Below are 115995 nucleotides of genomic sequence, written 5' to 3'. Positions count from 1 at the left end.
ATAATTCAAATAGAAAAATTCAAAGATTTGAATCTGGCATTGTTTTGCATATCAGTTCGTAAACCATGTGCCATGGAATCGGTACATCGAAAATCTCTTCCCAACTATTTTGCAATCTATATGGCACAGCTGTCATTTTTTTTGGTCCTGAAATGAAACTGGTATACTTTTTTATTTATCACAATTTTCTTTAACCAACTTTTGGTCTTTAATGCATGGCAAGCAGATAAATTCCGTACTTTTTGTGGTAATGCTGCAATTAGTTGGTTGTAATTTTGGGTAGAGCAGACATTTCCATATATTTTTGTTAGCTGCATGTGTGACATAACTCCACCGGTCCTATTTATGATACATTTTACAAAGATTATAATTTTTTAATGTTTTTTATCAATATATTTGAGTTTAACCACAATATTTGTTGTATTATTTGTTCCATTTTGTTCTGGTGGATTAAACTGAAATTGCAACCAACTTTCTATGACTTGTTTTGAAAATCTGAAGTTTACATACACCTTAGCCAAATACATTTAAACTCAGTTTTTCACAGTTCCTGACATTTAATCCAAGTAAAAATTCCCTGTATCAGGTCAGTTAGGATCATCACTTTATTTTAGGAATGTGAAATGTCAGAATAATATTAGAGAGAATTATTTATTTCAGCTTTTATTTCTTTCATCACGTTCCCAGTGGGTCAGAAGTTTACATACACTCCATTAGTATTTGGTAACATTGCCTTTAAATTGTTTAACTTGGGTCAAACGTTTCAGGTAGCCTTCCATAAGCTTCCCACAATAAGTTGGGTCAATTTTGGCCCATTCCTCCTGACAGAGCTGGTGTAACTGAATCAGGTTTGTAGGCCTCCTTGCTCGCACACGCTTTTTCAGTTCTGCCCACAAATGTTCCATAGGATTGAGGTCAGTGCTTTGTAATGGCCGCTCCAATACCTTGACTTTGTTGTCCTTAAGCCATTTTGCCACAACTTTGGAAGTATGCTTGGGGTCATTGTCCATTTGAAAGACCCATTTGCGACCAAGCTTTAACTTCCTGACTGATGTCTTGAGATGTTGCTTCAATATATCAACATAATTTCCCTACCTCATGATGCCATCTATTTTGTGAAGTGCACCAGTCCCTCCTGCAGCAAAGCACCCCCACAACATGATGCTGCCACCCCCGTGCTTCACAGTTGGGTTGGTGTTCTTCGGCTTGCAAGCCTCCCCCTTTTTCCCCCAAACATAATGATGGTCATTATGGTCAAACAGTTCTATTTTTTTCATCAGACCAGAGACATTTCTTCAAAAAGTACAATCTTTGTCCCCATGTGCAGTTGCTACCTGTAGTGTGGCTTTTTTTTATGGCGGTTTTGGAGCAGTGGCTTCTTCCTAGTTGAGCGGCCTTTCAGGTTATGTCGATATAGGACACATTTTACTGTGGATATAGATACTTTTGTACCCGTTTCCTCTTGCATGTTCACAAGGTCCTTTGCTGTTGTTCTGGGATTGATTTGCACTTTTCGCACCAAAGTATGTTCATTTCTAGGAGACAGAACGTGTCTCCTGAGCGGTATGATGGCTGCGTGGTCCCATGGTGTTTATATTTGCGTACTATTGTTTGTACAGATGAACGTGGTACCTTCAGGCGTTTGGAAATTGCTCCCAAGGATGAACCAGACTTGTGGAGGTCTACAATTCTTTTTCTGAGGTCTTGGCTGATTTCTTTTGATTTTCCCATGATGTCAAGCAAAGAGACATTGAGTTTGAAGGTAGGCCTTGAAATGCATCCACAGGTACACCTCCAATTGACTAAAATGATGTCAATTAGCCTATCAGAAGCTTATAAAGCCATGACATAATTTCTGGAATTTTCCAAGCTGTTTAAAGGCACAGTTAACTTAGTGTATGTAAACTTCTGACCCACTGGAATTGTGATACAGTGAATTATAAGTTAATTAATCTGTCTGTAAACAATTGTTGGAAACATTACTTGTGTCATGCACAAAGTAGATGTCCTGACTGGCTTGCCAAAACTATAGTTTGTTAACAAGAAATTTGTGGAGTGGTTGAAAACGAGTTTTAATGACTTTAACTTCCAACTTCAACTGTAAGTATTTAGACCCTTTGCTATGAGACTCGAAATTGAGCTCAGGTGCATCCTCTTTCCATCGATCATCTTTGAGGTGTTTCTGCAACTTGATTGGAGTCCACCTGTGGTAAATTCAATTGATTGGACATGATTTGGAAAGGCACACACCTGTCTATATAAGGTCCGACAGTTGACAGTACATGTCAGAGCAAAAACTAAGCCATGAGGTCGAGGGAATTGTCCGTAGTGCTCCAAGACAGGATTGTGTCGAGGCACAGATCTGGGGAAGGGTACCAAAACAGTTCCGCAGCATTGAAGGTCCCAAAGGACAGTGGCCTCCATCATTCTTAAATGGAAGAAGTTTGGAACCACCAAAACTCTTCCTAGAGCTGGCCTCACAGCCAAACTGAGCAATCGGGGGAAAAGGGCCTTGGTCAGAGGGGTGACCAAGAACCCACCGGTCCCTTTGACAGATCTCCAGAGTTCCTCTGTGGAGATGGGAGAACCTTCCAGAAGGACGACCCTCTCTGCAGCACTCCACCAATAAGACCTTTATGGTAGAGTGGCCAGACGGAAGCCACTCCCCAGTAAAAAGCACATGACAGCCCGCTTGGAGTTTGTCAAAAGGCACCAAATGGACTCTCAGACCATGAGAAACAAGATTCTCTGGTCTGATAAAGCCAAGATTGAACTCTTTGGTCTAAATGCCAAGCGTCACGTCTGGAGGAAACCTGGCACCATCCCTACGGTGAAGAATGGTAGTGGTAGCATCATGCTGTGGGGATGTTTTTCAGTGGCAGGGACTGGGAGACTAGTCAGGATCGAGGGAAAGATTAACGGAGCAAAGTACAGAGAGATCCTTGATGAAAACCTGCTCCAGAGTGCTCAGGACCTCAGACTGGGGCAGTGATTCACCTTCCAACAGGTCAACAACCTTAAGCACACAACCAAGACATCGCAGGATTGGCTTCGGGACAAGTCTCTGAATGTCCTTGAGTGGCCCAGGTGTAACCGATGTGAAATGGCTAGTTAGTTAGCGGTGGTGTGCGCTATTAGCGTTTCAATCGGGTGACGTCACTCGCTCTGAGACCTGAAAAAGAGCTTGAGAGGATCTGCAGAGAAGAATGGGAGAAACTCACCAAATACAGGTGTGGCAAGTGTGTAGCTTCATACCCAAGAAGACTCAAGGCTGTAATCGCTGCCAAAGGTGCTTCAACAAAGTACTGAGTAGAGGCTCGGAATACTTATGTAAATGTGATATTTCAGCTTTTTTAAATTTCAAAAAACCTGTTTTTGCTTTGTCATTATGGGGTATTGTGTGTAGATTGATGAGGGGGAAAACAATTTAATCAATTTTAGAATAAGGCTGTAACGTAACAAAATGTGGAAAAAGTCAAGGGGTCTGAATACTTTCGGGAATTGACTGTTTTTGCCAATAATTTGATGGTCTGACCGAATTCTGTCCCCATCAACACTCTTTTAACTTTTGGTGCCAGTGAGAATGACATAAGAAAGTAGTCAAGACTACTAGCTTGACTGAGCCTCCGCCATGTATTCCTCACTAGGTCAGGATATTTAAGCCTCCATATATCCACTAATTCCAATATATCCATGACATTCGTGATTTCCTTAAGTGCATGAGGGTGATAGTTTGTAGTGTGATTTCCTTTACGGTCCGTAGAGGTATTTAAAACCGTATTATAAATGACCATCATAATAATAGTCTTGTATTGCTTGTAGGGTTGATAAATTATTATATATATTTTCAAAGAAACGTGGATCATCATTATTTGGACCGTATAGGTTAATGTGCCATATCTGTTTATTGTCCAATAACATATTTAAAATCAACCATCTACCTTGAGGATCTGTTTGGACAATTTGCACATTCGGATCAAAATTACTGTTAATTAATATCATCACACCTTTTGAATTTCTTTGCCCATGGGATAAATATATTTCACCCCCCAGTCCTTTTTTCTCACAACTTCATCTAAAATTGTTGAATGAGATTCCTGTAAACAATAGATATTATATTCCTTCTCTTTTAGCCAGGTAAATACTGATCGTCTTTTCTTATTATCTGCTAGGCCATTACAATTATAACTGGCTATACTTACTTCACCATTTACCATAATGAGATACAAATTTCAAATCTATTTATCATAATATACGTTTGTAAACTCACCATTAAAAAGTACCATGGTGATTGAGTGTCCATATAGCTGCACCATAATATTTGCAGTGCTACTAAGTAAACCTCCAATTGTTCCCCACTATTCCGCCCGCTAGAACCCCTCCCCATCCCAAGTTGGGTTGGAGAGGGGTTCACAACTGTCTTGGTGTGTTTGGACCGGCAGACCACCCCGTTCCCCCAGATTCCAGAGCCCCCGAGAGACCGGGACCCATCCTTCGAATAGAGCACACAGTGCCACCCACAGATTCGAAGCAAATCAACCGTCAAAAGCATTTCCATCGCCCTCACCTCGATTTGCATTATATATATAACTATTAAAAAAATATAAACAATACCGCGTATCTTAATTTCCATAATTAACTAGTAATATGCGTAATAACGTAGGCAGTTCATGCAAAGGATTGTTACCTATAACCAGGATTGCCATTACAAAAATTACATTTTTGGCAAGCTATTATTATTTTATCAAACCATTATTGTGATTCATCCTATATTGTCCCTAACTTCATTACCGCCTAGCAACAGATGTGGGATACACACACACACACACACACACACACACACACACACACACACACACACACACACACACACACACACACACACACACACACACACACTCAACCCCTTTCCCCGACAAACAACCATAAGCTGAAATGCTCAACAGTTGTTCCATCCCTGAGCCCAACTCAAGAAATGACTTGATTTATAAATGCATATACAGTTGCAGCTGTTTGAGAAGGCATGCAAAATTGAGCAAAAACGGGGAGATTTGATTAACTGTTGTCAAGTCCTAGATGAATGAGATCAGATACACCCCCTTCCCCTGAAAGATACGCTGGTCCCCCGTTGTGACCATTTTCTCAAGCATCTCTGTGCAGTCAGACCTTTGATTATATTAACATTAACATCGACAGAGCTGAAGTGGAGCAGGTCGAGAGTTTCAAGTTCCTTGGTGTCCACATCACCAACAAACTATCATGGTCCAAACACACCAAGACAGTTGTGAAGAGGGAACGACAACACCTTTTCCCCCTCAGGAGACTGAAAAGATTTGGCATGGGTCCCCAGATCCTCAAAAAGTTCTACAGCTGCACCATCGAGAGCATCCTGACCGGTTGCATCACCGCCTGGTATGGCAACTGCTCGGCATCTGACCGTAAGGCGTTACAGAGGGTAGTGCGTACGGCCCAGTACATCACTGGGGCCAAGCTTCCTGACATCCTGGACCTATATACTAGGCGGTGTCAGAGGAAGGCCCATTGAATTGTCAAAGACTCCAGTCACCCAAGTCATAGACTGTTCTCTCTGCTACCGCACAACAAGCGGTATCAGAGCGCCAAGTCTAGGACCAAAAGGCTCCTTAAGAGCTTCTACCTTCAAGCCATAAGACTTCTGAACAATTAATCAAATGGCCACCCGGCGTCTACTCACTGTTTATTATCTATGCATAGTCACTTTACAAATTACCTCGATTAACCTGTACCCCCACATTGACTCGGCACAAGTACCCCCTGTATATAGCCTCATTATTGTTATGTCATTTTCTTGTTTTACTTTTTGATTTAATACTTTTTTTAACTTAAGTTTATTTTGTAAATATTTTCTTAACTCTATTTCTTGAACTGCATTGTTGGTTAAGGGCTCGTAAGTCAGCATTTCACGGCATATTCGGCGCATGTGACAAATAAAATTGTATTCGATTTATTTTGTGCCACCAGGGCCACAATAATATCCCCCCACTCTGATTATCTGAGTGTGACCCCCCCCCCCCCATGGGTTACTGCAGCTAGTGTTGCTAGTGTCACTCACTTAACTCCACACTTTTCCAAACACAAAAACACACACCCCACCTACCATCACAATACATCCGTACATACCCACATACTGCTTCTTAGACTTTCAATGAGAATGACAGATCTATAACTCACATTTCATGTAAATTTGGTCGCCTAAAAATATGACATATTGCAGCTTTAAATCCACTTCAATCAGTGTAGATGAATGGGAGGAAAAAGGTTAAATAAGGATTTTTAAGAGTTGAGATAATTGAGACATGGATTGTGTATGTGTGCCATTCAGTGGGTAAATGGGCAAGACACAATATTTACGTGCCTTTGAACGGGGTATGTATGGTAGTATGTGCCAGCCGCACTGGTTTGTGTTATGAACTGCAACTCTGCTGGGTTTTTCACGCTCAACAGCTTCCCGTGTGTATAAAGAATGGTCCACCACCCAAAGGACAAATCCAGCCAACTTGACACAACCGTGGGAAGTATTGGAGTCAACCTGGGCCAGAATTGTAGAGTCCATGCCCCGATGAATTGAGGCTGTTCTGAAGACAGGGGTTGCAACTCAATATTAGGAATGTGCTCTTATTGTTTTGTACACTCAGTGTACAGTACATCATTGCTGTGAACCCGTAATTAGAACTTTTATTTTGAAGACAATTTTGGACGCTGGAGTAATAGGCCTACTGGTGGCAAAGGTTTCACATCCTCTTTGTTCGTCGGCAGTAACGTTGGCTAGCTAGGTTTACTTTCTACCGTCTCATGCGGCGCTCACTAGCAAAGGTAGCTAAGATACTGATTGGCACATGGGCCATAATGGGTATGTATTCGTGGTAACTTATATTAGATAAAACAATATTTTGTTTTTGCTTGCTATAAATCTGTCTAGGTTGGGTTTTCTAGCTAGGTGGCCAACTAGCCATGATCAGGCAGGGTCGTCCTCATTAGTGTACACTTTACTGAACGTTTTGCAACGCAACATGAAAACGAGCGTTTCTTATTGGATAAGTTCAGGCTGTCCCTGTCGTTTTTTTCTCCTCCGGTGTATAATGAACACAACCCTGATCTCAAGGAAGTAGCTGGGTAGCTAGCTAGGCCTACTTTGCCGTTTTTAGCAAAACCCCTTGATCTATCTAGCAGTGCCGCTACGGCGATCTGTTATGTTATTGACTAACTAACGTTCAGTTTTGAATTATGTTATTGTGTCCACTTGGGCACATTCTGTGCAAGCTAGCCTTATAGCTAATACGTAAGTGGAAGCTAAACTGTAACGTTAAGTTGGCTAACGTTAGCTATCTGCTGGCAATGTTATATCAACCGTAACATTTCTTATCACTCAATGAATAACTATCTGTAGTTAAGATATGCAAATTTAGTTAGTTCTGCTATGTTAATGTTCTTACAAAATGTAATTGATCTAGCTAGACATCTAACACACTTCACTGTACTTTTCACATTATAGATTCCCCCATTCCGCTCTCCTCTCTGCGCCTTTTGGTTCCACCTCTACGGCTGATGTCTGCATTTATGTGGCAGGTAGCGCAACAGAGGGCCATTAAGCACTATGGAAAATTAGAGGAGTTTGTGACCGTGGTAACACAAACTGTCCCAGAACTTATGACTGACAGACAGAGAACCCTCCTTATTTTGGGTCTGAGAGCAAGGGTAAGAAATGCCACATATTATGCCATACAGAATCACTTCAATATGCTGGGATAGTCCCACTTACTTCCTGCATCCTGTCACATACTGTTTTTGAATGGGCTTAAAAAAAATCATGAGAACATGGGCATTTAAGATATTACATTCTATTTGTATTTATGGATGAATTTACTTCTACCCAAGGCCTTTTATGAAGGTTTTCAATTGTGTTTTTGTCATCGAAAACCGTAAGGCATCAGGAAGAATTTCACATATGTCAAATTACTGTGTTTTCATGAATTTGATGATATCTTGAAGCTCATTAAAAACAGTATGAGACTTTATCCAGGAAGTAGGGGGACTTTCTTGGTGTATAGGTAAAATGCAGAAAATAGTTTTATGCAAAGTATCAGACTTGACCACTTTTCTTGCAGGTAAACCCTGTCAGCCTCCAGACCCTCCTTTATAGAATAAAGTCTTCTCAACATGCACAGGTTGGTGAATCAAAGTATAAATATTGTGCCAAGATTGGATCTTTTGTTCTGCTGGACACTTATGAGATAATTAACACCCTCATAATTCAGCAACATTTAAAAACAAGAGATTTAAGATTGTTGGTATGGATAGTTGTCTTAAAATGATTGTCTATTTTTTTATATATTTTTTTTACTTTGTTTTACAGTCCAATGATGCAGGCATGGAATCACCTGAAGCTAACTTTGCCAAGCTCACCCAAAGCTTGATTATAGACCCGGTTGAGCGTGAACACTTCGTCCAAGTAAGTAGCTGTTAATGCCACGCTTGTCTTGAATCTACAAGGCCTTCCCACACTACGTCAGATTCAGTCTTTTACGATTATTACATGTCACACTGTGCAACGTGACCAAATGTAAAATCTTGACATCAACCTGGCTGGGTTGTAAGGTTTACCTCAGTTCTGTCATCATATTCTGCGATTGGCTTGCGAGGCTACGTCAGTCGACTTAGGCTACGTCAGCTGGGCGTATCAAGCATTGGCGTCAAAAGAACAACAACAGGCTGTTGCTATGTTGATTGACAGACACTGCTCCTCCTACCTCTGTGACTGAGCGGTCCTTGTAATAAAAAGCTTAACTCTCGAATTGAAGAGGCACATCACAACATGGAAAAGCTAATGCCGAATATAAGCCCCGTAGCATGATTATTGGCATTGCTCAATAAAAGCATTGCAATTTTGACATTCAAGGTGGGATGGTTATTTATAACTACAGAGACAATTATTTGCACAAAGCTTTCATTATACAATGTGTGATTATTTTGTATTTTTTTAATGAATGGCGTCATTGCTGGTTGTGTTCTTATTGATACTGACATAACTTTTTCGGAGATTAGGGAAAGTAGATGTACATAAAGAAAAATTCTACCCAAAAACTCTCTTTTGGTATTTGTTTTATTAGTCCATTGTAGGGCTGGGCGACTATATCAAATTTAATTTGAATTGATCTTTTGTGCGATATTCCAAGTAACTATCGCAAGAATCATGTTTTTTTTTTTTTATGAGCGTTTATGTTCACTTGTTGTCTTTTTGGTCTTGTCTCCTTTGCTCCTTCTGTGCTCTGTGCGCCTTCCCATTTTACACCAGAGATCTGTATATAATGATGAGATGCGCATCTTCACCCTAACAATGAGGGTCGTTGTCCCAAAGGCGGGAAGGCAAGCGACAAGCTTATGTCCAAAATAAGCCCACTGAAACACATTGGGCTTATTTTGGACAGATTTTAGCGCGCATGAAACCGCTCGCTTCGCCTCTGGTTTACACACACACCAACCCCCTCTACCTGTCACTCACAACAACAAAGATGAGCGATCACTTCTTCCTCCTTGACAAGTGGTTTCAACTCGCTATTTGCATTTGAGAGAGGAAACTAATACATTTTAAAGAGAAATTGCAGAAACGAGTAGTGGAGAAAGTCCATTATGATATTCTGAGAGAGCATCTTGGCATGTATAACAAAGCAATTAGAAATGCCAGACGGGCTCATTTTTGTAACGTGATCACTATTAATCAGGATAATTCGACAGTGCTCTTCTCGACCATTGATGGCCTGATAAATCCTACCCTGACAAACCTATGTGAACTTTCCTCTACATCTAAATGTGATGAGTTTGCGGCATATTTCAGAGATACCCAGCCTGTTTCAGTCTAGCAAGACCCGATGATACGTTTTGATGTGCCCTAGACTACCATGCAAAGACACTATGGATTTATTTTCCCTGGTTGACACAGACATGCTCAGGAAAGTGATATCACAACTTCAGCCTTCTACCTGCCTTCTCGATCCTATCCCCACCACCTTCTTCAAAACAGGTTTTAATTGCATATCTGAAGAAGTGAAAGCTGTTGTTAATCACTCCCTGTTCACAGGCACTTTCCCCACTGCAATAAACTGCTATGGTGAAGCTCCTTCAGAAGAAAAGTAATCTAGATTCTTCAGCTTTTAGCAATTTTCGGCTATGTTCCAACCTTCCATTCTTAAGCAAAAATCTGGAGAAATTGTTTTTCAAACAGCTTCTTTTTTTTTCTATCTGGTTTTCAGGACTAGCACAGAGACAGCCTTTGTTAAAATTGTAAATTATTTTAGAGGCAACACAGATGCCAAACAGCTCTCTGTCCTTTAATCTTGGATTTAAGTGCTACATTCAACACTGTTGGCCATGATGTCCTTCTGGACAGACTGGAGAGGTGGGTTGGCCTCTTTTGGGTCCGGTTCTGTTCAGTTTATATATGTTACCCCTTTGCAACATTATCAGAAAGCACAGCATTGATTTTTTTACATTAGTGTCACCAGAGGATTTTAGATTAACGGATAAATTATTAGACTGACTTAGTGATTTAAATACTTGGATGGCTCACAACTACCTCCAACTAAATCAAGTCAAGACCGAGGTGGTACTTGTTGGAGCCAAAGCACAGAGAGAATCTGTACGCACCTATTAATTCACGGACAAGACCGATAAAACACCAGGTAAAAAACCTAGGTGTTATTTTAGATTCTGAACTCCATTTCGACTCACACATGAGGAATGTGACATCTTTTTACCACCAGAGGACCATTACCAAGGTGTGGCCAATTCTCTCTTGGGCTGATGCAGAGAGACTCATCCATGCTTGTATTACAAGCAGGCTTGTCTACTGTAATGCTCTTCTGTCTGGTCTACCCAAGAAAGTCATTGATTAACTGCAAAAACATACTGAATGCTGCCGCACTTGTACTGACCAGGACCAGATGGACAGCACACATTACACCGGTTTTAAGGTCTCGGTACTGGCTGCCTGTGCGTTTTTAGAATGAATTTCTATTGGTTTTTAAATCAATCCATGATTGTTCACCCCAATAAGTTTTGGGACACTGTAAAGTCCATGGAGAATAAGAGCACCTCCTCCCAGCCTCCCACTGCACTGAGGCTAGGAAACACTGTCACCACCGATAAATCTACGATAATCGATAATTCCAATAAGCTTTTTCTATGGCTGGCCGGGCTTTCCACCTGGCTACCCCTACCCCGGCCAACAGCTCTGCACCCTCTGCAGCAACTTGCCCAAGCCCCCCCCCCCCCCCGCTTCTCCTTCACCCAAATCTAGACAGCTGATGTTCTGAAAGAGCTGCAAAATCTGGATCCCTACAAATCAGCCGGGCTAGACAATCTGGACCCTCTCTTTCTCTAAAATTATCCGTCGCAATTGTTGCAAACCCTATTACTAGCCTGTTCAACCTCTCTTTTGTATCGTCTGAGATCCCCAAAGATTGGAAAGCGGTCATCCCCCTCTTCAAAGGGGGAGACACTCTAAACCCAAACTGTTACAGACCTATATCCATCCTGCCCTGCCTTTCTAAAGTCTTCAAAAGCCAAGTTAACAAATAGATCACTGACCATATTGAATCCCATCGTACCTTCTCCGCTGTGCAATCTGGTTTCCGAGCTGGTCGCAGGTGCACCTCAGCCACGCTCAAGGTACTAAATGATATCATATCCGCCATCGATAATACTGTGCAACCGTCTTCATCGACCTGGCCAAGGCTTTCGACTCAATCACAGTATTCTTATCGGCAGACTCAACAGCCTTGTTTTCTCAAATGACTGCCTCGCCTGGTTCACCAACTACTTCTCTGAGTTCAGTGTGTCAAATCGGAGGGCCTGTGGTCCGGGCCGACTCTTTTCTTAGTATATATCAATGATGTTGCTCTTGCTGCTGGTGATTATCTGATCCACCTCTATGCAGACGACACCATTCTGTATACAGTTGAAGTCGGAAGTTTACATACACCTTAGCCAAATACATTTAAACTCAGTTTCTCAATTCCTGACATTTAATCCAAGTAAAAATTCCTTGTCTTGGGTTAGTTAAGATAACCACTTTATTTTAAGAATGTGAAATGTCAGAATAATAGTAGAGAATTATTTCTTTCATCACATTCCCAGTGGGTCAGAAGTTTACATACTCAATTAGTAATTGGTAGCATTGCCTTTAAATTGTTTAACTTGGGTCAAATGTTTCAGGTAGCCTTCACAAGCTTCCCACAATAAGTTCAGTGAATTTTGGCCCACTCCTCCTGACAGAGCTGGTGTAACTGAGTCAGGTTTGTAGGCCTCCTTGCTCGCACATGCTTTTTCAGTTCTGCCCACAAATGTTCTATGGGGTTGAGGTCAGGGCTTTGTGATGGCCGCTCCAATAACTTGACTTTGTTGTCCTTAAGCCACAACTTTGGAAGTATGCTTGGGGTCATTGTCCATTTAGAAGACTCATTTGCGACCAAGCTTTAACTTTCTGACTGATGTCTTGAGATGTTGCTTCAATATATCCACATCATTATCCTGCCTCATGATGCCATCTATTTTGTGAAGTGCACCAGTCCCTCCTGCAGCAAAGCACCTCCACAACATGATTGCTGACACCCCCGTGCTTCACGCTCGGGTTGGTGGTCTTCGGCTTGCAAACCTCCCCCTTTTTCCTCCAAACATAACGATGATCATTATGGCCAAACAGTTCGATTTCTGTTTCATCAGACCAGAGGACATTCCTCCAAAAAGTATTATCTTTGTCCCCATGTGGAGTTGCAAACCGTAGTCTGGCTTTTTTATGGCGGTTTTGGAGCAGTGGCTTCTTCCTTGCTGAGCGGCCTTTCAGCTTATGTCGATATAGGACTCATTTTACTGTGGATATAGATACTTTTGTGCCTGTTTCCTCCAGCATCTTCACAATGTCCTTTGCTGTTGTTCTGGGATTGATATGCACTTTTCGCACAAATACATTCATCTCTAGGAGACAGAACACGTCTCCTTCCTGAGCGGTATGCCGGCTGCGTGGTCCCATGGTGTTTATACTTGCGTACTATTGTTTGTACAGATGAACGGGGTACCTTCAGGCGTTTGGAAATTGCTCCCAAGGATGAACCAGACTTGCGGAGGTCTACAATTGTTTATTTTTTTGTTTTTTTGAGGTCTTGGATGATTTCTTTTGATTTTCCCATGTCAAGCAAAGAGGCACTGAGTTTGAAGGTAGGCCTTGAAATACATCCACAGGTACACCTCCAATTGACTCAAATGATGTCAATTAGCCTATCAGAAGCTTCTAAAGCCATGTCATTTTCTGGAATTTTCCAAGCTGTTTAAAGGCACAGTCAACTTAATGTATGTAAACTTCTGACCCACTGGAATTGTGATACAGTGAAATAATCTGTCTGTAAACAATTGTTGGAATAGTTACTTGTGTCATGCATTAAGTAAATGTCCTAACCAACTTGCCATAACTATAGTTTGTTAACAAGAAATTTGTGGAGTGGTTGGAAAAACAAGTTTTAATGACTCCAACCTAAGTGTATGTAAACTTCCAACTTCAACTGTACATCTGGCCCTTCTTTGGACACTGTGTTAACAAACCTCCAAACGAGCTTCAATGCCATACAACACTCCTTCCGTGGCCTCCAACTGCTCTTAAATGCTAGTAAAACTAAATGCTTTCTCTTCAACCGATTGCTGCCCGACTAGCATCACTACTCTGGACGGTTCTGACCTAGAATATGTGTACAACTACAAATACCTAGGTGTCTGGTTAGACTGTAAACTCTCCTTCCAGACTCACATTAAGCATCTCCAATCCAAAATTAAATCTAGAATCGGCAACCTATTTCGCATCAAAGCCTCCTTCACTCATGCTGCCAAACATACCCTCGTAAAACCGACTATCCTACAGATCCTTGACTTCGGCGATGTCGTTTACAAAATAGCCTCCAACACTCTACTCAGTAAACTGGATGTAGTCTATCACAGTGCCATCCGTTTTGTCACCAAAGCCCCATATACTACCCACCACTGCGACCTGGATGCTCTCGTTGGCTGGCCCTCGCTATATATTTGTTGCCAAACCCACTGGCTCCAGGTCATCTTTAAGACTTTGCTAGGTAAAGCCCCGCCTTATCTCAGCTCACTGGTCACCATAGCAATACCCACCTGTAAAACGTGCTCCAGCAGGTATATTTCACCGGTCATCCCTAAAGCCAACACTTCCTTTGGCTGCCTTTCCTTCCAGCTCTCTGCTGCCAATGACTGGAACAAATTGCAAAAATCACTGAAGCTGGAGACTCATATCTCCCTCACTAACTTTAAGCACCAGCTGTCAGAGCAGCTTACCAATCACTGTACCTGTACACAGCCAATCTGTAAATAGCACACCCAACTACCTCATCCCCATATTGTTATTTATCTTCTTGCTCTTTTGCACCCCAGTATCTCTACTTACACATCATCATCTGCACATCTATCACTCCAGTGTTAATGCTAAATTGTAATTAATTTGCCCCTATTGGCCTATTTATTGCCTTACCTCCCTAATCTTACTACATTTGCACACACTGTACATATATTTTTCTATTGTGTTATTGACTGTACATTTGTTTATCCCATTTGTAACTCTGTTTTTGTCGCTTTGCTTTATCTTGGCCAGGTCGCAGTTGTAAATGAGAACTTGTTCTCAACTGGCTTACCTGGTTAAATAAAGGTGAAATAACCTGCCGGAGAACCTGAGGGGGCCGAAACTGTAAAAAAACTATCTTAACACACTTTTTTAGCTTTGCTTTTCCATCGGGTGCTTTTTAGTCGTTCAGATTTTGTTATTCATCCTCTTATCTTTGTAGTAAATAATATATTTTTCTTTTTCCTGTAAAGAACATTGTTGCAATCATTTCTGAAATGTCCTGTATAAATAAAGCTTGTTTTAACCTGTGTTCATTTTCTGTAGCCTAATGCCTACTACATTAAGTTAGTGAATGTGCATTATGCAGGGTTCTGATAATGTGTCCCTTTCCAATAATGCAGAGAAATTATATAAATTGATAAGGTGTAAATGCAATGAGTAACGATATCTTGGCTGTATACATAGTGTACTGTCGGGAAGAGTGGGTTGTGCCCTACTACACAAGTGGCAGTAAGTGTAAACGCCACAAGAGTTCAAGTTTGATATGCTTTTACATTCGTTTTTTGTGTCTCTGGCGTTGTAGTCCACAAGCTGTTCAGGCAAGAGGGTGGTTAAAGAAGGCGGCCACCTGTAGTTTCTTGCGGGGGTGTGGCTTCACTGGCAGAATCCGTAACTCTCCTTCTGAGAAGTCTGTGGAAGGAGAGTGGGCACGCTGTGTCTTCCTAACTGCTCACTTGAGCTAGGTCCAGCCTGCACACTTGTGCCAGTCAGTTGATTAGGGAATGCCTTGCAGGTGTGCTGACTAGTAATCCTGCACAGGTGTGTTTGGTGAGCAGCGCTGTGGCACTGTCTTCGGCTGGCCTGGTGCTGAAGGTAGTGCGGCCTTGCACAGTGCTAAACTGAGTGCCGTTGTCCATGGGGCTGAAGTGAGCGCACCTGTCTCCTGTGCTAAGGTGGGTGGCTCTGTCCATGTTGCTGCACTGAGAGTCCTTCAGCCACACCTATGCCCATGCCTCTCATGGTGCCACACACCCCTCCCTTTAACTCCGAGCCATGAGAGGAATTGGTGGAAGAGAAAATGGAGCCGGGAGAGGGCATCAGCGTTCCCATGAGCAGACCCTGGTCTGTGTCAAACCACAAAGTTGTATGGTTGTAGCTCGAGGAACCAACGGGTCGCCCGGTCATTGGTGTCCTTGGCCATCCACTGCAAGGGTGCATGGTCTGTCTCCAGGGTGAACTGCCTTCCCATGAGATAGTAGGATAGGGAGCAGACGGCCCATTTTATAGCCAGACATTTTTATATGGTAGCATAGGAGCTTTTGACTGTTGAATAAAGCATCATGTTCTTAACCATCCCAGACCTGGGACTGGACGGCTCCCTGTCCAGTTTCAGAGGCTTCTGTTTGGACGACGAAAGGCTGGGAGTAGTCTGCTGACTTCAGGACTGGTCCTAAACAGAGGGAGGTTTGAAGATCCACGGAATAAACCGCCGGTAGTAACTGGCCAGTCCCATGAAGGCTCTCAACTGAGTCTTGGTGGCTGGATAAGGCCAGTTGCTTGGATACCAGGGCGATGGGGCTGGCCCTCTGACTGTTCGGCTCCTCTATGGCGTCCAACTCACACACATTTTTGACCTCGGTGCAGATGGCTTTGCGATGAGCTTCAAGGACCCTATACGGCTTCACATATACAGTCTTCCCAGGTAGTATAAGGATATCGTGCTCTAGCACATCTGTCCACGGAAGTTATCCGCGACAAAAAATATCCGTGAACTGATCAACAAAGTGTCTTACCTTTTGGAGTTGTTGGGGAGTAAGGTCTTGGCCCATGTTTATGACATCTCTGGGTATTTCCTGAGGAAGCTCTGTGGAGACAAAGGCCACAGTAACATCATCCTCCTCCCACTTCTTCAGAAAGTTAATGTGATATACTTGCTCCCGTTTACGGCGATCTGGCTGGTTTATCCCGTATGTCACTGGGTCTAGTTTCTCCATGACCGCGTTGGGCCCCTGCCACCGGGCGAGGAACTTGCTTTCTGTGGTGGGCAGAAGGAGCACTCGGTCACCAGGATTGAACTCTAGGAAGGCCCATTCTTGGCTATGGCCTTGGTAGTGATGGTTCATAGGGGAATTGCCTCCGGGTACCTGGTGGCATAGTCTACCACCACCACCAGGATATATCGGTATCCTTTCCCAGACTTTGGGAGGTCCAATTAGGTCAATCCCTTGTCTATCAAATGGGGTCTCAATGATGGGTAGCGGGGTACACCCTACTGGGGCAGTCAGCTGACAGGTGGGACACCTCTGACAGTACCGTGCGACAGACATGTAGATTCCGGGCCGGTAAAACTTCTGTAGGATTCGTTGCCCTGTCTTTCCCTCACCCAGATGAGCGCCCAAGACGTGACAGTTGGAGAACAACTGGAACATACACTTTGGGCACAAGGAGGATATAAGTTCTTTACCTACTTCTGTAACCGATAGAGTAGCCCTTGATGAAGGGCAATGTAAAGAGTTACCAAAGGGGATTTGCGAGGTTTTGGTCTCTGGGCATCACCAACACGGCCCTACAACATAACTGAGAAGTCATTGATATATGGGGGGGGCTCACCTTCCACATCAGCGGTATCTCCGCTGTCCTCAGGCTGGTCTGGTTGTGAGGCATCACCCAGCAGCACCTTTACTGATCTCTGCTGGCGAGAACGTTTTTTAGTATGTTGCGCCTTCAGAACAGGCAGCAAAGGCTTGGGTCTATGTGTGTGGTGAAGAGCAGAGGTAGTGCGAATTTTTTTTTTGCTTACCCCAGCAGCCTCAAAGACTCAAATCCCAGGCAGTTTCAACCTAGGAGCATTAGAGTCGTCAATTCTGGCATCACCCCTGCAATGACCGTCCATGCCCCACAATCAGTGTTGAACCGGATGTTGGATGTCTTCGGTGTCCCCATGGATGCAGGTGAGGGGTAGGGTGTTATGGTTTCAAAGACACCCTACAGGAATCTATTCTGGCTGTATCAGAGTGAGTCCAAGAGAGCCAGTATGTTATGTGAACCTGCACTAGATACTAGCAAGCAGGTACCTCACTTCTCTCCTCCCTCAGGTCCCACAGGTGGCAATCGCTGGTAGGCCTGTAGGCATTTGCTCATCTGTTAATCGAGTAGGGTACCCTTGGCCCCACATTTTCCGCACCAGACAACATTACGTTGCTCCTCTCTGGCTGGGAAGTAAGCGGCTGTTTTGGGAGGCTCATATTTTCTTGAGGAAAAAGGTTGTGTCAGGTTGATTCTTCAAAGGTGAAGGTCGTTTCTGTTTGTTTGACTTAAGTGCATCTTTTGAAGCACCCAACTTTTCCACCAGCTAAATCATGTCCTGGTAAGTCTGAGGGCATTGTTGGGTGGCTGCTTTGTGCAGATTCATAGGGAAGGCCTCTCATGAACTGGCCCAGGACAACTTTGTCGATCACATCGTCCACAGAGTTGCCTTATGGCTTCAGACAATTTTTTCCCAAGCCGCCTTCGGTGGTATAATTGGGCCCGGGGTGCTTGTCCAGCTTGTTATTCCCAGGTTCTGAATCGTTGGATGCATTGCAAATGGGTTGAGCCTTAATCTGCTCAGGATCTGCTCCTTCAAACGGTCATAGTTATTGACCCCTACTGTCTCCAGATGCTGATAGGCTTGTTAGGCCTCTCCTGTGACATACGGGGCTACAAGAGTGGCCATGTCATCCGGTCCCATAACTCTCTCTCTCTCTCTCTCTCTCTGCCACTTTCAAACATCAAGAGAAAAGCCTCTGGGTCATCAGCGTCAGTCATCTTAGTGAGTGTCTCTCTTGCCTTACTGGCGGGTGAGCGAAGAGGGACTGGAACCGAAACTGTTCCAACAGGCCTCATTTGAACTTCCAGGGTACCTCTGAGGCGGGTAATCTGTTGAATGATCCCGGCCATGCCTTCTACCATGGTATCGGAGATCTGTTGGCTGACTCCATGAAGATTTATGAGTTATCTCAGCATGTTTTCCAAGTTTCCAACTCCAGGATTAGACATGGTTCCACTCTTGCGCCAAAAAAAAGTTACATCAAAAATAAGTTGTGTGTTTACTCAGATGTCTGCATTCTCCACCATATGTCGGGAAGAGTGGGGTGTGCCCGACTACACAAGTGGCAATGAGAAAACACACATAACAAAAGCTTTTAGTGTCTGTTGCGTTCTAGTCCACAAGCAGTTCAGGCAAGAGGGTGGTTGAAGATGGCGGCCACCTGTAGTCTCTTGCGGTGGTGTGGCCTCACTGGCAGAGTCCGTAACTCCCCTTCTTAGGAGTCTGTGGAAGGAGAGAGAAACACAGTGTAAGTGGGAGAGTAGGCACAGTGTGGCTGTGCCTTCCTAACTGCTACAGGATAGATAATAAACAGTAAAAGCAGCATGCTGTGATGATTTAAGAGTTCAATGCAGATACTCTGGGTAGCTATTGATGAACTATTTAATTAACTATTTAGCAGTCTTATGGCTTGGGGGTAGAAGCGGTTCAGGGTCCTGTTGGTTACAGTCTTGGTGCATCAGTACCGCTTGCATTGCGGAAGCAGAGACAACAGTCTATGACTTGGGTGGTTGGTGTCTTTGACCATTTTTAGGGCCTTCCTCTGACACCGCCTGGTATAGAGGTCCTGGATGGCAGGGAGCTCTGCCATATGCACTGCACTCTGAAGCGCCCTGTAGGCTGTCTCATCATCGTCAGTGATCACGCCTACCACCATTATGTCATCGGCAAACTTAATGATGGTGTTGGAGTTGTGAGCGGCCACACAGTCGTGGGTGAACAGGGAATACAGGAGGGGACTAAGCACGCACCCCTGAGGGGCCCCCGTGTTGAGGGTCAGGAGTTCCAGGATCCAGTTGCAGAGGGAGGTGTTTAATCCCAGGGTCCTTAGCTTAGTGGTGAGATTGGAGGGCACATGTCAGCAATCAAGTTTTCAAGAGATATAACTTTCGAAATACACAAATACCAAAACGCAGCATCATATGATGATGCAAAACGCAGCTGTATTTTGAAAGCTATACATCTTAACTCGATTGTTGACGTACAAAACATTTTGGGACTATATCAACAATGAACTAATGAAACAAATACCAAAAGAGTGGAGTTTTCCTTTAATCGGCAGACCCTGTCACACTGAACAAGCCAAGACGCCCGACAATCGTTTACGATCTAAGAATTTGCCCACCACGTGGACATTTTGTCTGGGATGGCAAAATCGTGGTATAAAGTTGCTAAAATCATGCAGTCTGTGCGGGCCTTTACTTGAACATTTTCTCTGGCCTGACTCAAGTTAGTTATGATGTTCGTGGAAAATATAGTTGAGTTGAGATTCAGTAAGATTGTTAGTCAAGATAGCATTTGAATAGTGAATAGGCCTACGCTATTATAAATCATAACTAGTCATTCACTAACATTAATTTGTCTAAACTGCATTTACACAGACAGCCCAATTCAGATTTTCTTTCAGTCATTGGTATTTTGACCAATCAGATCTGATGTGAAAAAATCTGGTGTGATTGGTCAAAGTGTAAGCAAATATCAGAATTGGGATACCTGTCAATGCCACAACACGTAGGCTTACATGCCACAACACTGATTCCTGTTCTGTGGGTACTGGATTATGCTAGCCTGGGTGCCAAGACAGCAGAAACAGGCTTGGCACCCAGGCTAGGATCATTCAGGGTCTCTAAATATAAAACAATAATTAATTGGTCTAATTATTTTCCCTTTTGCATTACTGACTCTCCATCTTCTCAGGTGGTGTTTCCTGAAGAATTCAGACCTGATTTTGACCAAGTGCTTCAGGAACTGGTCTGTGACTTCCTCACTCGGCTGGAAGAGCTGCTTACACTACCAGACTTTAAGCAGGTGCAGAAATCACTTTCGTAAGAGTCTTGAGACAACAGCATTCAAATTAATAACTGTAGTTGGCCTGGAATCTATTTTGGCATTTTATTTGTGTCCCTATTTTCCCAAGACTGCATTGTTGCTGAGTGCTGGCTCCTCTGGCCTAGATGAATGCCTGCAGTCTTTCTCTCACTCAGAAGATCTCCAGTTTCTACTCCAGAATTACAAACAATGCAGAACATTGTACACAAACAGTAAGTTCATAGAAAAGTATCAGTTTTTGTTTGTATAATTTTAGCACCACATGGTCAGGTAAGGTTTATTGATGGAACAACAGAATCTGAGGATAATAATCTGATTTATGTGCAGGAAGTTCCTCTCACCATGTTCCTTACCTTCCTTGTTCATTTGAAAGGGATTTAAAATTGGAAGGATTAGCCAAATAGAGTGATGGATTAAAATGTAAATTATGGATTTGAGAAGTTTTGCCTCTAGTTGTTCTCAACAGTCACCTAGATATTATTCAAAGTGTGTTTTTAATGTATTTGTTTTTGTCTGTGTAGTTTCCTCCTCTGACATTCCTCAGGAATCAGATATTGAATCTGATGCCTTCCCTGACCAGTTAAACCGTACCAATCTGGACACTGGTGTGGGGATGAGGACTGGGATACAAAGCAGAGACTGCCAAAGGATGGAGTTGGCATCACATTTAGTGGAAATGGGGAGCACAAGAGATATTATAGGCTGCGATGAAACCTGTGATGAAGGGAATGAAGATGATATTGATGTAGAGGATGACCCAACGCAGAAAAGGTATGAAAATAAATGTATTTTTATTGTTTCAAACGGTACAGTTGATAAATAACCATTTGCATTTGGACAGTCTATCAAACAAACTTACCACTTGACCCAGTAGTAGTCATCAATTTGCATTTCTGTTTTGTGCCTTTCACAGGGTTGGTTCTGGTCTTTCTCCTACCAGTGTCATGCAAGGTGGTGATACAGGTGAGACCTCACTAACTTTTAGTCAAGTACATTTACCCTTTGGATAGCCTCAGTTGACCATTGTGGGGCAATGGTAGGGGAAACTTCCTCATGAGTTCAATATTTGTTTTCATTTTTCCGCAGACACCGTTGCAGGGGTGTCGTTTCAGGTGTTGACTCCCCTTTCTTCAGCTTCAAATGAGTGTGCCCCATCTACTTCCAGTTCATCACACATGGTTGTCCACCAGTGTCCTCAGTGTGGGAAGTGCTTTAATTATCAGTCTCAACTTGTCCAACATCAGCAAATTCACTGTGGGGATAATCCATACAAGTGCTCCAACTGCGGGAATAGATTCAAATTCTTTACAAGTCTGTCAAACCATAAGAGGATGCAATGTGTGGGCACTGCCTTTAGCTGCCTGAAGTGCTGGAGAGAGTTTGGTTCTCTACGTGAGAAATTGAGACACCAGTGTCCACACAACGAAGTCATGTACATCTGTCCACAGAGCGGGAAGAGTTTCAAGACGCCACAGCAACAACCATTCCAGTGCCGTCATTGCGCAATGGCCTTTTCCGAAATGGATCAACTGCATTCTCACGAAAAAATTCACGGAGTCGCCCAAACTCTTGACTGTCACACATGTGGAATTACCTTCAGCAACTTGCCCAGCCTCGTGCACCACGTGGAAGCCCACAAGAGGTCGGATTTGAGGCCATCGTCGCACCTTCCAAAGAAGAAGAAAGGATTGCAGCTTCCGAAAACTCACCATTGTCACCAATGTGGAAAGTCCTTCGTAACAAACCGACGCCTTAAGGATCACGTGCGCACTCATTTGAATTATCGTCCCTTCCCCTGCTCCTACTGTGGAAAATGTTTCACTCAGAAAGGTAATCTCAATGTGCACATAAGGATCCACACAGGGGAGAGACCCTACATGTGCTCTGTGTGTGGGAAGACCTTTCAGTCAGCAGGGAATCTGCAGGTACACCAGCGCTTTCACACTGGGGAGAAACCCTACCAATGCAAAGAGTGTGACAAACGTTTTACTAAGTCGAGCCATTTAGTTGTCCACATGCGTGGGCATACTGGAGAGCGTCCCTTCACTTGTAATGAATGTGGAAGGAGTTTTATCCGGAAAACTTGCTTAAAGAAACATTTGCTAGTTCATTCAGGGCAGAAGCCTTATTCACGTCCTCGTTGCCCGAATAATTCCAAGCGCAGTTCACAACCAAGCTATCACATGAAGGAGAATCCTACTAATGCCACTGCCATGGCTGGACATGCGACCGCCATGGCTGGACATGCGGCCGCCATGGCTGGACATGTGGCCGCCGTGGCTGGACATGTGTCCGTACCAGCAATCTATCATGACAGCCTTAACATAAAAATGTTGGCACATGTTGGCATGTCCCGAGGCTATGCCATGGAGAGACTAGGAGGCGGTCCTTCAAATTGTTGAACGCTGCCCTGCGCACGGAAAAATGTCCCAATACTTCCCCCCCGGCCCTACCTCTTAGTGGGTAGTTGGGAGTGCAATTCGCTAGCGAAGCAACAAGTTATGGGGGAAAATCAATACTAGTCCAGAGAGATTAATGGGTGTTCTAATTATTGTTAACATGGAAACAATGGCATTTTTCATTGTAGGTTTCAAACAAACGCTCTGCAATGGCTTCATGCATGGAATTTAATTGGAACAACTAAGAATTTATCATTAACACAGAAACAAAGGAATTGTCCAGTATAGGTTTTCCAAAAACGTGCGGCAATGGCGTCATTCACGGATGGGGGAGGGACTTTGGTAGGTGAGGTGGGGTGTAGACTCTCTAGTCTTTCTCTATACATCATGTCTCAGAACCTCATCAAGTAGCTGGTTTGGTTGCCAAGGTTACCGGACCAGTTAAGAAGCTACTTTATAGTTTCATGTGATGTTCTGTTTTTCTCATTACAAATATTATTCCTTTACAGATGTATTAGACATGTAGAGCTGTTTGCATGTACACATGTTTATGTAATAGGTGCGGTAGTCATGGATAGGGGTTGAACTAGTGAAATGCATGTGCAATTGTAATATAAGTATTTGCTCTAACAGTAATAATGATAATGTGTTATTTGATAAGCGTATTTCTAGACTTTCAAGGAATCTAGAAAAGTGTATTTCCTGGTGTTATATTTGGAGGGTTGTGATATTCTTTGTTATACCTATTATTAAAGGTTTTAATACTTAAGCTTCTATTTATTTATTTTAGGGGCACTTAGCACTGTGCTCTCTCTGTGTTACTTGTGACCAACCTGCACAATCGCATGCTATCGCAAGGCCATTAGGTTGTGTGTTCTGTTTTCTGGGTTATTGGCTGCTCACAACTAGGGTTGCAAAGGGTTGGAAACGTTCCGGTAAGTTTCCGGAAATTTTCCATGGGAAGTTAAGCCCGGGAATTTTGGGAATTTTGCTTAAATTCATCAAAAAAGTTAGCTCATAAAAGTGAACCTTTTCTTTTTAGTGGGATACACATGAGGCAATTCTAGGTCTTGTGGCATATTTTGGTTAAACTATCCCCAATTCAATGGAATTGCAACCCTCTGCATGCACAGTGCACTCTTCCATCACATGTACAGCTGATTCTCAAGATCTTGTAAACAAATGAGATGCTATTGAGCCCACACTACTACACTGTCTGAGCCAAGGACTACATGCTTTCTGGTAAGTTTTGATTACAATACTGGGTGGGGTGAATATATTTTATATGGCATACATTATTTTTTGTTAACTAGTAAACAGTAGCCTACAACAAAGTGTGTTTAAATCATTTATAACTTGTTAACAATTTCTGCTAGTTAGTTTTTGCTACCATGTGGGTTTTCGCCTGCTAACTGAAGTGTTAATTCACCTGTTTCCATACATGTTTCATTTTAAAACATTTATCTTACAAAGAAGTTGTATAATCTGTTTAACTTTTTATCTGTACATGGAATTGTATTTGTTTTGTTTTTTTACTCATTTTTTTCTAATATTTACAGGAAAAGGCCACGGGCACTGTCTGATGTGTGGAGACATTTCACTGCAGCTAATGTAGAAGGAAAAGCTGTGTACATTTGCAAGTACTGTGCCAAATCATATGTGAAAAATGCAACAAAGATGCAGAATCATCTGGCCAAGTGCATAAAGTTCCCTCAGCACTCACAACAAGCAACCTCTGACAAAAGTCCCTCTACTTCTATTTGAGGTGAAAATGATGAATCAGACACCTTATCGATAGCAACAGCTCATGGGCCTCCTGGAATCAGATGTTGTTTTGACTCAATGGAGGAACGTAGCCAGAGAAATGCTGATGAATATCTTGCTCGAGCTTTGAATGCAACTGGTTCACCTCTGATGCTCACAGGCAATATGTATTGGAAGAGATTTCTGAATGTTCTTCGCCCAGCATACACCCCTCCAACCAGACATGCTTTATCTACTCATTTGCTGGATGCAGAGTTCAACAGAGTTCGAGTGAAGGTCAAGCAAATCATAGAGAAAGCAGACTGTATTGCAATCATCTCTGATGAGTGGTCTAATGTTCGTGGGAAAGGAATAATTAACTACATCTCCACCCCTCAACTAGTATTCTACAAAAGCACAGACACAAGGGACAACAGACACACCGGTCTCTACATTGCAGATGAGCTGAAGGCAGTCATCAATGACCTTGGACCACAGAAGGTATTTGCACTGGTGACAGACAATGCTGCGAACATGAAGGCTGCTTGGTCTAAAGTGGAGTCCTACCCTCACATCACACCGATTGGCTGTGCTGCTCATGCATTGAATCTGCTCCTCAAGGAAATCATGGCACTGAAAACAATGGATACACTCTACAAGAGAGCAAAGGAAACGGTTAGGTATGTGAAGAGTCATCAAGTTATAACAGCAATCTACCTCACCAAGCCCAAGTGAGAAGAATAAGAGCACCACATTGAAGCTGCCCAGCAACACCCGTTTGGGTGGTGTCATCATGTTTGACAGTCTCCTGGAGGGGAAGGCGTCTCCAAGAAATGGCCATATCACAGTCTGCCGATATGGACAGCCCCATCAAGAGGATCCTCCTGGATGATGTATTTTGGGAGAGAGTGGTAAGCAGCCTGAAACTCCTGAAACCTATAGCAGTAGCCATTGCACGGATTGAGGGAGACAATGCCATCCTGCCTGATGTTCAGACTCTGCTTGCAGATGTAAGAGAAGAAATCCGTTCTACCCTGCCCACGTCACTGTTGCTCCAAGCAGAGGAAACTGCAGTTCTGAAATAAATCATAAAGCGTGAAGACTTGCCTGAAGCCCATACACGCCACAGCGTACATGTTGGACCCCAAGCATGTGTGAGCAAGGAGGCCTACAAACCTGACTGTTACACCAGCTCTGTCAGGAGGAATGAGCGAAAATTCACCCAACTTATTGTAGGAAGCTTGTGAATGGCTCCCCGAAATGTTTGACACAATTTAAAGGCAATGCTACCAAATACTAATTGAGTGTATGTAAACTTCTGACCCACTGGGAATGTGATGAAAGAAATAAAAGCTGAAAGAAATAATTCTCTCTACTATTATTCTGACATTTCACATTCTTAAAATAAAGTGGTGATCCTAACTGACCTAAGACAGGGAATCTAATAGTATTAAATGTCAGGAATTGTGAAAAACTGAGTTTTTAAATGTATTTGGCTAAGGTGTATGTAAACTTCGGACTTCAACTGTATATCCAATGCAAAAGAACATCTATGTTTAAGTGGTATTAATATTAATTCCCATATATTTCTGTTAATTACCATATATTCTGTAAATTCCCATGTAAAGTTTCCACCACTGAATATTCCCCAAAATGTGCAACCCTACCGACAACACACGGTTTATTAAAACATTCACCCTCTTCCATACAGTTTCATAAAATTGTGGATGTTATCAGCATTTACTTCCTGAATAGTGTACAGTGAATTATATAAACAGGGTCTAGTATGTGTTCTATATTGGCACGAAGTGATTAGCAATGGAGAGGCATCATGAACTACACAGGTAAACACATTTGTGGATACCTTTTCAACTATCAGAAATGACCAAATTCCCTATGGTCCCTCGGTCTGAAATATCACAGAGAATTATGACTCCTTTCCCATGAAGCTCCAGTGGGTCAAGTGGCTCGCATAATAAAAAATGTAAGTATATAACGAATGTAAGCCCTACCTTTACATCGTTTTCCTTGACAGGGACACATCTTAGGCTGGCATTGATTATGACTATTCAATTCACAATCACAGCATGAGGAAGTGATTAGTAGGCATACTATTTTAGACAGATATGGTCTATAATGGTATGATGATGTAGATGTCTCATGTTAGTCTACAATGCCCTTGTTACAGATGTCTTGGACCTCTTATTATACTAATGATTAAGTCAATGGTTACATGTAAATACAGTTAGTAATAACTAAAATGCAGATTGCATTGGCAGTAATCAAGTTCATAAATACATCTATTGAACAGATTGATAGTTAAATATTACACATTTAGCATAATTGCTGACTTTTATTTTGAAGACTTTTTGGACACTGACGTTAAAATAGTACTTGGTGGCAAAGGTTTCACATCCTCTTTTATAGTGGTAACGTTAGCTAGATAGATTTACTTTCTACTGTCTCATGCGGCGCTCACTAGCTAAGGTAGCTAAGATATTGATTGGCACATGGGCCATAATGGGTATGTATACGGTATTTGTGGTAACTTGCAAGATAGAAAACAATATTGTGTGTTTGCTAGCTAGCTTTCTAACCTAGGTGGGCGTAATAACCAGGTCGCTAGCTAGCTATGACCAGGGTTGTATAAGAGCAAACCGTAGCTAAACGTTTTGCAACGGAACATGTAAACGAGCGTTTCTAATTGGACAAATTCGGGTTCTCGCTCCACGTTTCGGTCAGTATTCTAGCGTTTGGTGTCTAGTGAAAACGACCCTGACGTCAAGGAAGTAGCCGTCTACCTAGCTAGCTATTGTGCGGTTTCTAGCAAAACCACTTGTATATCTAACGTTAGCTAGCTGTGCCATTCGATATTTTTAAGCAATAAGACCGAGGGGGTGTGGTATATGGCCAATATACCATGGCTAAGGGCTGTTTTTCCACACGACGCAACGCGGAGTGCCTGGATACAGAGCATTGCCGTTGTATATTGGCAATATACCACAAACCCCCGAGGTGTCTCATTGCTATTATAAACTCGTTTCCAACGTAATTAGAGCTGTAAAAATACATATTTTGTCATACCCGTGGTATACGGTCTGATATACCATGGCTGTCAGCCAATCAGCATTCAGGGTTCAAACCACCCAGTTTATAATATGCTATTGACTAGCTAGCTAGCTATTATTATGTTATTGAGTGTCCACATGCAAATTCGGCGCAGGCTATTGTCTGCTGGGATTGTTATGACATTTGTTATGACAATGTTATTATGACATAACGGTAGCTAAGATATGCATAGCTAAACATAATTGATTTAGCTAGCCATCTAACAGTAACACACTGTGCTTTTCACATTATAGATTCCCCCATCCCTCTCTCCTCTCTGCGCCTTTTGGTTCCACCTCTACGGCTGATGTCTGCATTTATGTGGCAGGTATCACAACAGAGGGCCATCAAGCACTATGGAAAATTAGAGGAGTTTGTGACCGTGGTAACACAAACTGTCCCAGAACTTATGACTGACAGACAGAGAACCCTCCTTATTTTGGGGCTGAGAGCAAGGGTAAGAAATTCTGTCTAATCTTTCATACAGGATCACTTCAATTGGTGAAGTGCAGAGAATAGTTTTATGCAAAGTATCAGACTCCATCACCACTTTTCTTGCAGGTAACTTTGGGGCGATTTTCTGCTGAACACCCTGTCAGCCTCCAAACCCTCCTTTATTCTATAAAGTCTTCTCAACTTGCACAGGTTCAGGTTGGTAAATCAAATGTCATAGTACAATGCCAAGATTTGAACTTTTTTTCCCCTGCTGGACACTTACATGAGAATTAATACCCTGATAATTCAGCCACATTCAAATCAAGAGCTTAAGTTTGTTGGTATGGACAGTTGTGTGCCATTTGTCACCCCCTTTAACACCAAGTCTAAAAATTACCATCCGGTTTCGGTGTGTTTTCCACATTGTTTTACAGTCCTATGATGCAGGCATGGAATCACCTGAAGCTAACTTCGCCAAGCTCACCCAAAGCTTGATTACAGACCCAGTTGAGCGTGAACACTTCGTTCAAGTAAGTAGCTGTTCATGTCAAGCTTGTCTTGAACCTGTTTTACTTTAACATTTTCTTTAGCCTGACTCAACCAAATAATAATTTATTTTGCTTATATAGCACTTCTCATTACAAAATAGAATCTCGAAACGCTTCAAAAGCAAAACAAACCAGCACAACAAATAATCAAAATGGAAAGTGAATGGTGTCTAGTCCGCTTCAGATAGTTGAGGCAGTTTGGAAAGGCAGTCTCTGCCATATGGCTTGACTGGATCGATGGTACAGCCAGGGAGAACCTAGTAATAATGTCCTTGAAAAATTGCATTTTGTTGTATGATAAGTCATAACTAGTAGACCCTGGCAAGAGAGAAGAAAAGACTTGGCTCCCAAAGTAGGATCATGCAGGGTCTCCCAACCAATCATTAAGTAGGCTAACCGTTTTCCTTTTGCATTATCTCGCTGACTCTCCATCTTTTCAGGTGGTGTTCCTTGAGGAATTCAGACCTGATTTTGACAAAGCGCTTCAGGAACTGGTCTGTGACTTCCTCACTAGGTTGGAGGAGCTGCTTACACTACCAGACTTTAAGCAGGTGCAGAAATCACTTTCGTAAGACAGTCTTGAGAGAACGGCATTCCAATTAATAACTGTAGTTGGCCTGGAATCTATTTTGGCATTTTATTTGTGTCCCTATTTTCCCAAGACTGCATTGTTGCTGAGTGCTGGCTCCTCTGGCCTAGATGAATGCCTGCAGTCTTTCTCTCACTCAGAAGATCTCCAGTTTCTGCTCCAGAATTACAAACAATGCAGAACATTGTACACAAACAGTAAGTTCATAGAAAAGTACTCTTTTTTTTTTACCCATCATTTTAGCACCACATGGTCAGATAAGGTTTATTGATGTAACAACTGCATCTGAGGATAATAATCTGATTTATGTGCAGGAACTTCCTCTCACCATGTTCCTTACCTTTCTTGTTCATTTGAAAGGGATTTAAACTGGGATGGATTAGCCAAATAATAAACAATTTGACAGATTAAAATGTAAGTTATGGATATGAGATAAGTATTCAGAACATCCTGGCAGATATTACATTTCTTTTTAACGTATTTGTTTTTATCTGTGCAGTTTCCTCCTCTGACATTCCTCAGGAATCAGATATTGAATCTGATGCCTTCCCTGACCAGTTAAACCGTACCAATCTGGACACTGGTGTGGGGATGAGGACAGCACATTTAGTGGCAATGGGGAGCACAAGAGATATTATAGGCTGCGATGAAACCTGTGATGAAGCGAATGAAGATGACATTGATGTAGAGGACGAGTCAGCACAGAAAAGGTACAGTGCCTTCAGAAAGTATTCACACCCCTTGAATTTTTCCAAATGTAGTTGTTACAGCCTGAATTTAAAATGGATTAAATTGAGATGTTTTGTCACTGGCCTACACACAATACCCCAAAATGTCGAATTGAAATTATGTTTTTAGAAATGTTTACAAATGAAAAGCTGAAATGTCTTGAGTCAATAAGTATTTAACCTCTTTTTTTATGGCATGCCTAAATAAGTTCAGGAGTAAATATTTGCTTAACAAGTCACATAAGAAGTTGAATGGAGTCACTCTGTGGGCAATAAGCGTTGAACATTATTTTTCAATGACTACCACATCTCTGTACCCCACACATACAATTATCTGTTCGGTCCCTCAGTGAATTTCAAACACAAATTCAACCACAAAGACCAGGGAGGTTTTCCAATGCTTCACAAAGAAAGGCAACTATTGGTAGATGGTTCCAAATAAATAAAAAGACAGACATTGAATAGCCCTTTGAGCATGGTGAAGTTACTAATTATACTTTGGATCGTGTATCAATACACCCAGTCACTACAAAGATGCAGGCGTCCACTCAGTTGCTAGAGAGGAAGAAAACCGCTCAGGGATTTCACCATGAGGCCAATGGTGAATATAAAACGGTTAGAGTTTAATGGCTGTGACAGGAGAAAACTGGGGATGGACAACAACATTGTAGTTACTCTACAATACTAACCTGATTGACAGTGAAAAGAAGGAAGCCTGTACAGAATAACAAATATTCCAAAACATGCATCATGCTTGGCCTCCCGAATGGCGCAGCAGTCTAAGGCAATGCATCGCAGTGCTAGAGGCGTCACTAGAGACCCGGGTTCGATCCCGGGCTGTATCACAATCGACCGTGATCGGGGGAGTCCTATAGGGCGGCGCACAATTGGCCCAGCGTCATTTGGGTTAGGGAAGGGTTTGGCTGGGGGGGCTTTACAAGTAGGCCGTCATTGTAAATGAGAATTTGTTCTTAACTGACTTGCCTAGTTAAATAAAAATACAAGGCACTAAAATAATACTTACTCAGTACCAGTCTCAATATTTTCAAGCATACTGGTAGCTGCATCGTGTTATAGGTATGCTTGTAATCGTTATGGAGTAAACGGAATGTAGCTAAGCACAGGCAAAATTCTAGAGGAAAACCTGGTTCAGTCTGCTTTCCACCAGACACTGGGAGATGCAGGACAATAACCTAAAACATAAGACGAAATCCACACTGAAGTTGCTTACCAAGAAGACCGTGAATGTTCCGGAGTGTCCGAGTTACAGTTTTGACTTACAGCTGTAATTAATCAGTGCTAAAGGTGCTTCTACAAAGTATTGACTCAGGGGTGTGAATACTTATGTAAATTAATTATTTCTGTATATAATTTAAAACATTTGCAAACATTTCTAAAAACGTGTTCACTTTATCGTTATGGGGTATTGTGTGTAGATGGGTGAGAATTGTTTTTATTTAATCCATTTTGATTTCAGGCTGTAACAACAAAATGTGGAATAAGTCAAGTGGTGTGAATACTTTGAGACACTGTATGTGAGAATTAATTTATACATTTTTGTTGTTTGAAACAGTGCCTCAAACAACTTTACCACTTGACTTAGTAATGGTCATCAATTTGCATTTCTGTTTTGTGCCTTTCACAGGGTTGGTTCTGGTCTTTCTCCTACCAGTGTCATGCAAGGTGGTGATACAGGTGAGACCTCACTAACTTTTAGTCAAGTACATTTACCCTTTGGATAGCCTCAGTTGACCATTGTGGGACAATGGTAGGGGAAACGTCAATGTTTTTATTCTTTTTTCCGCAGACCCAGTTGCAGGGGTATCGTTTCAGGTGTTGACTCCCCTTTCTTCAGCTTCAAATGAGTGTGCCCCATCTACTTCCAGTTCATCACACATGAACATTTTCCACCAGTGTCCTCAGTGTGGGAAGTGCTTTAATTATCAGTCTCAACTTGTCCAACACCAGCAAATTCACTGTGGGGATAATCCATACAAGTGCTCCAACTGCGGGAATAGATTCAAATTCTTTACAAGTCTGTCAAACCATAAGAGGATGCAATGTGTGGGCACTGCCTTTAGCTGCCTGAAGTGCTGGAGAGAGTTTGGTTCTCTACGTGAGAAATTGAGACACCAGTGTCCACACAACGAAGCCATGTACATCTGTCCACAGAGCGGGAAGAGTTTTAAGACATCACCACAATATCCATTCCAGTGTCGTCACTGTGCAAGGAGCTTTCCCGAATCGAATCAACTGGAAGCCCACGAAAAAAGTCACAGCGTCGTCCAAACGCTCGACTGTCACAAATGTGGAATGACCTTCAGCAACTTGCCCAGCCTAGTGCACCATGTGGAAGCCCACAAGAGGTCGGATCTGAGGCCATCGTCGCACCTTCCAAAGAAGAAAGGTTTGCAACTTCCGAGAACACACCATTGCCACCAATGTGGAAAGTCCTTCGTAACAAACCGTCGCCTCAAGGATCACATGCGCACTCATATGAATTATCGTCCCTTTTCCTGCTCCTACTGTGGTAAATGTTTCACTCAGAAAGGTAATCTCACTGTGCACATAAGGCTCCACACAGGGGAGAGACCGTACATGTGCTCTGTGTGTGGGAAGGCGTTTCCATCAGGAGGGGATCTGCAGGTACACCAGCGCTTTCACACTGGGGAGAGACCTTACCAATGCAAAGAGTGTGACAAACGTTTTTTTAAGTCAAGCCATTTAGTCGTCCACATGCGTGGGCATAGGGGAGAGCGTCCCTACACTTGTAATGAATGTGGAAGGGGTTTTATCCGGAGAACTTGCTTAAAAAAACATTTGCTAGTTCATTCAGGGGAGAGGCCATATTCATGTCTTCGTTGCCCGAATACTTACAAACGCAGTTCACACCTGAACTATCACATGAAGAAAAATCATTGAAAGTTGTAGTGTGTATTTACAATACGCTTTTTTTGGTAGAGCTTTTGTAATAGTGGCATTAGTGGAGATGCAGGAAGTACACCCAGTACCAAACTAATTTATCATATCCTCAACACTTTAAAGCCTTGTTTCCCAGTTCAAGGGGAAGTTCAGTAATTTACAGCTTGACGATTCCTCGCCCTTTAAGTAGTCAATGTGCCAGGAGACACTGTAATCTGTGCTTCCGTTTTCTTTAAACAGACACTACAAATTAACAAGCTAACTTGAGCCCCCACTAGCTGACAATCAATGGAAGTGATATGGGGCATCCATGAAATTGCTAAATTACCTTATGCTAATGTGAAACCAATAATATTGGATTCATTTCGGGTGATTTGGCTATTACATTTAGAACAATTGCATAATTGACCCTATCACTCCCTTTGATTTGTAGTTAGCGGTGTTTAAAATTAGCTTAAATTTGTAGTGGCTGCTTAAAGAAAACTGAACCATAGATTACAGGTTTTCCTGGCCCATAGACTACTTTCAAGGTGATGCACCATCTAACATTAAGTTGTTAAATACTGAACTTGCTCTTTTTAAAAATCACTCTGCATAATAGTCGAGGATGAAAACCAGTGGAATGGCTTATGTACATATTGAGGCTGTTCCACCTGTTTGTTTACGTAATGTTATATGGAGTTTTGGTGAAACTGTTTAAATGTTCAGCGCCTGGATTTATTTCCATGGTGATATAGTGATTTAGTGTTCTGTTGAATGCAGTATAATCGGCAGAATCTACTCTTCTGTAATTGAGTTATGCATTCATATATCAATAAACATATCCATCTAAAAATGCCAACCGTTTAGCCTTTGTGTAAACGTTGTGCCATTCCAAAACATTAAAGTAGATGAATGATTGAGTCAAGCATTTTCATAATCATTACATGCTGGTGTGCTCCCATCTGGCACTGGCTTACAGGGTTATCGTACAGGTGACTGTTCAGAACTGGAACGGGACTGCCCTAGATGTCCTGGTTGGACCAGAGGATGCCAGGGGCCCCCGACTGTGCTTCGTGCAATCAAACAAGCCAAAGCTCAGAATGATGGTAACTGCCAATATACAGGAAACACTTGAGTAAATGAGGGAGTATATATACAAAGTATATTGAAAGCAGTTGCTTCCACACAGGTGTGGTTCCTGAGTTAATTAAGCAATTTACATCCCATCATGCTTAGGGTCATGGATAAAAATACCCAGTTGCCCATTATTTTAGCTACAATGGCTGGAAGAGATCTCAGTGACTTTGAAACAGGGGTCTCAAAGAAGCTTAGGGGGTTTAAAGCGTGTCTCACCAGATCTCAACCCAATTGAACACTGAGACAGGCGTTTCCACCACCATCAACAAAACCCCAAATTGTGGAATTTCTTGAGCAAGAATGGTGTCACATCCCTCCAATAGAGTTCCAGACACTTGTATAATCTGTGCCAAATGGCATTGAAGCCGTGCTGGCAGGCCCAAAGCCCTATTAAGACACTATGTTGGTTTTAGGAAGTTACCTGTATCTTCCTTTTCTTCTATCAGTAACATGTTCTCATTTTGCAGTGGGTAAAACATGAGCTGAAACAGATGTCTCTATCACCCCATCCACAAACATGATTCAATCAGCACAGTTCACATAGGTTGTGTTTACACAGGCAGCCCAAGTCTGATCTTTTTCCCACTAATTGGTCTTTTGACCAATCTTTTTCCAGAGCTGATCTGATTGGTCAAAAGATTAGTGAAAAAATATCAGAATTTGTCTGCCTGTGTAAATGCAGACATACAGGTTTCACAGAGGTTTTTCCAAGTTGTTAACTACAGAGGAAGTAGTTATTACATTTTTTTTACAGTTTACCCATCTTTGAGGAAAAATGTATTGAAAATATAGGGTGTTACTTTTTTCACCACGACCGGTGATCAGAGTTTACCCCATCTATTTGTTTTACCGCTACATCACATGCAGACGAGCTTCAAGTTGGGACTGAGTCCTCCAGCTGGGGGGGGTAGTGTCTCATCCAGACCTGACACTATGGACCTCAGGACCAGTTTCCTAGAGGGGTGATATCTTCTGTGTGAATAAAATAAATACAATTCTTCTTCACAATGCTAAAGTAATGCTGGTGATTGTATTGAACACCCAGAAAGGAAAAGGTATTAGATACATCGCTACTCTGCTACAGAACGTTTGTCATTTGTTCTTCTCTGTGTGTCAATCTTGCAAATGGTCTCATTGAAGCGATTTCTGCAAATGAAACAATATACACAAAGTGGTGGGGGCATTTTCTAACCTTCAGAAAGCGTACCTGGTCATCAAAATAAAAACTTGCATACTTGAATACCTTTGCAGTTGCACTGTAAGAGTTGGTTGTGTATTATATCAAATCTACTGTTTTCACTAACAATTATAGTTCTGAATCAACAGAACACAGTTTTTCAAATGGTATCTATTCTCCTGGATAGGATGAAATGCATAGAAATATAATGAATAGAACGGACTAATCATTGACTTGAATGAGGTCTCTCGTTCTATTCATTATATTTCTATGAAATCCATATAGACTTTAAAAAAAAAACTGGGCCCAGGGCTGACATACTGCTAATGACCCACAAACAAAATAACTTAAATCCAATCAGATATCATCAGAGCCTACAAAAACTATATTTTCTAGATATCTCAATCAAACATGGGCTTGGGAGGACATCCCAAGAAATCAGACAACATTTTCAATCCACAGTCAATGAGGAATGTGGCCATTTGGCAGGCATTTCAATATAGGCACAGAAATGTTGTGTGTCCCCAACCGATTCTTTTTTTTGTTTGTTTATTTGCTTTTTTTTAAACTTTTTTTTTAAACTTATTTTGTACATAATGTTGCCGCTACCGTCTCTTATGACCGAAAATAACTTCTGGACTGCGATTACTCACCACGGACTGGCAGAATAATGTTTTCCCTTTAACGAGTCTGACGAGCCCGACGCGAACGATATACTACTTTCTCAGGAACAGGCCCAGATCACCCGTGATTTGCGTAAAGAATAGGCGGAGAAAAAGGGGCCAAAGGGCAGGTTGCTTTCTGAGAATTCGTAGGCGATCGAATAAACCCCCACATCCTTACATTTTGCTAGCAAACGTGCAATCTTTGGAGAATAAAATAGATGACATATGCGCAAGATTAAACTACCAACGGGACATTCAAAACTGTAATATCTTATGCTTCACGGAGTCGTGGCTGAACGACGACAATATCAACATACAGCTGCCTGGTTATATGCTGTACCGGCAGGATAGAACAGCAGCGTCTGGTAAGACAAGGGGCGGCGGACTATGTATTTTTGTAAATAACAGCTGGTGCACGATATCTAAGGAAGTCTCGAGCTATTGCTCGCCTGAGGTAGAGTATCTCATGATAAACTGTAGACCACACTATCTACATCGAGAGTTTCTGTATTTTTCGTAGCTGTTTACATACCACCACAGTCAGAGGCTGGCACTAAGGCAGCACTTAATGAGCTGTATTCCACCATAAGCAAACAAGAAAACGTTCACCCAGAGGCGGCGCTCCTAGTAGTGTGTAGCGGCGCTACTAGCTAGCTAGGGGCTCGTAAGTAAGCATTTCACCGTAAGGTGAATGTTGTATTCTGCGCATGTGACTACTGTAATTTCCGGACTATTAAGCGCACCTGAATATAAGCCGCACCCACTGAATTGTAATTTTTTTTTTTATTTTGAACATAAATAAGCCGCACATGTCTATAAGCTGCAGGTGCCTACCGGTACATTGAAACAAATGAACTTTTCACAGGCTTTAACGAAACACGGCTTGTAACAAAAATAAATAGGCTTTAAAGAAACACGGCTTGTAACAAAAATAAATAGGCTTTAACGAAACACGGCTTGTAACAAAAAATAAAAAATTAGCAGTAAGCTTTAGTTGTCTTTTTGCACTGAGTCAATTCCTCACGCTGCTGTTTCCAACATCTTATCATCGACTCATTAAGACCAAGCTCCCGTGCAGCAGCTCTATTTCCTTTTACAACAGCCAGATCAATCGCCTTCAACTTGAAAGCTGCATCATATGCATTTCTCAGTGTCTTTGCCATGATGAGGGTGACAAAATGACTACCGTAATCAGAATGATGGGAAGTTTGAGAGCGCTTGATTTAATCTAAACAGTAAACAAAAAAGTTGTTTGACCTTAACCCGTTCGGCAATTTCATTGGTCTAATGAAAGCTTCATGCCGCCAAAAAACTGAGCACGTCACAGAATGTGTTTTTTAGAGAAAAAAAAATGGAAAGCGGGAAAAATCCATATATTCGCCGCGTCATTGTTTAAGCCGCGAGGTTCAAAGCGTGGGAAAAAAGTTGCGGCTTATAGTCCGGAATTTACGGTAATAAAATTTGATTTGAAATTAATATTTGGCTGCATTTACACAGGTACCCAATTCTGAATTTTTTTCCACTAACTGGTCTTTTGACCAATCACATCAGATCTTTTTCAGAGCTGATCTGATAGGTCAAAATACCAGTTTGTGGAAAACGTATCAGAATTGGGCTGTCTGTGCCGTCTCATCCTTTGCAGCAGGAACTCCATATATGGGCATAGGGCAGTAACCATGACACAGCTACCTCACATATTAGGGGCACGTTCAGTAGGTCACAAGTTAGTTTTGGAACGTTCAGATATAAATATGTAATGTAAAACAAACATGCCTCTCTGACATGAAGAACAAGGAATCATGTCGGCTCTATTTCTATATGCAAAGTTATAAAATTCAAAAGGCACTCGCACATCTGAGCTATCTTTTTTGCAGGTGCATGGTAACAGTTGAATAAAATGAGAAAAAATAAGATTTATGTACACACCTGTCTGTGTTTTATTTTTAATTAAGCCAAATGCTTATTATATATAGAATAGGTAAGGTAGAATATATAATAAATTAAGCCTGCTGTATAGCAGCTTTCATTTTCATTGAAGAAAGAAAAGAAATACAGTTGTATTTCAAAGTTCAAATATTGTCTTTTCAGTTTTTGTATTGGTTTTTATGCAGACATTTGTTACATTCAAAATAAACTCTGAATCAAACCACAAACTGCCAGAGAGAAGCAGGCCCAAACTGCCAGAGAGAAGCAGGCCCCAGCTAGAAAGTATCATAAAATGCCTCATTGATATGACACATACTGTAACTTGAAAGAGGTTATTTTATATTTTGAAATGTTTACTTTCCATCCGTGTTGGCAGTAATGTACACAAACTACAGTTTGAGAAAAAAGGCATGAGAATGAGCATGGTTTTCAGTTATACATTGACGTTATTCAGCATAACACATAGACAGACAGTGAAACAGCAATCTGCACTAATTCCATGGCAACGCTTTTCAGAATGAAACCAAAACATGAAAACACCTCGGACTGCCTCAAGTGTGTGTTTGTAGGTGTCTCTTCAAGTGTGTGAGACGGGTGTAACTTTTTACACAGTGATAACATGGGTATGGCCTCTGTCTTGTATGGGTGAATTGATGCTTAGTTAAGACAGAGCTCTGCGCAAAACTCTTTCCATACTCAGGGCAGGTGTAGGGGCGCTCTCCTGTGTGACTGCGTATGTGAACCGTCAAATGACTTGACAATGTGAAGGCCTTTCCACAAACTGTGCACCTGTAAGGTTTCTCTTTGGTGTGAGAGCGCTCATGCTTCTGCATGTCACCGACTGAGCAAAACCCTTACTTGCACTGAAAGCAGATGTGAGGTCTCTCCCCTGTGTGAATCCTTGTGTGCACAGTAAGATTAGCCAACTGAGAGAAACACTTCCCACAGTAAGGGCAGCTGTATGAACGCTCGCCCGTGTGTGTCCGTTGGTGGAGTACAAGGGTGGCTAAGGCGCCAAAGCACTTTCCACACGCGTCACACTGATGGGGTTTGTCCACTGCATGAGTTCTTTGGTGGATCTTCAGCTCAACTGACCCAAAGAATTTGTCTACACAGTGTCGATAGTTGAAGAGCGGTTCATGAGATTGAGTTTGCTGGTGACTCTTTAGTTCGGAGCGGGAACTGCAACTCCGTCCGCACTCCGTACAGTTGAGCTGTGCCCTGTGTGTCCTCTCATGTTGGAGCCGTTCACTTAAAGATCCAAATGTTTTCCCACACTTGGAACAAGCATACCCCCCCTCCACTGAATGGGTCCTGTTGTGCCTGGTTAGGCTCGACAGGATCTTGAAATGTTTTTCACAGAGAGAGCAGTTGAACGAAGGCGTCACACTATGTGTTTGCTGGTGCTTTCGCAAATCATAAGTCGTCTGGCAACTCTTTCCACACAACAGACATATGAGGGACTTGTGAGTAGATGGGTGTTTGAACCGCTCGCGGATAGATCTGAAACTCTCTCCACACTTGGGGCAATCGAAGGTCACGTCTAGACAGTGTTGTTGGTGGTGTTTTGAAAGCCCAGTTGAATTACTGAAAGTCTTTCCGCACTGGGTGCATTTATAGGGTCGATCTCCAGTGCGAATTCGCTGATGCTGAGCCAGTTGAGATGGATAGATAAAACACCTTCCACACTGGGAGCACTTGTGGGCAATACGCCGTGCAGTGGACAATGCTTTTGAAAGAGTCTCAGAGGATGGTGATACGTCACTAGGTGGTGGTTGAGCACAGCTAGACAGCCGAGAAGACTCCCCTGAAGCAGGTTCTGTGGAGAATAAAGCAAGAAAATAAATGCCATTGTCTTTGCACAACTATGGAATTCTTGGGGCCCCATTTATAAGTACGTTTCAAAAGTCTTACCATTGTTTTCCTCTTCTGTGTCGTTATGGTCTAGAGAAAATGGTCTTGATTCTTCAGCACCAGTCCTGTTAGGGAAGGATCCACAGAGCATGTTTAGTTAAATACTAATGCACAACAGTAGTAGATAACAGTAGTTTAATATAATGGATTCAAACGTAAAGATGCATGGTGTTGGTGGTGTATGTCAAACAAACCTAATTCACAAGCACAATTCAAACACACTTTGCTCTTACGTTTCCTGTGAGGATTCAAGCAGAGGTGTATCAGAGTTCACACTGGACTCAGCCATCCTCCCTCCTGGGCTCTTTCTAGATCTCTTGGAGGAATTGACTCAGTGGTCCCCTTTACTTTTGAGTGTAATTCAGGGGGGAAATATTGAGGATTTTGAGCCACACTGGAGGTGACCATTGGAGAGTTGGCTGTGAGGTCTGGTGCTCCAGCAGCACACAGGTCCCCAACAGCCCCTTCACATCTCCTCTGGTCCTTTGGTTCGGTAATAACCCTTCCCACAGCACTTATGTTTTCATTCTCCTCTTCCACACCTCTCTCTGTGCATTCATCATCATCGCTACCCATGGTAGACACTCTTGTCTTCATTACTGTTCTGGTTGTCATCTAAACGTGCTCTTGATTCTGCCTGTTGATAATCTCTGCTGTCTGACAAAGTCTCCATCTCTCTGCTTACATGGGTAGAGCCTTCCAAGTTAGGCAAGACATCTAATTTGCTGTCAGAGCCATATGCCACTCCCACTGTGGTAGGGAGGGACAGTGAAGCGAGGATGCAGTCTTCTGCAGGGGAGGGAAATACTGACAGACACAAGGGTAGAGGACAGTAAACTAAAACACATTGTGACGGCCTGTCACAATGTGTTTCTTGTGATAAAGGAGCTTAGATTATTACGTTTGTCTAACTTTCCACAGCATGTGTGGTGCTGAAGCAGGTATTGCAGGTCCTCTGTGTGAGAAACAGACTGCAGACACTCATCCGAGGCAGAGGGTACAGCGCTGAGCCAGGATGCAGTCTATGAAGACAGTACACCAAAAATGAGACTAACAAAAGCATAGAAATCCTTTTACATCTCACACATCACTCTCAATGTGTTAAATGCAACATTTTAAAGATGATATAACAACAAACATAGAGCCAAAATGGAGCTCATAAAGACTCCATTGAATATCAGTGATATTTACATATTCCTTGGTTTTCTCTCTACCTGCTTAAGGTCTGGCACTGGTAGCAGATTTGCCATACACCACAGGGAAATCTGCCTGAGAGGGAGATAGAGAGAGCAAGTGAAAGGAGTCCCACAATTTGTATGACAGACAAGTACATCTGCAAACCAAGGATAGATAATATTGATGTTGCTGCTCTTGGCACAGTTGCTATAGCAGAATGGCAGACTGAATGTTCGTCAGACATTGACTATAAACTTTTTTTGATAATTCAACTGGTTGATAATGCCTGCTATTCAATTATGAAATGTTGTTATTCACAATTAAGATTTAAGCCAGCTGGGAATAAACAGTTCCATACCTTGAAGAATTGGATCCTCTCGACTGGGTCTTCAAGAAGGTTTTTGGTGAGCTTGAGGAAGTTTGCTTCCAACGCATCTATCTGTGCATCATTATTCTGTAACATAAATTCAACACAACGATACAAAAAGCAGGGCAACCAGATAATTTGATATATTTGACCCTATATACAGAAAGAACATACCATACCAACTCACCTGTGAAAGACCACTGGATGAGAATCTGTCAAGATGGATCTTAATTTTGTTGAGGTCCTCTGGATGCTCACCTTGAAACAGCTGAAGAGTTATCTGAAAAATATTAACAGTATCCTTGGCCGTGTCGACACTTGACACTTACATGTGACTTTGCTATCCGAACACGAAGATCGCACTGAAAATATAGGAGGTTCCAGGAAGATGGTGGCGAGTGCGGACGAGATTTTAGTTTGCTCTTAGTAACCTTCACTTTTATCCCTCTCAATAGCACTATTTTTTCTTGAAACCTTTAAGGAGGCTATAAAGAAGGGAGAACTACCTGCCTCTCTGAAGCAAGGGGTTATTACTCTTATACCTAAACCACACAAGGATCTCTTGCATATTGATAATTGGCGTCCAATCACACACACCTAACTAACGACTGCAAAATTATAGCCTTAATCTTTGCGAAAAGGTTAAAGTCTTGCTTGAATTATCTGATTGATGAATATCAATCAGGGTTAATGAAAGGGTGCCATATATCTAATAATCTGAGGCTGGTGTTAGACTTGGTTGAGTATTGTGATCTATTGGATGACTTCCCTGTTTTCTTGTTTTTGGATCTTCAGAAAGCATTTGATCGTAAATCACAATTTTATCTTTGATCGTCTTAAGCATTTGAAGTTTTGTCATTTTTTGTTAATGCTATTAGAATTCTGTATAATGGTGGCAATAGCTGTATCAAACTCTGTCATGGAACATCCTCAAGGTTTAACATTTACAAAGGAATACGACAAGGTTGTCCAATCTCACTTTTTTTATTTTTGTTAGTATCTCAAATCTTATGCTCATTAGTTCATCAAAGTTAATTTGAAGGCGTTACATTCCAGGCCAGAGAGATCAAGATATCCCAACTGGCGGATGACATCACTTTTTTTGAAAAATGTGTCACAAACTAGATAAGCATTGGATATTGTGAAGCAGTTCTCAGGTTTGGTATTAAATCTTTTCAAATGTGAGATGTTTGTTCTGAAAGGAGCTGTCAATCCAGCAGATTGTAACCTCTCTGAAAAAGATACTGTAACCTACCTCGATGTATAAGAACACCAAAAATCTTAAGGCTGTGAATGATCTTAATTTGAACCCTGTAACTGAATCTGTCAACAAAAAAAGTATCATCATGGTTAGGGAGGGATTTAAGTCTTCAAGGAAGCGTGCTTTTATCCAAAGCTGACGGGCTATCTCATGCATCCTATCTTTTTTCATCTATTGACATTCCCAAATCCACTTGCTGTACCTTAGATAGGCTTTTGTACAACTACATATGGAAAAACAAGCCACATAAGATAAAAAAAAGATGTTATCACCAACAGGGTTTGTGATGGCGGTCTAAATGTCTTAGACTTCACTCTCTTCAATCAGATATCAAAAGTCAACTGGGTTAAAAGGTACAGAAAAAAATCCTCATAGTTTCTGGAATATTATACCTCATTTTGTTTTTCAGAAGCTCGGAGGGCTTAATTTTTTTACTACAATGTCCGTAAATTGTGGGTAAACTTCCTGTGAAATGAGCAGCTTTTCACAAGCTGGCTTTAATGTGCTGGGCTTTGCTGTATAAACACAACTTTTCACCTCATAAATGTTTTATATGGAATAATGGGTCGATATTACATAGAAACAAGATGTTATTTTACCGTAACTGGTTACTCGAAAAACATTGTCCTTGTCAGCCAATTAGTTAGTATTAGTGGGAATCTATTTACGCGGAGAGAATTTATGGAAAGATACAACTGAGGTTTCAAGCAAGGAATAGGACACAGTTATAAAAGCTATACCTAGTGGGATAAAATCCTTACTTCAGAATAATGCATATTTTGGTATATCTCCTATTGTAAGCGATATCCAAGGTGAATGGCATAGGTTTACTAGATAAGAAATTCAACAATTGTTTTATATGGATATTTCTACAGGAAGTCTATTCCCTCTGTGATATTTTGTTGGGCTTCATCGTTTTGATGTAAACTGGCACCGTGCTTGGCTCACTCCACACAAATTTATGGTGACCAATACAGTAAAGGACATCTCCTTTAAGATTATCCATAGATTCTATCTGTGTAATAGCTTGATTTCTAAATATATACCTGATATTAACAGTGAATGCAGTTTTTGTGAACTAGAAATTGAATCTATTGAACAGGAAGGCTTTCGATACTGTTAACCATGAGATTCTCATCACAAAATTGTCCAATTTCAACTTTTCCCCCGATGCCTTGAGATGGATGAAATCATACCTTGAAGGCAGAACTCAGTGTGTCAGAGTGAGCAATGAGCTGTCGCCCACTCTTAGCTATGATGTGGGCGTGCCCCAAGGGTCAATACTGGGGACCCTCCTGTTCAGCTTGTACATTAATGATCTGCCTTCCGTCTGCACTGGGTCTGAAGTTCAAATGTCTGCAGATGATACAGTGATATATGTGCATGCAAAGAGCAAACAACAAGCTGCACAAGAACTCACTACTGTAATGGTCCAGGTTACAAAGTGGCTCAGTGACTCGTGTTTGCATCTCAATGTGAAAAAAACAGTTTGCATGTTCTTCACAAAGAGGGCAACAGATGCTACTGAGCCAGATGTCTATGTGTCAGGGGAGAAGCTCCAGGTGGTATCTGATTTTAAGTACCTTGGAATCATACTTGATTCCAACCTCTCTTTTAAAAAGCATGTGAAAAAGGTAATTCAAATAACCAAATTCAACCTAGCTAATTTCCGATTTATACTAAATTGTTTGACCACAGAGGTAGCAAAACTGTATTTCAAATCGATGATACTCCCCCACTTAACATACTGCTTGACTAGTTGGACCCAAGCTTGCTATACAACATTAAAACCTATTCAGTCTGTCTACAAACAGGCTCTCAAAGTGCTCGATAGGAAGCCCAATAGCCATCATCACTGTTACATCCTCAGAAAGCATGAGCTCCTGAGTTGGGAAAATCTTGTGCAATACACCGACGCATGTCTTGTATTCAAGATCCTAAATGGCCTGGCTCCCCCCTCCACTCAGTATTTTTGTAAAACAGAAAACCCAAACATATGGCAGCAGATCCACAAGGTCTGCCATGAGAGGTGACTGTATAGTTCCCTTAAGGAAAAGCACCTTTAGTAAATCTGCTTTCTCTGTGAGAGCTTCCCATGTCTGGAATACACTGCCATCAGACACACATAACTGCACCACATATCACACTTTCACAAAATACATGAAGACATGGCTAAAGGTCAATCAGACTTGTGAACATAATCCCTAGCTGTGTATTGCCGCTTTCCATGTTGTCTGTTGTCTGTAGCTTGTGAGGTGTGGAAACACTTTGTTGTTTTTATGGATTTTGTCTTGTTGCTTTTTGTTCTATGTTGCTCTGTCTGTATGCTACATCTTGCTTGTCCTATGTTGCTCTGTCTGTATGCTATGTCTTGCTTGTCCTATGTTACTCTGCGTGTGCTCACTGTTCAATGATTGTCTATATTGTAATTGTTTTTAATAACCTGCCCAGGGACTGCGGTTGAAAATTAGCCGGCTGGCTAAAACCGGCACTTTTACTGAAACGTTGATTAATGTGCACTGTCCCTGTAAAAATAAAATAAACTCAACTCAACTCAACACTTATTCTGTCATTGTTTATATAGTGAAGTGTTCTGGACTGATGTAAAACTATATCTTGGCCTCAAAATGCATACAACTATTGACATATCTAAGTTTGATTTTATTTGGAAAATGTTTCATACACAAATAAACATTTATGAAGAAAAAGCTCCTTTTCTAATTTTTTTAATCTGATTTGGAAAACTATTTAGAGTCATTAAAACGTATACAAAACAAAATGTTTAAAAAATGTATTCGCTACATGTCTGTATTTGAATTGATATCATGTGGATTTGTTTTACTATAATTTTTTTATTCTCTTATTTCTATGTGGAATCCCTCTGGCTGTTCTGTTTGTGTTTTGCATGTTACTGTTTAATGTAAAAAAAAGTATATATATATAAAAAGCATTGAAAATATAGGTAAAGGCTGTTGTTACACAGGCAGCCCAATTCTGATATTTTTCCACTAATTGGTCTTTTGACCAATCACATCAGATCTTTTCACAGATCTTTTGTAGAGCTGATCTTATGTGGGGAAGGTGTTTGCTGGTCTCATAATTGTTAGCCAGCTAGCTAATATTTAGAAAAAGAATTCACTTTTTTTGGCTAGAGTTATGCTAACCCATTTGCAATCCCTTTAACTTTGCTTGCTGGCTCGCTACAGAGGTTAGCTGGCTAGTAAGCTACAGTAGTTAACAACTGCCATCAAGTTGTTGTCATGTTATCATATTTAGCTTATTCCACCATTTGCAGAATGCATACTGGCATATGAATATAGCGCAGGAAAAGGGAATAGGGAGGGACACAATGTGGACACATTTAAATGTAGGTGTAGACACATGATGTGTTCGGAATTCCATGATCAGAATACAAAAATGGTCAAGTCTACACGGCCTAGCCCTTGATCATGACTCTCAGTTCCATTATTTTGTATTTATTTAACCATTATTTAACCTTTATTACATTACACATAAGAGTCATTGGACGAAGGCGTCTTCTGTACGGAGTTTTGTTAAGAGCCCCTATGCTCAATCTGAACATTAACACGCATCGCTTGCGGTACGGTTTTGGAAACAAGGACCTTATCTTTAATAAAGGCGATAAATAATTTTCAAAAAAACAAAAGGTTTAATTGATACGCACCTTTATAGGGATAATTATTGTTCCCACACGGCCATATCTCGTTACAGCGCATGTTTACGCATACCTGTGTGTAACCGAGGAAGGCCGGCAGAATCGTGTTGTCACTGAAAAATACTGTTGTCACTGGAAAATACTGTTAGCCGCAACTGTGATAAAGCCGTGTTGGTGCTGACATCTTCAGGACAGGAATACCGGTTTACTTAACGGAGGAATAAACACACATGTTCATCATTGGTGTTTTAACCAGAACGGGGGAAAATGCACTTTATTTATTTTCGCACATGTGCAGTCATACGTCTCTCATAGGGCATGACTGTACGAGTGTAAGAACACAACTCAACAACATATTAGTCCACATGCCAACACCCCCACTTGCTCTTATACTGTACAAGTCGTATTCAACCTAACTTTATCAACACATTTAGCTTACAGTTATTCATCTCACAAATGTCAGTTTATATTCCAAACATGTAACCCAAGAATTTTTCATTTTTGAACTTCGTTACAGGTTTAGTCAAAACATCTGCAGCCATGTCTGCCGTTGGACAATATTCAATACTTATTTTACCATCACTGAGTGCAGATCGAATGAAATGATATCTGATGTCGACATGTTTACATCTCTGACGACATACTGGGTTCTTTGACAGAGCAATTACACCTTGGTTATCTTCAAAGATTGTTACTGGTGTATATTGGCACTCACTATCCATCTCGCCCAATAACTGTACAAGGTACAAACTTTCTTGTGTAGTAGCAGCCAGTGCCATGTACTCTGCTTCACATGTAGATAAAGCTACTGTTGGCTGCTTCTTAGACCTCCATGAAATGACAGGTCCACATTTAGTTAAACTAAAACAATACCCTGTTATGCTTCGTCTGTCACTTTGATCTGCTGCCCAATCAGCATCACTATATGCTACGAGGTTGAGTTTTTTCCACCCCCCTTTTTGTAACACAACTCCTGATTCATTGTTCCCTTCAAGTACCTCAACACATGTTTAGCTGTTATCCAGTGTTGCTCTTTTGGTTCTGATAGGTATTGTGACAGCTTGCTGACAATCCAACTGATATCCGGTCTTGTACATGTCATCACATATATCAAGCTGCCTATCACTTCACGATACCTTTTTGAATCAATAAGTTCACCATCACCATCAAAGTTTAGTTTTTGTTCACATGGTGTTGACCTTGTCTTACAGTCTGACATACCAAACCTTTCCAGTATCTTTGTTATGTACCTTGTTTGGTTCATCGTTATTTTCCCTTCACTTTGTGTAAAATCAATGCCTAGGAAATGTCCAAGCCTCCCAAGATCTTTCATCTTAAATTTTTCACTTAACATTTCTTTTACACTTGTGAGTGAGTCACTATCACTAGCAGCGATAATTAGATCATCGACCCAAATTATCAAAATGATCCTTTCTGTTGCAGTTTGTTTGTTATAAACACAGTGATCAGCTGGGTTCTGTGGAAAACCATTTTCACTAAGGTGATCATGCAACATTTTGTTCCAGTTCCTTCCTGACTGTTTCAGGCCGTACAATGACTTGTTCAGTTTACAGACTAGTTGCTCACCTGTATCTGACCTGACTTCAAAACCCTCTGGTTGCTCCATGTACACTTCACAGTCAATAGGAGCATGTAGATATGCTGTTTTGACATCCATCTGATGTAACTCTAAGTCATACTGAGCTGCTAGCTGCATCAAACAGCGTACTGATGTCATATTTGCAGTTGGAGAAAAAGTCTCCTTATAGTCTATTCCTGCCACTTGACTATACCCCTTTGCAACATATCTTGCCTTGTATGTCTCAGTCTCATCTGAATTGTTTTTGACCGCATAGACCCACCTGCCTCCCACTGCATTTTTACCCTCTGGCAGTGTGGTTAATGTGAATGTATCATTTTCCCTAAGGGAATCCATCTCCTCCTTCATAGCAGTAGCCCAAATCTCTGATTTTGGTGAAATCATTGCTTCTTTGAAGGTTTGTGGTGCATTGCACATTACTCTGTAGCAGTAGTCAACACTAGGTGGTATCTGGTCATCACATTTCACTTTACACTCATAGTCTTTTAAGTACTGGGGTTTCTTCCTCGCTCTGTCTGGATAGCATGGACTCTGACCATCTGAAGTCTCAATTTGCACATCTTGTGTCTCTTCTGAGTTTTGATCTGCCATCTTGGCTTTCGGCATGGGGTTTCCAAATCTCTCCCCATGAAGATCATCACTGTTTTCCAAATCTGTCTGAGTTTGGTGTTCGACTACACCTTTTGTAACACACTTGACTAATCTGTTTTTAAGAACTTTCCCAGTGTCTGGGTAGTAGACTAGGTATGCTGGACTATTTTTATCATACCCGACAAAAATACCCTTTTCACATCTTGAGTCTAACTTTTTCTTGTTCTGTCTATATGCATAGCAAACAGATCCAAATTCTTTCATCTTTGAAAGATCAGGCTTTCTCCCAGTAAACATGTAGTGTGGAGTCTGTCCTACACGCTTATTGTAACACCTATTGCGAATTACTGCAGCAGTCATTACAGCATATGTCCACAAGTTCTTTGGTAGGTTGCTTTCAAGTAGCATGCATCTTGCCATTTCGAACAGTGTTCTCCAATTTCTCTCAGCGGTCCCATTTTGATGGGGTGAGTAAGGGGCTGAAGTTTCATGTCTTATGGCGTTCTTACTGAGCAGTGACTGGAACTCTTTGGCTGTGAATTCTGTGCCATTATCTGACCTGACACACTTTATTTTCCCATAAGGGGCCACATCAGCAATAAACTTCTCAGTAGCTTTTACAGTATCACTCTTTGCTTTTAGGAAATACACAAAAACTGCCCCTGAATAATCATCCGTAAATGCTAGAGTATATCTGAACCCATCTTTCGCCTCTGGCTCAATAGGGCCAGCCAAATCAGTGTGCACAAGCTCAAGAGCCGCTTTTACCTTTTCATCAGGCTCTCTGTTTCTGCTCTGAACAAATTTTCCCTGAGTGCAGATTTCACAGTTGAGGGTAGATTTGTCAATCTTACCTGTGATTTTCATTCCCTCTGTCACATTTTCTAACTTTGACACATCCTCAAAATTACAGTGGCCAAGAATTTTGTGCCATGTGTGAATATCATAGCACCCATGACATCCATCATCATTTTCATCACTTACAGTGTTAAGATAGTAAAGTCTATCGTACTCCTCGATGTCAAAAGTGGTACCGTTCTTGTGGATGAGCGTGTTACACCCCTGTCGAAAGTTGACTGAAGCTCCGTTGGCTGTCGCTGCTTTAACAGAGAAAATGTCCTGTGGAAACGACGGCACGTACAGCGCCTTCGTCAGCGTTGTTTTTACCCGACGACCCGTGTTGTCTCTCAGGTAAACCTCCGCTGCACCTCTCCTCTCCGCGACACCATTCGTTCTTGTTCCGTCAGCCAGCTCCACGGAATGTTTTTCCGGTTTGAAAGTCTCGTCAAACTCCTTAAACTTCCCGATGTCCGTGACTATATGTGACGTTGCTCCCGTATCAACCATCAGCCCTTTCTGTTTCAGTCCACTAACCTGACAGTCACTTATTCTGAATGCAAATGTGTGGCTTTCAGCATCTGTTGCTTGTTTCACATTGTCTCTTCTTTTTCGTCTGCAATTTGCGTCAGTATGAGTGGATCTCTTGCAAAAACTACACCACTGTCTCCGTTCTTTGCGCTCTCCAGTAACGGTACATTCCCGGGCCTTGTGCCCTTTCTGGCCACAGTTGAAGCAGGTTATCTCGGTCCCTTTATCTCTCCATCTTGGCCAGCTAACTTTAATGTTACTTGCCTTCATCACGTTGTCGTCAGTGGAAATGGCGCTAAACTTCTCGGTGCTTTCATAGCTCCTCAACTTGGTTTTGAACTTGCCAAAAGTTGTCGGCTCGTCACTCTGCGTAATGTGGATGGCAAACGGCTTAAATGATTCGGGCAAACCTTTCAGAATCATTGCAATCAACAGCCCATCACTTAAAGTCTCTTCAGCATTTCTCAGTGCTGTAATAGCCGTCTCAGCACGAATGATATAGTCCGTAACACTTTCGTCAGCGGCTTTCTGAAGAGAAGTTAGTTCAGTGTAGAGGCTAATCACACGTGGCTTCCCTTTACCTGCATAATGTTCCCTCAATATCTTCAACGCTTTTCTCCCATCATCTGCTGCTTCTCTCATTATCAGGGAAAGACTTTTATCATCCAAAACCTGTATCAATTCGGCGTAGGCTTCTTCATTTTTCTCTCCGTCTTCTTCATCTTCATCCACGCTCAATATGGCAGCCTTTAGCCCAAGCAAACGCAAGTGCCCCAAAAACTTTGTCTCCCATAACTCGTAGTTTTTTTCATCTCCGTCGAAATATAATCTATTCCATCGGCTTCCATGTTCCCTCCTGGGCCCATAACCTGTTGGTGCTGACATCTTCAGGACAGGAATACCGGTTTACTTAACGGAGGAATAAACACACATGTTCATCATTGGTGTTTTAACCAGAACGGGGGAAAATGCACTTTATTTATTTTCGCACATGTGCAGTCATACATCTCTCATAGGGCATGACTGTACGAGTGTAAGAACACAACTCAACAACATATTTGTCCACATGCCAACAAGCCGGTTAAAACAGTGTACAGCAAGTGAACATTTTTTGCATTTGTGAAATTATTTTGATGTGATATGAAAGTAGAGGGTTTTTAGTTTCTAGAACCGTATCACAATTGAAATCGATTCACGTTTAGATGGGAGTATTTGGCTGTTTTGGCTGCAGGAGCCAATCTACCTCTGAAAATAGCATAAGGTCCTTAAGGAGTAACGGTAGGATTCTTAAGAGTACATCTTGGGCTAGACACGGCCCTTCATACACCTGACACATTGTTAAACACATTTCTACACCCAGGGTAAGTTTCAGAATTTACATACCCTTGCCCTTAATGCCAGAAAAAGCAATGTCCTCTGTCTGTCAGTCATTATTTCTGGGACAGTTTGTGTTACCACGGTCACAAACTCCTCTAATTTTCCATAGTGCTTAATGGCCCTCTGTTGCGCCACCTGCCACATAAATGCAGACATCAGCCGTAGAGGTGGAACCAAAAGGCGCAGGGAGGAGGAAGGGATGGGGTAATCTATTGTGTAGACAAGGATGTACAGTAATATCAAAGACAGTACAGTATAACGATAACTGCTTCTCCAATAGAAATCCCTGATCTTGCTTGTTGGAGATGTCATGGCAACGTTGGCTAGCTGAGCTCATGCGCAGAAACAAGTCATCGGCTAACCGTGATCTCGCGCCGAACTGCGAATGTCTAGCAACCAAGGGTTGCTTTTTCGAATCTCATGAAGGACAATTTTAGCATTTTATCAACTTTTCAACTACTTACTACTTTTTAGCTACTTTGCAATTACTTAGTATGTTAGCTAACCCTTCCCCAAACCCTTTAACCTAACATATAATAAATGGCAGGTTACTGATTTAGATACAGAATAAGACATGCTCTGAGACCAGGTTGCAAAGCTAGCTAGCTGGGGCCATATAGACACATTTAACACGTTATACAAAAATAAACTGTGTTAAAATAGCTATAATGTCCAGAGCAAGTTTAAAGCCATATAGAACTAGGCTAGCTACAGGAGGCTGTTAGCTACATACCCATATCATCCACATTTTGCTGTGTTATAAGTCTGCTAAATGACTGTATCAATGCTGAAAACGGTTTACAGCATTCTGCTGTAAAACAGCAGTATTATTATTAGATGTTGTTCTAAGAAGCATGAACAAAACAGAAGAGAAAAAACGTGTCATCTAGTATTTAGCTACTTTCGGCTGGGAACGTCCACAAAATTGTCAAAATAAAAGTTTTTTAGCTGCACGTGTTCTGTGCATAAAGTAACGTACTCTACATAATTCATGAAGGTGTTTCTTTTTTATGAAGTGGAAGTAACTAACAAACACATGTTTATTGAATTGAATACCATTTTTAAACAAATTAAATTATGGATTGATTAATTGACAACTACTTTGATCAGTTCATTAATACCAAATGAATTAAACTGTAAATGAGACACAGGCAGAAGAAAGGCCTTAGATTTTCTTTGACAGTATTCAGTCCTTTCTCCTCAGTCTGATCCTTAGCAGCCACAGCTGTTAAAAATCACCTTCTGACAGACCTAATTAACACATCCCATCTATGGGGCAGTAGCCAGTAAGGAAAAGGTAGCCTGTCAAACGTGACACAAGAAGGATTGTGGCCAAGGAGAGAAGTAAGGGAAAGGCATGTACGATGTTCCCGTCCACTTTAAGAGCAAATAAGAGGTATGCGTGTGTGTGGGCACATCAAACAGGCCACAAAGGAAAAGCCATATCCCAAAGCCCAAGCACACTCCATAGTCATTGACCTGTCTAGACAGAAATAGGATCGCTAACTGGGCTAACACCGGTGTGTATATGATATTATAGACACTCAGGATCCAGAATGTGCACACAAAGAATCTCCATTGGAAATGCTACTTAGTCCAGGAGTGGGTTAATATGTGTCTGGGAGACCAACTCTTAAAGTGCCAGTTCACCGTTTTACCTTGTTTTTCCACCTGTCTAGGGTGGTGTCGATTCATGCTTGATCACTCGTTATTTAGCTTGTATTTTTATTTATTTCTAAACAAACAGTCTTTGAAGGATATTCATACAAATGTACCATAAACATGAAGATGACATACAAGTAACAAGAACAAGGAAACAGTACTTTCCACAAGCTACATTTCTTTGAAAAGGTAACATTATTGAATTAAGAGTCTTAACTGTGCTGTGGTGTTTGAGTCCTGCCTGTTCCTGGCCTTTGGCCGTTGTCTGTAACTATCTACATGATGGGACCCCAGGTCATTGTAAAGATCTTCTGTGCTCGCATGAGGAGATATGAGATATGTGCTCGCATGGGTCATTCTGCTTTGTGTTCAGTCCAGTCTTCTCAGTCAGATCCTTAGCTACTATATCCTTAATCAAAATCATCCTTTTTTGACCATGTCCATATACATCCCAGTTGTCAGGCAGTAGTCCTTTAAGGAAAAGGGAGGCTGCGAAACGTGACACAGCCAGGATGGTGGCCAGAGAGACCAACATGATGCCGGTGCGGAACGGGAAGACATGCAGCAGACGCCCGTCCTCGTGTAGGCTGTCCCAGGGAAGGGGCATGAGTCCTGGCATACCGAGCAGGGGCTCTCCCACTAGGAGATGCAGCAGTAGCCCTACCACAAGGCCTGCCAAGGCACCATACCCAGGCAGAAAGAGCACGCAGATCAACTGGGCACACACCACCGTGTACATCACATCTCCACTGAGAATCCAGAAGACATACACAGATGAGGTCGTCATTGCCAAGCCCGCCCCCATCAAACCAAACAGTAGGATGGACACCATTACAACCAGTAGAATCTCTTTCTGAAGAAGAAATAAATAGTTACATAGAATAAACTAAGATGTTTGTAAGTAGATTCTCCAACTTTCTCTCACCGTTTTGCTGAAAATGTTTTTGTAGATGTTTCGGGGAAAAAGGGACGCAGAAGACAGCAGGGCAGAGTCAATCGATGACATCACGTCAGCAGCAATAGTGCCGATTCCGACAAGAGGCGGGCACAGGTGGTGCAGGGAGATGGGCAGAATCATATCCGCCTTGCCCTGCTTGTAGGGAGTAGGTAGACCACAACTGGTCTGGTTCTAATCTAAGTGAGGGAGAAAAAAAAGCTTGCATTTGTAGGGATTGAGACATTTAGATATAGATCTATACAATAGATGGTCTGTGATGTGGAATCAACTAGATATTAGACCATGTTTGAGGTCTGAACACCTCTGACAAACTGTGAAATTGGAGTGAAATGTGACTTTAAGTTGACATTACCACCAGTAGCAGGTCATCCAGCCAGCGCCCTGCATCTGCCAACTTCAGCCTGCCGGTCCATGGCTCCTGATACAGTTTTGTCACCACTGTGACTGTAATGTCTGCTGATGCGGGGCTCATCAGTATGAAGGGCACACAGAACCACTGGAAGGGAAAAAACAAAACCACAAAATCACTGAAAGGAAAAAAAACGAAACCACAAAACCATTGAAAGGAAAGAAAAAGAAAAAAAAGTTAAAGCAATTCCCATACAGAAACTCCGACACGTAAATAAAGTGAATCTTGGTGTGTATATATACAGTAGACTAGACACGTGCCCTTACATCAGTGTAGGCCACCGAGTACAGCCCTCTCAGCAATGTGTAGAGAACTGCCACGTCAGCAGACAGGGCCACAGCCAAGGGTGATGGGATATCTATGATCGCACTCACTGTTCCCCCTAGAGCAAAGCATTGTGCAGATTGTTCACACATTCTAGCTAGCGTAGTAGCTTGCAAGCTTCTGTGTGTAGTCCATAGCCAACAACATCCCTGAGATCTGAGTGTCATTATGTCGCTAGAAGGCCTCAACAGTTCACCCAATGTATAACTTACACACATGCCATGCAGGTTCATGCACTCATTCATGCATCAGGGAGTTGGCCAACATCACCAACTAATAATGTAATAGTTTAGACTCATTCTCATGCTTCCGGATAATGTGGTGGTGGACAACAATTGCTTATTCTTCAATAAATTACATCAAAGATTCACTCAGATAAATCTAAGCAAGAGACAGTTTTTCCACGTGACATAACCAGGTAAACGTGGCTCTAGTCATGGCACGTGCTAAAAGGTGCTGTGATGGCTATTTTTCTGACAGAACAACTGACTTACCTAATGCAGCGAGCACACAGGCTATCCAGAAGATGTCAGCAAGGAGTGATGGGATAGAGAATAGCAGTTAATGTGTTCCCATACTTCTCCTGAAACGGATCCATTATGGTGACATAATTCTTCTCTCGGACAGGTTTCCTAAAGAACAATGCACCTGCAGTCACGAATCCATTTACTGTGAATTATTTACCTTAAACCACAGGAGGTTGGTGGCACCTGAATTGAGGAGGACGGGCATGTCAAATGGACAGAGCGGAATAAGTGGAAAGGTATTAACAACATCAAACACATGGTTTCCATGTGTTTGATGCCATTCCATTCGCTCCATTCCAGCCATTATTATGAGCCATCCTCCACTCAGCAGCCTCCACTGCCCAAGTATTATGATAACATAACCATACATACCTGCAACCAGGCTAAGGGAGAAACCTATCGGTCCAATGGCCCAAGTCATGCCCCTTTTAGGGTCGTAGACCACCTCAGCATTGCCTAAGATGAAACCTCCTCCCACCCATGTAGCTGTAGAGAGAGGGTGGTAAACACAGAACAACCAATAAACATTGAAAAACACTAAAGTACTTTGAAAGAGACTCAATGACTTTCAAATCTGGGTGATCTTATGTTACAAGTTAGTTAGGTTGAGTACACACCTGTGGTAGTGAAGATGCTGACCCAGATGTTGAGGTTCCACCCTCCAACCATGGCAACCTCACTAAGGTTTCCAGTGCACTTCCTCTCCTCGCGCTTTGACTTTCTGGATGCCTGTCGCGAGGACAATGAGGAAGAACACCACGAATAACAGCAGGCCAGGCCAGTTAAGCGCCATCTTCAGGGAGGAGAGAGAACTTCTATAAGATACATGAATATTGACGACAGACCATCGAGACTTAGGCCAATGTCACACAGAGAGGTACGAAAACATGAACTCAGCAAAAAAAGAACCGTCCTCTCGCTGTCAATTGCATTTATTTTCAGCAAACTTAACATGTGTAAGTATTTGTATGAACATAACAAGATTCAACAACTGAGCCATAAACTGAACAAGTTCCACAGACATGTGACTAACAGAAATGGAATAATGTGTCCCTGAACAAAGGGGGGATCAAAATCAAAAGTAACAGTCAGTATCTGGTGTGGCCACCAGCTGCATTAAGTACTGCAGTGCATCTCCTCCTCATGGACTGCACCAGATTTGCCAGTTCTTGCTGGGAGATGTTACCCCACTCTTCCACCAAGGCACCTACAAGTTCCAGGACATTTCTGGGGGGGAATGGCCCTATCCCTCACCCTCCGATCCAACAGGTCCCAGACGTGCTCAATGGGATTGAGATCCGGGCTCTTCGCTGGCCATGGCAGAACACTGACATTCCTGTCTGCAGGAAATCACGCACAGAATGAGCAGTATGGCTGGTGGCATTGTCATGCTGGAGGGTGATGTCAGGATGAGCCTGCAGGAAGGGTACCACATGATGGAGGAGGATGTCTTCCCTGTAATGCACAGCGTTGAGATTGCCTACAATGACAACAAGCTCAGTCCGATGATGCTGACACAATGCCCCAGACCATGACAGACCCTCCACCTCCAAATCGATCCCACTCCAGAGTACAGGCCTCGGTGTAACACTCATTCCTTAAACGATAAATGTGAATCCGACCATCACCCGGTGAGACAAAACTGCGACTCGTCAGTAAAGACCACTTTTTGCCAGTCCTGTCTGGTCCAGCGACGGTGGGTTTGTGCCCATAGGCGACGTTGTTGCCGGTGATGTCTGGTGAGGACCTGCCTTACAACAGGCCTACAAGCCCTCAGTCCAGCCTCTCTCAGTCTATTGCAGACAGTCTGAGCACTGATGGAGGGATTGTGCGTTCCTGGTGTAACTCGGGCAGTTGTTGTTGCCATCCTGTACCTGTCCCGCAGGTGTGATGTTTGGTGGGGACCCTGGGCATGTGAAATGCAGGGACCCTGGGAATCTTTCTTTTGGTATTTTTCCAGAGTCAGTAGAAAGGCCTCTTTACTGTCCTGAGTTTTCATAACTGTGACCTTAATTGCCTACCGTCTGTAAGCTGTTAGTGTGTTAACAACCGTTCCACAGGTGCATGTTCATTAATTGTTTATGGTTCATTGAACAAGCATGGAAACAGTGTTTAAACCCTTTACAATGAAGATCTGTGAAGTTATTTGGATTTTTACAAATGATCTTTGAAAGACAGGGTCCTGAAAAAGGGACGTTTCTTTTATTGAAGAATTTATATATACTGCTCAAAAAAATAAAGGGAACACTTAAACAACACAATGTAACTCCAAGTCAATCACACTTCTGTGAAATCAAACTGTCCAGTTAGGAAGCAACACTGATTGACAATAAATTTCACATGCTGTTGTGCAAATGGAATAGACAACAGGTGGAAATTATAGGCAATTAGCAAGACACCCCCAATAAAGGAGTGGTTCTGCAGGTGGTAACCACAGACCACTTCTCAGTTCCTATGCTTCCTGGCTGATGTTTTGGTCACTTTTGAATGCTGGCGGTGCTTTCACTCTAGTGGTAGCATGAGACGGAGTCTACAACCCACACAAGTGGCTCAGGTAGTGCAGCTCATCCAGGATGGCACATCAATGCGAGCTGTGGCAAGAAGGTTTGCTGTGTCTGTCAGTGTAGTGTCCAGAGCATGGAGGCGCTACCAGGAGACAGGCCAGTACATCAGGAGACGTGGAGGAGGCCGTAGGAGGGCAAAAACCCAGCAGCAGGACCGCTACCTCCGCCTTTGTGCAAGGAGGAGCAGGAGGAGCACTGCCAGAGCCCTGCAAAATGACCTCCAGCAGGACACAAATGTGCATGTGTCTGCTCAAACAGTCAGAAACAGACTCCGTGATGGTGGTATGAGGTCCCGACGTCCACAGGTGGGGGTTGTGCTTACAGCCCAACACCGTGCAGGACGTTTGGCATTTTCCAGAGAACACCAAGATTGGCAAATTCGCCACTGGCGCCCTGTGCTCTTCACAGATGAAAGCAGGTTCACACTGAGCACGTGACAGAGTCTGGAGATGCCGTGGAGAATGTTCTGCTGCCTGCAACATCCTCCAGTATGACCGGTTTGGCGGTGGGTCAGTCATGGTGTGGGGTGGCATTTCTTTGGGGGGCCGCACAGCCCTCCATGTGCTCGCCAGAGGTAGCCTGACTGCCATTAGGAACCGAGATGAGATCCTCAGACCCCTTGTGAGACCATATGCTGGTGCGGTTGGCCCTGGGTTCCTCCTAATGCAAGACAATGCTAGACCTCATGTGGCTGGAGTGTGTCAGCAGTTCCTGCAAGAGGAAGGCATTGATGCTATGGACTGGCCCGCCCGTTCCCCAGACCTGAATCCAATTGAGCACATCTGGGACATCATGTCTCGCTCCATCCACCAACGCCACGTTGCACCACAGACTGTCCAGGAGTTGGCGGATGCTTTAGTCCAGGTCTGGGAGGAGATCCCTCAGGATCTAATGATAATTTGCATAATGTTCAGCTTAGCAAAACTCTGGTTGCCTCTTGCTCAGAAACTGTCTACTTCAAATGGCCAATATCCACCAGCAAGCAATGCTTCACCTAACTACGCTAGCTTTGCCCTGAGTAGCTTGCCATGTGGGTGCTAGCAAGCCAACAACATGATAGGTACTGCTAGGTATCGACAGCCAATCCAGTAGGGGCTGGAAGCTATACTAAGCTTTAATTGGTTGTGCGATATTGGCAATCATTTACATATATCGAGCTTTCCCCAACTTAAGTCGCGCCCTGTTCAGGGTCTGTTCAGCGAACTTCTCTTGCCTTGCTAACTTACTTCCTTACACTGAAAATGAATGGGCTCCGTCACTTTGTCGGAGGCATCTCTTGCTAGTGGACATGCCCGGTAAGTGACGGATCACTTCAGTTTGTTATTTCCAAAGAAATGTAGCTTGTGGTATCAAATAACATTCAACCAGGTAGAGAACTTATTAATAGCCAATCCAGCCCGGTGTTTAAGCTAGCAAAACCTTCCCTCCCCCGATTGGTTAATCCCACAGTGGTTTTCCTCTGTGATTTTCATAAAGTTCAGCTTTTTGCCTCTTTCTGTTCACAAGAATTGGTTTGCCTCACTCATTTAACCCTGGTGCATTGCTGAATTTTTTTTACAGCCATTGTGGTATGGGTCAGATTGACCCATACAGTTTAAACACACTCAAGACAGCCAAGTAAAAAGAATCAAGTAAAAACAACCAAAACTTGATTTTGTCGTGTCAGACCTTTCAGAAAGAAGAAATACAAGAACATTTGATTTAAAAACTATATTTAAGAACTATTTGTTATACATATTTCCTTTCTCACAAACAAGCATTTTCTGTTGGAGGTCATTTTGGAGTGTCTGTGTCAGAGATCTGCTGCTCTCACACTGAGAAGCTTGGGAATGCTCCTTTTCACCCAAACATAATGATAAAAGTGCAACCAGAACCAGTCAAAACAAAATACATCAGACACTTGTTTATTTTGGACCCGTGGAAATATCTATACACATGAAAGCCTCCGGGTCAAAATGACTCACAACATCATGTCGTATACAAAATCTACACAGACATTCCACAACACATCAGTGTGTCCACATTTTGAAGTTAGGTTCATGACGCAAAATGAGGACAAGGTATTTAATTTCATGGAGATAAAGAGAGGTTAACTAGTATTTTAGGGGTCAAATTGATCTGCAACATAATAGGAGGGTTAACAGAAGGTGTTTCCTTCCTTTGAAAAATAATGACTTCTGCAATTTGTCACATATAGTGGACAACCTCTGACAATGTCTCCTTGTGTCTCTTCCTCCCATTGGAAATGACTGATTTCTGGTTGTTTGATTTCTCAAAGTAATGCCCAGTATAAACGTACTGTTAGGGTGAACTCCAACCTAATTTGCATAACACCAGCATTTAGAACAACAGAAAGGAGTCCACTCCTCAGGAAAGTCTTCTCCACATGAAAAATATGGGAGAAATTAACATGAAACCCAAATAAGGGTAAAGCTCGAAGGGATTTGTGGTCAGAGATATTACCATAAATCTTCATCTTCACTTTAGCCCAAGAAGTCACCAAGGCAACCAGTAAAGAGAGAGCAGATTTGCATTCAGTCGGTCGGTTCCATTAACATGCTGACTGACTCACACACACACACACACACACACACACGCATCCCATACCAAAAAAATCTCTTTGCAAAGGCATTACACCAGAACCACATACTATAGGTGGATGGAAACATGTGGATGGGCATGCACGTAAGAAAATGGTAATGTATTCACTGTATAGTTACAAAATAGTTATGCTGCATGTCAGAACTAGGAAACTCGGAAATGTCAAACTTAGAAACTTGTAGAAAGATGATACCCGAGTTTCACACTTGGAAAGTGTCAGAATCAACCAATAGGAAGTTCTACGCAAATAACTAACATTAATTTTAACTGAGGTTCCCGAGTTTCTGACTTGTCATAAATGTAGCATTACACTATAATTACTACACACCAAAAAAGTTGTTATATCTCATTCAAATTAGGTTGGAGTTCACCCTAACCATATGTTTATACTGGGAAAGCTACCGCGGTCATCCCTCTCTTCAAAGGGGGAGACACTCTAGACCCAAACTGCTACAGACCTGCTGATTTTGTACGTTTGCCCACTGACAAAGAAAGGATCAGTCTATAATTTTAATGGTAGGTTTATTTGAACAGTGAGAGACAGAATAACAACAAAAATATCCAGAAAAACACATGTCAGAAATGTTATAAATTGATTTGCATTTTAATGAGGGAAATAAGTATTTGACCCCCTCTCAATCAGAAAGATGTCTGGCTCCCAGGTGTCTTTTATACAGGTAACGAGCTGAAATTAGGAGCACACTCTTAAAGGGAGTGCTCCTAACCACAGCTTGTTACCTGTAAAAAAGACACCTGTCCACAGAAGCAATCAATCAATCAGATTCCAAAGTCTCCACCATGGCCAAGACCAAAGAGCTCTCCAAGGATGTCAGGGACAAGATTGTAGACCTACACAAGGCTGGAATGGGCAACAAGACCGTCACCAAGCAGCTTGGTGAGAAGGTGACAACATTTGGTGTGATTATTCGCAAATGGAAGAAACACAAAAGAACTGTCAATATCCCGCAGCCTGTGGCTCCATGCAAGATCTCACCTCGTGGGGTTGCAATGATCATGAGAACGGTGAGGAATCAGCCCAGAACTACATGGGAGGATCTTGTCAATGATCCCAAGGCAGCTGGGACCATAGTCACCAAGAAAACAATTGGTAACACACTACGCCGTGAAGGACTGAAATCCTGCAGCGCCCGCAAGGTCCCCCTGCTCAAGAATACATATACATGCCCGTCTGAAGTTTGCCAATGAACATCTGAATGACTCAGAGGACAACTGGTGAAAGTGTTGTGGTCAGATGAGACCAAAATGGAGCTCTTTGACATCAACTCAACTCGCCGTGTTTGGAGGAGGAGGAATGCTGCCTATGACCCCAAGAACACCATCTCCACCGTCAAACATGGAGGTGGAAACATTATGCTTTGGGGGTGTTTTTCTGCTAAGGGTACAGGACAACTTCACCGCATCAAAGGGACGATGGACCAGGGCCATGTACCGTCAAATCTTGGGTGAGAACCTCCTTCCCTCAGCCAGGGCATTGAAAATGGGTCGTGGATGGGTATTCCAGCATGACAATGACCCAAAACACACAGCCAAGGCAACAAAGGAGTGGCTCAAGAAGAAGCACATTAAGGTCCTGGAGTGGCCTAGCCAGTCTCCAGACCTTAATCCCCTAGAAAATCTGTGGAGGGAGCTGAAGGTTCGAGTTGCCAAACGTCAGCCTCGAAACCTTAATGACTTGGAGAAGATCTGCAAAGAGGAGTGGTAAAAAATCCCTCTTGAGATGTGTGCAAACCTGGTGGCCAACTACAAGAAACGTCTGACATCTGTGATTGCCAACAAGGGTTTTGCCACCAAGTACTAAGTCATGTTTTACAGAGGGGTCAAATACTTATTTCCCTCATTAAAATGTTAATCATTTTATAACATTTTTGACTTAAGTTTTTCTGGATTTTTTTGTTATTGTTTTTGTTTGTTGTTTTTGTTATTCTGTCTCTCACTGTTCAAATAAACCTACTATTAAAATTATAGACTGATCATTTCTTTGTAAGTGGGCAAACGTAGAAAATCAGCAGGGGATCAAATACTTTTCCCCCCCACTGTATATCCATCCTACCCTGCCTTTGTAAGGTCTTTGAAAGCCAAGTTAACAAACAGATCACTGACCATTTAGAATCCCACCGTACCCTCTCCGCTATGCAATCTGGTTTCTGATTTGATCATGGGTGCACCTCAGCCATGCTCAAGGTCCTAAACGATATCATAACCGCCATCGATAAGAGACAATACTGTGCAGCTGTATTCATCGACCTGGCCAAGGCTTTCGACACTGTCAATCACCACATTCTTATAGGCAGACTCAACAGCCTTGGTTTCTCAAATGACTGCCTCGCCTGGTTCACTAACTACTTCTCTGACAGAGTTCAGTGTGTCAAATCGGAGGGCCTATTGTCCGGACCTCTGGCAGTCTCTATGGGGGTGCCACAGGGTTCAATCCTCGGGCCGACTCTTTTCTCTGTATACATCAATGATGTCGCTCTTGCGGCTGGTGATTCTCTGATGCACCTCCACGCAGATGACACCATTCTGTATATTTCTGGCCCTTCTTTGGACACTGTGTTAACTAACCTCCAGATGAGCTTCAATGCCATGCAACTCTCCTTCCGTGGCCACCAACTACTCTTAAATGCAAGTAAAACTAAATGCATGCTCTTCAACCGATCGCTGCCCACACCTACCCACCTGTCGAGCATCACTACTCTGGACGTTTCTGACTTAGAATATGTGGACAACTACAAATACCTAGGTGTCTGGTTAGACTGTAAACTCTCCTTCCAGACTCACATTAAGCATCTCCAATCCAAAATTAAATCTAGAATCGGCTTCCTATTTCGCAACAAAGCATCCTTCACCCATGCTGCCAAACATACCCTAGTAAAACTGACTATCCTACCGATCCTTGACTTCGTCGATGTCATTTACCAAATAGCCTCCAACACTCTACTCAGCAAATTGGATGCAGTCTATCACAGTACCATCCGTTTGGTCACCAAAGCCCCATATACTACCCACCACTGCGACCTATATGCTGTCGTTGACTGGCCCTCGCTTCATTTCCATCGCCAAACCCACTGGCTCCAGGTCATATAAGTCGTTGCTAGGTAAAGCCCCGCCTTATCTCAGCTCACTGGTCACCATAGCAGCATCCACCCGCAGCACACGCTCCAGCAGGTATATTTCACTGGTCACCCCCAAAGCCAATTCCTCCCTTGGCCGCCTTTCCTTCCAGTTCTCTGCTGCCAATGACTGGAACAAACTGCAACAAAAAAAAAATCACTGAAGCTGGAGACTTACCTCCCTCACTAGCTTTAAGCACCAGCTTTCAGAGCAGCTCACAGATCACTGCACCTGTACATAGCCAATCTGTAAATAGCCCATCCAACTACCTCATCACCATATTGTTATTTATTTTATTTATTTTGCTCCTTTGCACCCCAGTACCGCTTCCTGCACACTCATCTTCTGCACATCTATCACCCCAGTGTTTAATTTGCCATACTGTAATAACTTCACCACTATGGCCTATTTATTGCCTCACCCCCCTTATCCTACCTCATTTGCACATACAGTCAATATTGTATTATTGACTGTATGTTTGTTTTACTCCATGTGTAACTCTGTGTTGTTGTTTGTGTCGCACTGCTTTGCTTTATCTTGGCCAGGTCGCAGTTGTAAATGAGAACTTGTTCTCAACTAGCCTACCTGGTTAAATAAAGGTGAAATAAAAAAATGAATAAAATAAACATTTCAAATTCAAATTCATTGTGGTTTCATATATGGAAACTATGAGACAATCATATTGTTATGTAAATAAACGTATCTTATACAATTCTGTAATATGTTTTTGCAATATTTTTATAAAACAGATCAAAGACAGAACAGTACACCCTTAAAATTTTATTTTATTTCTAAAGGTTAGTCAATTATGCAAGTACAGTGTAACATTTTAATATAAATTTAGTCCTATTTTAATGTTCCAATATTAAATAGATACTGTATCACTTATTTAATTGGTTTTATATACTTTGTAGTATTTCTCTTCAAGTTCAGTAGACACTTCTTTGATTGATGTTTCAGCATTGAGACATTCCAAAGTGTACTCCCAAGTACAATCAATATAGCAAAACAAATATAAGATGGTAAGAACGGTTTAAACTTACCTCAATGTGCAATTTTCTTGATCCTCTCAGAGGAAAAAAACAAATGTACTTTGAGAATATCTTCTAACTCCTCCCTCTAGTCCTAGGAGTTTATTAGTGTAGTCAATATAACAAGTTAATAATTGGTCATTACAGTACACTCATGTGGACTAAAATGCAAAAACAATTGTAGTAAAACCATGTGTTGACCACACTGTGAAAAATATTAGTGGAATTTATGATTTACTGATTTATTTTAGCTTTGCACTACTACACTGAGCTGTATTCTGTCGTCGTCAGTTACATTCCTTATAAGGAATCATTATGGTCTGGGATTCTAGTGCGCCAATTTCCTCATGTTAACCATTAAACTGCCTGGCCCATATCCAGGTAGCTATCTGAACAGACACCCTGCTCAGACATGGTGGACCCCAATACAAATTAGTTCAGGTGTGACCCCACAGCATAAACCCAAACCCAGCGGGACCAGGGGGTCACGTTGTCAAGGGTCAGCTTGCAACTCAAGCCAAACATTCTTTCACTGCAGGGAAACTGGGTCAATTCAAATCTAAGTTAAGTAACGCTCTGTTACTCAACTCCATAAGTAAAGAAAAAGTCAAAAGGGAAATATTGATAGACTTTGAGCAACAACTGACCACTGTTGTCCTGTTGCGTGACCACATTCTTTCACAGTGGAGAACTGAATAAGGGACAGGGCAACTAAAGCCTAGCGGCATTGAGAAACCCAGTGATTGTTTATTTTTTTTCGAAAGTCTCTCGTTGATGTCACCCCCTGGGTTTGTCAACATCTCCCACTCTATCCATCACAACTGTAAGAGGGGGATGAAATACGACATGGCTGAGGAATAGGGGTGGATGGGGCTGCTTTTGATGTGGCTGTATCTTGTGCATGTTGCTACCGGGTTTTGTCTACATAGATGAGCTGACAGGTGTATTTCATATACAGACTACATAACTTGAGTTAGTTATAATGTAAGGCTATTTTATATTATTTTCTATATGATAGTAAAGTGGAACCCTGAATATGTAAAACTATAGAAAGCAATGTGTTCAGCCAGCCTTGAATGGGTCATAGAAGCCTTTGGAGGGTCCCTGCCTGGTAGCATTTCTGGTTTCCTAGTAACCAGGCAGCCTAGTAATTGGACACATAAGGACATGGTATGACAGCAACGCGGAGGACGGCTTGAAGGATCATGTTCAACTGGTGCTTCCTGCTAGGAACATTCCACTACTCTCCTGGACCTTGATTACTGCTTTCTTCTGGACCAGATGTATTCATAAGCCTGAGGATCCTCGCACAACTTCAATTGGAATAAGTGTTTATTTGTCGGTTTGGATGACTGGGGGAAATGTGAGAGGGGAGACCAAGGGACATGATACGGTGTATTCACCCTCCAAAACGGATACCTGGTGCAATGGGTGTTGTTCCTTATTGGATACGAAGGTACAGAGGAAGTGGAGTCCATGCTTTTTGAACTTCTCTCCCCTCTCCTCTGTATCTTGATGCTGCTGGGATGTGTGTCGAAGTCCCAGGGCTTGGTGAAACCGCACTCTTGTCCTCCAGTGGGACGGCAGCAGGCCCTCCCAAACCGCACAGTCCAAGCTGGGACAGCTTTCTACTTTCCACTCCCCCTGCCAGCCATCCGGGGACCTTTACAGCACTATCAGGTGAGCTGACTGTACTGAATGTTGCCATTTAAATCCAAGGCCATTAATAATGTCAACTAGAGGCTGATATTTCAATAGCTTGGTAACGAATGCTTGTTTCAAACACACGAGTGGGGGGCACTGTTTACTCATTTGGCTGGGGAGTTATGGACTACACAACTACAATGGAATATGGCCATATAGGCCTGGCAGAATAATTAAGTAACTCATGGAGGAAAAGGGTTACTGAATGAAACTTCATCCACTCCTTCAGGTCTCTTTGGCCAATGATGATGCATTACCAAGGTGGTTGGCGTTCACCGAGAAGACTGGCAAGCTATTTGGCTTGGCTCTGAGGGAAGATTGCGGGCAGTACCCTCTTAAAGTGTCCGTCGCAGGCCACTGTGTATCCATTACCTACTTTCATCTTCATGTCCTTAATGGAACAGTGGGAGAGGGGAGCCTACTCTCTACACACATAAAGTAAGAGGACATTGATCATTTTATATTCATCATGTGCATTGCGCATGTATTGATTGATTAAATTGAAAAATACATTCAGTCACCCCGCCTGTGTTTCGGTAAAAAGCTGAGGGATGGGCCTGGAGAAATGTAACCACTCTCAAATTCATAGCCAGAGCTATAGATGCAAGGACTGACCATCCATTATATCAAAATGAGAGTTTAAACAATGTTTTAAGGCTATACAGACTTTGTTTACATTTATATTGTTTACAAACATTGGAGTAAAACATTTTTGTATTTTGAGTTCTGATGAGGTATGACAGTTGAACTAAGCTCATTAGGCACTTATAAGTTATATTCTTCAAGATTCAATAGGTATATATAATTCATTTATAAGTAAATAAATTGCATTTAAGGATTCCAGCTTTAAATAAAGTTGATCTGTTCAATTTATGAATTTAATTGTTAATTTCCAATTTAGGAAATGTAGGTATTTCAATTCACTTTATAAACTGACCGAATTGAATAATACTTTTGACCCTAATCCTGGTTGGTGGTGTGTCTGACAGGGCCGGTCTCGTCTGCCCTGTGGGGGAGACTGTCATCTGGGCTGATCTAATGCTTCAGGTGGACTCTGGCAGTTTGGACGCAGACCAACGTGTACAGCTGACCAGCACAATGGCTGACTATCTGCGAATGGCTCCTGGCTCCGTCCACCTCCTCTCGCTCAGGGGCCCCACTGCACTGCAGAGAGAGAAAACCAGGGTGTGCAGGCAGGATCCCCTGACTGCTGACACTACCCAGGGAAAGGGGGAAGGGACCTTGGGAAGAGGGCAGGCTGCCGAGCTCTTGTGGTCGGTTGGTTGTGGTGTGGGGGAGCAGTTATCAGACTTAGCCCGGATTTTGGAGCATAGCACTGCTTCAGGTCGGCTGACCACCATGTTGGGAGTCCCCATACTAGGGTGGAGGGTTCTCTGCAAGGGGTTGCTTCCTAGGATCAGGAGGGGCCTGCAACCTTTGCGTCATACAGCCACCCCAACTGTAGTTCTCCCACCACCAACGCAGGTGCCAGAGTCAGTCAGACTGGAGCTTTCACACGTACCTGCTCTGGAGCCTTCTACTAGTTTGATGATGTCATACCCCACAGCCATCCTGGACACACACACTGGGGTCCCAAACCTAGAACTAACACAGGCCTCAAGTTACCCTCTAACATCCTCTGTTGCTTGTGAGGGTGTTATGCAATCACCACCATCTGGCACGAGAGACGATTTGTTGTCCATGCCTCTCAAACCATCCCTACTCACCCCAGAGTGTTTCACACAATCACTGAAGAGGCCTACATTTCACACAGCCACCAAAACTGAGATGGTATCAACTGTTAGTATGTCCAGAGATTTAAACCACTCACAGCTAATCGTGACATCTTCAACTAAACGTTTTCCAACACAGCAAACATACACATTCCCATTCGGAGAACACGGACACGTTTCCATGGACACACACACCCATAGTGTAACAACATTTGCCTCAGCTCTTCACAACCTTGTCTATGTAGCCTTTATAAGCAGGAGCCCAACTTTGTTGTCAGAGTATGACTCTAATGGAAGAACAATGAACCCCTCGACTTCACATAGTACACCAATCATAAACCTGGTAGACCAGAGCACCAGCAGTCAAAGATTTCTACCACTGACACTAGTCCAAACTGCACCACCATGGACAAAAGAGCACAGTAGACGTACATCTATAATGGAGCCCTCCCAGCTAACATTAGACCCACCCGGAGAGACAAGAGCACAGCTAAGCCAATCTGCACAGAAGACTATGGTTAAGAGGACCACTATGGGGAAACTAGTGGGACCAGACTCTGTGCTTACTTCAACAAACCTGGGGCATCCAGAGAGGCCTGACCCCATTTATACAGACTCCCACTTGAGCTCCATTGTTCCAGCTTCTCACTTGTCTTTGCTTAGTGCTGTGGGAGTGCCAAAACAGTCCTCCATTATTTTGTCTATGAAAAGTATTTTGGCGTCCCAAAGTATCTACTCTATGATGTTACTTGAGACCCCTTGGCCTGCTCCAATATTATTGGAAACCCTTCGACTCCACAGTATTTACCCTTCATTAGTATCAGAGACCCCTAGACTTGAAAGCGTTCTCTCTACAAGGTTACTGGACAACATCACTAAACAATCAAAGAGAACTCCTCAATCTCCATGCCCCCTTTCAAAGGGCCATGGATCCCTGACTGCATCAAGGCTAGCTGAGGATACAGGCCCAGCTCTTTTACCCACCTCTACTTTGGAAGGCAGGCAGTCAAAGTATGGCCTAGACTTGTTTGGTAAGTCTTATTCTTCCAGGCTTCTATCTGTGACTAACTCACTCGCCAACCCTCCTCATTGACTTGCCCTTTACGATCTGAGAGGATTTGGATAAGTGTGCGTATGTAGAAACTCCATCTATCTAGCCCATCCAATCAGAAGGTCAAAAGGGCAGAGGGAGGGGAGTGAGTTGGGGAATGTACTTTTTGTTTGCTATGTCATGTTGAAGGACATTTAAAGATTGACACAAAAATAGATAATTGAAAGGACCTGTATCTCTATACATTTTCCCTAGGGAACAACATGGGCATCACAGAGACTACGAAAGAGCCTGAAACTCACTTGTCCGACACATCCACTCCTCATCTCCATCAACTCCTGACTATCCCAGGCCAGGATCTGACAAAGAGTCACCTCTCTATCTGGCTTGGCTCTAAGCTGGCGCAACCAGTGACCAAATCTCTACGGTTTATACACGAGAGGTCTCTGGCCATGTCTTCACTTACAGAACAGCAGAGGCAAACATTTATGCTCTCTTCTCTTGAGAAATCAAGGACCAAATCTACATCACCTTTGGAGGGTTCAACACTCACACTTACGCCAAACTTACCTTCATTGGCCATGTTCTTAAAGTTAGAACTGGAGAAGACCATATCACATACCACATCGTTGCCATTCAATCTAGAGAGGTCAGTGACCACAGTTCCACAATCTGAAAATGAGAGATTAGTAAGCACGCCTCAACAGGTTGACCTAAACCGATTAACATCGATATTCAGTAGAGTAAATGGTAGGCAGTTAGCCTTTGACAAAACTCCTGTAACAACATACGTTTCCTCACCTCTTTATCCGTATGAGGATCTGCCCCGAGTGCCTTTGACTCACAGCGGTCAGCTTGTGACTGTCTTAGCAGATGACCATAGACCTAAAACCCACAGTGTTCAGATAACTGCAGGGCCACTGGGTGACAGGCCAGGATCGCAGACAGTTGACCTCAGCCAAAAGACACAGCATACTGGTGCACAATCCATAGCCTCACTATCACAGGTACCTCTCCTATTGCCAATGTCAGCTAAGCAATCCTGGCAAATGGAGAGCAACATAACTCTGGAGCCTTCCTTGACTCAAATACCATTACATGCTCCAGCCACAAGTGAACTGTACTCTCAAATAACCTCAGTACCAAGGACGGAATTATACGTAGATTCAGTGTTATTCATGATGACGCCAACAGTGGCTGACCTTGAATCAGACTTTGACAGTTCATATAGTATTCCACAGGCAACTGTAGAGATCCTGGGGACAACAGCTCACGGCCAGCTCTATCCAATAGAACTGTCTGCTGTTCAAAGACTATACACAGAATCCTCCCTCCTTCTGTTGCAGAGTCTGGATCCCTCTTACCCTCAGTATACCCAGTTCATAGCCCAGGAGGATCCCTCTTACCCTCAGTATACCCAGTCCATAGCCCAGGAGGATCCCTCTTACCCTCAGTATACCCAGTCCATAGCCCAGGAGGATCCCTCTTACCCTCAGTATACCCAGTCCATAGCCCAGGAGGATCCCTCTTACCCTCAGTATACCCAGTCCATAGCCCAGGAGGATCCCTCTTACCCTCAGTATACCCAGTCCATAGCCCAGCAGGATCCCTCTTACCCTCAGTGTACCCAGTCCATAGCCCAGGAGAACACGCTGGGTAACTCCACTCAGACTTTTCCCACTGATTCTCTAGATTTCATGTCACAGAGTGCGGAGACAGAACAGACTCCGCTCCCATCAAAGTTCAGTGATTTAGAGATAAGAGACCACTACTCTGATCCAGTTTACATCCAAACTGACACCTCAAGGCAGTTTTCCTCAGAGTCACCCAAGGATCGTCCGCAAACAGCTGCCACAACAGATAAAAATTCAGAATACGTCTCTTTGCAGTTTCTCTCCAAGACCAATCAGCTTGTAACTGCTACATCGTTCTCATCCCTTCACTCTTCCCAAAGTCTACCCAGCATCTCAGTAACCACACAAACCTCCAGCATTCCAGCATCTGTCCTCAGTGCCACAAACAGGTCAGCTGTGTCAATGCACCAATCACTGCCCAGGACTCAAGGTATCACAAGCATGGGCAGACCAATCACCGTGTGTCCAATCACAGGTTACTGCCCTTTGGCCTCCCCACTGACTCTCAGCACCGGCTGGAGAGAGTATGACGCAACTTCAAGCTTCTCATCAGGTCCAGCTGAGATGCGAGAGGTTTCTTTGGGCCTTGCTCCAACTGGAGTACTTAGAGCATCTTCTCAGCCCATGTCTCCTTCAGCTGTCTCCTCAGGTTAGTTTACTACTAACTTTCACATCACATTTCTCATGAATAACTTCCTCTCTGTATGAACTTTGGCATGTTACTGTCTTTCTAAATATGTACTGATATTATTCCAGGGCCCTCCAATCTCCCTCCCAAAGTGTTGCAGTCCATCCCACTTCTGGAAGCAACAGTCGGCTTCCCTTTCCACTACACAATACCATCAAGGACCTTTCTGGATCCTGAGGATGGGGCAGCAGAGTCCCTCTCCCTGGAGCTGATGTTCATAGATGGCCCTCCTGTGACTCTGGGGTCCTGGGTGGTCTTGGATGGACTTGAGCTGCATGGTGTCCCTCTGGAAGTGGACCTGCAGTTTGCCCCTCAGCAGCTGCTGCTGGCTGCTCGGGACAATCAGGGCCTGGCTGCCTGGCTCCCCCTCACCTTGGACCTCCACCGCAGCCATGCGGAGCCCTGCCACAGCTTTAGTCTCACAGCTCACCGGAGCCTTTACTCCCTCCTCAGCCAGCGACACAGGGTGGAGCTTCTCCTGGACAAGCTGTCCCGCTTCTTCAATGACTCTGGCAGCCACCACCTTGCCGTGCTGTCCCTGGCACCTGGATCCACTATTGTGTCTTGGTACAACTTCACCCTATGCCAGGTGGGGGGTGATGGTGTCGAGGGACGGTGCCCTGTGGGTCAGGTCTGGCGCATGTGGGAGGAAATTAGTTCAGAGGCCAGACAGAGTAGCCCTGCGTTCAGCCAGGCAATGCTCCCAGAGTTCCCCATCAGCAAGGTAGGCCCTGTGAGCTTCAGACGTGACTGTTTCTCCAGCCCAACTACAGCCTCTAGTCCCACTCTTTCCCCCAGTACTCCATATCCCACTTCTGTCAACACCGTCCCAGCCTCGGATCCTACTGGTGCATCAGTGCGACAGACAGACCCCTATCATTGGATGGCCAGTGTGTTGACAGCTCTGCTAGTGGTCTGCTGCCTCTTTCTGGCAGTCACCCTTACATTTACAGTTTTCTATTTCTGTAGAAGCCGTGTGAGGGTAAGGACTCTTGCGATTTGGCCCTCAGAGGGAGTTGTCCCAGGTCACACCATGGATCTGAGGGCAATAAGGCCAAGGATGCCTCCCCTGTTCCAACCAGAAGTACCCCCACCTCCCCCAAGGTTGTGGCTGAACACCTCACCAGCCAGTGGAGAGCATCTCTTCCACATATCTCCAGGGCAGTCAGCCTTATCAAAGAGCAGTGTTTTTTCACCCACCTCCACAATACCAGCTCCCACCACAATACCCACATAACAGACCATGGGAACACAAATCCCAAGAAAAGCATACAAACAAATGAATCCATTCTTAGAAGTGAGGTTGTGACATGTTCATTCACACACTACTCATGCCACTACGAGGGTTGTTGAGACAACTGTTGAGACAAATGTGTTGCACAACCGTTTTGGAAGACAAAGTATTAATGGATCTTAGGAGGGCAATTATAAATGTGCCTTTTATACTGGAACGTTGTATTGCTGTGATAATCTACACACATTTGTACTTCTATGTACCAAAACGTACAACTTAAAGCATGAAAATTTGTGTTTTTCATTTCATTGAGGAATCTTAAAGTATAATTAAAATACAATATTCATCATAGCTGGATTGTACTATATTTCAGACAAAAACCTTCCAAACTGACAAAATTGCATTTTGTTATATTTGAGACTTGATGCCAACCTTTCGCGGTCACCGTACCATTAACCTAAGCATGAGAAAAGTAGAACGGCACAGAAAGAAAATACTGCCTGTTGACAACTTTATTGCTTCACACAATATGTGAGCCTATCCATACAAATGTGGGTAGAAAACGAACAAAAATCACTCTAAAAATTACAAAGTCTGACTGCTATCCATTCAACTATGCCTGGTATGGACAGAGTAGGGGAGGACAGTCCATACACCTCAGATTGACATGATCTCTGGTCCAAGCTCATATTCCTGCTGTGGTAAGGTGTTCGGTGGAGTGGGTGCATCCTGTACAGAGACAGGTCACATCATCTGGTGGCTTTCCCATTCTCGTGGAGGTCCATTCTGTTAACAGTAGAAAAAAAGTCAACTAATTATTTATCATAAGACCGTCTACTCCATAACAGGTACTGGACAATCAGATTTCAGTCAAGAAAACAAACTACAACATCTCTATCAAACATTATAAACTGGGTGGTTCGAGCCCTGAATGCTGATTGGCTGACAGCCGTGGTACATCAGACTGTATACCACGGGTATGACAAAACATGTATTTTTACCACTCTAATTACTTTGGTAACCAGTTTATAATAGCAATAAGGCACCTCTGAGGTTTGTGCTATATGGCCAATATACCACGGCTAAAGGGCTGTATCCAGGCACTCCGCGTTGCATTGTGCATAAGAACAGCCACTAGCCGTGGTATATTGGCCATATACCACACCTCCTCGGGCCTTATTGCTTAATCAGAACTAGGGGCTATAATACACTGTGATGTGGGGAATGGTTATATACAGTACATTATCACACACCCATTCTCATCTTTAAGGTGCTGGTATAACTCCGCCTTGTTGTTCACAGAGCTGATCCTTCCGGCAAACTCCTGGTGTTTCCTGGAGTTGGCCACAGTGATTCTGTTAGTCCACATGGTGAGCAGGGACACCGGACCTACATTGTAACCACAGGCCGAAAACACAGAGACAGAAAGATCAGTGGAAAGGAACAATACTGGCACTGGCACGCCTAATCAACCTATTGTCTCTGAATAAAAAAGGTAATGCAGTGATGATACAAAACGAATAATAATACAATACTACTCATTGCAATGATAACCATGAACTTGGCATTCGACAAACATGCCAGTTCACACCATGGAGCTGAGGACAATAAGGTCAAGGCCAACCAGAAGGGGGGGGGGGGGCATGCACCTTTGGCTTTTTCAGGTAGTGGGATCTCTTCCAGACGGGGCTTCTTGTTGAGAGGCTCTGGCGAGTCAGGAGAATCCTTTATGACCTCCGACTCACCCTGCTCCTCCTTTCCACGCTCTACCGCCCCCTTCAGCCTGGTGGAGGAATCACAGCACATCTTATTGGTCACATGCGCCGAACACAACAGGTGTCGACCTTACAGTGAAATTCTTACTTACAAGCCCTTAACCAATAATGCTTTAATATGTTAAGATGTTTTATTTAATAAGTGTTAAGTAGAAAATAGAAAGTAAAATAACAAGTGAGTCTATATACAGGGGGTACCTGAACAGAGTCAATATGCGGGGGCGCCAGGTAGTCGAGGTAATATGTACATGTAGTTAGAGTTAAAGTGACTATGCATAGATTATAAACAGAGAGTAGCAGCAGCGTAAAAGAGGGGTCTGGGTAGCCCTTTGATTAGCTGTTCAGGAGTCTTATGGCTTGGGGGTAGAATGCAACACAGTATGACACAGTGACCAGGAGAATACCAGGGTAAAATACTAAACTGGTATATACAGTACCAGTCAAAAGTTTGGACACCTACTCATTCAAGGGTTTTTCTTTATTTTTGCTATTTTTTCAGAATCAGTGAGTTGATTGGATGCAGGTCTGTTGTTTAAAACAGTAGGTCAGGCTGGGGTCAAACAAAATGTGTGTTGTGTCACCCTGACCTCTCTGACTCCTGCCAGCTCTTGTCCTCTGAATCCTTGTTGATGTTCTTCTCTGCCTTGTCCTCCTTGTCCTCCCTCTTCCTCCCCCGTTTCTTCCTCTCCTCCTCCTCGGGGGGTTTACTGCGGCAGGCGACGATGCAGTCCAGAACCCTCTGGTGTCGCTCGCTGCCCGCCACGTGGGTCTTCACCAGAGTCTCCAGCTCGTTCCACATGATGCGGTACTGCTCATCCCTAAAGCCCGGGGGGGGACAGTAACCAGTCAGGACAGGAGACCAGGCACACACACACTGAACTTATATACGGTTCCCACCTCCAAACAGTCAGGGAGCGACACAGTTACACTTTCAGACTCTCTCCCGCACACATCCTTAACATACAAACACACACATACAAACGTACACCCACCCACGTACAAACACGCACAAACATGTGTACACACGCACATACACACACGCTGTTCCCACCCCTAAACACTCAGGGTGACACTAAGTCACAACATCCGTCTCTCTCTCACACACATACACACAGAGAGACATACTACCTTTTAGGGCCCTTGCCCCTGGAGCCCACAGTGGAGATGGGAAGAGGGTCGTTCTTCCTCTCCATATCCACCAGGTTGTAAACGGTCTTCTGGCAGGTCAGCAAGTCCTCCTCACTCAGACTCTCCTTCACTATGAGGTTAGCCAGCGGAACCACCTGGATCACACACACACAGTTAACGCACACAATGAACACACAGACAAAATTATACACAAGGTTGAAAAATAAACAAACTGAGCGCTGTGAGGTGAACAACTGTGCAGTGTGTGAAGGAAGACTGCTGTCCTGCTCACCGCCTGCATGTTGAAGATGGTGGTCTGGGAGATGATCATTGGCCAATAGCGAGTGTAACGCTCCAGCTGGGCTTTGGCCCGCTCCGCCGGGGGCTTCCCAGTAGCCTCAGTGTCTGGGGACTCTGGGACAGGAGTCAGACGATTCTCCCTCATGAACTCTCCGAAGTCCTGCAGCAGACACCCCAAAAAGACTGGTATCAAACTTTTGGTCCCACTTTAGAATAAGTATTTTATACCTATCAGTGTTAACATGGTAGTTACATAGAGACAGTGTAAATATAGGACATTACATTGCAGGTACACATGGTTATATAGAACACAGTACACAGCTGTTATCAATTTGTTGTTATCACATATCAATTTGTTGTTTGTGTGTTTTCACGTTGACATTTTATTTGCATTAGATTTGTAATCAAACTCCAATTAGTTGTGACTAAACCTCCTCTGCCCCTTACAATGATGTGGTAGTCAGTCACTATGGGGTAGAGGAGGAAGGGGCTTACAGTGATGTGGTAGTCAGTCACTATGGGGTAGAGGAGGAAGGGGCTTACAGTGATGTGGTAGTCAGTCACTATGGGGTAGAGGAGGAAGGGGCTTACAGTGATGTGGTAGTCAGTCACTATGGGGTAGAGGAGGAAGGGGCTTACAGTGATGTGGTAGTCAGTCACTATGGGGTAGAGGAGGAAGGGGCTTACAGTGATGCGGTAGTCAGTCACTATGGGGTAGAGGAGGAAGGGGCTTACAGTGATGCGGTAGTCAGTCACTATGGGGTAGAGGAGGAAGGGGCTTACAGTGATGCGGTAGTCAGTCACTATGGGGTAGAGGAGGAAGGGGCTTACAGTGATGCGGTAGTCAGTCACTATGGGGTAGAGGAGGAAGGGGCTTACAGTGATGCGGTAGTCAGTCACTATGGGGTAGAGGAGGAAGGGGCTTACAGTGATGCGGTAGTCAGTCACTATGGGGTAGAGGAGGAAGGGGCTTACAGTGATGCGGTAGTCAGTCACTATGGGGTAGAGGAGGAAGGGGCTTACAGTGATGCGGTAGTCAGTCACTATGGGGTAGAGGAGGAAGGGGCTTACAGTGATGCGGTAGTCAGTCACTATGGGGTAGAGGAGGAAGGGGCTTACAGTGATGCGGTAGTCAGTCACTATGGGGTAGAGGAGGAAGGGGCTTACAGTGATGCGGTAGTCAGTCACTATGGGGTAGAGGAGGAAGGGGCTTACAGTGATGTGGTAGTCATTCACTATGGGGTAGAGGAGGAAGGGGCTTACAGTGATGTGGTAGTCAGTCACTATGGGGTAGAGGAGGAAGGGGCTTACAGTGATGCGGTAGTCAGTCACTATGGGGTAGAGGAGGAAGGGGCTTACAGTGATGCGGTAGTCAGTCACTATGGGGTAGAGGAGGAAGGGGCTTACAGTGATGTGGTAGTCATTCACTATGGGGTAGAGGAGGAAGGGGCTTACAGTGATGTGGTAGTCAGTCACTATGGGGTAGAGGAGGAAGGGGCTTACAGTGATGTGGTAGTCAGTCACTATGGGGTAGAGGAGGAAGGGGCTTACAGTGATGCGGTAGTCAGTCACTATGGGGTAGAGGAGGAAGGGGCTTACAGTGATGGGGTAGTCAGTCACTATGGGGTAGAGGAGGACGGGGTGGGAGGGGCTTACAGTGATGTGGTAGTCAGTCACTATGGGGTAGAGGAGGACGGGGTGGGAGGGGCTTACAGTGATGTGGTAGTCAGTCACTATGGGGTAGAGGAGGAAGGGGCTTACAGTGATGTGGTAGTCAGTCACTATGGGGTAGAGGAGGACGGGGTGGGAGGGGCTTACAGTGATGCGGTAGTCAGTCACCCGGCCCCCGCAGCCCTCGCTAATGGAGGGAGGGTCCTCCAGGGTGGAGCGGGTGCTATTGAGCACGTGCAGGAAGATCTCCCCGCCGTGGCTGCTCAGCATGTGGCTGATGACCTTTGACCCGGACTTCCTGGGCTGCTCCAGCAGCACTGAGCGACCTGCAATGCAATCAATCGCCATCTGTATTTCAAATACATTTGTTTGTATTGTCCATATGCAAGTATTATTAACATTTAGGGTAGGTGGTAGAGGCATGGAGTCAGGGCAAAAATATTCAGGCTCACCGTTCAGCAAGAAGTTGGTCAAACACGATGAGGGTCGGCTGTTGACGTCCGTAGGTGAGATCCGATAGGCTCCAGTGCAGTAGTGCAGTTCTGAGCCACCAGTTCACACACAGACACACGCAAGAAAGATAGGAAATATCCAGATAAGCCAAAGGAGAATATTACAACATGAAATGCTCTTGGGACTTTGATGTGTCGATATCAAGGATATTTTCAGTCATTTTTCAATCGCTTCTTTTATCTTTATAATTTCAAACATCACTCAAGCCCCACCTCTACCGGGACTTTTCTTTCAGTTAGCGCGACATCAAACATACAAAAAATAACTACATTTCCCAGGGTTCATGGTGCCTACCTACACTGTTGGTGCGAGGAGTGCACCACTTAAGAGTAACTGTCTCCTTAAGTCCACTGTCTCGACTCGTACTACCAGCCATGTGCAGGTCGCCTGAACAACAGAAAAAGAGAAGAGACGAAAGGGAGAAGCTGAATGTTTACTGTAGTGGTTTATGGCCAAGCCACTAAAAGCCACAATAACTTAGTGGCCAAAACAATACAGATTATTTTTTTTATTTTTTTTAAACCTCACCACTTTTGAAGAACTCAAGATGGGCGTCTCTGTGATGCAGGAGTTCTACGTCGTAATTGGCCGACGTGTTGGCATGCTGCTCCTCCTTCACACCCACAGGAGAAGGGGAAGACAAAAAAAACAGACATCAGCAAGGTATTATTTTCATTGACATTGTAGTCATTTGGCAGACGCTCTTATCCTACTTGCAGTAGTGAGTGCCTATCCACTGCTGCCATCAAGACAAACAAACATTGCTGCTTTCTTGTTAACAACAAGGGTTCGAGAAGTACCAGCAAATGCATAAACCACTGATCTTTGCATCGTCTCTCTCTCTGGCTCCCTCTCTTTCGTTCTTCCTACAAGGTGATTCCGGTGATGTGAAGATGGACAGCTGTGGTTGTTGCAGTCTAAAGTTTAAGGGTCTGACGTGTATTTCAGCGAAAAGGGGCGTACATGTTTTCTAACCCAGATGAATAACATGGGACTACATGGAGGACAAAAACATTTTGGGCGAAAGTTAGGAGATAAGCGTCTACATGCCTGTCATGGCTAAGGACTAAATTACTTACTATTCAAATGAGAGAAAGAAAGAGAGGAAAGAGAGAGGGAAAGGACAGGAGGGACAGAGGGTGGTCTGATATCAATACGTACTACTCAACACAGCACAAAGGACCACAACAAGACACTACAAGGAGGGACTGCGACCAATCAACTCTGAGGTAGAGAAGGCACCAACAAGGAGTCACCAACAAGGAGTCAGACAGGACATGAGGCCGGGGGTGGGGGCAAACTACAGGGCACGTAATGCGTACATTCTCATCCACCAAACATGCTAACACTCTCAACTCTGATTGGCTGCTGGAATGTCATGTGGACAATCGGCAGTCAATCAAAAGTGAGGGCCGTTGAGCGTTCGATGGATGGACAAAACCAATCCACACAGCCTTGCGTTCTGCGGTCCCTCTTGGTGTGTGTTTAAGAGTACTGACCTGCTCGCAAACATTTAATGTGGGCTAGCAAAACAGAAAATACAGCATGAAAACAGCAGCGGTTCCAAGAGTCATTTCAACATGATGAACAAACAAAGAACAGTGTGTAAAATCATAGTGCACAATGGCTGACGGGGAAGAAGAAGGAAGTTTGGGACATTTTGGGGCCGAGGATGAGGTAGGGAAAGGTTAGGGTATCAGAAGGTTGAGGCGAGTGAAGCGATAGGTGCATTGGGTGGAAGGGCCAATAGATGTGTTGGTTTGTAATGTGTAATGTGTTGGTTTGTGGATGCAGAGAAAATAAGTGGACGGGGTCAGGATAGGTCATTTTGCAGACAGGACGTCGCCCTTTTCAAACATTCGTCCAGCCAACAAACATAGCCCACCTTATACCTTAAATAGCTAATCTAACATCAGTCATGACATGAAGGAGGCGGGAAAATAGTTAACTCAAGACTGCTGGGACACAGCCCTGAAGGAAGTATGGGTGGGAGTCAGTGAAAAGGGTGAAAGGTTATAGATGGGGCTGGTGAAGGCCTGAACCATGGGAGAGCTAGAGGACAGAAGACGTACCTTCATTGGGATGTTGGTGATGGTGGTGGAGGCAAGGTCAAAGTGCTGCTGCACTAGAATGTTGAGTTTGGTGGCCAGGTGCCTCCCTGCCCGCACACTGTGAACCTCGCTGGTCAGCAGAGAGGAGACCTGCCGGTACAGAGGAAGACTATGTAGGACTAACAATAACAGAGTAGCATGCCATTTTTTATTGTATGGCATCTCTATAGAACTTGGTAACTACAGCATGTGGAAATGAGCACACGTTAACAGGATACTAATAGTATACTTTATCTCCATCAGATTAAGTATGTGTTGATATGACAAAGTGTGTTTGGAGCGATGTTATACATATCTAGATTAACCTTTAGACTAGGTGAAAACAGAGTCAATTTAATGCAACCCTGAGCAGGTTTAAACATACCTCTTTCTTTGGCCGGTCTGAGACCAGGGTGTCCTCTCCTTGAGGGAAGATGTGGACGAGCACCAGCTCACACTGCTGGATAGGCATCAGTCTGAAACACAGAGACACATTGGAATGCATCGGAAGGATTCAACTTACGATACTCTCAAAGCCCTTGTAAGATGCCCAATGAAATTAACCCAGTCTAACAAATCTCCTCCTCTAAATCCATTTGAATTCTCCCATCAAAAATCTGACTTCTAGAGTTCATCTTTTATCCCCAATAAAGAGTGTAAAAACAGTGGTATTCTCTTCTCATTCTCTCACACCTGTCTGAGCCTGCTGCCATCTTGTTTTGCTCTAGAATGGTCTCTTGCACACAGTCCTCCAGCATTCGCACATGGGTGTCACTGTGTAACAGAGAGAGACACACAATACCCCATTAAGACTTCCATGGATGCCTTCAAAGATGGGCATTACTTCAGTATCTACAGGTTCTCAATTAATAACCAGGTTTAACGGAATTAATAGATCATCTCTTTTGGTACGGTCCTTCGGTGGCTCGCTTTTGGAGACAGGTCCAGGAGTGGTTAAGTCATAATGTCTGTGTTCAGAGGGACCTACAAACAGTACTGTTAGGACATCTGAACAACCACCATCAATCAATGGTAAATATGAGTATTTATTTAAGGGAAATCTTGGTACAGAGGTTCAAGACCTATGTAAGTCTTCACAGTAAAATAGAACAATGTATTGCAAAAGGAAATATTAAAACTCTAGTGTACTGGGAAAGATGGGTTAGTCTGTGGACATCTGAGGGTTGGAATTAAGATTGTAGTGGTCAATTCGTCAGGGCATGGACTCTACAAGCTCTCGAAAGCATTCCACAGGGATGGTGGCCCATGTTGACTCCAATGCTTCCCACAGTTGTGTCAAGTTGGCTGGATGTCCTTTGGGTGGTGGACCATTCTTGATATACACGGGAAACTGTTGTGCGTGGAAAACCCAGCAGCGTTGCAGTTCTTGACACTCAAACCGGTGCACCTGGCACCAATTACCATACCCCGCTCAAAGTCACAACTATTTTGTCTTGCCCATTTACCCTCTGAATGACACATACACAATCCATGTCTCAAGGCTTAACAATCCTTCTTTACCCTGTCTCCTCCCTTTCATCTATAACAGGGCTCCACAACCCTGTTCCTGGAGCTCTACCCTCCTGTATGTTTTTGTTCCAACCCCCGTTGTAACTAACCCGATTCATCTCATCAACCAGCTAATTATGAGAATCAGGTGTGCTAGATTAGGGTTGGAGAGAGAACTTGCAGGAGAGTAGCTCTCCAGGAACAGTGTGGAGAGCCCTGATCTACACTGATTGAAGTGGATTTAACAAGTGAAATCAATAAGGGATCATAGCTTTCACCTCGAGTCACCTGATCAGTTTATGTCAGGGTTCCCCAACTGGCAGCCCGTGGGCCAAATTTAATTTGGCCCCAAAAATTATATGAACAGTAAAAAAATTATATTGTTGGACATAAGACTGTAAAAAGACCAGGAAATCATCTCCAAGTGATTTTAATTTCGGAAATCTGTTCCAAAGTATTACCACGCATAATAGAAATATGTAATTGTATACAAATGTCAGCAAGGTTTGAAGTGATTAGGTTTCAGACTTCTGTTTGGGCTTCTTGCGGTCAATGTGCAGTCTATACATTATTTGTAATTATGTTCCAGCCCCCTGAACATTCCCTCATGAAAAAAAGAAAATTGGCCTCCTGCTAAATCCAGTTGATGATCCCTGGTCTATGTAAAGTACACTCAGTGTATATATAGAATTGGAATGTTTTCCCACAGGTACTCCAACTAGGGGAGAGGGGAATAAATTTTAAAAAAATTATATAATAATATATATATATATTATATATATACACACACACAGTACCAGTCTAAAGATTGGACACACCTACTCATTCAAGGGTTTTTCTTTATTTATGAAATAACACAAATGGAATCACGTAGTAAGAAAAGTCTTAAATCAAAATATATTTTATATTTGAGATTCTTCAAAGTAGCTACCCTTTGCCTTGATGACAGCTTTGCACACTCTTGGCATTCTTTCAACCAGCTTCAAGAGGTAGTCACCTGTAATGCATTTCAATTAACAGGTGTGCCTTCTTAAAAGTTAATTTGTGGAATTTCTTTCCTTCTTAATGTGTTTGATAGCCCTATTTGGTAAAGTCCACATTATGGCAAGAACAGCTCAAATAAACAAAGAGAAATGACAGTCCATCATTACTTTAAGACATAAGCCAGCAGCATACCACCCTGCATTCTACTGCTGGCTTGCTTCTAAAGCTAAGCAGAGTTGGTCCTGGTTGGTCCCTGGAAGGGAGACCAGATGTTGCTGGAAGTGGTGTTGGAGTGCCAGTAGGAGGCCCTCTTTCCTCTGGTCTAAACAAATATCCGATAATTTTTAAATTTAAATGAGCTCCTAGAGTGTGCGGCTCTCCCTTATTTTCAAGTTTTCTACTCCGCTAGCCAGCACCTCGCCATAATAGGTGTGCGTTTCTTTTTCTTCTAGATTGCTTTGCTGGTGACATTCTGTGATTTATTTAGAATTCAAGGCCCACTTAACCAGCATGGCTACCACAGCATTCTGCAGCGATACGCCATCCCATCTGGTTTGCGCTTAGTGGGACTATCATTTGTTTCTCAACAGGACAATGACTCAACACACCTCCAGGCTGTGTAAGGGCTATTTGACCAAGAAGGAGAGTGATGGAGTGCTGCATCAGATGACCTGGCCTCCACAATCACCTGACAACACAATTGAGATGGTTTGGGATGAGTTGGACCGCAGAGTGAAGGAAAAGCAGCCAACAAGTGCTCAGCATATGTGGGAACTCCAAGACTGTTGAAAAAGCATTCCAGGTAATTGCTGGTTGAGAGAATGCCAAGAGTGTGCAAAGCTGTCATCAAGGCAAAGGGTGGCTACTTTGAAGAATCTCAAATATATTTAGATTTTTTTTAACACTTTTTTGGTTACTACATGATTCCATATGTGTTATTTCATAGTTTTGATGTCTTCACTATTATTCTACAATGTAGAAAAAAGTAAAAATAAAGAAAAACCTGTGAATGAGTAGGTGTCCAAACTTTTGACTGGTCTGCATAAAAAAAGGGGATTAGAAATTATTCAAGTAATGTTATTTGATAGCTCCAAATCTTTGTTAATTTCATAGCTGATCTATCCCTTAAAAAAAATGGTATTATAAGAAATAAACAGGTTTACTAATTATGTTAATGTTTACCTCTTGGCGTTTGTGAGGCAGATAATGCGCCCCCTGTTGGCCACCCTGTCAGCCGTGTCCATGAGGGTGGTGCGTGCCTCGTGCTGGTACTCAGTGATCTTACACAGGGACTCCACCGCTGCCACCAGGCCGTGCAGGACACTGCAACACTCAGGGTCCTCCTGTGGGTTAGGTGGACCCACTGCTGCCAGAGCTGACATGAGCTATCACATGAATACAAAGGGAAGCAGGTTAAGTCAACCATACATTACAACAAAACCTCTATCTCGACAAGATTGGTTAACCTCAAAATGTGACAATGAAATTGGTAGTTGTGTAGTGAGTGGTGCAATAACAAAAAGGTGTAGACTTTCAACAATAGATTGTACAGCACTAATTCTATGATTCTAAGCAAAATCGTTGCCCTGTTGATAAATAAGCATCCATCTCTCGAAGATGGAAATAAACTACCTCATGAGTGCTTTGGTCCTCTTGCCTCCAGCTGTTCAGAATGTGGAACTCTGAATCACTCACAATGTAGTTGATCTGAAACATAACCACTGAAGCAATATAATGTGCTGTGCCCAACTCAGAATATGAATGAACACAGACGAGTTGGCCAACACACAGACAGACTATACTCTGTTCTGACCTGGGCTAAAACAGACTAGACCGCCAGGCTATGGGATGGAGGTACTCACCAGTTTCTTGAGGGGGTAAACGTCGTAGAGGATGCGGCAGTACTCCATGGAGCACTCCACAGCACAGGTCCACAGGGACTTGGACACTGGGGCCAGCGGGATCATGCCCTGACCACGGCTTTTTGTCAGCACGTCACACTCCACCTGCTGCCGACTGGACTCTGCCATGTAAGGGCAGTGGTCGACCACGAAGGCCGTCTTGTGGGAGACTGAGAACATCATCTCTGGTTCAGCCCTGTGTGAGTTCTGCAGAGGTGATCGGAGGAAACATTTTGTCTGATGTTAAGATACCATCTCTTCTTAATTTATATGAAAAAAGCAAGACACCAGTAACGTTAGCTAGCTACAGCCTACGTACTGACACCAATTTACATTGCTAATATATACTGTAGCTAACTAGGCTGAAAGAGAAACATGCCCTATGACAATGTCCTTTAGCTATAGACTTAGCTAGCTAACGTTAGTTAGCTAAGATAAGTTACCCTGGCTCCTGCAATGTCGTTAGTATAACGGTCGTTAGCTAGCTTGCTTACTTAACTTGGCTAGCTAGATTTACTTACTAGCGTTAGCTAGCCAGCTAGTTTCTAGACCGATTAAAACACTTCATTCCTACGTTAGCTAAGTAGTGGGTGAGCCGTCTGCAGAAGTACCTGGGACCAATGAGAGAGACTGAGGGGCGTCGATTTGCTGACGTTAACCCAAGCTAATGTTAGTTTAGTTTGCTAGCCAGATTAGCTATCAAACATAGTTAGTTAACAAATGTGTCTAAAATAAAGTTAGGTTTTCACACCATATAGCACCATGGTTCCTTTCCTCCAACGAAAATACGGATTGTAGTTCTACAACTAAGTTAATAGCTATCTATGTAGGTAATAAATAAAAAACGACATAAGGCTGGAGAAAAATAATCAAAGGCGGACGTAGATGTTATTGATGGAACTACGTCCGTCGTGTATGGATGGTCCGTGTCTTACTTCAATATATTTTCATGGTTCCTGTCATCTTTGCTTAGATACATTGAGCAGGGTTCCCCGAGTAGAGGCCCGCGGACCAAATTTGGTTTTATTTGACCCCCCAAGATTTCAGAATTTTCATTGTTGGACATAAAAGACCAGGAAATCAGCTCCAATTGATTTTAATTTTGGAAATATGTCCCCAAGTATTCACACTCATTTTTTTTTATTTAACAAGGAAAGTCAGTTTAGAACAAATGATTATTTACAATGACGGCCTACCGGGGAACAGTGGGTTAACTGCTTTGTTCCGAGGCAGAACGACAGCTTTTTACCTTGTCAGCTCAGGGATACGATCCAGCAACTTTTCGGTTACTGGCCTAACGCTCTAACCACTAGGCTACCTGCCGCCACGTATGTGATTGTATACCTTAATAGAAAAAAAATACATTTATATAGCACTTTTCTACCGACTGAGCAACCATTTTTGTGTCAGAACGATCACCACACATCAGCTATCAGGTGGAGAGGTGAGGAGTGATGTATGCCAATTAGGAATGAGGGGGATGATTAGGCAGTGATGATGGAATGTGGCCAGGTTGGGAATTTAGCCATGACACCGGGGGGGAACCCCTACTCTTAAAATAAACTTCATGCGATTTTGACTGTCCACAGAGTCAGGACTCCAGTTTTAATGTCCCATTCGAAAGACGGCACCCAATGTTCCCAAATGTAATCAAGGTTTGAAATGATTCTGTTTTAGTCAAATATTATATCTGTTTAGGCTTCTTGCGGTCAATTTGAAGTCTACAAATATGTTTTTATTATGTTCCGCCCCCCAGACCATCCGCTCAACAACAAAAAATGGCCCGTGGCTGAATATAGCTGATGATCCCTGCTGTTGAAAATGTGCACAATCAATGTGCAGCATATGACGCGTTCAATATTAAATACTTTTAATTTAATCATATAAATAATGTATTTCGACAAATAATGTATTTGCTTTCATTTCAGTTTGTCATCATGGCTATACTCTGTATTCTGATAAGAAAGGTTATAACAGTATTTGTCGGGGCACTATTATGATGGGGAACAGTATCTATTTGATAGGGAACAGTATAAGGAACAGTTGACCCAAACCTATCTGATGGGGTATCAGTATCTGATAGGAACCGTATGGTGGAGAACAGTAGGTACATCGAATATGGAGCAGGGAACAGTAGATGGAACAGTATATGGAACAGCTTACAGATCACTGCACCTGTACACAGCCCATCTGTAAATAGCCCACCCAACTACCTCATCCCCATATTGTTATTTATTTTTGCTCTTTTGCACCCCAGTATCCCTACTTGCACATCATCATCTGCACATCTATCACTCCAGTGTTAATGCTAAATTGTAATTAATTGGCCACTATGGCCTATTTATTGCCTTACCTCCCTAATCTTACTACATTTGCACACACTGTAAATATATGTTTCTATTGTGTTATATTGTACGTTTGTTTATCCCATGTGGAACTCTGTGTTGTTGGTTTTGTTGCACTGCTTTGCTTTCTCTTGGCCAGGTCGTAGTTGTAAATGAGAACTTGTTCTCAACTGGCCTATCTGGTTAAATAAAGGTGAAATATATATATATATATATATATATTTTTTTTTTAAGTATCTGACAGGGAATTCGGTTGGAAACAGAACAGATAACAAGATGTGCTCGATATTCATTGTCAACACTCAAGATATAAAATTCAAAAGGCACTCGCACATCTCAGCTATCTTTGTTGCAGGTGCATGGTAACAGTTGAATAAGATGAGAAAAAAGAAGAAACCCGCACACTGCTCTTGCTAGTATCAATGCTCTTTATTAAGCTTTACGTTTCGGCCTCAAGGCCTTCGTCAGAGCTTTTTTTTTTTTGAAAAAGCTCTAACGCAGGCATTGCGGCCGATAAGTGCTTAATAACGAGCAGTGATACTGGCAAGAGCAGTGTGCGGGTTTCTCAAGACACGAAATTGCACAATATATGAATGGATGTCAAACGATTGTTCAATTAAATGTGAGGTATTTTGGCCTTCCTACTGTTATGTTCATTTTGTTCGTTTTATTGACAGCTTTTTCAATACCCCTAAGCTCTTTGATGCCCCCTGGTTGATAATCACAGACCTATTAATAACCAGCAAATGCAATAATAACATTTCCCAATGAGAATCATTCATTGCATATGGATACTGGAAACAGTTTCATATTACAATACGGGCCTAAAGAATGCTGGTGTGTGTGTGTGAATATATATATATATATTCAGACCGCACTTATGTGGGCATAACAAAGCTGCCCGTCCTGCTAAGTCGCTCAAAAACTGAACTCGGAAATGGCAGACCAACATTGTTTTGGTAACAATATTGTCGGAGGAAACCCGCCTGTCTGAGACTACTAAAAAAACTCCTCATAAAGTACCCATAGTACGTATAGGACTACCCCACCCATTCTCTCAAGTTTGAACTTGATCTGAAAAGCATGCAATGTTTTTTCTTTTGAAGCGACGTTGGGAAATAAAGTGGGAACTTTTGGAATACATGCAGCTCATTGGCAGTGATCTTACATGATGCGTTCATTCCGCCGTAACATTTTGCTATCCAGGTTTAACCGTTGATGACTTGTTGTGATATGTGACATATTTAAGATGAATGAGAGTGGGGACAACATTCTTGAAATGGATTCTTTGTCCGAGACAAACTTGGAGGGCGACACGGAGATAGAGATGGGAATGGAAGTTGGTGAGTTAACGTGGATTTCATTATCTTTTGCAACGGGAGAGGATTCATTTCAAGACAAAAGGGCGGAATAATGTAACCTTCCTCTGTAACCTATCGTTTCCGCCTATCACGAAGCAACATTTTATTTTGTTTGCTAAAATGTTATTCTGGTGTGTCCCTTATATATTTTCTCCTTTGTTATTTCAAACTTTAAAAAGAGGCGACTCCGGTGAAGAGGCGAATCCGGTATGCTGGCTTTCTAGGCAGAGTTGCAAAGAAAAAGCCATATCTCAGACTGGCCAATAAAAAGAAAAGATTACGATGGGCAAAAGAACACAGACACTGGACAGAGGAACGCTGCCTAGAAGGCCAGCATCCCGGAGTCGCCTCTTCACTGTTGACGTTGAGACCGGTGTTTTGCGGGTACTATTTAATGAAGCTGTCAGTTGAGGACTTGTGAGGTGTCTGTTTCTCAAACTAGACACTAATGTACTTGTCCTCTTGCTCAGTTGTGCACTGGGGCCCCCCACTCCTCTTTCTACTCTGTTTAAAGCCAATTTGCGCTGTTCTGTGAAGGGAATAGTACACAGCGTTGTACGAGATATTCAGTTTCTTGGCAATTTCGCGCATGGAATAGCCTTCATTTCTCAGAACAAGCTTTTCAGAAGAAAGTTCTTTGTTTCTGGCCATTTTGAGCCTGTAATCGAACCCACAAATGCTGATGCTCCAGATACTCAACTGTCTAAAGAAGGACAGTTTTATTGCTTCTTTAATCAGGACAACAGTTTTCAGGTGTGCTAACATAATTGTAGAAGGGTTTTCTAATGATCAATTAGCCTTTTAAAATGCTAAACTTGGATTAGCTAACACAACATGCCATTGGAACAAAGGAGTGATGGTTGCTGATAATGGGCCTCTGTACCCCTATGTAGATATTCCATAAAACATCTGCTGTTTCCAGCTACAATAGTCATTTACAACAATGTCTACACTGTATTTCTGATCAATATGATGTTATTTTAATGGACAAAAAAATGATTTTCTTTCAAAAACAAGGACATTTCTAAGTGACCCCAAACTTTTTAATGGTAGTGTATATTTGTTTTACGTTGTTTGCAAACTGATATGTGACACGTATTAATGCCAAAATGACATGCAAAACAGGCAATGAATGATGGGTCGCCACTGAACTTATCTAACGGGGAACAGTATGGTGGGGAACTGTAGGTCTATCTAATATGGAACAGTATAGGGAACAGCATCTGACAGGGAATTTGGTTGGGAACAGAACGGATAACAAGGGGTCACATTTTAAGAGTAAAATATGTGCTCTATATTTATTGTCAACACTCAAGATATGAAATTCCACAATATGGATGTCAAACAATCTTGCAATTAAATGTGAGATATTCTGGCTGTACTGTTATGTTCAATTTGTTCGCTTTGTCCCTGCCTTTTCAGGACCTCAAAGCTCTTTGAGGACACCCACGGGCCCACTGGTCAATAAAAACAAGCAAATGCAATAATAACATTTCCCAATGAAAATCATTCATTGCATATGGAAATCGGAAAACGACAACTACACTACGGGCCTAACGAATGCTATTCAGACGTAACAAAGCTGCCAAATCGCTCAAAGGCTGGTGGGAGGGAACCGGTACGTCTAGAGAGACTACTCAAAAATCCTCCTCCTAATGTACCCATAGTCCGTATAAGACTACCCCACCCATTCTTTGAAATTAGAATTTGTTCTGAAAAGCATGCAGCGTTTTTTTCTTTTGAAACAATGTTGACAAATAAAGTGGGAACTCTTTAAACAAATGCAGCTCATTGGCAGTAATCTACATGATGCGTTATTCCCGCGGAAAGATTTTCCAGACAACTGTTTGAATGTTAAATGACGAATAACAACAACCCTCCACTTTTAACCATTGATGACTTGTGATATGTGACCGATTTATTAAAATGAGTGAGGACGTGTACAACGACATTTTTTTAATTGATTATGTGTCTGAAACAAAATTGGAGGGCGACACGGAGATAGAGATGGGAATGATAGAGGACGACGGTAAAATCACGTGGATTTCATTATCTTTCGCAATAGGAGATATTTTATCGCAAGAGAAAAGGGCGGAAGAATGTAGTCTTCCTTTGTAGCTTTTCGTTTCCACCTATCATGAACCATATGCTATGCGATTGAAATGTTATTCTGTTGTTTACCTTATATATTTTCTCCTTTGTTATTTAAGACATTAAAACATTATGCAATAACAGTACTGACTTTTGGCACCACCATTGCCCTCTGTAATGAGAGGGTTCTGCTCTACCCTACACTACACATTATCATAAACTTCATTATCATATACCACAGTGTCTATAATACTGTAGTGAATTAGAGGGTATCATAACTGGGAATCAAACCCAGTCACTGTGACTGGTCAATCCTTCCTTTGGAAAGTAAGCTCCAATGTTTCCAAATCTCTTTATGCACAGGCACACCTTCGATGGTCTCAGTGTTTACCATGAAGGATGCCCCTTCCCACTTCTGACACAAGTGCAGCGGATTTTGGGATATCTGTGGTTGTCAGGCTAAGGCCTTAGCCATTACACTGACTTACTTGACTAAGTCGCTAGTTGTTGTACTAAGGTCGCTGGAATATATAAGTATTCCTTGATCACAATGGAGGACATAGCAATAGATAGGCATAGGCCTAACAACCGCACTGATTACATTCACAGATGCCAGATTTCAGTCATAGCCTATGGCTGACTGCACAGCTTGCATAGTCTAAATTCACAAAAAACGAACCTATTATTGGCCCAATGTAGACTCCCACTCTCCTACAATGTATCAATTATTTGGGATCAGGCAGGTTTTCATTACTAGATAATTACATGATAATAATTGTAGTTTCAGGTTATATATGTAATGAGGGAAGGGCCTGAAAAACATCCACATCCGTTTAGTGTGTTTTATACTCTCTCCATTTAACAAAGTACTTTGAAAGTGCTTCCAATAAGTGCTGGTGCTTCATCAGTCTGTTTTTCTGCCATGAGCTAGTAAACATAGCCTTTGACCTGGTCTAGCATCAGTACAAGCAGGCTCAGCGGAGCATGTCTGTTCCTAGGGAAGCACTCTACAGGGGGAAAAGGGTTGCCTGTATAAATCACATAGCTAGGTGGATGGTTTTGCTGAAGGTAAATATTGTATTGTGTCTCATATGTTCACAGTCAAACTTGGAGAAATACATGACACATGGCATGCAGTATGCAAGTATCTAAGTATTTCTGGTAACTTCAAAAGATCTGCATGCCAAACAAGTGAGAGATATTGCATACAAGCAAGTCAAGTGAAGTACATCAGGCATGCTTCAATTCAATAACATTGGAAGATTTTAAAATAATGTTTTCAGCACAGTTTTATTATCACAGTTGCTATTATCTTGTCGAATGGAGGTATTTGCCTAAGAGACTTAAACAAACTATTCCATCATGGAGTATCTGAGTTTGAACATTTACAGTCTTTTCCAGGGCGTTACTAAGGGTAATGTTTTCCAAACACCATCTGATTCCAGTTACATTAGGTTCCCATAGTACTTTCTACCATGGGATGTTTGGAAGTTTTCCTGATGGAATGGCATCTGTTGTGTAAAGTATGAATGTACTACCAGACACAATAAAATGTACAATTTAACTGAATGAACACAATTTAATGTGGGTTGTTGAATGTGCTTTACTTTGTTATTATATTCCCCTCTGAAATAAAGATGTGAGTACTTTGCACTGGTGCATATGCTCAGTAAATCTGATCATGTGTATCTGCTGGGCCTTGTCAGAGTCTTACAAAAGATGGTGGTTAAGAAGAGTCAAATCTCCATCAAGATCTTGTCATGCATGTCTCGCATGTCTTTAATACATGTTTTCTTTTGGGGGGGGGGGGGGGCAGTCTATTCTCAGGAGTTTTTGCCAACCTATGAGACTATACCTGAGGGGGCATCAGTGCCCATAGTGGAGAAGGTGAGTCTCAACCCTTTAAATTGTATGACATTTCTGCATTATGAAAATGATTAGTACTCATAGCTTTGATAGTAGTTGTAGTATTAGTTTGAGCTGCCAATGAATAACTTGACAATTAATACCATATTTGTATAACATGGCTTGTTCTTGCATTTATTTCACCAAGAGGGATGTGGATTGATTCGCTTTTGTATTTTCATATGCAGAAAATGCATGAATCAATGTGCAAAATATCTGTAATTACAAGAGAGGTCTATGTTTGATCCCAATCCAAATGTGGACTGTTATCGTTCATGGAACAAAAAAGGGTGTGTCACTTTTTGCCGTTGTAGACTCTTCCCTTCCTCTCCCATCTAAGTCTGATGTCAGTTGAGAAAGACGTTGTCTAGTAGGGTCTCGTACAAGCACAGTGAGGCTGTCTGTCAGTCCCTCTCTCGTTAAAGGACATGTATGATATCATGGAAGAAGAAGAGTTTGAGTTTGAGGCTGTGGAGCTACCAGATATCACTGTGGAGCTACCAGATATCGCCTGTTGTTTTTGCCCACAGGCTGAGTTCAACGGCAAATCTGACTCTCTGTTCTTCAATGATGGGGTTAGACGGATCGACTTTGTCTTAGTCTATGAAGATGAGGACATGAAGGAGATTGACAAAAATAGAATGTTCCAGAAACGTAAAGTAAGTGCATATCTGGTGGCAGATTGTGAGTCTAAGCATCCTTATTCACTTTCAACATGGTCAGCAGGTTTCTGTCTGACAGAAGTTAAAAACAGTATTCCTACTGTGCTGTGAAAAAGCATGTTTGAAATTAAATGCAGTTTCACAATGTAAGCATAGTTTTGAGGAATATGTGAATCTAAATGTGTTTTCTTATAGTTTAAGAGGACTACTGTATTATCTATGAAACAAGTTACCAAAGCCGCATTCCATCAAAGATGTTAACTTGTATGAATCAGTTTTATGTTCCGTCATAGAAGCTGGTGATGTATTATGCCAGGACCTAAAGCATTCACACAACGCTTCCTCATTGTACACCCGGAATATTGACTCTGAATATTTGTACAGGGAGTTTTTCTTTGTTTCAGTCACTGTGTGTCAGATCTAAGGTATCCCTATGGTTAATATGAGGCCATTTACATATATACACTGTATTTACAATTCTTTACAAGTATTGTGGATGCACTTAACAGAAGCATACAGATGCATGTAGTAGCAATGTATTTTGATTGACCAATGAGCTTTTATTTATTTGACGTGGTTTTATCAGAAGGGGTCTTGTATCGTACACACAATTCCCATATAGATGTAGTCAGTTTCATACATGGTTGAAATCAGTCAATGCATTGCTATCCATCGAGGGGAAATCAGTCAATGTAATGTCAATATAATGACACTTTTCATTCATTATTTATTATACACAACCACAGTTAAGATGGGTAAATGGTAAAATGGTAAATAATATTAATGTAATAATGTATTAGATATTACATTTAACATTTGTAAAGCACTTTTCATTACAAGAGTAATAAGAGAAACAGATTGGACCTCATCCAATAGGGAAACCGAAGGGGCAGTGTTACAAACACGGGATCCATTGATTTAACATCCTGTATTCTCTTCCCTAGCAACGGAGAGAGTACTTTGAGGCCAGCTTGATGAAGATGGGGATGGAACTAGAGGCTGCCAGATCTGTGAGTGGTCACATAATGCATTTTACAAGGACTGGCTTTATGTATTTACTCTGCCGTACCCATCACCCCAAAGCACGGGACCTGTCCAGTTTGTCTCTGCCTAAACAGGGTACGGGGAGCTGGCCTGGGGATCCATCCTCGCCCCGCCAAACTGCCCTTGTGCCCCCCCAAAAAAAATTATTGGGGCTGCCTCTTGGGCTCCCTTACCAGCCGTGTTTCCCCAGTCCTTGCCAGAATTCCTCCGCTGCTTGGTCCTGTTGTGGCGGGTAGTTCTGTCACAGAAATCTTCATCGTCAGACGATATAGCGAAATCATCGCCGGAGAACGTGGACCAATACGCAGAGGAGTTAGTGCTCATCATCTTAATTTATTAAATGAATGTGAACACAGAGAAAAAACAAGAAAACGAATAAAGACTAGTGACAGTTTTACAGGCAGAATAAATGCAGTGCAAAATACAACTACCCACAACCTACCAAACAAACACACACCTACTTATAGGACTCCCAATCAGAGGCAACTAGAAACACCTGCCTCCAATTGAGAGTCCAGCACCCAAAACTACACATAGAACAACAAACCTAGAACCTATACCAAAACTAACACACCCCACTACACCACACACAAAACCCCACAATACAAAACAAATATACCTCTGCCACGTCCTGACCAAATATAATATAAATAATACCTAAATATTGGTCAGGACGTGACAGTAGTTTCCCAATAATTGTCAGACTTTAGTGGTATTTCATGGAACACGATTAATGAGTTAACATTGATAAACACAGAGCCAACTTCTGATTTTGTAGATAATAAAGCATTACATTAGATTAATGTGATGTTTTAGTACTTGTTTTATGTGGAGGATGTATTTTATGATCATGGCAATATCTTCTTAATTTCCCTTTAGGGGATTACTGAAGTTGTAATATATTTAGTTGAAATGAAAAGGGCTGCCTTATCGTGTTGTTTTATCTTCGTCATTCCGACAAGGTGGTGGATGAGAAGCTGTTGTTCGTCAAGGTGCACATGCCCTGGGACATGCTGTGTACCTACGCCGAGGTCCTCCACATTAAGCTGCCCATTCAGCCCAATGACCTGTCCACCACGTCCTCGCCCTTCAACTTCCTCAGCTGCATAACCAAACATTTCTACCCCAGCGAGGACCTCATAGCCAAGGAGACGGAGTACTTCACCGCCCCATTCGAGAAGGACAGACTGGAGTACTTCTACGTGAAGGACCGGGACCTCTTCTTCACGCCGTCCATGAGGAGTAGAATGGCAAGTGCGCTGCTTTCTTTACCTCATCATGGGACATAAAGTCAAAAGTCAAGAGGTTAAAGATGCAGCGGCGCACTAGATTTTGATAGAGATTAAAAATAAGTAATCTCATTTACTTTCTTTCGGTAGTTTAAGCATCTCAGGTTTCTGATGCTGCTAAATGGTATTGGAAGATATTTGGTCGGTAGACCACTTAGATTGGTTATTCAGCCCTTGCGCTACAAAAATATCCATGTACCGATACTTAAAACACAGTGTTAACGCTCCTTTCTTTACACTTCAATGATAACAGAATGGTTGGTCTTCCTCCTCAGGCCTACTACATCCTCAGCCGAGCCCCCTATGAGGTGCGAGGGAACATCAAGAAGTTTGGTGTCACCAAGCTGCTCGATGGGGGGGTGTACAAGGCTGCTTATCCCCTGCATGATGTGAGTGGCAGTGAAGAGCAGGGTGGCACTAGTAACTGACAACATAGAACATTAAACACCAATCTATCTGTGAAAAGACTGAGCAGTGTTTTTATGGACTTTTTAGTTTTGTTTTCTGTGAACATACTTTAGTGCAGATTCAACGTCAGGTCGAAAGAAGATGAGTGCCCCAATGAGAGATACCTCCTGTATAACGAGTGGGCTCACCCTAAGAGTTTCTATAAGATGCAGCCACTTGATCTCATAAGGTAATTCATACTTGAATCTACTTTTGCAAATATGCACATTGCATGCACATCACTGCTTTAGTTTAATGTGTTGAGAATTATTCTTCCAAACAGAATGTGCTTAGAGGCCTAATCATTATAATTATAGCAAATAAGGGATGGAAATAATACTATTTTCTTTCATTTTCTCACAGAAAGTATTATGGGGAAAAGATTGGCATTTACTTTGCTTGGCTGGGCTTCTATACAGCCATGCTCGCCCTCGCTGCCATTGTTGGACTTGGCTGTTTCATTTATGGTTACACGACTCAAGAAACAAGCACCTGGAGGTACGTTTAAAACTCAAAGAAAGTACTTCAGAAACCCACATCACCATAGAAATATATTACAAGTTGCTAAATCTAGTGAATATCAAATGAAGATCAATTAGTGCAGGACAGGACACATAAGTAGAGTAAATATAAGTTGCTTGATGTTCCTTCCATGCTGTACCCTGACACTCAGTGTGAAAACCCAATGATTAACAACTTTGTTGCATTTTGTTGTTGAGTTTTTGGTGAAGTTTGACCCATCTGCTCTGTTCATTTATTGGACAGCAAAGAGGTGTGCGACCCTTTGATTGGAGGAAATATTGTGATGTGTCCGCAGTGTGATAAGGAGTGCACATACTGGAGGCTCAACAGCACCTGTGAATCTTCTAAAGTAAGTAATGCATACATTAGGGTCACTAATTCTGGTCCATGGCTGTACAGGTTTTTTCTCATTCACTCACATGGTCAATTCAGAGTGATTATGATTATGAAAGTGACTTATATGTATAGTGAGTCCCTTAAAATTCTATTTGCCAATGCTTTTTATGTCAGACCGTTTTCTTAGACTCTTTGGCCCATGAGACATGAGTCATATTAAACCTTTTTGAACAAGGTTTGTTTTCATATATATTTACAAAGTGTCATGGATGGAGAGAAAAATGATGTGAAAAGCTAAGTATTTCATGAGACCTTGCCTTCCTCAGAAACTGTGCATATTTGATAACTATGGGACGCTCGTGTTTGCTGTCTTTATGGCCATTTGGGGTGAGTCATTTAATTCATTAAACTTACCAAATGTTTCAATGTAGAGGTTTCAGAAACTGCATTATTTGAGTGTGTAGTTTTGTCTTTCTAAGCTTATTAGCAATTAGATGTTGCATGATAATGATATTAGAGTTTTCCTCAGTACATGCTAAAGTCTAGGACCAGGCAAGTAAAATAAAGCGTTATACTGTTCCCATCCTGGTTCTAGTGACCGTGTTTCTGGAGTTCTGGAAGCGCTACCAGGCAGAGCTGGAGTATGAGTGGGACACCGTGGAGTTCCTGGAGCAGGAGGAGCAACCTCGTCCCGAGTATGAGGCCAAGTGTAACCACGAGAGAATCAACCCCGTCACACGGGTAAGGAAGATGTGTTCGTCACATATGGTGATTCCATAGCATCAGACTCAGGAGGCTAGAAGAACACTCCACAACTGATGATAGTAATGTTATATACTTGTTTTAAAAGGACAATATTACCTGTATCATTAAATCATTCTAAAACATGTTATTCTTCATTTAGGTAAAAGAGAAAGTACCTTATACAGCCTGTGGACGGTGTATAAGAGTGTCTTTAGGAATTGGGACTGTCTTATTCTGGGTGAAAACTTTTGGATTTCTCTACTGTTATCTTGTCCTGAATAGGCCAATTCATATGCACTCCAACATATATATATTTTTTTTATATAACCCTAACCTTTGTTCCAAGTCTGACCCCTCCAATTCTTGTGTTTGTGCTTGTGTTCAGATTGTGTTGATCCTAGCGTCAGTGGTGGCCATCATCGTATACCGACTGGCAGTGTTCTTCTCATTTTCGACGAGACTCCAGTCTGACCTAAAGGAGCTTGAACCGTTTAAGGAGTATGTGACCGCACAAATGGCCACCTCCGTCACTGCTTCTATCATCAGCTTCGTTGTAATCATGGTGCTCAACATCCTGTATGAGAGGGTTGCCATCTGGATCACTGACTTTGGTGAGATGACCCAATGTCAAACAACAGGAAAAATGTGGTTTGCTATACAGAACTATGGTGTTTCTCAAACTGCTTTCAGACAAGGGCTAATATTCACTCAACATGCCTTAGCAAGGTTGATGCAGTGCCCCAAACATTCTGCAATTATACCATGATATGAGTAAATATTGCACGCCAATAGGTCTGAAGTAATCCAAATATATGTATGCCAACATATTTATACTCTAGGAAATTCACACCACCACAATAGCCCTTAGCTGATGTCCTTATCCAGAGTCATTTGCAGAATCAAGACACAGTAAAAGCTTGATTTAAGCCTGATGTTTTTTTGATGAGACTGAGAAGATGCCTTACTTCATTTTAAAGAGCTTCCAAGGACCAAGACGGATTATGAGAACAGTCTGACTCTGAAGATGTTCCTGTTCCAGTTTGTCAACTACTACTCCTCCTGCTTCTACATTGCCTTTGTCAAAGGGAAAGTGGTTGGTTACCCTGGGCAACCTGTTTACCTGCTGGGCAAGTACAGAAATGAGGAGGTATGTACGCCTATCAGTTGATTGAAAGATCAGTTGATTGAAGGCTCAGTTGATTGGTGCTTGGTACAGAATATGTGATAACACAGTATGACAGTGTTTTGCTTTTCCACTTCGCTTGTGTTCTAACTACGTTGCCAAATTATTAGCTGTTGCATTCTGTGGCATTTGTGTTTGACTAAAAGAGACCTTCATATTTCAAATGAATGAACCTGGAAATCTTCCACTAAATACAAGTTGTTTGAATGGAGGTGCTTTATCATGTAATACTACAAGATGGCCGACATTGTTTGATGCATTGTTTGTGTCTTATCCTTACCAGTGTGATCCAGGAGGATGCCTGATTGAGTTGACAACCCAGCTCACTGTCATCATGGGCGGTAAAGCCATCTGGAATAACATTCAGGAGGTGTTGCTGCCGTGAGTTTTTGGTTCAATGAAGAACAAAATGGCCAACCAGATCAGCTCTCTAGGAGCCCAGCAACCGTAAAGTTTCCCAGTTACATTGGATCCGGGTTGGTTCAATGGTTTATTCCATCCCAACTCAAAATGGAATACCCCCTTATCTTCAAGTGTATCTGTATCCAGACATCATTATTATCTGATTCAGAGAGCAATCATAAAGGCGTCTTTTTGTAGGCACTAACGGAGACTAACTCCACCATGGCTTATTGGCCAAAGCCTATGGGGAAATTAATGTTTTTTTGTTCGGTTTCTGGATAAATGCCAAAAACACAGGCTTAGGAGATCTTATACGTTTTGTTCTATGAGATCATCTTCATCAGCTAACTTCACTTTTTGTGAATTTTAAAGCATTTATGTAATCAAAACAAAACCATAAAGCACATAAAGGCTTCATAATTCATTAAGGTCATGTTAACTGACTGATATTATCTCATAGGACAAAACGTATGATATCTCCTAATCCTATTTTAACCTCAGACTTTATTTTCGGCGTTTATCCCAAAACCCCATTCTTTCCCTATTCATTTTCCCCATAGGAAATTAAACTAATTTAATTTTTTTAGGATTTTCTCCTTTTAAAATGCTAACAAATTTCTGTTTTTTAGGACTACAAGCTGGCGAGCTCTATTACCTTGTTATAAGCATCATGATTCTGCGATTGACATGTTTCTCATCATCAGGTGGATGAAGAATTTGATATTCCGCTACTGCACACGTGTGGGGTCTGAAAAGGTGATTCCTCGCTGGGAGCAGGACTATCAGCTGCAGCCCATTGGGAAGCTGGGCCTCTTCTATGAATACCTGGAGATGGGTAAGATATGAAGAATGAGGCAAACTCTCTCCCTCTCTCCCACCCAAATCAACCCCTAGCCCCTATCCCCGGGCACCTCTGTAGATCTGAGAGGATTGGATAGGTGTAGACACAATATGGTGGTAGCTATATGCGTATGCTCGGAAGGTTTTTAAGCTGATCCTGCTATTTCTTTGGGCTCTGTCCAGAAACCACCTCTAGCCACTATCCCCAAGGCACTTACTTAATCTAGAAGGGTTGGATGGACATAAGCTATATGGTGCAAATCCCCCCCAGCTACTATCATATTATCAGGTTCCCCCCTAGCTAGCCTATCAGCTACTAACTATCGTAGTATCAGGTTCCCCTCTAGCTAGCCTATCAGCTACTATCATAGTATCAGGTTCCCCTCTAGCTGGCCTATCAGCTACTATCATAGTATCAGGTTCCCCCCTAGCTAGCCTATCAGCTACTATCATAGTATCAGGTTCCCCCTAGCTAGCCTATCAACTACTGTCATAGTATCAGGTTCCCCCTAGCTAGGCTATCAGTACTAACTGTCATAGTATCAGGTTCCCCCCTAGCTAGCCTATCAGCTACTATCATAGCATTAGGTTCCCCCTAGCTAGCCTATCAGCTACTATCATAGTATCAGATTCCCCCCTAGCTAGCCTATCAACTACTATCATTGTATCAGGTTCCCCCCTAGCTAGCCTATGAGCTACTAACTATCATAGTATCAGATTGCCCCTAGCTAGCCTATCAGCTACTATCAGGTTGCCCCTAGCTAGCCTATCAGCTACTATCATAGTATCAGGTTCCCCCATAGCTAGCCCATCAGCTACTATCAGGTTGCCCCTAGCTAGCCTATCAGCTACTACCATAGGCTAGCTAGGGGGGAGCCTGATACTATCAGCTACTATCATATTATCAGGTTCCCCCCTAGCTAGCCTATCAGCTACTATCATAGTATCAGGTTCCCCCGTAGCTAGCCTATCAACTACTATCATAGTATCAGGTTCCCCCCTAGCTAGCCTATCAGCTACTATCATAGTATCAGGTTCCCCCCTAGCTAGCCTATCAACTACTATCATAGTATCAGGTTCCCCCCTAGCTAGCCTATCAGCTACTATCATAGTATCAGGTTCCCCCCTAGCTAGCCTATCAGCTACTATCATAGTATCAGGTTCCCCCCTAGCTAGCCTATCAGCTACTATCATAGTATCAGGTTTCCCCCTAGCTAGCCTATCAGCTACTATCATAGTATCAGGTTCCCCCCTAGCTAGCCTATCAGCTACTATCATAGTATCAGGTTTCCCCCTAGCTAGCCTATCAGCTACTATCATAGTATCAGGTTCCCCCCTAGCTAGCCTATCAGCTACTATCATAGTATCAGGTTCCTAGATCTATTGATTTAAAGGCTTTTTTCTGCAGGGATCAAATTTGGCTTTGTGTCTGCATGGCTTTTTCCTACAGTGATCCAGTTTGGTTTTGTGACTCTGTTCGTGGCCTCCTTCCCCCTGGCTCCTGTCCTGGCTCTGGTCAATAACCTCTTTGAGATCCGGGTGGACGCCTGGAAGATCATCACCCAGTTTCGCCGCATGGTTCCAGAGAAGGCCCAAGACATCGGGGCGTGGCAACCCATTCTCCAAGGTGTCGCCATTTTGGCTGTGGCATCAAACGTGAGTGATGACTCCTCCATTGGATTATGAAGTATTATGAAACATAAATATATTTTTTGAGATGATCTATTTATCTTGGTTTATTTTCCCTTGCATAATCCCATCACTGGATGTCAGTCATATAATTTGATTGTTACCATGCTGATGTAGTCAAATCAAATCAAATCAAATGTATTTTTATATAGCCCTTCGTACATCAGCTGATATTCTCAAAGTGCTGTACAGAAACCCAGCCTAAAACCCCAAACAGCAAGCAAAGCATGTGAAAGAAGCACGTAGTGACATTCTTAGATAGATTATAATGAATCTATTATGATGAGCACCAGTTTAATGTGCACTGTCTCCTCCACTTCCTTGTCTCTCTGCCAGGCCATGATCATTGCCTTCACATCAGACATGATCCCACGATTGGTTTACTACTGGTCTTTCTCTGTGTATCCCTATGGAGACCATTCCAGTCACACCATGCAGGGCTACATCAACAACACGCTCTCTGTGTTCGACATCCAGGACTTCTCCAACAAGAGCCGGCCCATGCAAACGCCTTACTGGTTCAATAACAGCACCACCTGCAGGTAATGTTAATGTATATGAGATGGGTTTCAATGAAATCGTGTTAGACATTGAAATATTTCATGCAGTCTCTCTGTCATACTTTAGATATCGAGATTTCAGATATCCACCAGGACACCACAGGCAATATGAATACAGTATCTACTACTGGCATGTGATAGCTGCCAAGATGGCTTTCATAATAGTTGTAGAGGTGAGTAGAAATTTCTCTGAAACGTTGCTTTGACCTGATTTTTCTTTCTACTGTATAGTCTAATGCCAGATGGACATTTTCTAGCCTTTCAAGAAATCCTAATAATGTTTTCCCTCCTTCCGACCCTTATACCCTTGTCCCCTCAGCACATTGTGTACCTGACCAAGTTCATTCTGTCCTACGTGATCCCGGACGTGCCTTACACAGTGAGGGAACAGATCAAACGAGAGAAGTACTTGAGCCAGGTCATCCTTCACGAGACCAACCTCAAACTGGTGACCAAACGCTTAAAGCCTGTCGCTGATAAGATCCTTAAACACAATGAGGACAAGGAGGAGGAGATTATGGACCTTTACTTTTAATCTCTGAAACTTTGTCAGAGAAGAGAGAGTCCTGCCTTTGTCAGGACCTACAATATTTCCAAGTATTGTTGAGCAGCTAAAGATGTATTCAATACATGTTTTAATAGCTTTAATTAATATTAATTAATATTATTAGTAGCTTAATAGCTTGGTGGGGACTACGACCAACCAAACCAGCCATGAAGCTCAGCTCTGTTGCTCAGATCTCTGGATCTATTGCATATTTAGCACTTTTATGTCACTGATTGTTACATGTACACTGTTACATTTAATGTGTCTTGTATTGTTACTATGATGACTTTTTTTGGAGGTCTTAACTTAGACACTTCTGGGAGGAACACCACAGTGCCTGGGTGTTACATACAGCACATGTATACACGGTTACATTTAATGTGTCTTGTAATGTTAAAATTAGGATTCAGTGCCATATGGAAGACTATGAATGACAACAATACTTTTCTTCTTTAAACAAAGCATACAGATTTTTATACAATTTGTGGCCTAGGCCTATCCAAACATTTCTAATACTCAAGGTGTGCTTGATTTAGTCAGGAATAATTCCAAAAGCTCAAATTGCATTAACCAGGCAAGCCATCAAGTATGGAAGCTCGTTCCCGCCACCCAGGAAAAAATATCTGACTACGAGTTATGAGATAGTAAGGTATAGTCATGAGATAGAAAGTCATAATTATGAGATAGAATGTCTGGATCATGGACATTGAATAGTCCTGCAAGTCGACCCCTTATAAAGGGGCAATCTGGGATTCACACAATAACATAGCTTCTCCCACCACAGCTGAGGAATGGGGCAGGAGAAATGTAACCAATCTCAAATACATAGACACAAGGACTCACATATGGATGCAAGGACTGACCATCCATCAGATACAAATTATATTTTTAACCATGTTTTGAAGCTATACTGTGTTGTTTACAATTACATTGTTTACACACAATAGAGTAAACCAAGCTTATATTTTGGGTTCTGATTGGGTAAGACCGTTACTCATTTCTAAGTTACAGTGTTGAATAATCAGTGGCTTTACACTGAGTGTACAAACATATTTCCATGACATAGACTGACCAGGTGAATCCAGGTGAAAGCTATGATTCCTTATTGATCTTACTTGTAAAACCCACTTCAATCAGTGTAGATGAAGGGGAAGAGACAGGTTAAAGAAGGATTTTTATTGAGTCATGGATTCTGTATGTGTGCCATTCAGAGGGTGAATGGGCAAGACAAAAGATTTAAGTGCCTTTGAATGGGGTATGGTAGTAGGTGCCAGGTGCATTGGTTTGAGAGTGTCAAGAACTTCAACGCTACAAGGTTTTTCACGCTCAACAGTTTCCCGTGTGTATCAAGAATGGTCCACCACCCGAAGCACATCCAGCCGGCTTGACACAACTGTGGAAAGCATTGAAGTCAACATGGGGCAGCATCCCTGTGGAACACTTTCGACACCTTGTAGAGTCCATGACCCAACAAAATTGAGGCTGTTCTGAGGGCAAAAGGGAGTGCAACTCAACATTAGGAAGGTGTTCCTAATGTTTTGTACATATTAATTAAATCTGATGTCAACCAGATGTCATCATACAGGCACCAACTCACATCAACAAAACTCTTCAATATGTTAATATTGAACAATATCACCACAATCTCTCTTTCTTACAATGTGTGATTGACTAGGATATGCATAAGGTTATCTTTAGTTGAGGGCCTGATGCAAAGTGCACATTGGATTTAAATGATACAGATCGCCTGAACGTATCTCATAATAATGACTTACTATCTCATAATTATGACTTACTATCTCATAATTATGACTTACTATCTCATAACTCTTAATCCGATTTTATTTTTTGGTGGCGGGAACGGGCTTCCATACAAACTCATGGACACCTCAAGTATTTACAGTAACATTTTTGACATATGTATTTGATTTGAAGCATTTTGATAGAAGTCTATCGCCATAGACTAACCTCTTATATAACCTCTCAATATATGTTGCTGTATTATATTGTGATTTTTTTATACCAAAGGTATATATGAACTAACAATCTGCCCCTGTGTACAATATTTGTCTTTCAAGTATTTTGTCAAGTGTATTGTAATTTGTATGTTATGCCAAATAAAATCAAAATTCTCTGTATTTTATATAGAACTGTGATTGTGTTGGTCATCATTTCAAAGTTCAGGTCAGATAAAGCTCATCTTCCAAAAAACTGCACATGTGTAATGATGTGACTGCATTTTAAAGTAGTTAGTTTTCTTCTTTGGCTGATTTCTCCTAACTCATAGGAATCCCCACCCAGTTGACGACTTTAAAATGGTGGAAGCCCTCAATGGCAATGTCCATTCTGGTAGTAATCAACACAGTCTTTTGTTCAGTCAAATGATTGAACACCCCAGTGTGAAGGACTGCAGTTTTAAGAAAAATACCTGTTAAGTAAAAAAAATTGATAAGCAAAAAATAAGAAATAAAAGTAACAAATAAGAGCAGCAGTAAAATAATAATAAGAGCAGCAGTAAAATAACAATAATAAGAGCAGCAGTAAAATAACAATAATAAGAGCAGCAGTAAAATAACAATAATAAGAGCAGCAGTAAAATAACAATAGCGAGGCTATATACAGGGGGTACCGGTACAGAGTCAATGTGCGGGGGCACTGGTTAATCGAGGTAATATGTACATGTAGGTAGAGTTATTGAAGTGACTAGGCGTAGATAATAAACAGAGAGTAGCAGCAGCGTAAAGGGAGGGGGAGGAGGGGGGGCAATTGAAATAGCCTGGAAGCCATTTGATTTGCTGTTCAGGTGTCTTATGGCTTGGGTGTAGAAGCTGATTAGAAGCCTCTTGGACCTAGAATTGACGCTCCGGTACCGCTTTCTGTGCAGGAGCAGAGAGAACAGTCTATGACTAGGGTGGCTGGAGTCTTTGACAATTTTTAGGGCCTTCATCTGACACCGCCTGATATAGAGGTCCTGGATGGCAGGAAGCTTGGCCCCAGTGATGTACTGGGTCATACACACTACCCTCTGTATTGTCTTGCAGTCAGAGGCCGAGCAGTTGCCATACCAGGCAGTGATGCAACCGGTCAGGATGTTCTCGATGGTGCAGCTGTAGAACCTTTTGAGGATCTGAGGACCCATGCCAAATCTTTTCAGTCTCCTGAGGGGGAAAATGTTTTGTCGTGCCCTCTTCATGACTGTCTTGGTGTGTTTGGACCATGATAGTGTGTTGGTGATGTGGACACTACAGCCCCGTCGATGTTAATGGGGGCCTGTTCGGCCCGCCTTTTCCTGTAGTCCACGATCATCTTCTTTGCCTTGATCACGTTGAGGGAGAGGTTGTTGTCCTGGAACCACATGGCCAGGCCTCTGACCTCCTCCCTATAAGCTGTCTCGTCATTGTTGGTAATCAGGCCAACCACTGTTGTGTCATCGGCAAACTTAATGATGGTGTTGGAGTTGTGCCTGGTCATGCAGTCATGAGTGAACAGGGAGTACAGGAGGGGCCTGAGCACACACCCCTGAGGGGCCCCAGTGTTGAGGATCAGAGTGGTGGATGTGTTGTTACCTACCATTACCACCTGGGTGGCGACCTGTCAGGAAGTCCAGGATCCAGTTGCAGAGGGAGGTGTTTAGTCCCAGGGTCCAGTGATGAGCTTTCAAGGCACTATGGTGTTGAATGCTGAGCTGTAGTCAATGAATAGCATTCTCACATAGGTGTTCCTTTTGTCCAGGTGTGACATGGCAGTGTGGAGTGCAATAGAGATTGCACCACCTGTGGATCTGTTGGGGTGGTATGCAAATTGGAGTGGGTCCAGGGTTTCTGGGATAATGGTGTTGATGTGAGCCATGACCAGCCTTTCAAAGCACTTCATGGCTACAGACGTGAGTGCTACGGGTCGGTAATCATTTAGGCAGGTTACCTTAGTGTCCTTGGGCACAGGGATTATGGTGGTCTGCTTGAAACATGTTGGTATTAGAGACTCTGACAGGGAGAGGTTAAAAATGTCAGTGAAGACACTTGCCAGTTGGTCACTGCATGCTCGGAGTACATGTCCTGGTAATCCGTCTGGTCCTGCGGCCTTGTGAATGTTGACTAGTTTAAAGGTCTTACTCACATTGGCTACGGAGAGCGTGATCACACAGTCGTCTGGAACAGCTGATGCTCTCATGCATGTTTCAGTGTTTCTTGCCTCAAAGCGTGCATAGAAGTAATTTAGCTTGTCTGTTGGCTTATGTCACTGGGCAGCTCATGGCTGTGCTTCCCTTTGTAGTCTGTAATAGTTTGCAAGCCCTGCCACATCCGACGAGCGTCGGAGCCGGTGTAGTATGATTCAATCTTAGTCCTGTATTGACACTTTGCCTGTTTGATGGTTTGTCTGAGGGCATAGCAGGATTTCCATTAAGCTTCTGGGTTAGAGTTCCGCTTCTTGAAAGTGACAGCTCTACCCTTTATCTCAATGTGGATGTTGCCTGTAATCCATTGTTTCTTGTAGGGGTATGTACGTACAGTCACTGTGGGCACGACGTCATCGATACACTTATTGATGAAGCCAGTATCTGATGTATTGTACTCCTCAATGCCATCGGAAGAATCCTGGAACATATTCCAGTCTGTGCTAGAAAAACAGTCCTGTAGCTTAGCATCTGCTTCATCTGAACATTTTTTTATTGACCGATTCACTGATGATTCCTGCTTTGGTTTTTGCTTGTAAGCAGGAATCAGGAGGAGAGAATTATGGTCAGATTTGCCAAATGGAGCGCGAGGGAGAGCTTTGTACGCATCTCTGTGTGTGGATTAAAGGTGGTCCAGAGTTTTTTTCCCTCTGGTTGCACATTTAAAATGCTAGTAGAAATGAGGTAAAATGGATTTAAGTTTCCCTGCATTAAAGTCCCCGGCCACTAGGAGTGCCGCTTCTGGATGTGCGTTTTCCTGTTGCTTATGGCCGTATACAGCTTATTGAGTGCGGTCTAAGTGCCAGCATCGGTTTGTGGTGGTAAATACACAGCTACGAAGAATATAGATGTAAACACTCTTGGTTGATTGTGTGGTCTACAGCTTATCATGAGATACTCAGGCGAGCAAAACCTTGAGACATCCTTAGATATCGTGCACCAGCTATTGTTTACAAATATACATAGACCGCTACCCCTTGTCTTATCAGAGCCTGCTGTTCGATCCTGCCGATACAATGTATAACCCACCAGCTGTATGTTATTCATGTCGTCATTCAGCCATGACTCGGTGAAACATAAGATATTACAGTTTTCAATGTCCCGTTGGTAGGATATGTGCTTGTAGTTTGTCTATTTTATTATCCAATGACTGTACGTTGGCTAATAGTACCGATGGTAAAGGCAGATTAGCCACTCGTCGCCGGATCCTTACAAGGCACCACGACCTCCTTCCACAATTTCTCCGAATGGCGGGGATGAGGGCCTTGTCGGTTATCTGGAGTAAATCCCTCTCGTCCGATTCATTAAAGAAGAATTCTTTATCCAGTTCGAGGTGAGTAATTGCTGTTCTGATGTCCAGAAGTCATAAGAGACGGTATCAGCAACATTATGTACACAATAAGTTACAAACAATGCGAAAAAACAAACAAAATAGCACGGTTGGTTAGGAGCCCATAAAACGGCAGCCATTCCCTCCGGCACCATGCCTAGCGGTTAGAGCGTTAGGCCAGTGACAGAAAGGTTGCTAATTTGACTCCCGAAACTGACAAGGTTAGTCTGTTGATGTGCCCTTGAGGAAGGCAGCTAACCCAAATTGCACTAGTCACTTTTATAATGTTTACATATCTTGCATTACTCATCTCATATGTATATACTGTATTCTATACTATTCTACTGTATCTAAGTCTATGTCGCTCTGAAATTACTCGTCCATATATTTATATATTCTTAATTCCATTCCTTTACTAGATTTGTGTGTATTGGGTATATGTTGTGAAATTGTTAGATATTACTTGTTAGATATTACTGCACTGTCGAAGCTAGAAACACAAGCATTTCGCTACACCCGCAATAACATTTTGTAAACACTTGAATGTGACCAATAAAATTTGATTTGAATATAGTTGTATAGACAGGTCGTGACCGGCCTCACACTCCAGTTTTACGATCCGGCACTTAAAACTCAAAGAAGAAGAACCCCCCCCCCTGAACGTCATCAGTCTGCGACACTGCCTGTCTAGACAGAGTGGGACTCAACTCACATGCCAGTGTGTGCCATTTTTATGTAACTTCTGGATCTTTACGAACTGTTTTTGTACACTTTAGAGTTGTACATTACATTGAATTTCGTGTGCATTACTAGGAAACTAGTACGTTGTCAATAATGAGTTCTCAAATCACTTGTATTGGATGGGTAAAGCGAGGCGTTTCGAAGGAAACACCAGATAAGGTAAGAATCTAGCTAGCTAAATTGTCAACAAGACAGAAAATATATCTGTGGTGTTTTCATTAGTCGGATTCCGTTGCAAAACCGTTTACCATTTACTCTAGGAACCTAACTGAAGCAAACGGAACGAAACGGGGAGGGACCTACCATAATTTGGCAAATAGAAACTCATTTTCGTTGCAAAAGTTTTATGTTTGGAGTAAACGGTTTCAGTTGCAAAATGTTTTCAAACGTTTTGCAACAGATAAACGTTTTGCAACGGAATCCAATTAATGAATACACCCCAGCTAGCAAGCTCGCTAATACGTTCTATTGGAATTACAGCATTTATAGTTAATAAACAGCATAATTCATGCAAATAAAATTAATGGCACCAACTAGGTAATGTCTGTTTTAACCTGCTGCCACATTTTGTTACAGGTGGAGTTGAGCAAAGAAGAATTGCAACGCATTATAGCAGAGGCAAAAGAACAATTGGGGTTGGTGGAGTTTTTGGACGACTGAGACCGAAACTTCTATTTAAACCCAGTCAATATAGGAAATGAATTGAAATGTGAAGCAAAATGTTTGAAATACTCATTATTTCTGGACCAGCGAAGTGACTAAGAAATAATTTCCTCAATGGGGGGTTTTATCAAATTAGTTAAATGGAATTGACCCCAATATTATACATTTTCAGGATTAGCAATTCAGGTATTTGTGTCAATGTATTTGTGTTTGCTCAGTGAACGCGTAGGTGAAGAGGAGGAGGATGATGAAGGCATGGCCAGCGGGCAGGAACAGAGTGACGAGGCAGAAGCTGTTCAGGGACAGGAGCCAGAGCAAGATGAAAATGAAGCAGGAAGGGAGGAAGCTGATGAACTAGCAGAGTATGGTTTGGATAGATATGACGAGGAAGACTCGGGTAAATATAGTTTCTGCATCTGCTCTCAGATTATGTCTGATCTTAAATTCATGGGTTATCTCTGTCTGTTAATATGCCAAGAGGACTGTGTTAATCACTGTTTGTTTTTTTCCCCCCCAAAGAACTCTCTCTTACGGTTCATCTTTTTTTTCTGGCACAGTGACTGCCAACCTTGGTGACAGCCTTGCCGGCCTCACAGTGTTCAGCACCAATGAGGAGGATCCTTACATTACCATCAAAGACACAGTGAGTCCAGGGCTGTGTGCCAGTTCAGAGGGATGAAACGTCTCACCAGTCTGGTTTGGCACCAACTAGTAGTGCATGCCGTACATATCACATATATGTTGTCACACACCGGATAGGTGCGGTGAAATGTGTTGTTTTACAGGGTCACCCATAGTAGTACGGCGCCCCTGAAGCAAATTGGGGTCAAGTGCCTTGCTTAAGGGCCATCGGTAGATTTTTCACCATGTCTGCTCGGGTATTCGATTCCAGCGACCTTGCGGTTACTGGCCCAACCCTCTAACTGCTAGGCTACCTGCCACTTAAAAAATCCATATTGTGATAAATGACCTAATTGTTGCGATACCGATAAATAGAAACAATAAGTTTATAATGTGCACCACAGTATTTATTTTATTATCCTTTAAAGTACTACTACTAGTTTGATGGCTGTAGCCATCATTTGTCCCATTAAACAAACTTATTTCATTTCAAACTTCACATTTCTATAGTATAGGCTACTTATCATAATGAACGATATCAGCAAAATGTCTGCGATAAGTGGTCGTATCGATCATTTTTGGTTTATCGTCCCAGCTCTACATTTCTGGTAATTCTGTGTCATTCAGACTTAGTTGTTGGCATCTTTTCTTTGTCTCTCCAGGACCAGTATGAGCGAGAGGACTTTCAAATCAAGCCCAATGATAACCTCATAATTTCAGGCAAAGCAGAGAAGGACTCCTGCAATCTGGAGATTCACGGTGAGTTGCAGAGACTGTTGTTCTAACTGGCAATTTGACTCTCAGCTTAGACTTACACAAACTCCTTACACAAATCAAATAGTATCAGTGTAGACATAGTGAGTGTTCCAAATATGCTCTTTCCATGACATAGACTGACCAACAAGCGATCATAGCTTTCAACTGATGTCAAATCCACTTCAATCAGTGTAGATGAAGGGGAGGAGACAGGTTAAAGAAGGGTTTTTAAGCCTTGAGACATGGATTGTGAATGTGTGCCAATCAGAGGGTGAATGGGGAAGACAAAATATTTAAATGCCTTTGTACGGGGTATGGTATCAGGTGCCAGGCGCAATGGTTTGTGTCAAGAACTGCAACACTGCTGGGTTTGCGACTCAATATTAGGAAGGTTTTCCTAATGTTTGGTATACTCCGTGTACATGCAAGTGTAAAAACAAAGGTTGTTTTAATTCATATTTATTTGCCTCTGCACAGTATACAACGCCGAGGAGGAATCCCTCTATGTTCACCATGACATACTCCTGCCAGCCTATCCATTGTGTGTGGAGTGGCTTAACTTTGACCCTAGTCCAGAAGGCACAGGTGAGTGAATTCACTTTTTATAGTGTTAAATGGATTCTCAGGTTTGACTTTGAGTTAAGCTCAAACAGCAGTTTATCTCAACCCGACTCTGCGAAATGGACATTCAATTCAGTGTTTTCTCAGTTTATAACATGTCTTTTTTTGACTTCACATTAATCCCATCTGTTTGTACAGGCAATTATGCGGCTGTAGGCAACATGACACCGCAGATCGACGTGTGGGACCTGGATGTGGTGGACTGCCTAGAGCCTGCCTTCACCCTGGGGAGCAAGAAGGCCTCCAAGAAGAAAAAGAAAAGCAAAAAGGTCATTTTCCCACAAACACTTGGATGTGGTAGTTTCCACTGTTATGTTTATGGTGTTGGTGTCTCCTCACTATGGCCCGAATCCTAACATGGAATTTTAATTTTTAGGCTGCAGCAGAGCCAGTGGAAGGTCATACAGACGCTGTACTGGACTTATCCTGGAACAAACTGGTCCGGTGAGTCATATTGGAGTTGTACCCGTTACCCCTCACCCCTAGCCCCAGACCTTTCCACTCATGTCAATGTAACCACACAATCACAATGTCACTTGTGTTGTCACAAACCTACCCTCCACCTTTACTCTGAGTTTCTGTGTGTTGCTTCTTTTCCACAGCAACGTCTTGGCCAGTGGGTCAGCCGACAAAACCGTGATCCTGTGGGATCTGGCACAGGGAAAGCCAGCCACAACACTGCGCAGACACACTGACAAGGTACGTGTATCCAGTCATCACAGCCTGTTTAACTTCCCATAATGGGCCTACTCTAAATAAATAATAAAAATACAATGTGAAATTGATTTTGGATGTAGCCTCGCCTGCTTACTTGTAATGTTGATCTCAAACATTAAAGTCAAGTCCTTTTTAGGTTCAGACGTTGATGTTCCACCCCTTTGAAGCTCAGACCCTGATATCAGGATCATATGATAAGTATGTCCAATCTTAATCTATTACAACCTCTAAAATTGTTTAAAAAAATAAATGTCTCCTCCTGTATATAGGAGGTCGGGATTGTGAAAGTACAAAACTAACAAGTCTTAACCTGCGTCTTCTTCCTCTGGCCAGGTCGGCAATCCTGTATGACTGCCGCAGCCCGGACAGCAGCCATCGCACTTGGAGGTTTAGCGGGCAGGTGGAAAGGGTCGCCTGGAACCACTTCTCGCCCTGCAACTTCCTGGTAAGCTGCCCTCTTGCCACCTCTCACATAGCATAGCATATTGGCTAACTTTCACATGGAAAATGCTTGGTGCACTTTCCTGTTTACACTCTCACTGATGTTTGGCTGTGTTTTAGGCGAGCACAGAGGACGGCTTTATTTACTGTCTGGACGCGCGCTCGGACAAGCCAGTGTTTACGCTAAGGGCACATGACGGAGAGGTGTCAGGTGGGTGTGGTCACAGGCCAATTTCTGCCCCCACTTCCTCTAGCCCCTACCCCTTCATATTCAGACTTTAAAATACTGGATGAGTACTGGTACACAAACATGGCATTCAAGATCAGGGAAACAGAATTGAAATCAGTTGTCTCTGGCCCCGTAGGCTTGGACCTTAGCAGCCAGATCCGGGGATGCTTGGTCACCTCGTCAGCAGACAAACACGTCAAGATTTGGGACATCTTGGGGAACAAGCCCAATCTGGTTCACACCCGGGACATGAAAATGGTAAAGATGGTTTCTCTGTCGCTGTAATCATTGCCATGTCATTGCAATAAGATCCATCACATTTCTGTCTAACAGCGAATGTTTGGATGTGTGCTGTATATGTGGCTGTTGCGGTAAAATGCTCCCTTTCTGTTGATAGGGGGTGCTGTTCTGTGCAGCATGCTGTCCTGACATGCCCTTTGTATATGCCTTTGGAGGACAGAGGGATGGCCTGCGGGTTTGGGACATAAGTGATGTGGCAGCAGGTACAGTTTCAATGTTATTACCTTCTGCTCTAGGCCTGACAAGGAGCCGAGTCTATCATGTATTTTCTTTTTGTTCCAGAAAAATAGATATATATTTAGAATATGGCAACTAGCCTTTACACTTTTTTAATCAATCAACCAAATGTATTTTATAAAGCCCTTTTTACATTAGAAGATGTCACAAAGAAACCCAGCCTAAAACCTCAAACGGCAAGCAATGCAGATGTAGAAGCACAGTGGCTACGAAAAACGACCTGTTCAATAAAGAGGGATAGTATCTCTCTCCCTCTGTATTGAACATCTATTTATTATGGGCTTTGACTGTTAAGTTTATATAGCTATCATCTCTCCTGCTTGGTTGTAGAGTCATGGGTTTGTATATCTGTGTGTCCGCTTGGCCACTGAGGTGTTATATCAGTAGCTGATGGTCATTAACATGGTGTGTTTTGTGTGTACGTGACCGAGTATGTTCACTGACTTTGCGTGTCATCCATGTATGTGCTGTCTCCAGTCGCTAAGGTGTTTGGCAATCGGGAGCGGTTGGTGGCAACCACAGCGCCTGAGGCATCCAGCAGCACTTCCTCCACAGCAGATATGGAGCTTTCCTAGTGAGCCACTCTGGACCAACTTCCAATCAACATAGAGCGACACCTTGGACTCACACAGAGAGGTCAAAGACTTTCTGTCAACCCGGGGCCAAGAAGGCACTTCAAGAACATTGCCTGAACTGTGGATGGACTTTCTCAAACTTTTCTTCTAAAACAGATCTCCTAATAATTAAGCGCCACATAAATATTTGTTTTGTGAGCTAAAATGTCTTTGCAACAAGGAAGGTCAATATTTATCTGAATGTTTGTCTAAATAATTCAATAGATATTCCATCGATTGTTAGTCAAAAACAAATTATTGAAATGTGATTTTGAAGGCACAGGTATCTGGTTTAGTGTCATCAATGATTATTTGTGTAGGAATTTGCTGATCTTGGCCTTTTTTTTCCTCCCCAGAATAAACTATGTATTGTGTCAGTGACATTCCTGCATTGGTTCAAAGAGAAATGTGTGAAATCTGAAATACCTACTCAAACATTTACTGAAAGGCCGATCAGGGAAAAATGGTAAAGAAATAAGGATTTGACCAACTTGTGAAACATTTACAGTACCAGTCAAAAGTTTGGACATACCTACTCATTCCAGGGTTTTCTTTGTTTTTACGATTTTCTACATTGTAGAATAATAGTGAAGACATCAAAACTATGAAATAGCACATTTGGAATCATGTGGTAACCAAAAAAGTGTTAAACAAATCAAAATCTATTTTGTATTTGAGGTTCTTCAAAGTAGCCACCCTAACAGCTTTGTACACTCTTGGTATTCTCAACCAGCTTCATGAGGTGGAATGCATTTCAATTAACAGGTGTGCCTTGTTAAAAGTTAATGTGGAATTTCTTTCCTTACTGCATTTGAGCCAATTAGTTGTGTTGTGACAAGGTAGAGGTGTACAGAAGATGGCCCTATTTGGTAAAAGACCAAGTTCATATTATGGCAAGAAGAGCTCAAATAAGCAAAGAGAAACGACAGTCCATTCCTTTAAGACATGAAGGTCAGTCAATGCTGAAAATTTCAAGAACTTTGAAAGTTTCTTCAAGTGCAGTCGCAAGAACCATCAAGCACTATGATGAAACTGGCTCTCATGAGGACAGCCACAGGAAAGGAAGACCCAGAGTTACCTCTGCAGCAGAGGATAAGTTCATTAGAGTTAACTGCACCTCAGTAATTGCAGTCCAAATAAATGCTTCACTGAGTTTAAGTAACAGACACATCTCAACATGTTCAGAGGAGACTGCACGAATCAGGCCTTCATGATCGAATTGCTGCAAAGAAACCACTACTAAAGGACACCAATAAGAACAAGAGACTTGCTTGGACCAAGAAACACGAGCAATGGACATTAGACCAGTGGAAATCTGTCCTTTGATCCAAATTTGAGATTTTGGTTCGAACTGCCTTGTCTTTGAGACGCAGAGTAGGTGAACGGATGATCTCTGCATGTGTGGTTCCTACCGTGAAGCATGGAGGAGAAGGTGTGGGGGTGCTTTGCTGGTGACATTCTGTGATTTATTTAGAATTCAAGGCACAATTTAACCAGCATGGCTACCAAAGCATTCTGCAACAATATACCATCCCATCTGGTTTGCGCTTAGTGGGACTATCATTTGTTTTTCAACAGGACAATGACTCAACACACCTCCAGGCTGTGTAAGGGCTATTTGACCAAGAAGGAGAGTGATGGAGTACTGCATCAGATGATCTGCCCTCCACAATCAAATGACCTCGACCCAGCTGAGGTCGTTTGGGATGAGTTGGACCGCAGAATGAAGGAAAAGTAGCCAACAAGTGCTCAGCATATGTGGGAACTCCTTCAAGACTGTTGGAAAAGCATTCCGTGAAGCTGGTTGAGAGAATGCCAAGAGTGTGCAAAGCTGTCAAGGCAAAGGGTGGCTACTTTGAAGAATCTCAAATATAAAACATATTTTGATTTGTTTAACACTTTTTTGGTTACTACATGATTCCATATGTTTTATTTCATGATTGTGATGTCTTCACTATTATTCTACAATGTAGAAAATATTAAAAATAAAGAAAAACCCTTGAATGAGTAGGTGTGAAAAAAAGGACGACAATCTTTTTGTTATCATACGCATGTGTTTGAGGAAGCTTTTATCTGGGATTTGAGCATTACCAGTTCTATAACCAGAGACGGATCCTCCTCTCTGGGTAGTCTGGCCAGTAGATGGAGTGGTCTACTCCAAAAATAAACACACTTCCAGAAGTATCCCTCTAG

The 115995-nt window shown here is 42.6% G+C and overlaps 6 protein-coding genes and 1 long non-coding RNA gene across 11 annotated transcripts; 4 read left to right on the top strand and 3 right to left on the bottom strand.

Annotated features, from left to right (window-relative positions):
* The first annotated feature begins 6798 nt into the window (after positions 1-6798).
* On the top strand, positions 6799-23747 carry zn12 (Zinc finger protein ZFMSA12A). The gene is made up of 9 exons (NM_001141782.1): positions 6799-6889; positions 7532-7734; positions 8145-8204; positions 8393-8488; positions 20448-20558; positions 20668-20791; positions 21101-21350; positions 21493-21542; positions 21666-23747. Exons 1-9 carry the CDS (start codon positions 6832-6834, stop codon positions 22979-22981), a joined length of 2268 nt encoding a protein of 755 aa, NP_001135254.1. The 5' UTR covers positions 6799-6831; the 3' UTR covers positions 22982-23747.
* Positions 23748-27102: 3355 nt separating this feature from the next.
* Positions 27103-33892, top strand: LOC106576390 (oocyte zinc finger protein XlCOF22). Its single transcript, XM_014153528.2, has 9 exons — positions 27103-27245; positions 28084-28286; positions 28391-28480; positions 28699-28794; positions 29253-29363; positions 29475-29598; positions 29901-30111; positions 31775-31824; positions 31937-33892. The coding sequence occupies exons 1-9, from the start codon at positions 27188-27190 to the stop codon at positions 33049-33051; spliced, it is 2058 nt and encodes a 685-aa protein (XP_014009003.1). The 5' UTR covers positions 27103-27187; the 3' UTR covers positions 33052-33892.
* A 4485-nt stretch (positions 33893-38377) lies between these two features.
* LOC123728085 (zinc finger protein OZF-like) lies at positions 38378-40428 on the bottom strand. Its single transcript, XM_045698651.1, has 4 exons — positions 40201-40428; positions 40086-40090; positions 39853-39917; positions 38378-39757 (listed from the first exon to the last, which is right to left on the bottom strand). Exons 1-4 carry the CDS (start codon positions 40426-40428, stop codon positions 38793-38795), a joined length of 1263 nt encoding a protein of 420 aa, XP_045554607.1. The 3' UTR covers positions 38378-38792.
* A 12095-nt stretch (positions 40429-52523) lies between these two features.
* Positions 52524-56109, bottom strand: LOC123728102 (uncharacterized). The gene is made up of 4 exons (XR_006759946.1): positions 55766-56109; positions 55521-55634; positions 54241-55253; positions 52524-54064 (listed from the first exon to the last, which is right to left on the bottom strand). It is a non-coding gene; the product is annotated as an uncharacterized lncRNA (long non-coding RNA).
* Positions 56110-73014: 16905 nt separating this feature from the next.
* LOC106576392 (integrator complex subunit 13) lies at positions 73015-85365 on the bottom strand. Of its 5 annotated transcripts, none has more exons than XM_014153530.2 (17): positions 85143-85365; positions 84353-84598; positions 84123-84197; positions 83673-83875; positions 80691-80771; positions 80383-80473; positions 79980-80108; positions 78436-78520; positions 78202-78294; positions 77847-77945; positions 77542-77720; positions 75716-75883; positions 75424-75578; positions 74883-75113; positions 74170-74303; positions 73774-73909; positions 73015-73306 (listed from the first exon to the last, which is right to left on the bottom strand). In XM_014153530.2, exons 1-17 carry the CDS (start codon positions 85143-85145, stop codon positions 73270-73272), a joined length of 2145 nt encoding a protein of 714 aa, XP_014009005.1. In that variant the 5' UTR covers positions 85146-85365; the 3' UTR covers positions 73015-73269. The 5 variants fall into 5 exon arrangements, with proteins under 5 accessions (XP_014009005.1, XP_014009006.1, XP_014009009.1 ...); XM_014153531.2 differs by having other exon boundaries at positions 77847-77936; XM_014153534.2 differs by having other exon boundaries at positions 85003-85310.
* A 2310-nt stretch (positions 85366-87675) lies between these two features.
* Positions 87676-104508, top strand: LOC106576394 (anoctamin-6). Its single transcript, XM_014153536.2, has 20 exons — positions 87676-88079; positions 92005-92075; positions 92624-92752; positions 93700-93765; positions 94762-95049; positions 95364-95477; positions 95610-95725; positions 95899-96033; positions 96301-96406; positions 96720-96780; positions 96989-97134; positions 97298-97375; positions 97523-97748; positions 98115-98284; positions 98604-98701; positions 99427-99557; positions 101013-101218; positions 101588-101793; positions 101879-101984; positions 102131-104508. The coding sequence occupies exons 1-20, from the start codon at positions 87986-87988 to the stop codon at positions 102344-102346; spliced, it is 2763 nt and encodes a 920-aa protein (XP_014009011.1). The 5' UTR covers positions 87676-87985; the 3' UTR covers positions 102347-104508.
* Positions 104509-108519: 4011 nt separating this feature from the next.
* Positions 108520-114185, top strand: LOC106576395 (periodic tryptophan protein 1 homolog). The gene is made up of 15 exons (XM_014153537.2): positions 108520-108762; positions 109180-109238; positions 109485-109663; positions 109824-109909; positions 110550-110646; positions 111121-111228; positions 111403-111533; positions 111641-111708; positions 111867-111963; positions 112118-112179; positions 112315-112426; positions 112543-112633; positions 112788-112909; positions 113049-113154; positions 113666-114185. The coding sequence occupies exons 1-15, from the start codon at positions 108697-108699 to the stop codon at positions 113761-113763; spliced, it is 1482 nt and encodes a 493-aa protein (XP_014009012.2). The 5' UTR covers positions 108520-108696; the 3' UTR covers positions 113764-114185.
* The last annotated feature ends 1810 nt before the right edge of the window (positions 114186-115995 follow it).

The sequence above is a fragment of the Salmo salar genome, chromosome ssa17 (assembly GCF_905237065.1).
Source record: "Salmo salar chromosome ssa17, Ssal_v3.1, whole genome shotgun sequence".
Taxonomy (NCBI): Eukaryota; Metazoa; Chordata; class Actinopteri; order Salmoniformes; family Salmonidae; genus Salmo; species Salmo salar.
The sequence above is the reverse complement of the archived record's forward strand: the minus strand, read 5'-3'. Positions and strand labels throughout refer to the sequence as shown.

Coding starts and splice junctions, on each gene's coding strand:
- LOC106576390 (XM_014153528.2), top strand. CDS start 27,188: ATGCGGCGCTCACTAGCTAAGGTAGCTAAGATATTGATTGGCACATGG. Junction 28,481..28,698: donor CTCAACTTGCACAGGTTCAG/GTTGGTAAATCA, acceptor ATTGTTTTACAG/TCCTATGATGCAGGCATGGA. Junction 31,825..31,936: donor CATGCAAGGTGGTGATACAG/GTGAGACCTCAC, acceptor TTTTTTCCGCAG/ACCCAGTTGCAGGGGTATCG.
- LOC106576392 (XM_014153530.2), bottom strand. Junction 74,304..74,882: donor AGCTGGCAGGAGTCAGAGAG/GTCAGGGTGACA, acceptor TTCCTCCACCAG/GCTGAAGGGGGCGGTAGAGC. Junction 73,307..73,773: donor CACCTTAAAGATGAGAATGG/GTGTGTGATAAT, acceptor TACTGTTAACAG/AATGGACCTCCACGAGAATG.
- zn12 (NM_001141782.1), top strand. CDS start 6,832: ATGCGGCGCTCACTAGCAAAGGTAGCTAAGATACTGATTGGCACATGG. Junction 8,205..8,392: donor AGTCTTCTCAACATGCACAG/GTTGGTGAATCA, acceptor TTTGTTTTACAG/TCCAATGATGCAGGCATGGA. Junction 21,543..21,665: donor CATGCAAGGTGGTGATACAG/GTGAGACCTCAC, acceptor ATTTTTCCGCAG/ACACCGTTGCAGGGGTGTCG.
- LOC106576394 (XM_014153536.2), top strand. CDS start 87,986: ATGAATGAGAGTGGGGACAACATTCTTGAAATGGATTCTTTGTCCGAG. Junction 95,726..95,898: donor CAGCCACTTGATCTCATAAG/GTAATTCATACT, acceptor ATTTTCTCACAG/AAAGTATTATGGGGAAAAGA. Junction 98,285..98,603: donor GCAAGTACAGAAATGAGGAG/GTATGTACGCCT, acceptor TATCCTTACCAG/TGTGATCCAGGAGGATGCCT.
- LOC106576395 (XM_014153537.2), top strand. CDS start 108,697: ATGAGTTCTCAAATCACTTGTATTGGATGGGTAAAGCGAGGCGTTTCG. Junction 108,763..109,179: donor CGAAGGAAACACCAGATAAG/GTAAGAATCTAG, acceptor ATTTTGTTACAG/GTGGAGTTGAGCAAAGAAGA. Junction 111,534..111,640: donor AGAAAAAGAAAAGCAAAAAG/GTCATTTTCCCA, acceptor TTTAATTTTTAG/GCTGCAGCAGAGCCAGTGGA.
- LOC123728085 (XM_045698651.1), bottom strand. CDS start 40,428: ATGGGTAGCGATGATGATGAATGCACAGAGAGAGGTGTGGAAGAGGAG. Junction 39,758..39,852: donor CACAGAAGAGGAAAACAATG/GTAAGACTTTTG, acceptor TATTCTCCACAG/AACCTGCTTCAGGGGAGTCT.